Source organism: Hydractinia symbiolongicarpus, chromosome 13 (assembly GCF_029227915.1).
Source record: "Hydractinia symbiolongicarpus strain clone_291-10 chromosome 13, HSymV2.1, whole genome shotgun sequence".
Taxonomy (NCBI): domain Eukaryota; kingdom Metazoa; phylum Cnidaria; class Hydrozoa; order Anthoathecata; family Hydractiniidae; genus Hydractinia; species Hydractinia symbiolongicarpus.
In genome coordinates, this window is record NC_079887.1 from 23,553,650 (window position 1) to 23,695,656 (window position 142,007).

The following is a 142,007-nucleotide window of genomic DNA, read 5'->3' on the forward strand; positions in this document are numbered from 1 at the left end:
TAATAAATATTTTCGTAAAAAAAAACTTGTACTATAAGCACATGATAATTCTACAGCACGCGTCATTTTTTTATGACCATAACGCAGTGTAATTTTGTCAAAAGCCAGCAAGAGACTTTTTCACATTCTTACACAGCTGACCTTTATGAACTTTTTACAACGTTAGTGATTTTCTTTTGTAATTTCTTAGTTCATATGTGATGCAGTGTGTGGTATCTTAAGTATAGGTATACAGGTGGCATTTTTGTTCTTCACAGATGTGTTTGCGTTGGTTTAAGGAATGGACTTTTTTAACATATACGTTGCATGTTGCATGGTCACGTAACATAGAACTTCTTATGGAACGCGACAAGCCATTTAGTTTAGATTAAAGCTGTTTTGTGGAACACTCCTCGCCTCAATCCTCGACTTAGTCACGTTTTGAAACAAAAAAACAAGAATGATTGAAACGTTCGAAATAAACCACTTGTGTCCCACGTTGAAATAATTAGAAGGTCGCGTGCTCTTGTTCAGGTAATTTTTAAAATAGACTTCACATTATTTTAAACTTTGAAATGTTATCATATAACCTGCACAATAATAATACCATTGCTTTTTTGTCGGCCAAAAGTAGGTCGTTCTAAATACGCACGAAATATACGAACTACAAATCAAGTCAACTGTAAATTATCACTGTAAATTATTTTGCAAATTATAAAAATGCTGAACGTTAACAGGGTAACTAGAGGTTTATTCCAGCTTAACTTGTGAGAAAGCTGTTTTTGAAATATGCATTACACTCACAATGTTGTGAGCACTTCACTAGATTTAGGATGTACTACATACTCAGTTTGAGCGCTCAACCGGACGTTTAACCAAGGGAAGCTTTATCGTTGTGATCGTTCCAGTAATAATAGCGATAGCTTAACTGGATTTATGACACGCCTTGTACCTGTACTAAAAGCTCCCAAACCTGAATGTGGAACATATTCTACCTTCACCAAAACGTTCAAACTAGCCTACATCGCCGTGCAACCAATCTAGTCTTTATAATATTAGCCGTTGCCGTCTGTCGGCTAAACATAGTCATGGGCTTAAGTAATAAATGCGATATAGTGTTGCTAATTTTGCTATGACAGTGGAATTCTGATGAATTTCCACAGGGCTAATGACTAGTCTATATTGTAATTCTTGCTTTCTATCTGTGAGTCAATTCAAAAACCGAGAGTTTTGAAACCGAAAACGCCATTATAATCGATCCCATAAACATAGTAATAACCCCTTTCAAGTAAACTTCATTACTTCCTGCTAACAGGCCAGAAGAATGCACGAAATAGCAATGCGGAAAGTGTATTTACTTCATCCTGTTTGTTATATCTTAATATTCCATTTCTTTCTTATTAAGTAATTAAAAAGAATATTTATAGTTAACTTTATTTAAACATAACGTCATCAAAAACGAAAGACAAAATTTAAAACTCGTAAAATTTGACTACGCCGTTTTAATTATGAACTTCCGTGCGCTTTGTGACACGTTCCGTTGTTGAGTGCAACAAAGTTCTAGCGATGACAGCGTGCTTGGTGGAAAATCTAATGTAATGGTAACCATTTTGAAGATTTTTAGGTCGTTTGCATGAAGTTATAAATAAAATTATTGTCACGTTTTCTAGCCTTGTCTAAAATCGTATACAAACAATTTTCAAGATTTTGGCTACATCTGAATAAAAAGTGAAATAGTCCTGTGCAATTTGCGTACACCTAACTTTTATCCTAAATGCTATAAGGTAGCTACACCTTTTATTACTTTTTATTTAATTTTATTTTATTACTAAAAAATAAAATTGCTAACCAATTGTGTACCTAGACGGAGTGACGACAGGCTGTTTTCTGTGTTTTTTATTAACCACTCCACCGGGTGTTGAACGCCGGCGAACATGGTAAATTGCGACTTCCTTATGATCCTCCGGCTAGTTATAACTAATATAATTACGTAATGCTTTTTTGCTTGTTTCTTTTTTGTTTTAGCAAAATTCATAATTAGGGCTCAGCTCATTTGTTATAATTTCATTAAAAATAAGAAATAATGATTTTTTTGGACCTCCGAGTTCTTTGTGTGTTCACACAATTTCTACCATAGTTTTTTTGCAGCATTATAACCTCGATCCCAATGACGAATCCCCAATTATAAAAACACAGATGCAGTGCTGGAATTGAAGGTTGATTAGGGACTAAAGTCCTTTCGGATTAAAATAGAGTAAAAACCTCCAAGAAAGTAACTAAACTCAAATAAATAAAAAAAACTGCTAACGAAAGCATGTTTTTATTCAAATTTCTAAAAAGATATTATTCAGTTTACAGATATCATTTTTATCAACAAATTATAAAATATTTATTAAATATCCTATTCTTTTAAATTCCACTTCCGTACCAAATAATGAAAGCTTACAAAAACCTTCATTGTCTTTTCTCTCTTACATGAGTTGTTTACATGACGCGATGACCATGCATTCGCTTACTACAAAATTCATGCCATCAACCGGGGTGCTGCATTCATACGGGTGAATTCGCATCCTTCCTAGAGTTGATTGCAGCTAAATTAAACAAGATGTCTCGACAAAAAAGTTATGTCAACGTCTTAAAAGTACCTCTCCTTCGATATTCTTGTGCTATCTGAGATAATTACACAATAGTGTTGTGACAACAAAAGGAAACGTTTGTGGATGCTTAAGATGATAAAATAATCAAATCAAATCAGATATACATATTACATCATATAATTACTGAGACATCACAAAAGAATGTCATTAACGTTGTGAAAAGTTCATGAAGGTCAACTATAAGGAACCGTTGTGGAAAAATCTCCCGCTGATTTTTGACAAGATTACACTGCGTTATCGTTATAACAATACCGACGCGTGCTGCAGAATTATCTTGTGTTTATAGTACATGTTCTTTTTTGCAAAAATAGAAAAACAACAAGCCTTTATCTATGAAGCAGCATCGAATACCTCTTTATTTGTCAATCCATGTGCAAAATGCCGTATTGTTGTAGCAGATATATAAGGACGATACGTGGAGTAAATTCAGTCACTCTGAGAATGACACAAAGACATCATGACTAATTTGAAACACTTTTTACTCGTGGCCATTGGTTTTTTTGTGCTTATCGACATGGCAACATGCAGACCATCAAAACATCGCATATCAACGTCTAGGAATTTGCGTTTAATTGCTGGAAAGTTAATGAAGTCAATCATACGTGCAGAAGAATCTCTGAGAAATGCAGAACAAAAAAACACGAAGGAGCCAACACCGGATTTAAAAGTTTGTGATGAGAAATGTCAACTTTGTATAGAATTGATGAAGCAACAGGCCGAAACAACAGAGACACCTGCTTGACATGATATAAAGTGACCTCGAAAACCATTAACGAAGTATAAATAACAAGTTATACCCAAAATAATAAAGCCAGATCAACAAAAAAGAGAAGATATTTTTAAATATTTTTGTAGTTACTAAAATAACTTTTTAACATGCATCGCATTAAAACACTACAACTACACTACAACATTTCGTTTATTTTCATCATTAAATTATATCCGCGAATCGGTATTTTAATATACTAGTCGTTAGCCCGTGGAAAATCCACGTGTTCACCCGTCCTTTTTATACCGCATTGCGTGCTTCTCGCTATTGCGCAGCTAAGCTAACATTTTGCGTGACAGACAGACAGACAGACAGACAGACAGACAGACAGACAGACAGACAGACAGACAGACAGACAGACAGACAGACAGACAGACAGACAGACAGACAGACAGACAGACAGACAGACAGACAGACAGACAGACAGACAGACAGACAGACAGACAGACAGACAGACAGACAGACAGACAGACAGACAGACAGACAGACAGACAGACAGACAGACAGACAGACAGACAGACAGACAGACAGACAGACAGACAGACAGACAGACAGACAGACAGACAGACAGACAGACAGACAGACAGACAGACAGACAGACAGACAGACAGACAGACAGACAGACAGACAGACAGACAGACAGACAGACAGACAGACAGACAGACAGACAGACAGACAGACAGACAGACAGACAGACAGACAGACAGACAGACAGACAGACAGACAGACAGACAGACAGACAGACAGACAGACAGACAGACAGACAGACAGACAGACAGACAGACAGACAGACAGACAGACAGACAGACAGACAGACAGACAGACAGACAGACAGACAGACAGACAGACAGACAGACAGACAGACAGACAGACAGACAGACAGACAGAAAGATTTTGTCTAACATTTCCAATATTTAATTAGCTCGTTTTTTTTTCAATTTTCTTGGAACTTTCCATGATTCCCTCTTTTGATATACTGTTTTCCATCTCATATCATATCCATCATCAAAAAGTCGACTATCATCATCTAGAAACTGGAAAAGTCAATTCTAAGTTCTGCAGCATGTAGGGAAGTTTCAAAAATTGTTACGAGAAATGTTACTTGCGCTCAGAATTGAGGAAACATTTGGGTGATTCAACAGATCGGCCTCTTTGGCATTGAAAAAACACGCATGAACATTTAATATTAACTGCATTAGCAAATAATGCAGATAACTCAAGACGTTCTTAACATGAGATTTGCTTATAAAAATATGGCTGAAGTGGAACGTGAAGAAAGAGCCAGAGCAGCAGCGGAAAACAGACAGCCTTCTGTCGGAAGGAATTCTTTGCATCAGGAATTTGCTGTCAACTTTGCTGGCATAATGATGGGCACCTTCTACTGCATGAGATAATGTTCTGCGGTAAATTTCTTATACATCATGCAATATCGATCCTATGATGTATCCCATTATATTTCTATCTGGTGAGCCTGGTTGAAATTATGTTTTAATTCTATGTCAGGGGGCATGCAACTGCAACTGAGCCGCTCTTACGGAGTGGCTGATATTTTCGGCGATATCAAACTGCATAAAACGGCTATAGAAAGAGGCTAGATAACCTTCAGATAGAAGCCAAAGGTTTTCATAGAAATACATAAAATTTCTTTTGGAACGGTTTTTTCTCCTCTCTGGCTTTTCGTTACTAGCCAATTATTTTATCTTTTTTCTACGGCGAAAAATAGGTCCCGAATAGTAAGAAATATTGCATATCTTTTACTTCTTTTTTTCTTTTCTATTCAGCTATTTAACATTGATATTTTTTAGCCAATGGATGAAGGTTTTGTTTTATAAGAAACCGCAAACATAACGAATTTTCATTAAACACGTTTATTGGAAATTAGTCGAGGAAAATCGTCAGCAGTAAAAAAATTCACTTAGTCAAAGTTTTCGTCGTCGGAGAGATTTGATAAAAATTCCCTAACGCATTTTCCCCCGATAAGATCTGTGAAATCGTCTTTTAATAGATTTTTCAAATAATTAGCTACTCCGTAACTACAGTGACGTCATTTAACAACGTAGCTGTAATTATGGGATCCCAAAACAATATAATAATCAAAATGCAACTTTTTATTGGCAACGTACGAATCGAGAAAAAGGATATGGACAATCCCCAAGATGTCCTTGGCTCTGAACCGGTATTACGGTATGTCAATAACAGCTCTGGAAGAGGCTGGTCACGTGTTACAAAACTGCCGAGAGTTATACTGGGACCCTTTAAAATTTCAACGTTAATAACACAAAACTTTGACATTTGATTTACGAAAAGCAAACAAACACTAAAACGAATGAATTAGATAGCCGGTTTCTTACAGAAGAAACCGGCTATCTAATCCATCAAAATGCAGAATATCTTACAAAACTTTTGACAGGTCTTATTCAAGTTGACCGGTTAATCGGGAAGAGAAAAGGGGGGCTGCTTAATCGACGATTTACGGTATGTGAGAACAGAGAATAATCATCAAACACTCTTAAGTGTCTGCTACTAGCCGGATCCGTGGGACTTGGTTACATCCCTGTATATAAAGACTTAAAAAAACCTCAGTGAATATAAGATTGCTTTATCACAATAATTTTATTTTATTTCATTAATTGTAATCACAATCATGTAACTTGACATGTGTAATCATATGTTTAATAATAAATAATTTTTAAGAAGATCTAATCCTCGCATCTTTTTAATTGTCACCATGCTACAGACAATAGTTTCCATCGTAAAGATATCCACGCACGTGTTAAATGGTTGCGTTAAAGAAAACACCCAACCTCGTTTCCAGGTCTATTCTATGAGAAGAAACCACTTCAACCTCCCCGTTCCGATGCAAAAAAGACAGAGAAGCATGATCAAGGTGGCAAAAACATTTAGAACTGGCAAAAAAGTTTCGCTAGGAAAAAAGCGCAAAATTTGCAGCATAAGCTTTCATAGGAGCCTTTTTTTCTTTTTTGCATGAACAAACGCCACGATCGAAGGTAAATGTGGAAAAAGAAACTCAAATTTTGGTACATTTTCAGATTTTCAAAAACAGATTAATAAAAAGGACAATCGTCTGTTTCAGTCATTTCTTTTTACTCAACGTTTGCTTATAAGATAAGAGGGGATTTATGTGATTTTGTTGATTCCGTTCTTTTTACATTGGAAATTTTCTAAAATATAAACTTTCAGGAAAAGATTATAAATTTGCGAATTTTTTTGTCATTAAAGTACTTCGAGCGTGCATGTAAAAAGATACTTCATTTTAAACTCTTTGCAGCATAAAGTACTGATTTGTACTTCTTTCAAACAACAGTAGTTTATTACGCACCCCTTTGATTAAGCGCTCACCTTCGAAATGCTTATAGTAGGAAACCGAATGTCTCCTCAAGCCTTCATGATTGCTTCACAGTTATTAGCGAGAAAATTAACATGTCGATTTACTTTGTCGTCGGCACAAGAGTTTAATCGCGTTATGTTTATAAAATCATTGTTACGTAAAGATTTTTGATATTGAAAAACGGAAACGAGTATTTGTTTTAAAATAAACATAAAATTGAGACATTCTGCAGCTTTTATGCAAAACATGGTCAGAGAGGATAGCTTAGCCGGGACGAGTGTTTTTTAAACCTGGCTTTGTTGCCGGACTTATTTACAAGTTAATAGCCGCTACAGAGATGGTGTAATAGTTATGTATTCATAAATTCGAAAAACCTTTTGATCAGCTGGATGGAAAGATAAACTTGCTGTCAATTGCAGGAGACGTGGCAAAATGTCGGCCAAACAGAGCGGCAATGAAGTTGTCATCGTTGGTTTGTATACAACTCGTTGAATAGATGAAAAAAAATTAACGATATGGTATCAAAGTAATATTTGTTAGCAATTCATTTCTGATATGTACACGTACGCAAAAATACCTAGGGTGAGATTCTGTAAATAAATTAAGTAAAAGATTTTTGTACGAATGAAAAGGTTAAATGGCTTATGGTAAAAGCACGTTCACAGCGCTGTAAATTGTTGATGCAAATTGAGTATTTTTTCAGATTTTTAAAATTATTGGCAAAATATGTCAGGAAAAGTGGCTAAAAGACATGTATGTCCTCAGCGAGATAAATTTCTGAGCTGCAGGAACAAGAATGGCTAAGAGAATCATGAATGACTAAACATTTTCCTGAGCACACTTTTCGCGATTTTTTTATTTTTATACTATACCGGATTTGTTATAATCTATATCAATGCGTGTTGTTTACAAGTTGTTTTAAAATGGACAATTAATTTCTTTCTTCTTAATTTCTTTCTTATAGTTTCCAATTTCTTTCTTGCAGTACGTTAAACAACCTCCAAAATCATCCACTCGCCTTAGTAGAGCATTTTAAAACTTAACTTTTTGGAGGAACTTTTGCCGGTACTGTGTAGATAAAGAAAACTTTGAAAAGAATGAAGAATGTAAAAGTTAAACAATTAGGCAAAAGAGATATATATATACAATTGTTACCAATAGGCAATTATCATTTGTATATTTATTACATGAAGTAATTTCTGCAATTCTGGTGCTTTTTCAAATTTATGTATTTTTTAAAGCAAGGATATTTTACTTAGTAGCACCCGCGCTCAAGCTCGGACAATTGGGTCGAAGGTTCAATAACATCTGGTAGCAACGTAGTTACTTCAGTAAACATTAAAACATATAAATACACATTACACAGCGAATCATTAAAGTAAGGAGATAAAAGATAACACTTAACCTCAACTGATTGTAAATATTGTCATGTTTTGTAAGCTAACAGAAACAGATTTAACATACAAATCTTTTTTAATCTTTTTTAGCAAACCTTAAAAGCTTGAGTGAAGTTGATGCGAAAAAAAAGTTGAGTTATGTTGGTTGCAGTTTTCATTATCGCTGTAAGCTTGTCACTTATTGTATCCGTTCAAAGTCAAGTGCTTCTTCCTTCCAAAGAGACAGATTCCATCTGTTATCAACATCGCTGCTCTGTTGGAAAAATCTGTCAAGTTATTAATCATAAGCCCATTTGTAAGTGCAACCACAACTGCAAAGATTCAGAGAAGACTGGTCCTTTGTGTGCAAAGAATGGGCGCACGTACAAACATTTATGTCAGTTAAAGAGACATGAATGTCAACTTGGGCAGTACATCAAAGTAGAGCACTATGGGAATTGCTCAAAAGCTGGTAAGTCTATTTCATTTTGGCGATAATATTTTCGAACTAAATGATTGTAATACACTAGTCTTAAAACCAATGAAAAATCGACAGAAAATAACCTGTCTCTACTTGCAGCTATTATTTTCGACTCACAGACAGATAGACCCACGACAAGTATGATATTATGGCCTAGTCGGTCACCGGTGGAAAAATGCACGGGGTCGCCTGTCCTTTATATATCACATTTCATGTTTAGACATTTAAAGTACGGCTATTATTATAGAGACTAGCCTGTATCCTGTAGCCTGTACATAAATCCACAGATTTGTCCGTTCATTTAATACGGCATTTCCTATATCCGTAGCACGACTACGTATCGCGCAAAAGCAGACAACCAACACAAATGCTTCTTGAATAAAACCTTTATACGAAATGACTGCACAGATTAAATGTTGAAAACCTTTCTTAAATAACTTTTAAAAATCAACTTTAATTCTGTGTTTTACGATTCGGACGACGGGAATGTCATCAGCTATGTTAGAAAGTAGTAGCACTACTACGGGGCAAACTACAACAATTTTGCAATCCGTCTTTAATACGGTTAAGCCTATCCAAACGTTATATGAACAGAACTGTTTTTTCACAGCATGAAAGATCTTATTTTCACAGACCATGTGCATGCTCTTCGCTAATAGACTTTGCTATGCAGGCAGTAAGATAAAAACAAAACAAACAAAGAAGTGTTAACAGTGAAGTGAAACTTTTTATTTCCGGGAAGTCTAAAAAAAGGACAGTGCCTCGTGTACCTGCTTTGATGGCAGGAAAGGTAAAATATGGGCTTTTAATTCTTATTACCGCTGTCACTCAACACTCCAGGCTAAAGAAGTGTTACGAAGAAATTATATAAATTTTTAAACGGAATGTCGCCTAGTTTGATGTCTGAAATTTTTTGCATTAGAGAAAATAATTATAACTATGAAGTAACTGTACTGCTCGTTACTTCCGTCATCTGATTTTAAGTCTTTCCTGTTTTTGTAAATTAAAATGCTATCCTTCCTGTTTCCCGCATGAAAATTGATACTTTATAAAAACGTTGTTCAACTTCCGAACATTTCCTGAAACTTCGTGGGTATTGTTTTCTCTCTGACCTGACACGTTCGTGTTATTAAATGACGTATTTATTATTTAGTTCCATGTTTTGATAAAGAACGTGAAAGAAAGCTTGGCTTATGTACTGAATGGGCAGCGTTTGGTTCTTGTGAGCATCACAAAGAATTGATGGAAAAATATTGCAGGAAAACATGTGGAATGTGTGGTAAGCCTTAGCTCTACATTGCTATGCTTAAAGCCCTTGCTACACAGTCAAACTAGTTTGACAAATTTATTTAGGCAATGTTTAAGAAATCATTTATAAAACTATTTGTTAGCCCGTGAAATATTCCACGTTATTTCGCCGTCGTACGTATTTCTCGCATTGATTTTTCGTGCATCGCTTGCCAGGTAGCTTGAAGTAATTGCATTACTCTGCAGGAGTATTGAATACTGAATATTGTATTGAATTATTATAGAGCTCTTGACTGTTATCACTCGATGGCAGACTTTGTTTACAAAAGTAAAAATACCCACTAAATATCAATCTCGTCCCCAGGGTCTTGTGGCACCTAAGCCGTTATCACGGAGCGGCTAATTTTTCATTGTTATTAAATTCATCAAAAAGGCAAAATGCCCTGGGAACGAGGTTTACTGAGTACCTCAAGATCTGTGATTACCTCATGCAACATTTTGTTGGATTTGAACCAACCTCGTTTAGAGAGCGTTTTGCATTTTTAATTGATTGGTCCGTAATAACGTCTAAGTGGGCACAAGAGCCTGGGCACAAGGTTGCATTTAAACCAACCTAAAGACATATTTCAATGCAAACAAAAGTGATTTAATTTTCCAAATAAGACAAGGGAACCTTGAACTGTGATTACTTAAATATAACATCCTTACTGAAGATTTCTTTACTAATAAAAAAGAAAACAATACTGGATACCATCATGAGTTGGTAGAAAAGAGGTATGTTTTAAGCCATCATTTAATAGAGGCTGGATTCTAACCCCGAAAGAGCTTATATAAAAGTCGCGCCAAAGCTCTTATCGACATCGTCAAACCGCATTCCTTTCCTTAAGGTGTAAGTAGGCTTAGTAACATGTAAATAAATTTGTCCTTCGATGCGTAACAAGAATTTGTGCCAAGTTTTGTGGCCAAACGATGCTTTTTGGCCCCCAACCCCTGTTTTTTTAGAAAAATGAATCCTGTAGAAACGGATATTTTTTTTTATTAATAAAATAAGAATCTTTCGTGTATATATAATGTCATTTTTAATCCCAATGACGTCATTAAAATTATTTTTTATTTGTGATGAAACTCACTTTTTCTTGAACAGAAAATAGTTTGGAAATACAAGGTTGTCATCTACCTAATATTAAAAGAAATTAAAATATACGAAGAAAAAAGTTCGCTTTTTGATATCTGTGGCGTCATTTCCAAACTTTATGACGTGATAAAAATATTTTTATCATATGTAATCAATTTGTTTGAACCCCCTTCCCTCTGGTGGTGTACATTAAAGAAATCAAAGAGTTTAATAAGAAAATTTATTTCAATCCAGTTATTGCAATTCGCAGATTTTTGTCAAGGAACGCCGAAATTCAATTTTCCGCGAAAATTTGTTTCGTAAGGTAGATAATTTTGTAAAAAGCGCCGAAATTTTATTCCCTGCGAAATTTGCTGCGTAAGGTATATAATTTACGGTATACTCACTTTGAACTTCTTATTTTCCGCGAATATTTGACTCGTAAGGTATATAATTTACGGTACACCCACTTTGAACTTCTTATTTTCCGCGAATATTTGTTTCGTAAGGTATATAATTTACGGTACACCCACTTTGAACTTCTTATTTTCTGCGAAATTTGTTTCGTGAGGTATATAATTTACGGTACACCCACTTTGAACTTCTTATTTTCTGCGAAATTTGTTTCGTAAGGTATATAATTTACGGTATACTCACTTTGAACTTCTTATTTTCCGCGAATATTTGTTTCGTAAGGTATATAATTTATGGTACACCCACTTTGAACTTCTTATTTTCTGCGAAATTTGTTTCGTAAGGTATATAATTTACGGTATACTCACTTTGAACTTCTTATTTTCCGCGAATATTTGTTTCGTAAGGTATATAATTTACGGTACACCCACTTTGAACTTCTTATTTTCCGCGAATATTTGTTTCGTAAGGTATATAATTTACGGTACACCCACTTTGAACTTCTTATTTTCTGCGAAATTTGTTTCGTAAGGTATATAATTTACGGTACACCTACTTTGAACTTCTTATTTTCTGCGAAATTTGTTTCGTAAGGTATATAATTTACGGTATACTCACTTTGAACTTCTTATTTTCCGCGAATATTTGTTTCGTAAGGTATATAATTTACGGTACACCCACTTTGAACTTCTTATTTTCTGCGAATATTTGCTTCGTAAGGTATATAATTTACGGTATACCCTCTTTGAACTTCTTGTTTTCTGCGAAATTTGTTTCGTAAGGTATATAATTTACGGTATACCCACTTTGAACTTCTTATTCATTGCTTTAAACTTCACTGATTCGAAGTTTTATGTTGTTTTTTTTCAAAACACTTGCACGAGTATATTTTCATGCCCAGAAATTTTTGAGATAAACATTCAGGAGCTCTGGGCACGAAATTGGAGCGTGATTGTAACCAAACAAAGAGACTGAACAGTCGGAAAGCTTTTGCGAGGAAAAATTTTATTGTTTTTTTTTGATAACGTGTTACTCTACAGTATTCTCTTCAATTAACGGACCCTCTAAAAGGCAGACTCCTCTGATTAGCGGACACTTTGTCCATACACCTGCCGTTTTCTAGTCAAAGTCTTATAAAAAACTTTCTAATTTAGCGGACACTTAATTAGCCGATACTCTGATTAGCGGACAAATTTTTTTGCACGAAATGACATCTATAGGCTTTTTTTCTCTCGAATTAGCGGACAGTTTAAAAAATTAGGGAACATCATACGAAATAATGAAAAATTGAATAATTTTAAAATATTTATTTTAAACACTTTGAAACTTTACAAGAAATGTCGGCTTTTACAGCCTCAATTTTCTTCACAAACCCATTAATCAACTTTTGTAAAGAATCTACAGTTGATGTAGAAGAGATTTCATCTAGGAGTGATAACGATTTTGAAAATAATGACGTTGGAGAGAAGATCACATGAAGCGCTTAAACTTGAAAGATTTCAATATAGAAGAAAGAACTTCTTTATCCTAACTTAAAGACAGACTTGAAATTATTCGAGTCAGGAACTTAAAAGAACAATCTATTAAAAAATTTTTCTTTAAATAAAGTTTTTTTAAAAATCTTTTCGTTAATTTAGTTGATATTATGATATTGATATTTGTTGTTTTTTTTTTAAAAAAAAAGTTATATTACGTTCAATTTAGTTCTTCTTTTTTCGTGTCTAATTCCAGCGCAATACCCGCTAATTTTTTAAGTTATACATTTCGTATAAAAATCGAATTTTCTTCAAATTTTGAGCTTACATTGCTAAATTTTCCAAAAGGCGGACACCTCTAATTAGCGAACACTTTGTTCGTGCACCAACGGTTTCCGCTAATTAGAGGGAATACTGTATAACGAATTACTTCATTTAGATGAGAAACAACTACCTAACGTTTGCGACACAACGAAGTACGGCTGTTGCCATGGTAGCAAATTACCTGCATTAGGACCTCAACAAAAGGGATGTTACAGTAAGGGAGGTAGAAAAGAAAATGTCTGATTTGCTTATATACCAAATGTCTTATTTGCTTGCCCTTTTTTCGGGGAGTGACGAAAATTTGACAAACTATTTCGTCCGACAAATTATGTATTAAAAAATATAGTCTAGAGTTGTTATAGAGTTTTCACTGTCTATATGGAAAAGTGACTAATAATGAGTAAAGGAAAATTTCAGAAATGGTCAAATATGACGAAATTCTCCTTGCGTGACGGATATTTTGTCAACATTTTTTTTGTCTTCTTGATAAAACGTGTGTGTAACGTACACGTTATTTTCATTTTTCGACTTTTCTTTTTATTGTCCATATAGTAGATTTAGAATGTCTTGTTATCAACCAACAATAACAAAAGTGGTAAGTAGTAAGCAAACATCGCATTCGTATTTAAATTTCTTCCATATATTTCAGCACGCTGTAAAGATGGTTCTCAGTGTCGTTTCTTTCCACATTTTTGTGGAAATGATATTAATATGAACACGATGAGGAAATATTGTCCTTACACATGCCGTTTTTGTGGTAAGTTGAATTTTATAAAAAACGACAATCTTGATATTAAAATATTCCCCGCCTATTATAACCTATAATACTTGGAGATATAGCCCAACAGCATCCCTTAGTCAGTACACTGCAGCCAGTATGCTGGAAGAGACGGAAAATCACATAATCTTATACATTTTCTTGATCAGCACAATAGATGCAAGAATTGATTCAAATTCTATTTTACATAATAGATGCAAATATATGCACTAACGTCACCATAATCTCCTTCAATTTCTTTTGCTTTTCTGCTTGAGTGGGTTTTTCAACGAGCATTAACAACCGAGTGAGATATCTCCAACAAAGTTGTTGACTGTGCATAGTGAGAAAAAAAATCTTAACTTGGCGCGTTACCTTGACAAAAAAGAACAGAAGACAATGGGTGGTCATGCAACTGGACAGAACTCTAAAATTTATGCCAAATATATATTTCCGTGAGCGATTACCCCATTTCTCAACCTTGTCAAGAGGGACTGTTAATTTGTTTCACTTGAACCAGGCCTTGGAAACGAAACCTGTAAACCAATGTTTTAATTTTTCGAAAATTATAAAAACAAGCGCCTGGTAAAAATCGGAGTAGACAAAAGGCAGAGGACTGGTAACAAGAGTGACAGCAAAGCAAAACAAATAATCTTTTTATCTTATAGTTCCATCATCAACACAAGAGGAGTTTGGGAATGACAAATTATAAAAGCAACTGCGAAGAAGAATCCATTGACGTGACCTTAACCATGCAGAATATGCGTCTCCTCAATAAAAGAAAATTATCACTAATCTAAAAATAGAACCACTACGTAATGTCTACATCTAACTAATGAAAGAATATTTATCTCCCTAGTGGGGAACTTACATCGTCAATCTGAAACTATTTAAATTATTTTTTATGTAAATATATTGTTTAAACTGACGTTGCCAATTAATCCTTTTTTATGTAAAAAGGATTTCAGTTTTATTTATATTTCTCATTATACCACAAACGCACACACTTCTAGTAAATGAAGAAAAAAGAACAAATTTTCTTTCCACCCAATTCTTAAACACTAACACGATGATCAAGCAACTTCAGTTCGTCAAACAACACTCCATGCAACGTGGTTCGGAAAGTATTTTCGTTACTGGCGCCCCTTACCAGGCAATTATTAAATTCCTGAAATTTGAGAAGTTGCGCTAGTTGAAGGACGTCCCTTCTTAATTTTGTATTACATATTATTATTATTATTAAAATACTACATGCAGTGGAATCTCTCTATCCCGAACTTGCAAGGGATCAAAAAACTTGTTCGAGATAGAGAATGTTCGAGATAAAGAAAGCAAAATACCTTAGGCGGACCACAAAGTGACGGAGACTTTAGTTCGAGATAGAGAGAAGTTCGAGGATAGAGAGTAGTCGAGATAAAGAGCATTCGATTTTTCTTGAATTCTTAAACGATTGTATTACATAATATCAAAATAATAGACATTTAAAAGAATGCGCGGTTATAGCACTTCAACAAACTTTGTAGTTAGCTAGCAGAAACAATTAAGCTTTGATTTCTCTGTTTGTTGCTTGGGCACCAAGTTTAATTGCCGTCCAAATCATAGGAATGAAGGAATATAAAATATGATTTCTAACTCACATCTCTTAAGCAGAATCTCCTAAAGCAGACACATCTATAGACAGAGTTTGGTTTGCACAGGGACAGACAGACGACAGGAGAGATTAAGCGGCTTCACTAGTCCTTTAAATTTTAAAAGGGTTCGCTCGTCCTTTACGTTTACCAGGAACTTGCCTGTTGCAACAAAGTCAATAAAACTTTAATGCATTTATTATTTTGTTTGTCCACAGTGCGACTGATTAAGTTCTTTCCCATAATTTTTTATTTTTTCCACTGAATGACTTTTTCTACCAAGATAAAACAGATTTATATTAAATAAGGGAAAATTTTATATGCGGAACTTATCCTCTTTTATGGAGGCAAACTGGAGACATTTTTTAAGGCATTTGATGATAGTTTTCAACCTTTGTCTTGAGACTTGGGTTTCTAGAGAATAATTTAAGATTTTCATACATTTTTAAAGAAGCTATAGTTAAGAATTTCGAGGTGATACGAAGCGTGAATTACTTAATCTTGGTAACGTAAGTGAAGGAAAGAAACAACACCAAATCTGTAAAAACCCTTTCCAACTACAGCCTAAACTACCACCCAATCCCCCCACTACCGCCCCCACTATTGCACCAACTACCGCCCTAGTACAATTAGCTTATCTAGTGTGCTGTGCATCTGTAGCATTTGTATACAACTAGTCGTTAGCTCGTGGAAAAATCCACGGGTTCCCCCCCTCCTTTTTATACCGCACCACGTGCGTCTAGCTACTTGCGCAGCTAAGCTACCATTTTGCGTGACAGACAGACAGACAAAATACGGCTATTATAATAGAGATTTAAAAATAAAAATATGCAACAGGTTGAAAAATTAAAATTACGGAGATTAGACAAGAAAATTGTTGAAAATCTACTTACAGAATAGATGTGAAGAGAATCTGGAAAACTGAGGAGATTGGTAAGTTTTGAGAAGACTTTTTGGAAACTATGAAGAATTGAGAGGTTTCGAGAAGGCATAACAACACAGAGATGAGACCTCTTTAAAGCGGTTTTAAGTAGTTAGAAAAAGTCTTCTCCTTGGAAAGAGTAATTCGTCAAGAGTATATTTAAAATTTGCGTTTAACCTCATCCTTGGCGTTTCCTGGCCGGTTTCAATGGCCGAACGACAAGTAAGTAGAAATCTATCTCCGTTTTGCAATCAATCCATGTCTACCAATTTTGTTTGAGTGAAAACCAGTTTTTCTATTTCCAAGTATTTTTAATCGTTTAGAATCTCCACCACAATACCTCATCAACAAAAAAGTTAAAAATGACCAAATTTTTGCTGTAGTGTACTTTTTTCTTTACTTTCTGTACTTTTAACCGACTTTATTTCACCTTTTTTTTCTAACCAAAGGTACAAATCTATTCTGGTGTATTTTTATTAACTAGAAATTTAAAAAGTTCTTTCAGAATCTTCAACTGCTTTAAGAGCAGCGATATCGGTAAAAATGAGGTTTCTCTGCACTCAATACCAAACAAACAAGCAAAAAATTTCGTAAGGCATTTAGGTTAAGTAAAACAGCATTGCTCTTGGATCTGAAGCAACAATAAGTTGTTAAAATTTGTTATTAAAAATAAGATTCTGACAGTTACTAGTAAGCCCTTTAGTAGAAATATAGTCAATGTAATAATTATTTCTATTTTAAAAATTCCTTATCTTTAAAGCATTTGCATATTTACAATTTTGCTGCGTCTTTACTTGTGGTTAAGCAAGAGATCGCGATGATACGAATTTTTTATTGTTGCGTAGGTTATTTTGATTGTGGAGAACACTACGTTGGAGTTATTGTGGCTCTATCTCTCCTCGAGTTTGCCCGAGATTCGCTCCATGATGGTAAAAATATTATCAACATGAAATGGACAATTTCATTACCTAGGGACTCTTGTCGTGGCGATAAATTTAAGTAATTCATGACGCACCATCCACAAACCAAAATTAAGATAAACACACAAAAAAAAAAACGGCTAAAAAGTTCATTCGCCTATTTCTTTCGAACGACGCATAAATAAGCAAATGCTAAAAATGAGCCGATCTTTCTAACTTTGTTGACCTTCACAACGTTTCCTCAATTCAAGCCACCTCAACAAAAAACAATCATGATTCAAACAGCCTTTATCATCCAGGATGCCATATCTCATTATTTATACTTTTTATGTGAGCACAAACACGTCCATTAAATCGTAGTTCTTATGAATTGACCTAAATGTTCACGCAACCAAAGAATCCCAGCAAACGAACAAGATATTGATTGATTGATTGATTGATTGATTGTGCATTAATGCCTTCACCTATGTTTTAGAGATGACATCAGCAAGGTTAAGCACGTTGATAGCTTGTTTCACGGATGGCATATCAATCATCGTTCCACGAAACGAAAATGCACCCTGAAAGACAATTAATTTTATTATTTGTTATTTTTATATGCATAACGCTTATAGGCAAATAGTGGGAATTTTTAAGCATACGATAAGCATATCTCTCTGCTTTGAGAAATCCTTTTGATATCTGTTCTTCTGTCATATTTACAGTTTTTTTCTTTTTTTTTCTTATACACATTAAAAATAAAGTAACACGATTATATGTTCTCGACATGCTCCTGCTTAATTTTACCTTATGTTTTATCACTGTTTTTTTAAAACTAAAAACAGGATTATTTTATCATATCAATATTTAATTTTTAAATTAATTCTCCAAAAACATAAATTGCATAACCACATCCGAGCATGATTCGGATTTTCACTTGCTTATGAAAAGCATGCCTATCAAAGTTTTTACCACTAACAAAAACCCTGAAAAATTCCCTCGTGTTTTTCTCAAGTCATAGGCACCCTAAAGAAGGTGCAGATTGCTAACTTAAAAAGCTAAAAAAAATACACAAGCAAATAGACCAACCTTTCCCGTTTTTTGGTGTTGCTCAAACTCCTCCACAAGTTCTCTTGAATAGTCAATTTTTTCCTGGCTTGGTGAAAAATTGTCATTCACAATATCTATTTGAGCAGGATGAATGACTTGCTTGCCTATAAATAGAAGTTACACAAAGTAATTATGTTAATGCTAAAAACTTGCCTTCGTAATAAAAAATAAAGGCATGTTTTTTAACCTAGTCTATCATACCAATTCTGTGATCCAGTTTTGCTCGTGTAAACAATGCTTTAGCATGAAACACCAATTACGTTTAAAGCGTTCTCACTAGACTTGGACATAAACGAGATTAGCCGTTTTTTAATTCGAAAATCGCAACTACAACCAATCGAGAATCTATAAGTAACACGCATTTCTATTTTTTTTTCACTTTTATGACTTAATGGGTTTCTTGGTTAATTTTGGTGGGGAATAATAGGTAGGTATTATTACAAATATTTATACAGGATATGTTCTGCCCAGATTGCTAAAACGGCCTGTTTATAAACAGGTCGGCCGGATTATGTACGTATGGTCCGATTATGTTTTCTTCGCCCTGATTATGTCGTGATGACCGGATTATGAATGCTGATATAATGTCTGGCCAGGTAGGCTGTGATTGGGATTTTCTTCGAACTTTTGTTAATGAAACATTCTCTGCGAGATAGAACACCATTGAAAATTAAGCATAGCGAAAAAATAGTCTCGCCGTAATTCTTAGTATAAACTCCTCTTGTGAGTATATTTCAAAATAACATACTTTGAAGTAACTAAATTTCATGGAACCTAAATTATTCGTTTTACAGGAATTAAGTTTGGTGAAAAGTTAATAAACTTGCGAATTCCAAAAAACGAAATTTCGTTTCATTTGAGAACAACAACTACTTTGCCACCAGGGCTATTTGCTTGTCAGAAGTGATGACAAATGATATAAAAGCCAATCAGCCCCGGTTTATGTTCGTTCTATAAGTGAGAAATAATATAAAACATAAGCCGGCCTGCCCCAATTTCTCTTATATGGCATGGGTTGACCCGTAGCTGTGCTGGAAGACACTTACTAAATATGGCCGCGCTGTGCTCCGAACCACGGATTTTTTTATTGCGAAGCGAACTCCATAATCAAAGGTCACGCGCCACGGTATGTGTCTTATTTGGCATAAATACCACAACTTTCGTGCTAAAAGTAACCGAATCTTGAAATATCGCTTTCTGTTTTTCAAAATTATGTCTGCTACTATAAAAATAATCACCAATTACTTATTTCTTTTTGCAAATTTTCTCATAACGAAATGATTTTTTTTTAGTTCCAAAAATTTCTCACATTGTAGTGCTAAATTTATTCTAAAATCTCAATGGTTTAGTTTGACTGCACCAACTCAGATAAACAACAGACACCGAAGGATTAATAAAAACATGGCTAACCTGTAAATCCCATTTTTGCACCTTCTTCTGACTGCTGCTGCAAACCACGCAAATCTATAATAAAAATCTTTTCGAATCATGCGCAATATAACTTTATTGGTCCGAACGGAGAGGTACGCAATGAGAGATGAGAGGAATTTACTTTTGAAATCGCAGATTAACTAGCTAAACATTTTTTTTCTGCATTTCTTATCATAGGTAAACATAAGTTATCCAAGGAAAACATGAGGCTCCTTTAGCGTTTTGCATTTCTTCTTGTTTTCCCTGTCATGCCGTTTGTAGTGAAAACAGTTATTACCACTTACGGGTTCACTCGGCGAGTAATTGATTTATTGCAAACGCTGAATGCTTACCTTTAACATTAAGCAGAAGTAGAAGAACTTAAAAGGCTTACCTTTGAAATCAATATCAACCATATCAATCGCTTGCAGACCAAATCCCTTGACAAGCATCACAAAATATTGTCTTGCAAACAGGAGTTCTTTCGCGTCCTTTGTTCTTGTTCCACCTGAAGATAGATAATACAAACAAATTGTTGACTCCAAAGGGAACGAAAATGAACTATTTCAAAACAGTTGTGAAACCATTATTTCAGTAACGTTAACTGTCTGTTGTGTACCCTTTTTTCTGCTGAGTTTCTACCCTCAGTGGTTAAATTAACTTTTAGCATAGAAACAATATATCAATATGGAGAGAAGTAAAGATGCAACGTTTGTGAAGTTTGAAAATAACAATTTCATTAACATGCACAGATATAAAACAAAAACAAGAAGTTTGATTGCATAAATATTTTATGTATATTAAAAAATAAAGTGATGGATTGAAAATATGTCATATAAAAAATACAAAAATTTTTGCAATTCTATGTAAAAATTGCACAAATTTATACCCTGCATCACTTTAATAAATACCACGCATTCTTACAACAAAATAAATGCTAAAACGTTCAAAGGTCCTAAAGTAACCCTAAAAAGTATCTGTTTGGGGTAAAATAAAACATCCATGATTAAGAAATATTCAAATTAAAAGTTTCGTTACAGCCGTAAAATACCTTTAGCATTTACTTTCAAAACTTGCAAAGTACAATTACTTCCAATATTTTTTTATGTATTTTTATTCTAGCAATTTTTATTCTTTTGAGGTACTTGTAATATTTTTTACTAATTTATAGAAATAATGGTAGTAATAGTTTCGTGAGAGTAAGGAGATTTTTAGGAACATATGCTGGAGTTTACTTCATTTTTGTGTGAGATATTGGTAGACACAAAGACATAAAATCAACACATATATTTTCCATAAAAGTAAAAGTAAAAAATAAATCCTTACCAATATGCTTGCTAAATAGTCATCGGAGCCAAATACAAAACATTCGAATTTTAAATTAGCATCCTCTTTGCAGGCTTCCTCAAGAATGACACGCAGATCTAGAAGCCCTTTCGGTGTCTCTGATTGACCAATCACCTTTATAATAGGTCCTCCGTTTGAACCTTCACCAAGGTGTTTCTTTGATTCATGCTTTAGCTAAAAAAGAAGACAAAACTGTAGTGACTTGTTTTATTGGTCTAACTCTGTGTTGTGAAAATTAGCAGATAAGTGCATATATGATTATTTCAGTTGCCAAGTTTTTTTTACACCTGAACCTCTTCCTTTCAAAATAAAAAGTTGCCATCGTGTTTCTATTAAACTTTGCACTTCGGAATATTAAATTTTACGTTTTAAAAATACATACCCATTTAATCTGTTCAACAGATTCTATTTTAGGAACCATTAAAGCCTGTGGTAATGTAGCTCCACATAAAACTGATTCTAAATCATCCAAAGCAAATGAACTGTCTATTGAATTAATTCGTACAGTGGATTCACTTCTTCCAAAACTTAAGCTTGGTAAAACTTCCTGGATTGTTTGTCGACATACATCCTACAACAAAAACCTACATAAATAACAGCTTTGTGATACATACTGTGTGCAAGCATGAAGGTAGGTATAAAGAAAGATATGGAACTATTTTTTTACTATAGGAATTATCGGTGACCAGATCAGTTGAAAACCTATTCATGATGTCTGTGAGCCATTGGATGTTACATGGAGTAGCCTGATAGAGTGTGGACCCTAATTGGGTCTGCGTAGCTCAAAATAAACACCACATATCTAAGGCATGACCCCTCCTGGAAATAATAGACGGGGTACATCCCTCAATATTTTTTAGGCTAACCATGTAAAATATGACCCCTTTTCTCTCTTCCATTGTGCTGCAGCTTTTACATGCATATGGATTTCAGTCCATGGATTGGATTAAACTGCTTCACGATTACATCACTGTTGCTAACCTCTTGTGAGATCACTGTGTCATTCAACTGTTTCATGAAACATGTGGTTCAAGCTGTTGGGAAAAGAGCGTGTAAACAGTTAAAAACTAGTTTAAATTTAAAAATTTAATACACTTGGGAATACTTGGTATTTTCAAAACAAGGAGATCAAAATTTACTAGATATTTTACAAAGTTGATTATTCTCACAGATCTTTTGGGAAGTCGAAATAGGTCTGATTTTTTTAGTTGGGCCTGCCTCCAGATTTGACAGCCATTATGTTATAGATGAAAATTGAAGAAGGCTGCCTGGATAGACTTTAGAAATGATCCTTGCATATATATAGTGCCTTAATTTTGATAGAATTTTGCTTATTTGAGATAATTTTGGTTTTAATTGCACAATAAGTTGGTTACCATGAATGGTGTTCATCTAAAAAGAAACAACAAGATATTTCACTTGGCTTACTGGGTTTATTTTCTGCCCACTTACTCTGAAGCTAAATGTGTAATGTTTTTAATAGTTATTGATTTAATTATTCTATAACTTCTTGTTTTCTAGGGTGCATGCATATATCCATAAGTCTCTCAAATATTTCTCAAATATATAGGTCAAGAGCACAGTAAGAGCTCTTAATCTGTTTCAAGAAAATTTATTTTAAACACTAGGTTTTTGAGTATGTTAATTGAAAGAAATGGGAATGCTGATAATTTGTGCAAGGTGATCCTAAATAGAATTTATTACGTTTCCACCTGCTATGTATTTACTGATATTATTCTATAAAATATATTACCAATTTAAAATTGAGTGTGTCCACATCATATCAAGATAAGAATACATACCCATTTGTCAATGTTGCTGTAGTTTTCAAGATGCTGATGTGTCATTTTGCATGGATACATCAGACATTTAAGTTTACACCAAAACATTTTATTTTTCGACAAGTATGTCTTTTGTCACGCTTTACAATTTTTCCTAGAAAGGTGGGGAAGGGCGGTGGGGGTCCTGCCTTCAGGAAATATTCTGCAACAGGGTGAACACTAATAAAATGAGAACAAAAGTAATTACGATCAGAAAAATTATGAAATGAGGAGAAATTAAGGAATAGCTAAAATTTCAATTTTTTCAAGTACATTTAAGTACTTTCAAGTAGATTTTTTTTCTAAGAAGGAGTGTTCAACCTGTGTAAAACATGATCTCTCTTTTTAGGTGTAGCTAGCATATTCAGACTATGTGCACTAACTTTTGCTCTAAAACGAAACGACTGAAACTAAAGTAGTGAGGCCATGTGTTGAAAAAAAAACATCATCACTATTACCTTCATATTTAATGCAACGCCATCTTCGCAATCTAAAACGACAACATCAGCTGGGCAATCCAGAAGCTTTTTCAATCTTTTTCGTGTCATTCCCTGGCACATACAAAACTGATCTTCTTGGACGGAAACCAGAAGATTTTGACAACTTACGAAATGCAAGTTTATCTGCTATTTTTCCACCAGCGATAATTGTCCTAAATTTTGTTATCATTATCAAAAGCGTTGTTAAAAGTAAAACAACAAAAACCTAAAAATCAACGTGCAATTTGTTATTATTATTGTTTCGTGTAGCTGTACACAAAATGTGACACCCTCCGTTTTTAGCGAAAAAGCACTGGGAAGGAGGATTGCAAACCTTAATAATTGGTTTGCTGTCACATGCATCCATAAGGGTGTTTTAAAAGTTTGATGTTTATTTTCGTGTTGTGTTGTGTTGTTGGAAAGAAAGGATGATTTCTTACTTTTATCTTAATCTATTATTTGTACTTTATACCTACTCTTTTCTATGAGAATATCTGTAGCCCGTACGCTTTCTTTAAGCCTAGTTCCCACCAAATGCGTTTATTATTACAGTCTAGATCAGATTGGAAGAGGGTCATTAATATACCCCGTCCAACCCATGCTAGCATGGAAAACGGACGTTAAGCCGAGAATGATGATGATGATGATGAAATGTGTTTTTTCACGGAGTTGGCGGATTATACGCTAAATAGCTTTAAATCAATCCAAGTATCTGAGCACAAGTCAAAGATGTTGCCATTATGATGGTTTTCCAAGTCGTAAAGCTTCTTTAAAAAGGAGTTTAGTCCCAAGATACTTAATCTAAACAATAATTAGAAATTTCAAGAAATATTTCATGCAACCTTAATGAAACATCGATGCTGGATGAAAATTTTGTGTCCAATCAGGCTAATCTTGTGCCTATTTTTTTGTCAATTTAAAACAGGTTCACTCAGTGTTTAAAAAATTATTGGCAGGACCCTGAACGTTAAGTGATTATGGATACGAAAATAGACTTTCCTTTCCTTGTAATTCTATTTGTATTAGCAAGAAGGTTTTCTTTAAAATTAAGGAAATTAATTAACTTTATTATGCTTTACGAATATTTTTGTGATCAGGTCTTTCTTTTGCTAGACTTTATAGCGTTTACTCAATTGTGAGAATAATAAATACAAATTTTGTTTTGCAATCATCACACAATTTTGTTATAATCATATAAATTAGATTAACTGAGTGTTTGGAAATCAGGAAATAATTTTTAGACATGATTCTAGATGCAGAATAAGTGGGGGTATAAATATGGTCAGACTTTCCATTTTCGGGAATTTTATTATCCATAGGGGTTCTCTAAAAGAAAGGGAATGTATATTAAACATTTTATCATGTTGACATTCCACCTTTGATGCTTTTTTGGCCAAAATTGTTACATTAGACCATTCTTATGCCATGACTTGTGACCTTCATTGTATTATAAAATTAGTAACTACAAATTTAATAAAATCTCACATTTATTTTAATTGATATATACATATTTTATATAAAGCTTGTAGTATAACAATTTTACGTAGTAAGTATTGATAAAACTCATGTGACAAACAGATAAACTCTTGCTTATAATTATTTTTGTTTATAATCTCACACCACTTTATCCAGCAATGTCAGAACTCTTACTGGCCAATTGAAATTTAACTCAGCCTTTTTAGCAAACACCAGAATAACTAATAACTCTGGTTTCTGTGCATACAAAAGAGTCTGCTATAATTGTCAACACCTTTATTTCCACTTCTGGAATTAACTTTCAACTCTTGCTACCTGCCTTGCTTTAATGACGAAATATAAAACCATTAAAGTTTATCTTGTAACACTCTCATATTGGACTCCAGTGTTATTAGGGGCCTAACAAATATGAATAGACTATGCGTGCTACGCTAGGAAGTTTGATAAGGCTATATGTGGCATTACTTGGATTAATGGCATTTTGGCCTTTTGCGAGTATCAGAGTACATCTTTCCTACCAAACACAAAATGATATATATTTTAGTTTAAAGGACAATAACATTCCTTACATTAATATCAAAAGTACAACAATCGATCCACTTTGAGCCGGCTTTAAGATCAATTTAGCCAGGATTTGTGGACGCCTTTGTCCCATGAATGTATTTGCTCATTACTTGTCATTTTGAGGTTGCACCCTGGCCCCTGGTTTATTTTGCAAAGCAGTGATTTTGTGGCCTGGAAATATGTCAGTGCCACGCTTAATGTATATATTCCTAAAAGGTTGGTCTAGCGACTGTTATTGCAGATATATTCACTTAAGTACAAGGTTTTAGAAAACTGGTGTGTAATGTTAATAAGATCACTGGGCTATGAAATGTGAATGTGCCCAGTGGCAGCGTTCTCCAAGTATCTTGTGTACAGAGGTACCCATTGTGGTCCCTGGTTTGTCCTATTCACGGTAGAATTTGTCACAAGAAGATTGGTTTTTGCTTTTTTAAAAAATTAGTGTTATAGACAGCCTTGACCTCAAAAAACATTGGCAAGAGCGTCCTGTGCTATACCAGATTCCACAATTAAGATTATAGAAGGACGGTCCAGTAATTTTTACCATCGATGTATGCATCTCCCAGACAGAGTTCTTAAGAATTGGTGTTCAAACAAGGCTAACCTAAAAGACGTGCTTAAGTTGTGGGATATATACGTTTTGTATAACATTTATAACAACATTGTGTAGTTGTGTTGCTCTTTATGTGTATATCAGAGAGTAATGAGATGCTGTGGTAGACATCCAAGCTTGTCGTTCCATTGAAGTGCATTATGATAAAATGATGATGAAATGTTGTGGTAGACATTCAACCTTGTGGTACTATTGAAGTGCATTATGACAAAGAGAATGAGATATGCCATTGAAGGCATTCAAGCTTGTTGTACCATTGAAGTGCATTATGATGAAATGCCGTGGGAGACACGCACAATGGAGTGCGGCCTAGATTACATGTCTTTGTGAGTGTGTCATACCATTGAAGTGCATTATGATGAAGAGAATGACGAGATATGTCATGGGAGACACTCACAACGGAGTGCAGCCAAGATGTTCATGTCACTGTGAGTGTCTCATACCATTTAAGTGCATATGATGGGGTTAGTACTGTTTTTGTATCTGCACATGTATCTGTCCTGCATGTTATTGTTTAATCTTATTGGCTGGCATCCCAATCCATGCCCCAAATATACAATTGTGTTCCAATGCGAAGGATGTTGTATGAATTTATTTCACAATACAATGTTCTCTACTATTATGATGTGTTTTTACTGAGGAACCTCAACAATTAATCAACAATTAGTCACAGGTGGTAAGCTTTAAGAGTAGACTTTAGTGTCAGTTGTTTTTTTTACTTTTAATTTTTGATCATTACAATCTGCATGTGCAAATTCATTGTTTTTCATGAAAATCAAAACATGTTGCAACTTTTCCTTCTCCACTGTAGTGCCTGTCATATACTCGTGTTACTATACAAAAACTGGCTGGAGTTTTTTTGGGGGGTAAGATTCATACTCAAGTGGCGAGAACTGAATTTTTGTTGTAATTTAAAGGCCACTTTAGTCACAGTACCATGAATTAGTTTAAGCAACACTGATACTGCTTCCTGCGTCAGAAAATCCTCTATCTGCATCCAACCAGCACTTGTGACCAATGTTGCCAACTTAACAGATATATATTAAATATTTTATTTTCCAATGTCATTGTTTATGGTTGTGTAATGTTGCCAATGCTATTTTTTCCTGTTTGCACTTGTTCGTGTAAACATAAGCAACATACTGTACACACTAAAAGGCATGTTACCATAGAACAGGCTAGAATAATTAGAACAAGCTGGGATATGAAATAACTTTGAACAGGCAAGAACAACTTAGGAACAAGCTAAAACAAGCTAGCACAGCCTGGGAGCATGCTGAAATGTGTCAGAACATTGGCTAAAAAAACCAGGTCTTTTTGTATTCTCTTGTCCATGGAGGTCATACGACCTCTCATGGTGGCCACACACCACCTGAAATCTATATTTATAACCTAAGAAAACGAAGAGTTCTAAAGTCTTATAACCTTAAATTTTTATGTATATACTCATTATTGTTTTTACTTTTATTATTAAAGATATACATAGGTAAATATTTATCATAGCACATCCGTATTTGCCGCACATAGTGTAGTGGGATCGTCTGAGGCTCCCAATTCTGGGACTGTGGATTGAATCCTGCTCACTGTCAGGCAGTATGTTAGTGATGAACAAAGTAGTTCTTCTTCAATATTATTAAAGATGTTTACCTAAGCCTCTTCAGTTTTTTATTGTTACTGCTATCAACAAGGGTCCTGCGAAGTCCTAGTGCATATGAAGCTACCAAAGTTGTGCAAACATATCAATCACTCAACTAGATAACCGCCAAAGATATCAATCCTGTTCTCATAATGAACGCTAAGCAGAAAGGATAGATTCACACTTTTATAGTCTGTTGGACATAAATTTTGTTTTAGTGTCATGGGAAGCAGGAGTGGGAAGAGAGAGTTAACTCCCTAACAATTTTTTTAAAATAATATTTTTTAAGAGAAAGAACATAAGAAATAACAATGTATAATGTAATTTCCCCTCTAAAACCAATTGCTATTTTCTTGGTGTCTGTGTGGAAAGCAGGATTGTTTTCTAAATATTTTCCTGTGTGAAAACCAGGCTTTTTAAAAAATAAAAATGTTCAATGTAAGACGATGTTTATTCTTTAGTATGTATAAACAACAAGCCACAGATATCATGTGACCTCATGGTAGACAAAGTTGTTAAAATTTTTTTTTTTGAAAAAATAAAGTAGTTTTAATGCTTTTTAGATCTAGTGCTTTAAATAGAAGCAAAGTGTAAAGAAACAATGGCAATCATTGATATTGTTGTTGAATAATGGCTAACATAATATTGCAACCAAAAGGATGCAGAGTTTTCCACAGGAACATTATTGACCCTTTAAGTTATTTGCAAATGTTTAAAAAATTCTGTTTTTGCACATTTTTTATACTGACAGGCAAGGAAAGGCAAATTGGTTAGTCACCTTAATTTTTCGATTTTAAGGAATAAAAGAACTATAGCATTGGTTTTCCTTAACTATTTTCTTCTTTTTTAAGTTTTAAATATTTCAGTGCTAGTTGTTCCATCATCGTTTATGTATTGTATTTTTTTGTATTATATGCACGTGTCCATATTCTAGTTAATGGAAATCAAAGCATTGTGTCATACCAAAACTTATCTATGTATTCAATGTATCATAATTTGAAGAAATGGACTAAACACATTTCACCTATAGCATTTGTAGGCATCACTCAATGTGGTGTATGTGAGGGGGGCTGCAGATAATTTTGCTGAATTTCTTTTTCGACATTTGTGAAATCCTTAAAATGTTTTTAAAGTTTTGTAATGCATATGCATGCATGGACACAAAAAGCTTTGCTTAACCTTTATTTAGGGATTTTCAGAACTACAAAGTACAAAATTGATTTTTTTACACCTATTCTCTTCTGTTTTTAAAAATAAGTTGCTAGAATTTCAGTATAATTTTCCTAGTTTTACTAGATTTTGGTCTAGATGTGTACTTATACACAAGGATGTCGATATCCTGTGCTGCATACAGAAATAGAATTAGTGCATATTTTAAAAAATATCAGGATTAGGAAACCATGTTTAATTTCTTATTACCGTGAGGCAAGTTTGACTGTGAACCCCATTCTGACACTGTATTTTTCTACAGATATGCCTGTCTGAAGCACCTTACATTAGTTCGAACTAATTTCATCAGGCAAAATTTTTGGTTTTCACTGTTGTTTCTAGCGAGGCAGCACTTTTATCTCCATTTGAAAATTATATTTATTTCTCTACATCACTAAAAATGTGCACCTTCTTATATTGTAGAACATCAAAAACAATGTCTGCAGAAACAACCTGTCTGGAGGATGTTCTAGAAAAGAATCTGTCTGGTGGTGAACTTCAGGAGGTGCAAAGGATGCTGTATGGTGCACCAGTGCAAAAGCTTGACCTACCTGTCAGCGTCACTGAGAAAGCAAATGCAGAAAAATTCCAAGTTGCTGGATACAGTATTGCTGCACTATCTGAAGAAGAACGAAGACCGCGTATTGTCCGAATTGGTGCCATTCAAAACCAAATTGTTTTGCCAACAGATCGCCCTATTCTTGAGCAGGTCAATGCACTGCATATGCGATTGAAAGTTCTTATTGAGGAAGCAGGGAGTGCAGGAGTTAATGTTCTTTGTTTGCAGGAAGCTTGGACAATGCCATTTGCATTTTGCACACGAGAAAAGCATCCTTGGGCGCAGTTTTCAGAATCAGCTGAAGACGGGCCGACCACATTGTTTTTGCAGGACCTTGCAAAGACTTACAACATGGTGATTATTTCTCCAATACTAGAACGTGACGAAAGCCACCAGGATGTGTTATGGAATACAGCAGTTGTCATCTCCAACACTGGCAATGTGATTGGCAAGTCAAGAAAGAACCATATCCCACGTGTTGGGGACTTTAACGAATCTACTTACTACATGGAGAGTGAGATGGGCCATCCAGTTTTTGAAACAGCCTTTGGGAAAATTGGCATCAATATTTGTTATGGACGTCACCATCCTTTAAATTGGCTAGCGTTTGCTTTGAATGGTGCTGAGATTGTTTTTAATCCGTCTGCTACAGTTGGTGCTTTAAGTGAACCACTGTGGCCGATCGAGGCTCGTTGTGCAGCTATTGCAAATGGATACTTTACTGTAGCTATAAACCGTGTTGGAACAGAACAATTCCCTAATGAGTTCACATCTGGTGATGGTAAGCCCTCACATAAAGAGTTTGGTCATTTTTATGGATCAAGCTATGTAGCAGCTCCTAATGGTAGTCGTACACCTGGTCTGTCAAGAGTGCAAGATGGCTTGCTTGTCACCGAGGTAGACTTGAACCTCTGCCGACAAGTGAAGGATAAATGGGGCTTTCAAATGACGCAGAGATTGCCTATGTATGGGAAAACGATAACAAATGCTACGAAAGATGATTTTAAAAGACAAATCGTGAAAGAGTGAGATCTGTTTATGTTTTTTTTCTTTATGTATCAACAGTATTGGTGTATATTGGAAATGTTGTGATTGATTGATTTTTTTCTAGTAGTTTTTAGCGTGCAGCTATATTTATATTCGCATTTATATTTCAGTTAAGTTTACAAATATACAGTTATTTTTATACAAATGGTAAGATTATATTGTCTTAGTGTTGCTGATAGCCACTTGGTGTTTTTGCTTTATTATTATTATTATTATTATTATTAGCAGTCTCGTATTGTTTGAATTTTGATTTTTGTTCCCTTTATCGACCATACCCAGATTTGAATCTAGTCTATTAATTTTGTTTATTTTGGTATTTCTTTCACGATTGCTATATTTGAATATATCTTATAATAATTAGCAATAAATACGAAATTTCATAAATAATCTTTTTCAATGATTATATATTATCTTAGTCATCAATCCTTCACATTTTGTTCGCCAATAAAGAACTATGGTTAGCCATTATTACTATCGGTCTCAGTAATCTGTTTTCACATGAGAAAACAAATGTATAAAGGAGAATATTGTCTTCCATAGAAATAAATTTATTGCGGTACACCAAGGAGATTTAAACCTCATTTGTTACACATCTGTTTTTATAAGAAACATACTTTTGGGGTTCATGAATGTTTCTTAACTTTTAAAGATATTTTTTTTAAATTTATGGAATTAGTATTTACAATTTTCTCAGCCAGATTCCTGTCGATCTATTAATTTCATTTATTATCTTTTCAACATTATGCAAGTTAGCAGTTGGAAGTATTAATAACCTCAGTCTCAAGTTAGGAAACATTGTTTTCAATGCATTATTAAATTTGGATTTTTCAGTTCCCAGTTTTAGTTGATTTTTTTTTGTAATATCTCCTAAACTCAACAAGTTTTATTTTGGACAAGTGACGAAATCCGAAATTTTTGAACCGATATTATATTTTGAAGCTGGTACTATATTATCAGTGTTTACAAGTAAAGTAGACAAACACATGATATACCTATGTTGATATTTTTTTTTAAATACAGTCAAAAAAAATGATAGCACTACATTTCCTGTTTGTCCTTCTTCATTATGCTGCATGTCAAATTGATGTCAATGACAATATGAAGAGTTTCAGTCATGCGCACAAAGTTGGTTCCTGTGTAGCTGGGAAGGAACAAATACTGTTCGAGAAACACAACGGACCTGGTGTGATTACAGAGCAATGGTTTGCCAGTACGACATGCTTCACCCCACAGACAATCGTAAGGTATTATATCGACGATGATGAAACGCCTGCCATTGAGGTCAACTTGTATGTTATGCATGGAATGGGCGTGCAAGGTACGTCACAAACGGCGTGGGGTACCAAATGGATCGGGTACACAGCACTCGGTGGCGGACTGTATAATACAATACGAATTCCATTTCAAAAATCAATCACCGTCTCGTTTATTCCTGCTCAGAGTGGACCGTGGTGGTATATTTTGCGCGGAGTTGAAAATTACCCGGTGGTCATTGGGGACTTAAAATTACCATCTACGGCGAAACTTGTCGTTCGAAAACTAGAAAATGTCACTCATCAGCTTTTCGATTATGTAAACTTAGCGCACAGCAGTAAAAACGGAATGTTGTTTTTTGTTACGTTGGACGCTCAGAGCGAGAGCTTTTTTTACCTGGAAGGTTGCTATCGTATACTCGTGGGAAATGACACTGCTGTACAGTACTTATCCTCTGGAACAGAAGACTTCTTCTTATCAGCGTTTTATTTCAATAACGGTTTATATCATACTGAACATTCTGGTTTGACCGATAGAGCTACACCTGGAAAGATGAGCGCGTATAAATTTTTCGTGGCAGATCCGATGTTGTTTAAGAATGGTTTTAATTTGATTTGGAGAATTGGAGAGGTAGTGTTTTCTTGTTTTAAAAAAGGTATTGTATACATGATATTTCCACAACTGCATGCGTCTTGAATTTGCTCGTTTTTTATTTTCTAGAAAAGAGATAATAATTGTTACCATGGCAGTCCAGAAAGATGTTACGTTCAAGATGGTGTCGCCCATTGCGACGATAGATCTAGTGAAACAGCATACGAGGAAGCGCCAGGTTATCCGACCACGTTTACAAGTTACGTATGGTTTTATGAATGGTAGACATTTATATGGCTAATAATATATCCACTTTGCTTCTGCCCTGTTGGTTATTCGTTTTTACTGGCTAATGGTATTTACTGGAGGTATTTCATACTAAATTTAGGAAAATAAATTCGCAGTTTTCTGCTTTTGTTTTTTTAACATCTGTAGCCTCCATTAAAAAAAAACGTTTGTGCGGATTTTTTTTAAATTTGTAAAAAATTTTTAACAGGCTCAGAGTGAATATTTTACATAAAAAAATAAAAAAATTTAGTAATATTCAATCGAGTATAAACAATTGCAAATAAACAACTTTTGCAAAAATACTCGAAATTCGAAACTCGCAAAAATGAATACACATCGATTGAAACATTTGAAATTACGATACAAAAGAAAATGAGTTTTTTGTATTTTTTATTACTTTGATTGTTGTACCCTTTTCTATAAACATACCAACCCCCGGCTAGTTATTTCTCTATTATTTTATACAATAGGCCTATTGGCTTTAGCCTGAAATCCCAGCTCAATGTTTTTATAAACCATATTATAAAAAGTGTGTATTATTGTGAAATCTTCCTTACGTCCACGAACCTAACAAAATGGGTAATCAAGGAGTGTTAATAAAAGTGGCACTTTTTAAAATTTGAGTAAAAAAGAAACTGGCCGTTTAATAAAGCATTTATAGCACCGCCCACTGGCTATCTATTGTCGATTTGGTTTTCTCATGTTTGGTATGAAACATTTTAATGTAGAACGGTATTATGTTTATTCAAAATAATTTATGTTTTTTAAGTTTTGTAGAGTTTCGTGTAAAGAAATTGTTACACCTTAAAATATAGAGGTAATTTAAAATTTCATTGTTGACATGCACTAGGAGAAGGATTAATTTTTGTAAATATGAATTTTTAAGAGACTGTTTTTAAAAAAAAAAAAAAATTGCGTTGACCTATGACTTGTTTAAAAGTTTTCTTACCGGCAAAAGAAATTCAATGCTGGACAGCTTCACAATTAAATACATAGAAAACCTCTTTAAAATCGGAAAACCCGAGAGATGGACTGTTCGGAACCTGGATAATGTAACACACAAATCTTTGTGCCTAAAAGCTGACGCTAACATGAACATTGAGTTGCTTATGAAAACGTCTTTGGTTACACCGTATTTCTAACTGCATTGTTGTTCGAACCTACAGAATACTCATTGCAAGAAAAAAAGTATCACAGGACCAAAATAATGTATACCATTCTGTTTCTAGGTAAAAAAATTAAAAAATGGCAGAAAAGTATGGCATTCAGACTGTGTGCGCGAAATTTTGTGAAATTGTTAAATCTTTTTACGAAAAAAAAAATGTCGCGAAAGATGATAAGTTATTTGTGCAGTTGATGCATGAAATGGCAGATGGTAACGCTAATGATGATGATGATGAGGAGGAGGAGGAGTATAAGCTGTTTAAAGATGACGTTATAACGAATTCTTTATATCCTGTCAAACCATTTTATCGTTGCTTAGCAACAAAGCTATTTCACTGGATATACAATGACATACATCCTTCTTGTTCTCATAGCCTGTTAGAGAATTTAAATGAAATTGAAAGTGATTTTAACACCAGTATCAAATATCGGGTAGAGAAACTTCAAGAATTTATTAAAGTATGTGAAGCCACGTTTACGGCGGACAATGTGTGCGATGGGGTTGAGAAATGCTTCTGCGATAATACCATGGATTCATACACTAGGATAACATGTCTTAAGAATATAAATACCACGCAGCTAGCCGTACACATGGATTTGACTAATGATCTACTTGCTCACCTAACCAAAGGTGATATTTTAAAGCTACTAGGATTTCGTAAAACAGTGGGTAGTCTTGAACAATTACCTCCAGACCTAGTAAATATCTGGACCTCGTATCAAGCGTTACATAATGTTAACGCTAGAATAACCGTGGGTGCACGTGCATTAGCAAAACATTGCCATCGGAGTAAAGATAAGTGGTGGGGTGAAAGCACGGGAAATGAACATGCTAAAAATAGACATGCATTGATAATTTTACAGCGCATATTTAGAAATATAGTTTGGTTAAACATTCATGTATTACCTCATGAGATGCATGTGTTAGAAATACGGTGTAAAGAAGGTTACGGTTTGAGGTGGAGTCACGATGGAAAGTTTTTTCGAGGATTTTTAGAGCCTCAAATGCTGGATGGTCATAAAAATGGATGGGTTCATTGATACACTTTTTTTAAATTCAATAATACAATGTTGTTTTTCTTTCTCATAGATTTAAATCCTGTAAATTCTCGATTTAACGCCCACTTACAAATTAACTTATTACACGAAAACAACTAGTCAACTAATTAACGCAATCAAATACATAGGTTTCTCAAATAATAGTTCGCTTTAAAAAACATCTGTATATTTCAATGCATTTATTTTTCATATGTTTCTTTTGCAAAATGCTTTTTAAAAATATAATTATATGATTTCGAGATCTTCTTTTTAATCTAGAAAGCGGTCAACAAAACATAAAACGGAGAGATGGTGTGTTCTTTTTTTATTTCTAACTAATCAACGAAAGTCCTTGCAAGCGATATTTGAAATATATCAAGATTCGCGTTAAATAATGCAGTTTAAATATTTGTTTTTTAAATTCGCGTTTATTACCACCCACAAATATCGAAATTTATAAATTCGCGTAAATTTTTTGGTATCATAATTAATCCTGATTTATTAAGTTGACTACTTATTTTCATGTAATAAGGTAGTCCTCTTATCAGCGCAACATTTAAATAAACACATCCTGCGGATAATCGCCTCTGGTTGTCACTTAAATTATTATTTTAAGCCAAAAGAGGCGCTTTTTTGATTTAACGAAGGCCAGCATTTTTATTTAAAAACCGATTCTTATATAAATTCATCATCACTCTTCTTTCTCCGGGGTCCCGGGCGCACAATTACAAAAAGACAAAAAAAAAGACGATTTTGTAAAAGCGCCCCTTTTGAATTGTTGGCTGTTCCATCCTATCTAAAAAGAAAGGAGGATGTTAGACGCCGAACCGAGCATTTACAGTATATAAATAAATATTACAATATTCAAATTAAAAGTTTTAAGATGGATGTGTAGATACGATAAACAAAATCCGAAAACTGCGAACATGGATGTAAAAAAATTTTCACCCTTTACGTTGTATATACTGGGTACGCTTGACATGTTTGTTGATTAGAGGTTCGCATGTAGAATTTAGCAAAACCTTTACAGCGCTTCTTTTTGTCCCTTCCCAGCTTGCGTAGTTCATTTTGCAAAACCCCTTGATAACAGCTCCAATAGCAACTGAAAAAGCTATCCTGGGAAAATAATCATTATAAATAAAAATTTACATGTGCTCAGAACAACAGCATTAATAATTTCCTTTTTTCTACATTTCACATCCTCTCAAAATGAATGATCCTGCCGTAACCAAAACATTAAGTTGTGACGAAGACTTTATACGTTAAAATATGACGAAACACAAAAAATTGGTGTAAAATTTAAATTGATTTCTTCCAGTATTGATACATTATACTCACGTTCAGTGCAAGTCTTAAAAAAGGAACCAATTTGGTCTCCCTTACAAGGTAATGAACGCTGACAAGAAAAATTTACCTCTACAGCAAACACTATGAACAAGGTTGCAGAACCTTGGATTTTTGAAAGAAATATAATTGACTGATAATTTTTACATTCTGATGTCACAACCAGTATATGTAAGCCCTCTGCTACGACTCCTACTTATAGTATTTATAGAAAACAACAGTATTTGACAAGCCTCAAAGTAGTAATAAATTTTAAAAATAGAAACAAAACACGGAAAAAATTAACCGATACTAAAACCGATTACGTGTTTATTGATTACAGTCGTGGTAAAATTTGCGTGAGCAAGCAATAAATGTCAAAAATTGGAAAAGCAATTAGAATATGACTTTGTTTCTTTTGTTCTCGATTGTCTGAAAGCAAACAAACTGGAATTTTAAGAAACTTCAGATCAAATTGAGGGAAGAAGAAAAGGGGAGTATAGTGAAATAGGATAAACATCGGTGAAAACTTTTTTCTTTTTCTTTCTTTTCTTATAAATTTTCAAACAGTTCTTTATCCAAGAAACAAAAAGAGAGCTTTAAGTTATTCTAATAGGAGCAGAGACGATATATAGCAACTGAGAGCGCAGCAAAGACGATGAGATCGTAATCCCATGTGTTACCCGTTGTAAATTTTGGGAACAGGGTCGCATTGCTTCCTCCACCCTCAAAATTTGAAAAATGGAAAAATGATACTGAATAAACATTAATCTCCAATTATCACAACCAAGAATGAAATTTTATGTTACATAAATTGTATTGTTTTTGAAGCATCTAATTGCTGAATTCTGACCATGCCTGGGTTTTCTTTTTGATTTTTTAAATTATGCCGAACTGGCTACACTCAAAAATTTTCCTTTGTACAGCCATGTTTAGGGCGTTTCCATTTCAAAAAAGTAATTAATTTTTCATTTTATATTATAAGAATAAGATCACAAAGAAATGTCTTTATCTGGTTGCTCTAATAAAACTAAAAGAAGCCTAAAATAACAACATAAACATTTGGACTAAATTTGTTTCTACTAGCCTCGCATACTCGAGATTTCATACCAACAGGAAAATCCAACACGCGGAACATAAAATGCAAACGGAAACTAGATTGTAATAGATATTTAATTTTGTTTAATTTAAACTTTCCTTTTACTGCCAAGGTTTTTCCTGTCACATATTGTAACAGTTGCAAACCTATTTTTCCCACAAAAAGACTTCATTTTTGGTTAGGACACAATTCATTCGTTGGGACACACATGAGTATGAAAAAAGTATGTATTACACTTTTTGTTTAATAAACAACTAACTAATAAGCCACTAATACTGGGATGTTAAAATTTTGTTAAGGCAAAGTTGTAGTAGTTGCAACCTTTAATTTATTTAACTTGACTATTTGAATTCCTATCTCATTTAATTCTTTCTTGATAAGGAATACATTCTGAAATAAATTGCATTAAATTTAATGATAGTTAGACGTCTATAAGTGTGTCTTTAATGGAAACTGAGAGCAATCAACGGGAGAGAAAAGCTATACAGATGTACAGTTAATACTTGTTCAAAGATTTCCGATTACAAGCTTTTCTTGTTTCATCAGCTAGAATTCAGCAACGACTTACCTTGTGGTATTAGTTATGTGAACTGCGTCCTCGCTATAAATCTTACAACTCTGCAGTATATGTCAAAACAAAGTGTATTTATAACTTCGTTACTAATTATAACATTAAAAATTGAACTATCAAAGGTTTTACAACTAGTGTGGAAAAATATGCAGTTTTTGTGACTTAAGTATTCCCAACCTTAGCAGTGTTCCATACTACAGATAAGATTACCGTTAAACCTCTTTTGTTATCAGTGGTATTTTTAAATAAAAGTAACCCCCGTCTTTTACAATAATAGGATGCTACCACTGGCTTACAAAGATACAAACACAGAGTATTAGACTATAGACAGGAATTTTTCTTGACTATCAAGAACATCTTTTAAGGAAAAAAATGTATTAAAACGGGTGATTGATGAGAAAAATTTTAAATGCTAATTTGAAGACGAAAATCTATTTGGGATTCAGCCTTATTATTTATTACCATCATTCATTAAGCCTCCTAAAATTTATCATTCAGTATTTCTTTCACTCCAGAGTGTCCCTCGTTTACAGGATCTCTCATTTAGAGCTATTATTACAGGGGATTCTCGTTGATAATTAAGTTTATCGAGAAAAAAAATTCCCGGAAGAAAAGTTGGATAAATGACACAAATAACAAGTGAATGTTTCGCGGAGTGCAATGATTGCCGGCATAAAACATTTTTGAAACCAAAACAGAAAAGTTGTTTTCATATAAAATTCGTTGGTTTCATCACAATTTATTAGTAAAATATAGTGTACAATGAAGTAATATTCAAAATTAGATTTAGACATTTTGTGAAAAATGTAATCGCTCTGTGAGAACTGTTCTAAACAAAAGACCCTGGAATCGAGAATGTATCTCTGGAACATGCTCAGCCTCCGATAATATTTATAAAAAGGTGAGAGGTCTCGGTAGGGCTTAGCGTGAACTTGTCGTAACTTTCACTTGTACAAGAATTAGATAGATGATTTTCCAACCTCGCTCCCAGCGCCTGTTGCCTCTTTTCTATAACCAAGACGGCGAGACGAACATGTTCGTATTTTCATATAATCTGGTCTGGGAAATATTCCAAGAACCACCTAATCAGGCCATAAATCATTTTTATTCCTAATGTAAAAATGCACAAAGATGTGTTTCCCTTTAAGTTGGTACTTCCGCCCCGCAGTTTTTTGAATAAGGGCGTAAGGAAGAGATAGATATCATACCAGTGTATTCAGTTTTAACTTCCCAGGGATAATCTTTTATAAACAAACAAAATCCACTTTGTCAAACGCACCAGGGAAAATTCCGACATTTTTTATACCATTATGCCTACATTACACGCCCTTAGTGTGGCCATGGCTACGTGATGTGCGTTTGTTACTTAGCGCACAGCAGTAAAAACGGAATGTTGTTTTTTGTTACGTTGGACGCTCAGAGCGAGAGCTTTTTTTACCTGGAAGGTTGCTATCGTATACTCGTGGGAAATGACACTGCTGTACAGTACTTATCCTCTGGAACAGAAGACTTCTTCTTATCAGCGTTTTATTTCAATAACGGTTTATATCATACTGAACATTCTGGTTTGACCGATAGAGCTACACCTGGAAAGATGAGCGCGTATAAATTTTTCGTGGCAGATCCGATGTTGTTTAAGAATGGTTTTAATTTGATTTGGAGAATCGGAGAGGTAGTGTTTTCTTGTTTTAAAAAAGGTATTGTATACATGATATTTCCACAACTGCATGCTTCTTTAATTTTCTTGTTTTTTATTTTCTAGAAAAGAGATAATAATTGTTACCATGGCAGTCCAGAAAGATGTTACGTTCAAGATGGTGTCGCCCATTGCGATGATAGATCTAGTGAAACAGCATACGAGGAAGCGCCAGGCTATCCGACCACGTTTACAAGTTACGTATGGTTTTATGAATGGTAGACATTTATATGGCTAATAATATATCCACTTTGCTTATGGCCTGTTGGTTATTCGTATTTACTGGCTAATGGTATTTACTGGAGGTATTTCATACTAAATTTAGGAAAATAAATTCGCAGTTTTCTGCTTTTGTTTTTTTTAACATCTGTAACCTCCATTAAAAAAAACGTTTGTGCGGATTTTTTTTAAATTTGTAAAAAATTTTTAACAGGCTCATAGTGGATATTTTACATAAAAAAATAAAAAAAATTAGTAATATTCAATCGAGTATAAACAATTGCAAATAAACAACTTTTGCAAAAATATAATAAATACACATCGATTGAAACATTTGAAATTACGATACAAAAGAAAATGAGTTTTTTGTATTTTTATTACTTTGATTGTTGTACCCTTTTCTATAAACATACCAACCCCCGGCTAGTTATTTCTCTATTATTTTATACAATAGGCCTATTGGCTTTAGCCTGAAATCCCAGCTCAATGATTTTATAAACCATATTATAAAAAGTGTGTATTCTCGTGAAATCTTCTTTGCGACCACGAACCTAACAAAATGGGTAATCTAGGGGTGTTAATTAAAGTGGTACTTTTAAAAATTTGAGTAAAAAAGAAACTGGCCGTTAAATAAAGCATTTATAGCACCGCCCACTGGCTATCTATTGTCGATTTGGTTTTCTCATGTTTGGTATGAAACATTTTAATGTAGAACGGTATTATGTTTATTCAAAATAATTTATGTTTTTTAAGTTTTGTAGAGTTTCGTGTAAAGAAATTGTTACACCTTAAAATATAGAAGTAATTTGCACTAGGAGAAGGATTAATTTTTGTAAATATGAATTTTTGAGAGACTGTTTTTAAAAAAAAAAGAAATTGCGTTGACCTATGACTTGTTTAAAAGTTTTCTTACCGGCAAAAGAAATTCAATGCACTTGTTTAAAAGTTTTCTTACCGGCAAAAGAAATTCAATGCTGGACAGCTTTACAATTAAATACATAGAAAACCTCTTTAAAATCGGAAAACCCGAGAGATGGACTGTTCGGAACCTGGATAATGTAACACACAAATATTCGTACCTAAGAGCTGACGCCAACATGAGCATTAAGTTGCTTATGAAAACGTCTTTGGTTACACCGTGTTTCTAACTGCATTGTTGTTCGAACCTACAGAATACTCATTGCAAGAAAAAAAGGTATCACAGGACCAAAATAATGTAGCTATACCATTTTGTTTTTAGGTAAAAAAATTAAAAAATGGCAGAAAAGTATGGCATTCAGAGTGTGTGTGCGAAATTTTGTGAAACTGTTAAATCTTTTTACGACAAAAAAAATGTCGCGAAAGGTGATAAGTTTTTTATGCAGTTGATGCATGAAATGGCTGATGATAACGTTAATGATGATGATGATGATGATGAGGAGGAGGAGGAGTATAAGTTGTTTAAAGATGAAGTTACAACGAATTCTTTATATCCTGTCAAACCGTTTTATCGTTGGTTAGCAACAAAGCTATTTCACTGGATATACAATGACATACATCCTTCTTGTTCTCATAGCCGGTTAGAAAATTTAAATGAAATTGAAAGTGATTTTAACACCAGTATCAAATATCGTGTAGAGAAACTTCAAGAATTTATTAAAGTATGTGAAGCCACGTTTACGGCGGACAATGTGTGCGATGGGGTTGAGAAATGCTTCTGCGATAATACCATGGATTCATACACTAGGATAACATGTCTTAAGAATTTAAATACCACGCGGCTAGCCGTACACATGGATTTGACTAATGATCTACTTGCTCACTTAACCAAAGGTGATATTTTAAAGCTGCTAGGATTTCGTAAAACAGTGGGTAGTCTTGAACAATTACCTCCAGACCTAGTAAATCTCTGGACCTCGTATCAAGCGTTACATAATATTAACGCTAGAATAACCGTGGGCGCACGTGCATTAGCAAAACATTGCCATCGGAGTAAAGATAAGTGGTGGGGTGAAAGCACGGGAAATGAACATGCTAAAAATAGACATGCATTGATAATTTTACAGCGCATATTTAGAAATATAGTTTGGTTAAACATTCATGTATTACCTCATGAGATGCATGTGTTAGAAATACGGTGTAAAGAAGGTTACGGTTTGAGGTGGAGTCACGATGGAAAGTTTTTTCGAGGATTTTTAGAGCCTCAAATGCTGGATGGTCATAAAAATGGATGGGTTCATTGATACACTTTTTTTAAATTCAATAATACAATGTTGTTTTTCTTTCTCATAGATTTAAATCCTGTAAATTCTCGATTTAACGCCCACTTACAAATTAACTTATTACACGAAAACAACTAGTCAACTAATTAACGCAATCAAATACATAGGTTTCTTAAATGATAGTTCGCTTTAAAAAACATCTGTATATTTTAATGCATTTATTTTTCATATGTTTCTTTTGCAAAATGCTTTTTAAAAATATAATTATATGATTTCGAGATCTTCTTTTTAATCTAGAAAGCGGTAAACAAAACATAAAACGGAGAGATGGTGTGTTCTTTTTTTATTTCTAACTAATCAACGAAAGTCCTTGCAAGCGATATTTGAAATATATCAAGATTCGCGTTAAATAATGCAGTTTAAATATTTGTTTTTTAAATTCGCGTTTATTACCACCCACAAATATCGAAATTTATAAATTCTCGTAAGTTTTTTGGCATCACAATCCTGCTTTATTAAGTTGACTACTTATTTTCGTGTAATAAGGTAGTCCTCTTATCAGCGCAACATTTAAATAAACACATCCTCTTCGGATAATCGCCTCCGGTTGTCACTTAAATTATTATTTTAGTTAAAAGAGGCGCTTTTTTGATTTAACGAAGGCCAGTATGTTCCCCTTTTGAACTGTTGGCTATTCCATCCTATCTAAAAAAGAAAGGAGGATGTTAGACGCCGAACCGAGCATTTACAGTATATAAATAAATATTACAATATTCAAATTAAAAGTTTTAAGATTGATGTGTAGATACGATAAACAAAATCCGAAAACTGCGAACATGGATGTAAAAAAATTTTCACCCTTCACGTTGTATATACTGGGAACGCGTGGTATGTTTGTTGATTAGAGGTTCGCCTGTAGAATTTAGCAAAGCCTTCACGGCGCTTCTTTTTGTCCCTTCCCAGCTTGCGTAGTTCATTTTGCAAAACCCCTTGATAGCAACTCCAATAGCAACTGAAAAAGGTATCCTGGTAAAATAATCATTATAAATAGAAATTTACATGTGCTTAGAACAACAGCATTAATAATTTCCTTTTTTCTACATTTCACATCCTCTCAAAATGAATGATCCTGCCGTAACCAAAACATTAAGTTGTGACGAAGACATTATACGTTAAAATATGACGAAACACAAAAAATTGGTGTAAAATTTAAATTGATTTCTTCCAGTATTGATACATTATACTCGTGGAAATTTTAAAAAAGGAACCAATTTGGTCTCCCTTACAAGGTAATGAACGCTGACAAGAAAAATTTACCTCTACAGCAAACACTATGAACAAGGTTGCAGAAACTTGGGTTTTTGTAAGAAATATAATTGACTGATAATTTTTACATTCTGATGTCAAAACCAGTATATGTAAGCCTTCTGCTACGACTCCCATTTATAGTATTTATAGAAAACAACAGTATTTGACAAGCCTCAAAGTAGTGATAAATTTTAAAAATAGAAACAAAACACGGAAAAAATTAACCGATATTAAACCGATTACGTGTTTATTGATTACAGTCGTGGTAAAATTTGCCTGAGCAAGCAAAATTATGCCGAACTGGCTACACTCAAAAATTTTCCTTTGTACAGCCATGTTTAGGGCGTTTCCATTTCAAAAAAGTAATTAATTTTTCATTTTATATTATAAGAATAAGATCACAAAGAAATGTCTTTATCTGGTTGCTCTAATAAAACTAAAAGAAGCCTAAAATAACAACATAAACATTTGGACTAAATTTGTTTCTACTAGCCTCGCATACTCGAGATTTCATACCAACAGGAAAATCCAACACGCGGAACATAAAATGCAAACGGAAACTAGATTGTAATAGATATTTAATTTTGTTTAATTTAAACTTTCCTTTTACTGCCAAGGTTTTTCCTGTCACATATTGTAACAGTTGCAAACCTATTTTTCCCACAAAAAGACTTCATTTTTGGTTAGGACACAATTCATTCGTTGGGACACACATGAGTATGAAAAAAGTATGTATTACACTTTTTGTTTAATAAACAACTAACTAATAAGCCACTAATACTGGGATGTTAAAATTTTGTTAAGGCAAAGTTGTAGTAGTTGCAACCTTTAATTTATTTAACTTGACTATTTGAATTCCTATCTCATTTAATTCTTTCTTGATAAGGAATACATTCTGAAATAAATTGCATTAAATTTAATGATAGTTAGACGTCTATAAGTGTGTCTTTAATGGAAACTGAGAGCAATCAACGGGAGAGAAAAGCTATACAGATGTACAGTTAATACTTGTTCAAAGATTTCCGATTACAAGCTTTTCTTGTTTCATCAGCTAGAATTCAGCAACGACTTACCTTGTGGTATTAGTTATGTGAACTGCGTCCTCGCTATAAATCTTACAACTCTGCAGTATATGTCAAAACAAAGTGTATTTATAACTTCGTTACTAATTATAACATTAAAAATTGAACTATCAAAGGTTTTACAACTAGTGTGGAAAAATATGCAGTTTTTGTGACTTAAGTATTCCCAACCTTAGCAGTGTTCCATACTACAGATAAGATTACCGTTAAACCTCTTTTGTTATCAGTGGTATTTTTAAATAAAAGTAACCCCCGTCTTTTACAATAATAGGATGCTACCACTGGCTTACAAAGATACAAACACAGAGTATTAGACTATAGACAGGAATTTTTCTTGACTATCAAGAACATCTTTTAAGGAAAAAAATGTATTAAAACGGGTGATTGATGAGAAAAATTTTAAATGCTAATTTGAAGACGAAAATCTATTTGGGATTCAGCCTTATTATTTATTACCATCATTCATTAAGCCTCCTAAAATTTATCATTCAGTATTTCTTTCACTCCAGAGTGTCCCTCGTTTACAGGATCTCTCATTTAGAGCTATTATTACAGGGGATTCTCGTTGATAATTAAGTTTATCGAGAAAAAAAATTCCCGGAAGAAAAGTTGGATAAATGACACAAATAACAAGTGAATGTTTCGCGGAGTGCAATGATTGCCGGCATAAAACATTTTTGAAACCAAAACAGAAAAGTTGTTTTCATATAAAATTCGTTGGTTTCATCACAATTTATTAGTAAAATATAGTGTACAATGAAGTAATATTCAAAATTAGATTTAGACATTTTGTGAAAAATGTAATCGCTCTGTGAGAACTGTTCTAAACAAAAGACCCTGGAATCGAGAATGTATCTCTGGAACATGCTCAGCCTCCGATAATATTTATAAAAAGGTGAGAGGTCTCGGTAGGGCTTAGCGTGAACTTGTCGTAACTTTCACTTGTACAAGAATTAGATAGATGATTTTCCAACCTCGCTCCCAGCGCCTGTTGCCTCTTTTCTATAACCAAGACGGCGAGACGAACATGTTCGTATTTTCATATAATCTGGTCTGGGAAATATTCCAAGAACCACCTAATCAGGCCATAAATCATTTTTATTCCTAATGTAAAAATGCACAAAGATGTGTTTCCCTTTAAGTTGGTACTTCCGCCCCGCAGTTTTTTGAATAAGGGCGTAAGGAAGAGATAGATATCATACCAGTGTATTCAGTTTTAACTTCCCAGGGATAATCTTTTATAAACAAACAAAATCCATTTTGTCAAACGCACCAGGGAAAATTCCGACATTTTTTATACCATTATGCCTACATTACACGCCCTTAGTGTGGCCATGGCTACGTGATGTGCGTTTGTTGATTCCTATGATATCTCTTCTTAGCTACTATTGTTGGTGATAAAATTCTAATATTTTTTAAATAAAAACATGACAAATTACATACGTCGAGCATTTCTTTTATCTGATAGAATTAATTTTGATGCAGAAATTGATTATAAATTCTTTTTTCGACAACTTATATTTTCCACAATGTAATTTTAATCCGCCCACAACAACGCTATTTCATTCATTCTTTCACAACAAAAAACCTTGAATAATACTGATATTTAAAGTTTTCTGCTAATTCACTGTCGTTGCCATCGGATACCTTACTGAGTAAAAAAGCTATTAAGATATATTTCGGTATAAATTTAATTGAAAAGAAATGTAAATTTGATGAGAAAGCGCCCTGCCGAGGTTATTGTTGTCAACAATATTTCTAGATTGTCCTAATGAACTGTTAACGTAGCATATATAACTTCCACTGAAACATTTTCTGATATTGTTTTAGCAGCTAGCCACCACACATGTCTGTAATAAATCAATTTTACTAGTGTGTTGGAATTAAGTATCTAAGCTGCATTAAAACGCTGCTTGGAGTAATATAAGGGATTTAACCTTCGTGGCATTAAAATTTAAATGATTTAACAGCTTACGTAAATAATATAATTATTAGGTTTTGTGATATAAAAGGATATGAATTTGTTGGACGCATTGTGTTATGTGCATTTTACTGTCGTTTAGAATTTGCTGAAGAGAGATTTGATCATATCAAGAAAATATTGATTTTAGTTAGATTTGGTAACTGTTATGGCATTTAGTATGTGTGGTAATGATAACGATGATGATTTTCCGGCAAGAGAGATGAAGGAAGTGATCATGAACCAGTTGACTAAAAATATAGCAATGGAGGTTGGGGATAAGTATACTAACTATGTTTGCAAACGGAGACCTGAGAAACATAAGACAGATAATCACAGAACTGGACCAGCACCTATTGAAGAATCTGACGCCATCCGAAAATCAATTGCCAAAGCCACGTATGGAACTTTAGATTCTGATCTAGAGGATTTAGACTTCGAAGATGTTCGAACCAAGAACTCAAAACATTCTAGTTACACAAAGTTTCGAGTGACAACGAATGATCGAGGCGATAGTCTGGCTAGTTGTAGAGCGCTGGTTGTTTATTTTTCAAAGCTGGCTAAAACAAAAGACGACGAGGAAATGATCGATTTGAATTTTGTTGATTCGTTGCTGGAGAATGGTGCTGACATTAACTTCTCAGATAAGCATGGTCAAACTGTCCTACATGAAATATCGCGTGGCTGGCATCCAGACATCGCTAAATTCGCATTACAACATGGAGCGAATATCAATAAAGCAGATGGTTATGGGAGAACACCACTACATCTGGCTGCTGCTGTAGACTATGATGATATGGTTAAATTTCTGGTTGAAAACGGAGGTAAGTTTTGATTTCTATAATTTATCGTATAAGCAAATGTAACTGGGCGATACTATGTAAGCCGCCAGGTAAAGTTAAAGAACAAGACCAGGGACTTTCCGATTTTAGACTTCTATGTTTATGACCTTAATCAGGAACGGAAAAATCATATAGACGCTGTGATAGATTCTTTTGTCTTTGCAATGTTTTTTTACGGAGCATTTAATCGATGAATCTCGCACTTTATTTTTTAATTTGGTACGCGCATGGAAGTAAGTAAGGGGGTACGATAAAAGTTTTTTCTAGGTCAGCAGAAAGTAACAAACAACGCAAAAACACTAAAAACAACAACAAAACCACAGTAAACCATAAAAGTTCTCTCATTTACCTTTGAGGATGCAACGCAGTGAGACTCTTCTAAAAGAATTTCATATACCCAATCAATTACGTCATTAATATGCTAATAAAAAAGAGAGAACAAACACAATGGCAACCATTTTGGAGTGGTCAAACACACCCTGACAACCTTTAAGAAAAACCTACGCGAATTTCATCCGGTGCGCACAATATTTCCAGCATGTACTTATATTTTAATTATAAATATAAACAGAGCATAATTAACGACAGCGGATACGCATTTCAAAACTTTCAAAACAGGCCTTGTAACGAATTGGTATTTAATAAGTGCATCATCCAGCAAATTCTGCTTCAAATCAGAACATCACTCTAAAGATGATGTACTTTTAAAAGGAGAGATATGAATTGAGCAGACTGGGTGTTAAATCATTCGACTTTTTTCCTTTTTTAAAAAAGATGATATCAATTGCTTTTTCTTGATGACGAAGGATGATTTCTTCTTCAAGTTTAGTAAAAAATAATCCATTGCCACATGTAAACTAACTTTTCTTTATACTTTAATCTGACGTTGTTAAAGAAATTTATTTTGGGTATTAATACCTAAATTAAATTTTTAGCTCGGCTTAAATGATTTGTACAATATTACCACAATGATCTGCTCATTATTCCATTTTTTCAGTAATGCTGTAAAATCATTGTAAAATTATTTTATTACCTTTTGTCAATATAAAAAAATAAGCAAGATGTGATAGTACTTAAGCAAAATTTTAGGCTTACTAAAATAAATCCTATATAAATGCTATATGCAAGCCCCCTGTAACGGTGGTGTTCTTTTCTTTACTAACTTAAATTATGGCGAAGCTGCCACCTAGAGGGTGAACGTTGAAATATAAGAGTTAGACGGTAAACAGTCATAGTGGGCGTCAATTTTGACCTGAGGCGTACAAATTTAAATGGTCATATGTAGTAGTTGGGCGTCAGCGGGTGTCAACACTGGATGACACATCTGGCTTTGTGTAATGAAGAAATAAAAAGATGAAATTTTAAACCTATTTAAAGCTTTAAATCCATATATCTATATATAAACAAAATAATATCAATTTGCATGTTGTCATGGTTACAATGCACCTCCCAAGAATCCGTGTTGGTGACGTCATAGTTTTTTGTTTTGAATTTTTTTTAACAACCTTCGAGAATCACAGTTATAGCAACGAAGCTTTTATTTGAAAATAAATTAGAAGGAAAATAATCTCTGTTATAATAGGTTTTCGTTGATGTTGCGGTTGTTGTTGTTATTGTTATTGTTGTTGTTGGTATTGTTATTGTTGTTGTTATCTCGCAACTTTAGCGCATCGTTATACATCATTAACTGTGCTTTCGACATTTTTCGTGATTTGAAAACACGTAACATTAAAGAGCCTTGGTATCAAGCGGAACAATATATAGTTCAAGTTGCTTGCCTAAGAACATTTTTGTGGCACAGTATGTGGTGTTATCTAATTACAAAGAGTACGTCATTCATTGAGCAAGTGGCTGATGAATGACGGATTAACAAAGTGGATATAACTGCGCTTAGCATGTCTACTACAGTTCCTAAAAGGTAGGGGGTAAACTACGCAATTAGACGGCCGGATCGTTCATTCCTTTATAGGTGCAGGAATGTTCTTTTTTATTTTTCAATAACATTTGAAGGTGATGAACAGTGAAACATTAGTATGTTCAGGAGAAAGGATGGAAATGGCAAATTTTGAGTTAATACTCGTTGGGAGTGCTCAAAAGAAAATCTAACAGAAACACGAAAATTGGTCGATTGTCATTATCAGACAATACGACTGTATTCTCTTTATGACAGATCTGTGATATAAACCCAGAAAGTTAACTAATTTTTTTTATTTATCCCAAAAATCTTTTGAGAGGAAGGTGATGTTAGTGAATATAAATGGACGCGTATTTGGAAGACCTCAACTGGGACAGCATCGGAAACGCAAATTATAAACGCCAAATATTATGATCTCGCAAATTACTACCGCTTTATATTATAACCTCGCAAAATTATTAACGCCAAATTTTTATCACCTTGAAAATTTTTAACACCAAACATTACCTTGAAAATTATTACCGTCGAATAATAACACTTTGCAAATTATTGTTTTTTTTTGCATTCTTTTTTTTGCATTTTTTATGTAACATTACATTTATTTGCCACAAATAAATAAATAAACTTACAACAACATCAAAATAAAAAATTAGTAACAATTTAACAGTTCAACATGGTTTCACTTAAGAATTAATATTGAGAATCGAATGAGTGAGACAATATTTTTTAAGTTCCATATCTGTCAGCTGTTGGCGAAGAATTACGTTCTTCAAAGAAGCAATTGTGCTTTCTGAGTTTCGTAGCTCTGTGGGCGCTCGTTCAATGGGATTTATACTTCCCAAACCACCAAGTCGAGGAGGCAAAGACAGGAGTGTGAGTTTGCACACTATTAGCGCCAAATTTTATCATCTTGCAAATTATTAGCGCCAAATTTTATCATCTCGTAGATCATTAACGCCAAATATTTTTGCCTCGAAAGTGGTAAACGTCAAATATTAATATTTTGCAAACTATTAGCGTCAAATGTTAACACTCCACAAATTATTAGCGCCAGATTGTATCATCTCGCAAGTTATTTTGAAACAAGCTTGGTCTTTTTCAGTTTTCTTTTAGTACTGGTGACGAGGTTGGAAATCATCACTTTGCAATGTGATCACGAATTCTTGCAAAAAACAAATATTGTCAGCAATTAGTCTTGTGACAACATTCTTTTTTATATTTTAATACTTATTCGACTTATTCTATTAAATCTTTGCATTAGTAATACCTTAGAATCACGTAAAAAATATTAAGTCCAATTTAATTGTTGTCAATTTGTGCTAATCAATGGACATTATTAAACATCGTTAACTGTTAATTGAGATAGATCGTAAACATGACCTGATAAACATACTGTGGTACGTGACCTGACCACATTAGATTTCAATGTCAAATCATACTATGGGTGTTTCATTAATACAAACACACATAACACAGGTCTAACTCTCCTAAAATTTTTATGGTTTAGTTAGTGAAGGGAAGTTAAAAAAAAAACCTACACGGCAAAACAATATATTTGGTGCGTTCTTAGGTAATGAGTCATAAGCGTGAATACGGTGGGTCATTTCTGACAGATTAAGGTAAAATAAATAATTCCGGTAAACTAAAAAGCAAAACCAAAAGGAAAGGAAAAAACCGCGCCTCGTTGCGTTAACAAGATTGTTTTGCAAGAATGTGCACATGTGTAATGACGTAGTTCGCAAATTGATGATGCAAAAAAGTTATCTCTGTATTAAGAGCCGTATTCTATACGCAAAATGGTAGCCGCATTACCGAGACAATGAAATGTGGTAAGTAAAGGTCGGGTGAACCCTTGAATTTATCTACGGACCATTGACTAGTTTCTATAAACTATGGGGTGAGAATAGCCTGTCCTCGTATCAAAAATTGTTAGCCTTACTTCTTCAAGTAAGTAACCTTGCCAGAAAAGCATAACCTGATTGTTTCCGGTTGGGAGTTTTAAATTTGTCCGTTTTCAGCTAAAAATGACTGTAAATAAAAAGACTTTAAAAAAAGAAAACATTAACATCTAAATAGCAGAAACCATAGGATGCATGCAACTAAATGGTTTCTAGCACTTTTCCCACGATAAGAGCAGATGAGCACACTGGCACTTCAGGTAGTATAGGGGCGACGGATATTTAACATTTTTCACCGACAATTCTGATAATCTACTAGAAGGCAACCCCGGTTTCAGCCCGGTTCTACTAGAAGGCAACCCTAGTTCCAGCAACAAGCTGCAGCTTGTTGCTGGAACCAGCTATAAATCCAGCGGTAAAACGAAGAAAATTTCAGCTGGCGCGAAATTTTAACGTAAAATACTTCTACTTTCAGCTAATTTAAGCGCTACAACTGTGGGTGAACTGCAAACACCAATGCATTACGCTGCGAAGAACAATGCAACATCATCTTTGAAAGTAATGTTAAGGCTTGGTGCACGCATTAACGAAAGAGATTACAAAGGGCGATCACCTTTGTTTGTGGCTGCAGAAACAGGTAACTTCATTATTTGTTGAATTCAAAAGAAGATGGGGTATTGTTAGCAACTACAATATATAATTTTTATGTAATCGTTTTCACATTTAATTTTCTCTTTCGTCATTTTTAGCTCGGCCGGAAGCAGCCAGGTTCCTAATAGAGCAAGGTGCACCAGCGGGGGTCTATGACAGCAGCGGCACACCCTGTCTTTCGCTGATGATTGAGAAGATACCGCAAATTGCCATCGAAGCTGTTGAACAATTTCATCTGTTAGATAGAGCATTCCGAAAGCATTATTACTATCTCAGTTACCTGGAACCTGATCCCAACTACTTGATTGATTACATTCCTGAGAATAAAAGAGAATTGAGGGAAGTGAAAGAAAGGAAAAAACTTGAGAAGAAATTATTAACAGCTCGAGGTGAGCGAATCATGAAGAAGGAGAAGACGTATGCAAAGACACCATTAGAGGTAATATTTGTGAACAATTTTCCTAATAAAAAATAAAATGTATGTATTGCGTTTGTATACTGGACTTGTTATTTCAAAATTTCTCTTTATATATCATTTTTCGTGCATTCTTAAAGTTGCAACTCTTATTATCTGTCAGAATCTGTCAGGTTGGTTGATGCAATGTTGTACGAGTCTCTGATCATCCATTAGGATTGAATACTCCTAATGCACCTTTTAAAAGATTTTCCCATTTATACTTTAGGTGATAGTGCAGTACAATCAATTGGACATTATCATGCATCCAGTTTTCCAAAGGCTGCTGCATGTCAAATGGAACTTATTTGGAAAGTTCGGCTCAGCAAAACTTCTTGCAATTAACTTGTTTTACACACTGCTTTGGACAATGCTTGGTATTATGTTGCCACGTGATCGCAGATATTACACACCCTTGGCTGCCAATTGGTGGAGAGTTGTTCTGGAACTGATTGGTGTATTAATGACATTGTACTTTATATTTATGGTATGCTTGACTACTAGCCTGGTCTATCTTATTAAATGTGTCTTCATTTTAGTGCGTCTAAATATCTCCTTTTTAGCCCCTATAAAATTAATTTATAAACAAGAACGAATTCAATATCGCATAAATAAATTTCTTTTTGTTCCTCTTCATTAAGCATAACTAAACATAGTTAGATAAGCTCATAATAATACTCGTGTATTATGTGTTTGAAAAAGCTGCTCGCCATTCCGGGTCCCTCGCAAAATAAATATGTCATAACAGGTCAACCCATAGATTTTTCGATGGGTTAAAAACTAGTTTCTATAACAATAGCCGTATGTTGTGTGATTAGAGTAGCTGCACGCAGCTGAATTTTCGATTCCCTGAAGAGAAATTCCTTACTTCTGCGATAAGCTCTTAGATTTGCCTAGAGGAGAACGACTAGTGTTGATAACAACATCGATAGTTTTTGCTGCTATCCCTTTTTTAAACCAACTAAAAATTTGAAGGATGGTGAGATAAGATATTTATTAGTAGATGCATTTTTGGAGTTAGAGTGTTTTTGGGGACACCAATGCATATATATTTTTAATATTTTAAAAACTCATTACCTTTATTAGGAGGTGCACCAATTACGTCTGACAGAGAAATCGCACAACCGCTGGCGTCAATGGCGCACAAGACACATGGAAAAAGATTTAAACTATTGCCATCCGCGGTGGTCGGAGGAAAAACAGTTTCTGACATCTGAATTGGAACAAATAAGGACTTATCAACGTACTTATTTTCGAGAACCTTGGAATATATTTGAATGGGTTGCTTATGTAGTAGTTCTGACGCTTGTGTTGACGAGGATGATGTCTAGCATGTCGGGGAATGAAACTGCTGCTGAAATTCATCCCAGAGTCTATGCGTTGGGTTTAATTGTGATATGGTTACGCTTTATGCGGAGTTGTCGAATGTTCAGAACGCTGGGTCCATTTATTGCTATTTTAGGTAATTTATACCTTTGTTAATATATACGGGTAATGAAGCAGAATTTTGACTCGTCACATATATAATGATATTATTTTTTTTTCTTTAAAGATTCCTTTTAAGATTAAGGAAACTAAGTTTAACTGTTTGTTATCCCTTAGGCTCAGTCATCGCCGATACAATGAAGTTTGCATTCCTGTTCTTTGAATTCTTTGTGCCATACACTGTTGCTTTCTGGATACTGTTTGGTGGTCACAAAAATGGCCACGTAATGGGAGAAGAGAGTGCTGCAAATTGGGAAAGTCTGAATGATTTAACATTTTCTGTTTGGACGGTAAGTTGCCATTGAATGGTGCTTAATTTTGATCAACCTTAATATCTTGAAAAAAAAAACAATTGTGAAGAAATTTCATTTATGACGCTAAAGTTTTGTCCGCCTAAATTTCGATGGGCCTTAATTTCTCGATAGCCCAAATTTTTATCGGCAATTTAGGGCTGATTTTGTTTAAGCCAACGAGGTAAATAAATTGCAAACCCTCTCACTATATCCAACATAGAATAGCGATTTAAAATGAAGTTTTCCTTCTAATGTTTCTTTTGATACTTCTATCTATTTAGATGACAGTTCTGGGACCATTTGATTGGAATGGGTTAGTAAAGGCTGATCGATTTATGGCTCAGTTATTATGTGGGACGTATTTTTCATTAGTATGTGTTGTCTGCATGAACCTTTACATTGCTTTGTTGTCAGACACCTTCGCAAGAGTGTATGCTCAAGCTAAGGCCAATGCAGTAATGCAGCAAGCCAAATCTGTCATCACTTTAGAAGCACAACTGGGAAGATTTAAACGATCGAAATATGGTCATTACATGCAAAGAGAATGTTCACCTCAGGTAAGGCGAAATTATAAGGTCAATAGGATGGTAATATGCTATATTTAATGTACTCGTGTTGCTCACTGGTTCTTGGTTTATCAAATTTACTTGTTAACTTACATTGCCTTTCTAGAAAGTTTTGTCCTGAACACGCTAAACAATCTAAATGCATTAAAAAAAAATTAACTTAACAAGAAAAATAACTTAATCACCTTATGCTACATCAAGAGCATTATCTGCTGCTTCTCGTTAGTTATACTTACGTTTATGTATTAGGAAGTATACACAATGAACGAAAAAGATGGCGATGATGGTGCGCAGGACATGTTTAATCGAGTTTCCAGACAAATTGTTAACCGGGTCATTGAAATGGAGGAAAAGCTGCTGTATTATCTCAAGTTATCAGATAGCGATCGCATTCCACAAACAGGTTGTGTGTCACCAAATCTTGTTAGTTCTAATTATAAAGATGGCCGTGGAAATGGAGGTAATGGTGGTAATGGTGGTAGACATTCAGGAGGGAATGCAGGATACCCTGCTTGCATTAAAAATAATGCCTTATTTGAAAATTATATTCAGAAACAAAATCTCCAAAATTCTGTTATGCAGGAGGAGTTACGAGGTCTAAAACATATGATGAATGACATAAAAACAATGTTGTCTATGCAACAAGATGTACCAGATTCAATTCAATTTCAAAACAGCACATTACCACATGGTTCATCAGCTTCTAAAAAACTTTATATTCCTCGACATAATAGTCTTCGCAGTATGGTTTCCAGTCACAGCTTCTCTGGTAGCGAAGGAAATAGATTTTCAAACACAATAAAAGGAAGAGCAGGTTCAATGCCTGAAGCAATAGCACATCAAGTATATACAGAAACTGATTCACTGCAGCAAAAACGTTTTGATCAAGAACAGGATAACTTACAGATCCATCTAAGCCAAAACTACCAGCAACAACAATACTTAAGGCCGCACCAAGACGAGCAGGAACAATACAATCAACTAATTCAGCTGCAGTTACTTCAACAACGTCTAAAAGAGGCAGAAGAACAAAAGCAACAGTTACGACAGCAGAATTACTTACAACAACAACAGGACCAGCAGCAGCAACAACAGGACCAGCAACAACAGCAGCAGCAACAACCACAACCGCAGCAACAGCAACAGCAACAACCACTATCACAGATGCATCCTATTATACAAGAACAAAACAGCCACCAGTATATGACGCCACCCAACATGGCAAATGTAAGAAAATTACATCATTCAAATTCTGATTCCAATGTTACTAACATATACCCTAGTTTGTATCAATACACTCCTGGTACTAATTCTGAGGGTGACTTTGAGACAAGCACGCTTGGCAGAGAGGTTTCAAAATCAAAACGAAGACGACGAAAGAAAAAAAGCCTAGCTAAAGATTTATATCTTAATTCAATTGGAAACAATTTGGTAAAGGAATCAATACTTCTATCTGATAACTCAGCAGATGTAGGATTAACCTTACCGCTATTACAAGCGCAAATAGACCAAATGAATGAAGCAAATGTGTAAACATAATTGACAAGTTAGTTTTTATATTTCCAGCTCTGTGAAACTGCAGAATCGAAAGTGTAGATAGAATAAATGCAAAACAAACAATCAAGATACATCAACCGATGTACGTATCGGAACATACGTAAGGCGATCCATTTTTATACATAATTCGTTAAAAAACAACAAAAAATTGTATTTTTATTTAAAATTATTATATTTTTACTAGTTCATATATTCAATTTTCAATTTTTTTGTGAGTGTTAACACATTACTAGAAGAGAAGAATAAAATGATTTCCATGTTTGAAACTTATAGCGTCTGCGCAAATTTTTAAACGAGTGGCTTTACTACCGAATGTTAGTACCAAATTCCTGCCCAAAAGAAAAATAGACGATTTTATATTTAGTCGCGAAATTTTTTTCAAGTTTACACTTTTTTCCGAGCAGTAAATATTATATGACTAACTTTTGTACTTTTTAATAATTACTTTAAATTAAATGTATATTCCATATCCTTCATAGGTGCCTTTTTATGCTTTCCAAGCGTCTCTAGTTTAAATGTCATGGACATAAGATATGGATATAGACATAATAGTAAACGTTGTACCTTTACAGGTTGTGGGTCGATAGAAAATCTGATCTGATATGTAAGGTTGTGCCTTATTTTATTTTAAGGAATGTACTTTTGGAAATGAAAATATAGTCTAAATAAGTTTATGTGTATCTGTGAAAGAATCCACTTTATTTCTCATTTAATCCATGTAACAGGTCTACATGCATCTTAAAACAACACAACTGTGTGAGTTTTTAGACTGCATTATTTAATTGTTACAACAAAAACAGTAAAAAATTAAAAGATTACGTGTCCAACAAAATCTCAAATCTCAAGCTAAATCTGCTAAAATTACTTGCTTTGTCCAATCTGTCCAAGCGAAAAGTAAATCACATTACAATTCATCAATATTTAAAATTACATCCCACCCATAAAATTTAAACCACTAACATATTTTAATTCTCGTACAAAAAAAGTTGATTACTAAATTCTCAAACCCACAGTTTGCAAGATGTCAAAAACAATTATTATTTAAATTGAAATCGGTTAATATTTTACATAGTCCACCATGACATAGGTTAAAACAAAATGTGAAAAATTAACAGATGACAACACTTAAAATATTATACAGTTCCTTCAGCAAAGAAATTTATCAGAAATGTAAAACAAAGTGGTTTGCAAGGAGTATGCAAATAACATATTTTAATTAAAAAAAAGGTTTTTCGGTATATTGCATACGGTCCTTGCTCACTAAACTTTTCATATAATCAAGAAAAGAACATTCTGTGAGAAGTTTCTCTAAATTGACACAAATAATTTCTTTCAGCAATTTGCATTTTGGCTTAATAACCAGTTCTTTTACTATTTTACATGCCTCACACAAGTTTAACACGAAATGTGAAAAGCAGAATGTTTGAGTGAGAACATCTAGGACAACAAAATCATCACACTCTCAACCTTATCACCTGTTAAATAAGAATTCTTTTGTCATCAGCATGCAGTATTTTTTCATGCAAGCCCATCTACGCTGCCGTTATGGACAGGTATTCTCCAGTCGGTCGCGATTTTTATCATACGCATCAAATAGAAATGCGTTATTATTTTTCAGTAGTTGTTTGTATTTGATAGGTATGCACATGTACCTAATTTTGTGCGTTTCGTAACACAAATCGGTTTTAACGCACGGAAAAACAAAATGCATTTATCCTGTGTCTACGGACGTGACGCTATTAGACATATTTCCTTAATATTTATTTCGTGCATTTCGTTTACCTGTTAGCGGGGAATAATGAATTTATGGTCTGGCTGCTCTTCCGATTTACGTCAGTTATACACGTTTACCGCCAGCCTTGATCCCAGGACTTGTTATCTCTTTTTGCATATCAGACGGCGAGACGAACATGATCATGAACATAAGAAAACAAAGTCCCGGGGACGAAGTAGGTTTACCACCACTTTGCTATTTCGTGCATCCTTGCCCACCTATTAGCATGAAGTAATTCAATTTATTTTGACGAGGGTTATTATTATGAATATAGGTACGATTATACTGCAACTTTCGATTTAATAACCCCCTGGTTTCTAAAAAATTGTTGAAAGATCACAGAAATATGAGCTACTATTGTGAACAGTCAGACAAAATACTGGTATTAATAAAAACTAGTCGGTCACCCTTTGAAAAATCCGTCGCCGTTTTTCATATATCGCATTTCGTGCTTTCGTAACACGACTTTTTTCTCGCGCACAAACAGATAGACTAGGAACGCTATTATCAAAGAGAAGATAGCTGTTAGTCCGTGGAAGAAACCGCGGAGATTCGTCTGTCGAACATTTTCCCACATTGGTATATCGTTTATCTGTTATGAAATTACCCTACGGTCATATTGCCCCTGAAAAAATCCACTTATAGGCACTGAAGTTTAAAAAAAATTATAAAACCTAGTTTATCAGAAAATTTAAGCTGAAATTTGGCCAAAATTTAAGAACACATAAAGACCACACTAAGCCCTAATCGATCTTTTAAACTTAGAAAAAAAATTAAAAAGAAAAAACAAATTAGTGTTATGCTGCTCCACGCCATGTATATATACAATAATAATTAGTGCAGTTTGTACCGTCCGATTTGAGTTAAGAAAGAGACTCCTCTCGCAAGTAACTTTAGAAAGCTATATTTAACATTATATGAAAAAATATTAAGATCAAACAAAATTCACGAAATAAATTCAAAATTTATACTAAGTGAACATAAAAACAATTCTTTTTTCATTATGCGTAAATTTTACTTAAAAGGCGGGAATAAAATAACCAACAAAAAAATCTACTTACAAAAACTTCTTAAAATTTATTAGTCTTCTTATACTTTTTGTTAATTTCTTAAAAAAGGCGCGAATAATTAAAACCGTTTAAACGAAATAGACAACGCAATGTTAATTGTCCGTAACTTTGTCCGTGCAGAGATAGGAAAAGGCGGATCATAGGACAGCGATTGATATGTTGTGCCACTCCACGTCAAATTATAGACCATCCACGTTAAATCAACGATAGAGGAGTCAATAAATCCATGAGCACTTTGCTACTTTACGTTAAATTATAGAGCATGCTCTATAATATCTGTCCAAAACCCCCTCCCTCCCCCACCCCCTCCCCGTCCCATGGGTCCCTCCCCACCCTCCCCTGTTGTGTCCTATAAATTATAATGGCCTCTAGCCAGTGTGGTAATACCATCTTCCAAAATTATGCGTTTATCATCATCGGCATTGAGCGCCAGTTTATTTGTTTTTATTGTGTGAACATCATGCTTAATAGATCGAAATGTCATTTGGGTTCTGTAAATGTTCTCACCCTCAAACAGGCATCTCTTATAATCAGCGAAACCTATGGTCTCCCTTACCACACATTTCTTCACCCCCTTACACCTCTTATCCTCCTTACCACATAGTTGTTTGTATGCATAGGTCTTAGCTCTTAGGGCTACAAACTCAGTCATCACCTTACCACCTAACTCGTCCTTCATCAGCCCAATGATCTTTTTATTCAAACCTAATGGTAGAGGTCTACCATCTTCCTTATCATACCCCGATGTGTCAAATCTCTCAGACACATCATCAGCGATATCCTTGTAGAAATCGCCCGTTTTTATGTGGTATACGAATGAATCAGTATCCATATAGCAAAGTTTCACATCATCACCATATTTCGGTCTCATATAGTCATAGTGAAACTCGTACATAATCATCTTAGACATGTCCAGAATTGCCGGTCCTAGGTAGATTGGTTTATTCATTTTGATCTTGATCTTGGACATCTCTACACCCATCAGTGTTTCCGAGAACCATGTGCTACCCTTGAAGTTTGGCTTCATCACCAGCTTCTCATACTGTTCCTTCTTCGTAGCCAAGCGTATGTCTTTGTGTTTACGCTGATTCTCCATTGTCTTACCAAAGAACGAATTGTTCATCAGCTTGAAAAAATCCTTCTCAAAGTCATTCTTCGACTCCGTGCGCAGCTGTGTATTGAAGTCTATATACGACTTCAGCCACGCACTCTGATTAAATCTCAAGACTCTATGAACCTTATCAAGAACAATACCGTGATTCAAAGCCTGAGCAAGCGCACGGATATGGATGATGTAGTATGTCTTGCTCGAAAGACATGGTGTCAGCTTCTCGACCCCATTGATAACCTTCCTCTCGGGCATGAAAGGAAGATCGTTATGTGCGTCATGAAGATCAGGTGGATATCTAACATCAACCTCAAGCATGTACCCCTTTTCACCGTTTTCCACAGCCAACTCTGAAATGAGTTCGGGTGTAAATTTACCGGAATCATCCCACTCAAACCCTCCGGTGGGTATCTTCTGTATCATGGCCCATCCATACAGATTGTTAGCATCAAGATACTGCAGATAGGTTGTATCTTCCGAAGTATTATACATATCGCCCATATATGGATTGTTGGCCTTGGCGTGGCGGTGGACAGCTTGACACAATCCACCCTTAATACCGCTTTCAATGAACGTGACCATCTCAATATCAGATAATAGATCTAGACTAACCCCGGTCTTTTTCAGACATGCTTGCCAAGTTAATCCAGGAGTTGTGTAAAAATGCGCGGGATCTAGTTTGTAGTATCTCAAACACGTCTCTCTGAATGTCTCAAACACACCGGCGAGCAATAGAACATCTGTATTGAGATAGATGTCATGATATTCACCTAGATCCTTAATATCAAAGGCTTTCCAAACCTTCTGAGCATGCTCATAGTCAGCATCACTGATGTGACTCATGTTAAGCTCGCTATAAAAGTCATCCTTTGACGGGAGCTCAGTTTCATTAAACCTATCGAATGAGTTAACATACTCATATGGGTATACACCTTTTCTCAACAGCAACCTGAACTGCTCATCGTTTCCCGTGTGCATATTACGGAACTTTTCAAGTAAACTCTGCTTATCAAGATTTCTATTGCAACCGACATCGCATTCACCACATTTCCCGTGAGCAATATAGTTTTCATCAATATATTCAAACGAGCAGCCTGAGCTACACTCATCACATCTCATGTTGTTAACACCCGCGAGATTTGCACTAAGATTGTTCAAGCCGCTAGACATAAATCTAAACGAATCTATGAATCTTAGCTTTATCTTTTTGTCCTTAGTCTCACCATTTTTGTTAATATATTCGCCAACCTTAACATCGGTCGAGAAAGAGATATATTTCTCCTTATTCTCTGCGATTACACCCATACCATCCTCTCCGTACTTCCTTGCAAGCTCCTTAATGAATAAATGCGCATCATATCCGCTCAGATTGTGGAATACAACCGGAATATAATTAGGAACCTTGTAACGCAGATTACATTCCTGATGGGCGGATCCGCGAAACTTACCAGTGAAATGAAAGTGATCCCTAACCTTGATGTCATCATCACCATCAAATTCCTTCATACAAATGTGGCAAACCTCGGATCTATTGAAACCGTCACGCTCCTCATCCGTCAGTGGATCAATTTCTTTCTGAGGAAACATGTTATATAACCTTTCAGCCTCAGAAACCACATGATCCACAAAGCGCGGAACACAGTCCTCACCACGGTAAAGATTAAGAGGGTTGGGAACTTCACCATGAGCATATTTACTATAACAACAGAATCCGGTTGGGACATGTTTACCAACTTTCTCGGTTGATGATCCGCCTTTTCTCTCATCCTCGGGCAATTCTTGTGTAAAAGCTTCGAAATCGGCATATATGATGAATGGAACCTTGAGCTGAAACTTACCATCGGTGAAGGTTAGAGCGGTACCCTCTTTAGGGAGTTGAACCTTAGCAGCATCATTATCCTTACAATACTCAAAGTGCTCATCCCTTTTCAGCTCGCTCGGGAAACCAGAAAGACAATTCAGGCAATAATGCTCTTTATTTTTATGCTTTGAGTTGACCTTGCTCAGGACACCGCTCAGGTTCTTAACAGCGATATGATGCCTCTTATCCCCTTCACACAGTAAAAACAAAACAACCGTCTCATCCCGGTCAAGATGCTTCGACTTTCGACACATATAGACACCCTCTATGTCATCATCCGTCAAAACATGCACGGCGACATCGGGGTTCCTCCTCTCGAAGAGATCTATCTTGTTTAGAGCCATTGGGAAAGTTATACCATCCCAATTATACTTATCATGCTTCTTAAGGATTGAGATTCGTTCAGGGTGATTATCGATCTTACCATGATTGAGAGCAGCGATAACAGCCCATCTGAAACATTCATCATCCTCGTTATGAGGGTTAATCACAGATCGCTTTCCACTGAAATTCTTGGGTAGCGGCAAGTAAGAACTACCTCTGGTTAATTTCAGTTTATGAAAGTCCACATGCATATGTAGGATCCTTTCGATTGTGAACCCGCTGGCGGGTAGAGCAGGGTTTTCAATCTGCTCGATTATCTTATTACACATCCGATCGAAAACATCAGAAATGTCATCGTGGGCGTGCAGTATCTCCATATAGCTATTGAACGCTTTATCGACATGTACACACGGGGCATCAGCCGAGCTGGTGTCCTCCCTTACCCACTTCACCCACAAGGTTGCCTGAGTCTTCAATGACTTCTTTTGCCCGAGCACGTCACTCATCAACCTCTTGACGACATGCTCGACCTTTTCGAGAAAGACCTTGACATTCTTCTCACCGTCAGGGTTTATCTTGAACCTTTTGTAGGAACCTACAAACGCTTCTTCAATAGGAGTATAAGGATTTTCCTCTTCCTCCTCTTTCACCTCTTCCTCTCCACTGTCCTTTTTATACAAACCCATGATCTTATCCTTCATGGTTTTGAAAGCTTTTGTTGTTTTATCCTTAATAGCCTTAGGTACATGATTTATCAACCAGTCTCTCCATTCAATCAACTTGCTTTTCACAATAGGTCTGGTTTTAATCATTTCTTGCAGCTCAAACAAATCCATGTCTTGTTGGCTAGTACCGGATCTCGAGGGTCTCGGTGCTGGTACGGGTCTAGGCATCGGTATTGGTCTATTTGGTCTCGGCGCTGGTACTGGTCTGGTGGGTCTTGGCACGGGTACCGGTCTAACCGGTGCTGACACGGTAGTGGGTGTCAATAATTCGATCAGATCGGCCTTTCTGAGCCTTGAGTATCCATGTAGACCGCGTTCCTTAGCGAGTTTTCTTAATTCAGCAACCGTATTTCTCGAAGTCATGCTTGTGTATGATATACGATTTTGAACCTTTAAGATGGTTTTATATAATCATGAAACTATAAAAAGATTAATATAATTTGTTACTCGATCGAGTAACAAAAACAATCTAGGTGATTATGACATATATTGTCTAATGACAAGATCTATTCTCGACATATGGGACATTTATCTTTCCTCTTCTCCAATTTATATGCGCACGATAAACAGCAGCAAGAATGCCCAGTTCTACCGTGAACAATGGTTGCGGTCCTTCGTTTAGAAAGACAAATTATGCATTTTTCAGATTCATCCAGGTCATCATCAACATCAACATCAACATCAACCGGAGCAGGTACATGTCTAATCGTCGTAGACATTAATCCTAAGTCATAGTTATAAACCGGTGTCGGCAAAATATGGTTGTGTAATAACAATTCAATCAGCTGATCCTTTCTTAGCCCTGAGTATCCTTGTAGACCGCGATCATAAGCGATATTCCTTAATACGGTAACAGTTCTCTCACGGTAATATAGAAGTTTACATTCTTCCTGGACCCATGATGGCATCTCGCGACCTAAGATGGTGTAGAGTCCAAAGTAGTATTCAATTGTATTTCTCGAAGTCATGCTTGGCTATGATATACGATTTTGTAATCTTTAAGCCATTTTTATAAATCGTAAACCGTGTTGGAGGGTCGTGAGTGTCCTAGTTTGTGGGGCAACCACCATGCTAAATTGTAGTAAAACACGCTTTGTAATACATACATCGATACACCATGGGTACCCACCCATTGGCACCTCGAAGGTCGTGAATCACATTTGTTACCCGTCCGAGTAACAAAAAATGCCCAATCACTTAGATCTCTTGTCGTTATAACGTTTTTGAGATTTTAGATATGCCTCCCTGTTGTTCGACCTCCACCTTGAACAGTATCCATACCATTCCCGTTTGGTATCCAGATCAATGGTGTAGGATGGATCCTGATCATTCTTCTCAATCACCTCAATCAATTTAGCTTTTTTCATTCCAGCAATATACTCAACCCCACGGGATTTAGCAACTTCTCTCAACTCTCTTAGTTTCATCAATTTGTATTCCATGTCTGACATCTTCATATATAATCAGTAAAAATACTTTTAAGTACTTTTATCGTACCACATCATAACAAAAAGGAGATAAATAAAGGTGTGCATAAATAAAACATGTCAAACTCTAAACTTCAAGAGACTTACTATCAACCTCAAAATTTATGGAAGGGACAAAAGGCTGTTCAGAATTTAATAGTATTCGGTTTCAAGCCAAAGGAGATTAAGAAGTGGCTATCAAAACAAGCATTTTGGCAAGTACATTTACCCGCTCCAAAACATGTTGAAAGACCACATTATGAAGTTACCACCCCTAATGATTTACATCAATTCGATTTATTGTACATGCCCGGTGACATACTGTATGGTAATAAATATAAGTACATTTTGTCGGGAATAGATGCTGCTTCCAGATACAAAGTAGCCCGACCTTTGAGGACTAAGAAAGCCAAAGAGGTTGCCGCTATGATTGAGGACATCTACAAGGCAGGACCATTAACTTATCCGAAAACTTTCCAATGTGATAACGGTTCAGAATTCAAGGCAGATGTATCAAAATTGTTGGAGAAGCATAAGGTTGAAATTAAAAGGGCGACTACAAAATATAAGCATACGCACACAGCTTTTGTTGAGGCGTTGAACAAGATACTTGCGGAAAATTTATTCAAAATACAAGATGCTCAAGAACTGAATGATTCGGAAAAGGTATCATCTACATGGGTTAAGCATCTGTATAAACTGATTGATAGGCTAAACGATACAAAGACGCAGATGATTGGTATGAAACCAAAAGATGCTATTATAATGAAAGAGGTGCCTCTTGCTAAACGAGAGAATTATCCACCTGAAGTAGAATTACCTAAAGATGGCCTGTATAGATATCTACTACAACCTGGTGAAGAGCATGATGATGGGCGGAGACGGGCAACCGATAGAATATGGTCGAAAAACACATATAGATTGCGTGAGGTAATAGCGCAACCCGGTAACCGTGTAATGTACTATGTTCAAGACGGACCCAGACGGGCTTTTGTAAAAGAGGAATTGATGTTAATACCTGAAGATACGGAATTACCTCCTGATTATGTGCAAGGTTGGTGAAAAAGGGGGCGATACATAAAAAGTATCTTTACCTGTTTCTGGTAAAGATGATTGTGCCGAGGATCGCGCGGGGCGGTCGGCAGATAGGGCCGCTATGGCTCAGTCTTGGGGGGACGATCGCGCCACATAATGTCACAAACCGCCTTACTTTCAAATATTAATTTTTCAAATAGCACACGAAATATGCTAATGGTATGCAGGCACACATTACTAACTTTGTTCCTGATTTAACGTCTTTTTTAGACTTTGAACCTCCGCCATTAAACTTTTTTCGAACTGATTGCGTGTTTCGCTCTCCATCTTTCTGTCGGTTTTTGTAATCTTGTCTAGAGCTTCGTAGTATATACCGCACAGGGTTTGAAATTCCATGTGACTAATATTATCATCATTCAATGCTCGTGAGAAAGAGTTTTCAAACACAGCAATGGCAGATGTTACAACATCATATAATTTCATGACTTTGTTTAGTTTATTTTGATATTTTTTAATCAAAGCCGTGATAATGCCGGTGGAAATAGAGCCAGATAGGGCCACACCACCCAATCCGACAGAAACGGGGATTCCAATAAGGGTAGCACCGGTTACCACCGAACCTATGCCAGAAGTGATGGTTAGGGCCGTGGCGCTGGCATTTAGAATCACAAGTCTGTGTAATTTCTTGTTGTATTTGTCCTCATTTGACTGGAATTTACCTTTTAATTTTATAAGCTCCTCAAGTTGAGAGTTCACGGTATTCGTGTTAAACTTGTCCCGCTCGCTCGAATACTCGGGAGCTGTGGGTAACTTTGGATAAATCTTAAGATCGGCCATTTTAGTTTATTACAAAGAAAAACTATCCTCTAAATAATAAAAACGCCTTTCATGATTCTTTTGAGAATGTTTCACTCTCCATCTATTTTACTTATCTTTTCAAGAGCTTCATAGTATATACCACACAAAGTTTGAAATTCCATGTTGCTAATATTATCATCATTCGGTGCACAGAAATAGGAAGAGTTTCTAATCTCATCAATATACGATACTACAGTATCGTATAATTTCTCAACTTTGTTGAGTTTCTTTCTATATTTATTAATATATTCCGAGATAATTTCACGGGAAACAGAGCTGGATGGCCCTATACCGGAAAATCCCATATAAATGGGAATTCTAACAATGGTAGCGCTCCAGACTATCGTACCAATACCGGTGGTAATGGTCATTTTTTCCGAGATGCCGAGTGCAATCGTTAATCGGTCTAGTGCTTTGTTGTATTTATACAACTTGCTGTCGAATTTATTTCGTAATTTTATCAAATCTTCAAGTTGAGAATTAACTAGCTTGTCTTGATCACACGAATAATCGGGAGTTGGATGAATATTAAGCTCGGCCATTTTAGTTATTATCTTATTAAAAAGAAAAACTATCCTCTAAATAATAAAAAATGGCAGACATTGACATTGACCCTTTTGGAGACCATGGGAGACCGGATGAAGGTACCGATGAAACTTTTCCACTCATACCCACCGGGGACCGTACGCGAGTACAAATAAACACACCGGGTGAAGAAGAAACATCATTCGGAGGAGGTTCCACTCAACGTACCAGAGTTTTGCGGGAAATGGTTGACGTGTTGTATGATAGATTATCTGAAGGATCCCTGTCAAAACCTGAGGTGCTACATACAGACCTTTTTGAAATTAAGGATGGTGAATTATACTACGGAGGTAAAAACGAACCTTTGACAAACAATGGAAGACTAAGGGCCACCGGTACTATATCAGATATATTAGGCAAGAGAAGGCTGCGTAATTTAGGCTTTGACATACCAAAAGGTAAGATTACGGCCCGACAAGCTGCTAAGCTAAACAAAATACAAGAAGAACTACCCTCGTCATCTAAAATAACAACAGCAAGTGATGTAGAATTAGAAGCTATATCCGGGGATGTGGTAAACAGTACGGAAGATTTAATTTCATTGGTCAAACAATCTGTAGACCATGAAGCAACCCAGACCGGTGATCTATTTGAATATCCTATGCGTGAATTGCTAGGATATTCAAATAGATCATTGAGAAACATAAGAGGAAGTCTTCAGGATGAAGTTGCAAAAAAGGTTCAGCTCGAACAGCATATTGACAGAGAAAAAAACAAGTTGGAAGAGATGGAAAACACACCAAATATGACCGAGGAACAACAAAATGAAGCGAAAGAAAGGTTGAAAGGTTTGCAAAGTGAGTTGAAAGGTCGGCAAGAAATTATCGATATTCTCAAAGGTAAACTTAACAGTCAAATAAAAACCATCAGGGAGACGATTGCTAAAGTACTTGACAAAGATACCACACTGTCTGAAAAGATACGAACCCTATTCCGTGAGCAGGGTATCACTGTTGTCAGCGTACTAACGGCATTTGGTATGGTTATCGGCCTTCTCGTAGAAGCTTTGACGCCTGGGGGTGGGGGGTCATCCACCGGTAACGCACAAAATCATGAAAATGGTGGTGCAAAGGACCTCCGGTCCTGGATAAAAAACAAGTTGAATGCGTTGGGATCTCTCTTGGGAAGGTTGGCAGGGACGGCCGCTGCAGCTCTACCGGGTATATTAGGATCCATAGTATCATGGATACTCAATCGGGCGAAAGAAGCGGTTGGTTGGTTGAGTCAAAACTTGTGGGCTTTGATAGTTGGAATAGGAGGTCTGATATACACCTATCTCGTGACAAAGCGTTAGCCATACTGAATATATGTTACATGTATCATGTAACATAGTACCTGGGGTATCGTACTATTTTTCGAAATACCACACGGCACCACTGACGCCGATCATGCTTAGCGCGATAAATGCCAATTCCCTTTCATGTTGGCCCTTGCTCGGTGTATAAAAGTCGCTCAATACAGGTTCGCGCGGCATATCCGTGAGGGTTGATCCTCCAAACACTTTTCTATATTCGCGCATGGCATCATCCAGCTCTGTGAATTTCCCCTCGGCCTTCTTCTCAAGTCTGAGCTGCTTATTGATAAAGTCCACCCTCTCTTGTCTTTTACGTTGCCATATAACCTGAGCCTTTTGCAGCTGTTCTATGGCCAGATCATGCCGCTTCCGTTCCTTATCTATCCTATCCTTGGATAAACTTGAAAATAGATAGCTTGATCCGGTGAAAGCCAAAGCGTTCGCGAATGCACCTCCCAACATCATTGCAATTGAAGCCATGTTTCATATAATCAGGTATAATTTAGTGTTGTTATTTTAATACGATAGCTTCAGAGTCTATGACATCGGTATCCTTGTATTCCACCTTGGGTAAAATACTCTCAACTTTCTTACGTTGACATAAAACCCAGACCAGCCATTCCAGTATTCGCAACATTATATATTTATAGTTTCAGGTATAATTTTTTGCTTAACTAGATATTCTCTTGACATTTCACTTGCGGCAACTATTGCTACAAGCTTTCCGGTATCTTCCAGGTCAAACTTCTGAATTGAGGGTGGTGTCATTTTTAATACCTTTTAATACCATAACTATCACACCACCACCCATTATTGTGTAGTTCACTCCACCGTTTTTAGGACCATCTGTCACGGAATCCTCAATTACAATATCCTTAGGATCCTCCAACTGTGTCTGAGATGCCGGCTGGGTTTGTGTCTGAGGTGCTGACTGCGCCTCCGTCTGAGCCATGAGCAATCTTTTATATTCTTCCCTATTTTTACGGTTGTATTCGGCCAACCTCTTACCAGCCTCAACCTTTTTAGGGTTCTTCGTTGTCACCTGAACTGGAGTATCCGACATCTTTAGTATCCGTATCGATATTGTTTAATTTTTTTCCTGCGATATAATGTCTACCTGTGATTAAACCTACACTGATTGGTGATAGTAGTGATCCGAACTTATAATATAGATCACATGTGAACCTTTGGAGTGCCGAGTTTAGGAATGGATCATTCTCCAGGTCATCACTAAGCGCTTTTTGATTTTTTATACCTAGAGCTGTACAGGCACCCATGGAGTACATGTGGATTATTGACTCCCCTGAAGACTTTACCATTTGACCGGACAGTTTAGCCTCGTATATAGTGAAAAGTTTATCCACCTCATCATTCTTGAGCTTTTGAATTTGCTCCTCCGTATACATCTTCCCAAGATATAACTTGCTATTTCCGGTCAGCACGCACTCGAGCAATTTCTGTCTCTTCCCATCATCCTGGTCCTCGATAAAAATTAGGTTGTCAATTGCGGTTTCAGCCATTTTTAATAGAGATAGGTATTTTTTAATACAAAAAAGACAAAAACTAACCAATACCAGCAATAGCACTACAGCTATCACCAGTAATATGAAATTTATATATTCTATCATTAGGATAGGACTGTAGTTTTTCTATAGATTTGTTACAAGACTCTTGTAACAAAAAACTTCAAATCTAACAAATCACGTGGGTTCTTGGATGTTCCATCCTCATGACTAAATGTGTATATTTTCCATCTTTTAGCCTTTCCTTAACCTTCTGGATCTCTGATGATTCAATGACATCATTCTCCTCGTGGATAGTTGCGAGATCATGTCTGTCCTTCGGATACCACACATATAACATTTTCGCCTGTCTTCGTAAGTTCTTCGGTATCGCGGTGTATGATTGTGTGAGTAACCACATTGTGTGGTTTCGATGACGACCGCTGATGGCCAGCTCCAGCAGCGGTTTCCTCTTTTTATCCAATTTTTCATCCGCGATGATGTCATCGATCAGGAATAATGTTTTGTATCCCGCGAATAAATCCGTCATCTTTTGGATCCATTCATACAACAAGCCCATGGGCTCAATTAGAATCACATATCTATCCCTCCAGAACCATTTTCGACACATATATGTCTTGTTCCATCTTAATGTTGGACATATAATCACAATGAAATCGAAGTGATCAAAGTATTCACTCTCTAGTAGCGTTACAACGCGTTTGGATTTCCCGCAGCCCGTGGGACCTACGAATAGTGCCGTGTGAGGATCTTTTATGTAGTCCATCTTAATATAGTACATCCATAATTTCACCGTTTTGAATATTTAATTGAGCATCCATGATTAGATATATGTAAGCGTTTAAGGATCCCGCTGTTTCGGCCGTCTTTTTAACTTGCAGTGTGATCCCCTCGCTCGCATTTTCAATCCGTCGACCAGTCCCGTGCAGTGAGTTTTCATCTATGGTTCTGAAATCCAGCCATAGAGCATATTTCGTGGTTAGATAGTCCGCGACCTTCACATCATGTAGTTGCAGATGTTTTTGTATTTCACCAGCGTTGCCATCCCTTTGCTTGCCCTCAGCGAAATACTTGCATATTTCACCATAATGCTCAAACGGTTGCATTCCCTGAGCGAAAAGTTGGTTAGGCTTACCCTCAACTATTGCTGATACCTTTTTGATCTTAGGATTGTAGAACTTACCAGTATCACGTTTGTAGGATTGTTCGTCCTCAAACAAAACCAATATACCCTTCAGAGACTTGCAAGGTGTATTGAACGACCAATTCCACGTTGTGTCCGACTTATCCACCCTAATTTGTCTATGTCTCAGAAATCTGTCATAAAGTACAGCCATGTTTTCGTATTCATTTGAGATGAATCTGGCAAGTGTGGGTTGTGTCACAATCTCATATTAGATTTTGTATTTGGCATCCGGTGCCGGTGCTGTGGCAGAACCGGAAGGTTTGGTTGGAGTTGATAGTACTACCCTGTCATAATTGTTGAATGTTATCTCATAACATAGCCTATTACCTAATCCAGCCTGATAATATGGGATCGTGCTATCCAACATTTCAAAATCCAGAGGTATGGTAAACTTGTTTTTATACGCATCATAGATTGCTTTGTCCGCTACCTCAGATGTATCTTTATCCGCGGCTCCAACTCTCAGTTTCATGCAATTTTCCGTGCAACCATCATCGGATATGATACCCTGTCTGATTGAGTTCCCCTTCTCATGCTTTGTCAGCCATAAATCTCTGTAGCACCCGAAAAGATCAAAGTCATCAATGCTCAGAATCTCGGTACCCTCGAACTTGATAGCTAGCTTTTTAACAATTGCCCTCCCTATGTTAGAGACCAATGTTCTCTTCGTGTCGGCTTTTGACTCGAGATCAATGTCGAAACTAAGTTTCGAAGTACCCGGAACAATGACATCATCGTTACCTAAATTAGGGAACCTAATCAGGAGTAACTGGTTCTGATCAATCTCACTTGGGTTGTGAGTTACAATTACTTTTTGATGCGTGCCTTTTACGCCATGTGCGATTCTAAGTGAACGTTCTGGGTTTAACTTTTTCCCGTATTCCATGCTATTCCATATTACTTTTATTTTATTTTTACTTTAATTCGGTTTAGCGTTACCTATTGCTCACTGTATATGTCTATCATCTCTCTTATGTGAAGGACAACCGTTGTTCCCAGACTATCTTTTACAAGATCTCCATTTTGATCGGTGATTTTCAAAGTAAGTGATTGAAGGAAACCATTCTTTAGTTTCTTATATTGTGGGTTTTTGGGCTCAATATGTGTAACATCACCATACTCGGATATATGATATGTGATCAGGTTGTTGCTATATCTACCATTTTTAAGATTTAATGTATTGTCCAATTCATTCAGATTGAAATGTAGTTCTGTTATGTTGGTTAGCTTATTTGTTTTGATTACTCTGGGGTCTTTGATTAATGGTGTGGATGTGACATCACCCGCTAAAGATGCATTCAACTCCCTTCCGGTGTATTTTCCTTTCGGTAGCAACTTTTCGTCTTTTCCAATGGTCACTTTTAGTGGGGCTGTGATTTCATATGTAACATTGTCCGAAAACGTCTCCATGATCGCAACTTCTTTTGTGCCATGTGGGTTGGTGATTGGGCGATACAAATAGATTGTCTTTTCACTATTTACGTCATTTATTGTGATATACATTCTTATATTAGAGAGTGGAATTATTTAAATCAAAAGAATGGATAGCATTTTCAAATACAACCCGAATGCGACCTATAAGCCAAATGGAGGACAGAATCTTCAGATATTGGATGGGAAGGATCTATACAAACAGACCATTATTGTGTCCGAAAATGGCTCTTTCCCCGCTGTCTTTCCTAATATTTTTACTAATTACGAACTTAATCAAAACGAACAACGTATGAAAATTTGGAATGAGCATCCGTTTAGATTATGGCAAACCCAGCTCAATTTTGCCACTTGGTGCGCTTCAAGTGCCTGTGGGGTAAGTTCCGAACACCTGAAGGAAGGTAGATCTATGGTCAGGTCAATATATCGTTTTCATGTGTATTATCACATTAGACGAATCATTAAGCACCTACAGACACCTCTACCCTTTGAGGATAGTTTTAATCAATATGATAATCCTTATTCAAATGAGGAATTTCTAAAAATCTGTGGTGAGTATGATGTTGATTCCAACCCCATAAAATACAGAGGTCAGTACTTTTTCAGTTCATATCAAAAAAGACGTAAAGACTATCCAACTCCCGGGTTGAGTTATTTCACTAACGACTCCATGACGCGGTGGATTGTGGAAAAATCCGATGGATTTACAAAAACGGGCCTTGTGAAGATCTCAAGCAGTGTTAGGGCCTATGCCTATCTTGTTCTTAGTTCTCAGGCCTCGGCACGCTCCTCCATCCTTGGTAATGATTCAAGTGCGCTGACCGCCCAAAGAGTTTTTATGAATAACCTTGAAGACATTGTTAACCGTAGGGTTGATATTCAGGAGGACATTAAACGTTATCAGGATACGTTAAACTACGCTTCAAGTAAGGTTGATTATTCGGTTGGACAAGGTATTTATATGATACCTAGTGACATGAATCTCAGAATTAAGACGGGTGTGGTGGGTTACAACAACAAGATTTTGATATCTGGTAAAGATCTTACCATTGGTATTAATCGAAAGGTCAATGTTACCGAAAAAACAACCGAATCACATAAAAAGATAACTAAAAAGAAGTCTGTAACCTCTGACCATACTGATATCCATCCTGATAAACACATTACGGTTCACCACGTGGATACTACCGTTAAACACATTACCAGTGCTACCGTTGGTAGCACCAGTACTACCGTTGGTAGCACCACACATGAAGATGAGAAGATCGCTCTTATTTTATCTTTGACCGCGGCATTTGGTATATGGTATGCTTTTCGATAGAATATTAAAAGTGGTATAAAGAGATATAATCGTGAATATAAACACAATGGCTTTTCCAACAGTTGAAGAATTTGAACAAAACATAGAACAAGTTGCTCCAATCATAAAGTGGAGAGAGCTACCTGAAAACGAGATTTACCTTGTTAAATCCGTGAAAGAGATAGAAATATCGGGACCTGGTGCCCTTTCTGAAAAATCTATGTATGCGGAGGTTCAAGATAGAATAGGAAATAAATATAGGACATGGTTGCCTTCAAGACTTTGTGTTGAATTGAAGGATTATGGTTGGAAGGGTGATGCCTTTGTCAGATCAAATGGTCTCAAACAATCTCAAAAGAATCATCAAAATCGATTCTTCAGTTATGACATTATGTGGCGCTAAACCATAGAAATCATCTTTACCTGTTTCTGGTAAAGATAGACACATATCACTATAATTTATAGGACACAACAGGGGAGGGTGGGGAGGGACCCATGGGACGGGGAGGGGGTTTTGGACAGATATTATAGAGCATGCTCTATAATTTAACGTAAAGTGGCAAAGTGCTCATGGATTTATTGACTCCCCTATCGTTGATTTAACGTGGATGGTCTATAATTTGACGTGGAGTGGCACAACATATCAATCGCTGTCCTATGATCCGCCTTTTCCTATCTCTCGTGCACGTATTTACAACAAATAAAATGCATCGAGGAACAATAAAAGTTAATTTTCCATAACATTTGTATAAAAAAAAAACACTTTTAAATTTAACTTTTTTAAAACCATGCAAAAGAGAAAATCTCTATAATAATAGCCGTCGTCTGTCTGTCTCTGCGCCCCCCCTCCCACCTGCTGAGTTAGAAAATGATGTTACGGAAACACGAATATCAAATGCGATATATTTTTATCCACTTTGTTGCGACGGGTAACTATAATGGACGGGCGAACCCGCGGATTTTTCCACGGGCTAACGACTAGTCTCTATAATAATAGCCGTCGTCTGCCTGTCTCTGCGCGGACCCCCCCGCTGAGTTAGAAAATCGTGCTACGGAAACACGAATATCAAAAGCGATATATTTTATCCACTTTGTTGCCACGGGTAAATATAAAGGGCGGGCGAACCCGTGGATTTTTCCACGGGCAACGACTAGTCTATCTTAAAATACCCGTATACGTCTGTCCGTCTGTCACGCAAAATGGTAGCTTAGCTGCGCAAGTATAAAAAGGACGAGCGAACCCGTGGATTGTTCCACAGGCTAACGACTAGTAAAATTAATACTGGTTATAAGATCAAAGAGTTTAAAAAAACATACAAAATGCGGGTACCAATATATAGAAAAGTAAAGGAATTTTAAAATCAAATATCCTTTTTGATAGATCACGCTGAGGTCATGGAAACATAAAAACATAGACTGCACTGGGTCTAGACTTTAGCTTTAGTTGACAGAAAGGTAATTTGAAAAATAAAGTTTATCACTTAGAAAATTTATACGCAACAAATCGCCTGAAATTTAAATGAAGCATTATTTTTAAGATTGTCATCAAACTTTAACGAGTGCAAGAGTTTCTTAACAATGCAATGTCAAGTTCTGTCGCAAGTTAATAAACCTTTTTGAAGATGTTAAAACTTTTAGTCTGGAAATAACTTAGTTAACTTCAATGTTACATTAGTGTGGTTGAAAAATATGTTAACCTTGGATCTGATGGCGTTGTATTAACCACGTGAAATGTAGCTTGAATTTTGACGTTGACTGCCACTGCCTATACACTATACACGTCATCGAGACGAAAAGCCTTTTAAAGTCATAAATTTGGTTATGTTTGAACTCGTTACTATTTAAAATACCAGTTTTCAATACCAATTTAAATTTCAATCGAATTTATTAAGTTATATCTAGTCAAACGTGTTTTTAATATCCTGCTAAAAAATTCCTCATAGGCTAAGTCTAAAAGTTTTGATGCGTGTGAATGTGCGGTAATTACAAAATTAAAGAGTCAAAGAGGAGAAAGAATACAGGATGGATGGTACCACGCACGAAATTGTACATCGTTAGGTCTCATAAAGAACATGCTTTGTAAGAATCATGAAGAATAAACGGAAGATTATTTCTTCACTCTTTGAACCTCCTTGGTTGTACCAGTGGTGGCGGCCATTGTAGTAGTGGTGGTGACGGATATGGTGGTATTGTAGCATACGCCAGTAGCAGGTGTGTTGGGCTTGACGGTGGTGACAGTTGTAACGGTGGTGCTGGCAACCGATAAAGGAGCGGCGGAGAAGATGCATACACATGAAGTATTTTAGCCTTATTTATGTTGTTACATAGATATAATAAAAGAGATAACAACTTATCTTTAGGCTGTGTGTGACGCGCAAGGTAGGAAAGAGAAGAAAAGCGATGCAAAGAAATAAAAAAGTTGCAGCGTCTGGTTGATAAACGTGGAAAGGATTACCCGTCGAACCTGTTGCAGCAGTATGTAGAAGTTTGCTTGTTTGTTTATTTGCTTCAAATTTTGAAGAGATTTACAAACAAATGCCTTAATTAGGGAAAGGAGAGAAACAGTAAAAAAAAAAAAATTGTTTCGAAAGATTAGCTACGAAAAGATCAACTGTCGTTGATCACTGTTATTGACAGTTTTCCTACAATTTCTACAAGTACAATACATTTTTTTTAAATTTTTGTCTTACCGAAATTGTCTTAACGGGATTTATTTGTACCTTTTTTGCGCAGTTTAACATTGACTCTGCTTTCGGGAATGGCTTTATGGTTGCAAGTTTTTCTCTAATATATATTGTTGCCCATATATTCTGCCTCGTAGCAACATTCTTAGCAACCACTGCTTAAATTTTAACCTAGTCCCTAGACACGGAAACAAGCGTTTTAAATAAAAAAAGTGGCGATTGAAGCAAACTTATTGGTCGAAATCATTAAATTACGTTATCAGCTTTCACAAAAACTTCAAATTGATTTTAATTTTTAAAACAAACAGCGCAGAAAAATCACTCTTAAATATTGCGCGCTTTAATGTGCGCGATTTGAACGGACGTGTTAAAATTGAAGTAGATTTCGGCTTTAGAGTTGCTGGGATGTGTTGCGAAATGTTCAAATACAAGGGTTTTGCTAAAATTGTGTAACTTTATTGAATAAAATATTTTATGCTGCATCAAAAATATTTACACATGTTAAAAATATATAATATTTACACCCTATGGTTCATCACAAATACAAAATAGAAAAATACGCAAGTATTGTGGGAAATGAACATATAAATGCAGCAAGCTACAACGACGAAGACGTGCTCTAAGACCAGATGCTTTACCGACCTCAATAATGTTATTGGATTTCATGATGGAATCACAATCGTTTTCGCGAATAGCAAATTAAAGTACTGGATCAGCTTGAGCTTATAACGGTGATACATTTGCAGGAGACGAGCCCGAAAACGTTCCCCCCCAGCTGTCGTGAGTCGGTGCAAAAATGTACTCAGAAGTTTCTGACCCATTGTAAAAGTCGTTTGTTTCTCAGTGCAGCTTAACCTCAACAAACTGTTTATACATTAAAGCCAACTTTATATAAGTGAGAATATATGCCCTGACGTTTATATGTGCTTATATGTTTCTTCTTCTCTTTTCTCTTCTTTCTTAAAGTTTCATTTGTCCCACTTACATATTAATTTTAAATCCTATGACGGGCTACGCAAACACCTCACTATCTGATCTGCGTTTTACGGCGTCTTTTGTCGAACTTTTATTATTGCCTAGTGAGTCGACACTTTGTAAGTTTCCATCAATAGATTTTCTTCGTTCATAATTTTGAAAGATGGCGGAATTAGGTATGCATATAGAACTACTGGTCGTGGTCAAACGTCGGGCTAAATGATCCCTTGTTAGCAGCAGCATGATCTATAAAGAATTAATGTATCGAATTAATGTATAAATTCTGTTTAAATCTTCAGTTAAGTAACGTTGCTGCCCATACACTGCTTTTTTATTGTATTTTTTAAAAGAAAAAACGCATCCTTCGAGAGAGATTACGCTCGGTAAAGGAATAAAACAGCTATCACAAGACCTTATAGCAATAATTACCTTTGGCAATAACACAACACTCATTGTGACGGTGGTAATAATGATTACAGTAGCTGCAATGACAATGTAACCTCCATCAAAATGATTGATACTGTGTAGAGCTATTGAAGCAATGCTTCCCAGTAAAGCTGTCAAAGTGACTACATATATGGCAATACCTAGAAATTTAAACAGCGCTGTGAGACATCTCTTCCTATACTTTTAGGCAAATGAAACAAATCAAACAGCTAATGCCTAAAATGATTCAGCGACCCCAAAGGCAAGGTAAACAGTCGCATCTAAGTCTGACCTTTCCTCCAAAACTTGCCACGTTGCACTTTCACCATAAGAGACATATTTATTTTATTTCCTTTGTTTGCTGCTCAAAGGGTATCCAAAATTTAGAAATATTAATACCTATATATCGAGAATCATTCAGTACTGGAATTGTAACATTTCTTGTCATCCATGCAATAAAAATACCAAATAAAAGCAGCAGAATCTTTAAACCAAAAAGTGAAATAAAGAAAACATTTCTGTGCTCGCATGTGCATTGGAATTGAACTGTTTTTTTCAGAATGTCATCTTTTACCAGTAACTAAGAGATAACAGAAATGTTATTAAGAAAACTGACAGTAGCATACAACGGAAAAAAGGCGAATGTTAAATTCCTGATCTGACTGTTTAAATAATCAGGTAAGTGCCAAAAAAATAAAAATCCCCGTATATTCTTCTCAGTTAGGTTACTAATCTTTATTCCACATCAACAGATGCAAATGGTTTGTCTGATTTAAAGAGAAAGCAGTATACTTATTGTAACAAACACCGGTGGACATAAATCCTTAGTATAAATATAAAACTGGCTGTTTTCCACTTCAAGAAAAGTTTCCGTGAAACGAAACACAAAGGTAGAAAAAATTGTCTAAGCATTCGTAGCTAAAATGTTTTCACGACGTAAGTGGAAATCTTTCTTTCTGTTCCGTTCTGAGAAAACTAGAATCAATTAATTTTAACTTTTTCGGTACATTCAGAAACCACACTTAGAAAATTAATTAGCCAATCAGATTATTTTATATAGTAAGAATTGAAAGTATACATATTTTCTGTATTAAAACTTGCGTAATAGTATGAAGTGGAAACTACCAGCAGAAAATTGTTTGTGTTGTGTTTTTGGACGCATCATTCTGCGAAAAACCTTTTAGAAGTAGAAAACAACCTTTGTAAGAAAAATTTTGGTGATAATGCTTTTAAAGAAAGCAATCATTAGACTAACCTCTCGAGATACTTCGACTTTGCTGGTTTCAAATGGTGAGACATACATCCAAAGAAGAAAAAAAACAGCATCGATCATCAGGAGCACTAACACAATTGCGATTATATAGATGTCTTTCAGCTTCTATAAGATTAACAATTTTACATCTATCATATGTTATTTATATATTTATATTTCATATAACACTGCATGAAAAGTTTTGCTAACGGAAGAGTGCTGTACCTACAGTTTCAGCGAACAAAAAAAATATCTATAGAATTACAGTAAAAGTACAAGGTTAGGTTTGTTTGTTGCTATTAAAATATTTTTTCTTTTTTATTTATAAGGAACATGGATTTAGAAGGAATGTTTCTAAATAATGATGATTTTTTTTAAAGGGCCCTCTTTTTATTTTATTAGCTAGTAGGTAAAGTGACTATAATATCAACTTCACGTTTCTTAAAATTGCATTTCTGATAAAAATACATAAAAACTTAAAAAAATAGAGATCCATAAAAAGTAATAATTAAAAAAGATGAGATTAAAAAATCTAAAGATTAAAAATATGCACACTTAGGTAACAACAAATCTGGAATTTCACTTTTTTGAAACGCTGTCAGTTTGATTTAGTAAAAATAAACAAATCGCTGCTTAAGTTTATAAATTTTTGCCAATTTCGCGAATTTTAACAATATTCGCAGAAATTTGTCTGCGCAAAAATTTCTGGAAAGGTAAATTCGCGAAAATAAATCTTCGCAAATTTTTAAAAACAGATTATCAGTAATTGCTCTACTTTCCTCGCCTTTGCTTTAGGGTGAAAATTGTTAGGGGTGTAAATATTCGGGTTTTTCAGAGAAAAAAACTCTTGATAATTTTTTATTTAGGATGACAGAACATTTCTTCAACCATGTTTTTGTACCTTTATATCAAGAAATTGTCCATTCGCGAAAAAAAATCTTGGCGAAATGCAATTTTTGACATCAAAGTTAATCAACTTACGGTACACTACGCAACAAAATCCTTAAAAGACCACCCTCAATTAACTTAAAGATAGGCAAATAAAATGTTAATAAATATCCGAAGTGATTGCTCATTTTTGTGGTTCTCTTTAACGACTTGTTTTTCATCTTTGACGCCTTTTATCAAAACATCCACCCCCGTTGTTTATATACTTGATAATCAGCACATTAAAAATAGATTTATCTCAATCTTGCATCCTACTTTAACCAACGTAATAGGGTTTTAGCACATCCTTAACTTCACACACAACAAGCAGTTAATGAAAGATGTTGGCACAATACACTAATAACAAATCCCGCGTCAAGATTTCTCAAAGATGATAAACTTTTCTTTCATGAAATACTTTTTTTCAAACAGACCTTATCCTAATTCTGTATCTTTGGTGTACCACAATTTTTTCTTATGTCTTATAATTTTTTTAATTCATTTTACACTATTTGACTTCTTCTCGAAAACGAGACTTATTAGCGGATTGAAATTTCATACACAAACCAAGTTAATGATGTTAAAGTCAAAACGTCAACAATAAAAATGGTATTCGGGAAACGTATTCAATTTAACGATAAATTGATAAATCAAGACTTTCGAAATAACAAAGCTACAATCTCGGACAGGAATTATTGCAAAGAACAATGGAATTTTAAATTTTGTAACCACAAAGAATTGAGAAATTCGTTTCTATGTAACTAACACGCACTCTGAACTTGTTAATGTTCACAGCAGACTTTTATTATTCGATTAGATCTAAATCCATAAAGGTTGCTAATATTTTCAAATTTCAACACGCCCCATTTCCACGATTTTCTTTCACCTTTCCTGGTAGAGGACTGTCCCATAATGACGACACTGTGCTGCTAGCACATTTTCGACGTAGGGTACTCTGCTTATACCCTGCGAAAGCCATCCGGCTGCAGAATACTGGCCAAGTAATGCGTTTGGATATTTTGTGAAATAGCAAAAAACGGCATTTCGGAAAAATATAATGTTGAGTGTTGTAGAACTAAAAAAATCATCCAAATAAACCTGCCATGTTTTTGTTATGTCTCGTTGAACTAAATATCATGAATATCCGCCATGTTTTTGCAAATAAAGCGCCAAAAGCACAGGTGAACCCAACACTGAGCATAACAACAACAATCTACAAAAAAACAAAAACAAAACAAAGATAATTCCAGCGTACTAAGAGAATAAAAATAAAACCGGAGGCAATGTAAAAGAAGAGTGAACGAATAAACTTTTTGAAAAGCAGTCTCGCCTGTATTCATACTCACATTACACATGGCTCCAATCTTTTGCACAGCAATATGTCTCGAATCCATGCCATAAAGGATTGTAGCAATGTAACATAATATACAACCAAATATAATAATGTTATTTATAACTGGTGATGTCATCTTGATGCACCTATCAATGAAGATGATATAAGTATTTTTTTAATTTTTTTGCTAAAATTTAATTCTACACTAGTTAGAAGTACGCATTTACATTCTAAACAGGTCAAAATCACATCAAAAACGATTTCTTTTGCTTACAGTCACGCATATATAAAAAAAAAACAAAATTAAGGCCATTTTGCTCACCCCAATCAGATTGCAAATCACATTGCAAATAATCTCGACTTTTCGCGTTCACATTAAAATAATGATTACTAACCTGACGTTTTTGTATAGATTGTTTATGAAGAACAAACCAAGAGCATAAACCATTCCCAATGCTGATAAAGTCCAAATAGTGTAGCTGACAGAGAGATTATGTTTTTCATTATATTCCCTCACAAGTGTCCTGTCTCTCACATATTCTTTACCTACGAAACGCAATTTTGCTTTCCAGTCATACGATGGTGACTATGTACAGAAAAGTTTTATAAGAACATAAAGACCGCTAAATTGCATTTCACTATACGAAAAGGTTGGGTAAAAGTGTCGTTCGTCAATGAAAAGCAAAGCAAATATTTTTTCCTATTACAAATAGATTCGTACGGTAACATATAGAAACAACGTTCAAATTCATAGTCCTGCAAATATTTTCTTAAAACAGAGGTTTGTGACTCGATCGTAAGCAGGAAATCTGGATGACAGTAAACCCCTAAAGGACGCCTTGTTTTTGAAAAAACATTTTTAATCAACTAATAAAGCTTCTCATAATGGAGCTGTAATTGGTGACTGAAGACAAGATCTAAATGGTTCATGTTCGACCCCATCCTTTTTCAAAAGCATGCAGAGGACTTTGCATGACAACCTAATCCTCAAGGGTTATGACGTTCTAACTGTTGCGTTTTTTGGCCCATATATTTGCGGGCCGTCCCTCTAAGGGAAAATTCTTTGTTAATCTTATTTTGACAACGGTACATATTAAAAACTTTGATATTGATTGTATATATGGTGTTGAAGTAGAAACACAGAAATAAATAAAAAAATAATAATTTCAAAGCCGCCCATATTACCTAACACATCAACATTTGCGCGCTCTATCGTCAGTTTATGTGTCGTAGGGTTATACATCCCAACTCTTTCAAATTTTCGCGATGCTAAAGGGAATAAATAAAAACACATAAAGGTTTGTTAGTATAGAAATGCTTATTTTAATGTGACAAAGCTCGTTATTCCCATACTATTTCACGAAATTAAAAATCAATTGTTCAGCCCTATAGACATTTTCCAGAGTTTCCATACTTTAATCCAATTCCAAACATTTTTGGCAGACGTGACAGCCCTGATTCTTGTTAAGAGAAGTATACAGCGAAGATATATGCACAGACGTAATTTTACCCACTAAGTATCTTAAAGTAAAGAATTCGCTAAATCGAATTAAACTCTACATGTGAGGAGTGTGTTTCTGGTCAAGTAGAAGCAATTCCTGTCATAACTCATAGTCTGTTATTAGTTTTGAGAAAGTTGTTATTTGGTAGATTAAAATTACTAAAGTAAGATGGTCTTACTGAGATTGACTTGACGGACATAACCGAATTGTGTCCGTTTGACTGTTCCAAATGGACCCTGAAAGTAAAGAAAACAATTTGCAAGTAAAGTAATGTCAAAAACTTTCGTAATGAAGTTACTTTAACTTAGTCAATAGTGTATTCCACGGTAATTGTTGTTTTGGTTTCGACACTGGCTTAGCGTATGTATTGCGAGCTTAGCGTATGAGTAGCACGGATTGGGAAAGCTGACTAATACGATAAATATCTCCGATTTGGTTGAGCAGTAGGACCAGGAATCTATCACTCTGAAGAAGTGCATTTCAAAATGGAACAGATTTTCGGGATGATAGGTACATTTTGACAACTGAACATTCCGAATCTCACATTACTAATTTAACGATATAATTCTTTTTTCTGAATGAGAAATAACATTTAGGATACGGGTTTTCCTTTTTCGTATTTTTGTTTACAAAGTTCAGATTAGCGAATTATTAATTTGCTTTCTTTTTTACTTATTAAATCTGTACTTGTCGCTATCGCGTTGAAAATTCCACAGTATCCGTCGTGCGAGTTTACTTCCATGTCGGATTCTTACTCGCTTGATTACAAAGTAATCAGTTTTTAAATTAAAAATTTTCTAATGCATACCGTAATTCCCTCAAACTCTGCATTATTAATTGCGTCTTGAATTCTTTTGGCACGGTCTTTTTCGTATTTACTGGATACCAAAATATCTTCAGTCTTGTATTTTTCTACAGTAACAAACAGAATATAAAGACAACAAACAGAACATAGCACACAATTGAAGTCATTTTTTTCTTTATATGGTTCGGTGATGTGATGTACCTTGAGAAAACAAATTATTTGCAAAAGTTTTCGCGGAAATTGTTTTTGCGGAACTTATATTTGCAGAATCTTAACTTATTTTTAAGGATTTGATGAATCAAATCCGCAAAATTAAGTCCCGCTAAATTTTTTAAAATCCATAATCCGCAAAACATTCTTCTTTAAAACCCTCGTCTTAAAAATACTGACTTTGTGTCTACTATTGCTGTTGTTGTTATTGTTGTTAACATTTTTTAAATTTTTAGCATCATTAAAATTATTTTTGCAAATTTAGGAAAAATGTCGCTATTCGCAAAATTGTATTGCCTCAAGAAAAAGTATTTTCAAATACTCATCCATAGAGGTAAGTTTCGCAAATATTTCTTCCTCAAATAATTTTGTTTTCTTAAGGTGAAAGAAACAAAACAAGAAAGGCTATATAATTCACAGCTTTTTTACATACTTCAATACCAGAGTTAAATTCAGTCTTGAAAGGCTATAAAATAATAGACAAATCTCAATTTACGAAAGTATTACAAACCGAAAAGATTGTGGAACCCAATGGCTACTTGGTAAACCTCATCAAACACTCGAGGAGAATCATCCGAAAATGGATGTTCCAAAAATTGCGCTAAAGTGGATCTTCTAGGTTCTTTGTAGTAGAATTCCTCGCGTTTCTGAAGTCCATATTGTACTATTTCCTCCCAGACTTCCTTTGTTGCCTAAAAGGCAATAATGTATTAGAGGAAAAAGAAGAAAAAGAACACTTTAAAAATACCCAGCTATTGTGAATAGCCAGAAGAGAAACATGAAAAAACAAACAAACACATAACTATCGACAAACACCAAACCAAAATTTTCCATCAAATCAAAAAAATTTCTCGTCTCCAGAGCTTTTTAAGATAACTTTACATTAAAGAGCTCTGGGAACGAGAATGATAATCATAATCACGTAACAGTAAAAGTGAAGATATGAACTTCACATGTACCTTGTTAGCCGTCGGTAGGATGTTGTCTATTCTTAACGTGGAGTAAGTAAATCTAAACAGATTACGAGACGCGTTCCAATAGCCAAAACGGTTAAACGGTGCGCAAACAGATTGAATGAAACGGGCCGTGCGTGTGTTGTTCGGTGAAAAATACTGTTCTTCACTGAATCGGATCCAAGTTTCTGTAACGAACTGGTACTTTGGCGAAAGCAATCCTTGCCTAAAAACCTAAAATATCGCAAATCAAAATGAAAGGTATTAAAAAAATGGCTATAGATAAAGGTGGAGATCTCGGAGAAACGTACCTCACAAAAGAAAACCTGGGAGAATGCATAAGTTAGTCTTGGTAACAAAACGATGCGAATATCTTTCTCCTAAAAATCAAATTGGTTGGCAATAATCTATATTATATTGGATCAATATGCCTGGAAGAACATTTGTAGTCGGTACTTTTGAATTGATTGACCCACCTGGATATCTTTTATCATTTCTTTGTGAACACTAGCGTCGAATAAGTTGGTGGGATCATAAAAATATGTAGCAATTTCAACACCGTTACTTTCAAGGGAAGCAATGTATTCCTGCAGAGATAGTTGAATACTTTAACAGCCAGCCAACGAACAAATAAACACACACGAAAGAAAAAAGAATAAACAAACAAACAAAAACAACAACAAGTAAATAAAAAACAGTAAACCTACCTGATATGAAGCAATGTTCAGTAGAGGATACACCAGAGCCACTCGTTTCCATTTGAAATGATTAAAAAATTGATTTCTCACGTCACTTATTGTGTTATCAATACTTTCGAACCCAACCTAAATCAAATTACCTCATATTTATTTCATGTCTGTAAAAATATAAGACATATACCGCATTATTTCTCTTAAATGCTGTTTTCCTACGAAAGTCTGTCCGGAAATGTATAATACTCTTTGATAATAGCCATTCTTTAATGAGAGCTGCATATGAAACAGATTAAATAAATACCAAGCAGGTTTTACGTTATTGCAGAAAATAAGCTCAACCTGCTATCCTATTTTTCAGCGACACTTACTAAAATGAATTACTCCTATCGATGATGTTTGTGTTTAAATTATCTCATTACAACACATTTAGCATTTTGTAATAAATAAGTGTGAAAATGCAAAATTTCTAACAAAGGAAGAGAAAAAATAAAATCCGCGTGCATTGAACACCCTTCACTTTTTTTGCAGAAAAACCCTACAGTACTTTCTAATGTTTTTCCTTTCAATCGCATGACTAAAGTTTCTTTCTGTTTTACAAAAGAAAAAGTAATGATCGTCAACTTGTGGTTGCGACACGGCTGTGTTTTAAATTGATTTCATAAAGTTCAATGCTTTTAATGGTTGCTGTACGAAAGACTAAAGAAGAAAGACAGACTCACGGAAGAGGGTATGTGAGTTTTCTTTTTCAGTGGATTCACAATCTCCCGTCCTCGTAATGTGTACGGTCCAAAATAGTATTGATACGTCATATTGCTTTTATTTATGAGATCGAGAAAGGTGACCATGCTGTCTCCCCAGTACTAAAAATAAAGTAAATGAATCAACAAGTATAAAAGCAACAACAACAACTACCAACGAACCAACGAATTAACAGACGAACCAACAAACCTACCAACCAATCAACCAACGAACTAACGAACTAACCAATCAACCAACAGTAATAAAAACGACAATAACAAGGAAAAACAAAAAAACAATCTAGCTACGACTTACATTAGAATTCTGATAATCCACAACAATTTCATGATTAGGCAGTATACGATCATCTTGGTTTATATATTCCACTGCAGCACGTATTGCACTAGAAAAGCCTGCTTTGTCATATTCCAAGTCCTCGATGTCAGCAGCAAAGTGAAGCTTTTGTTTACCTGCAGTGACATGCCCATACAGGAGAACTAGAAAACAGCCACACAGTAGTATGTACATTCTGAGTTGATTTCCTTGTTGGTGCGAAATCAAACTTGCTCAATAGAATCGCATGAGACAACTAGGCAATGTCAAACACTTTCGTGGTTATAATATACCGAAATTAACTTTTAATTTACGAGATGTCATCTGGTAATAATTACATATCCTGAGCAATTTCCCATTGTTTTCCACCCTCGCTAACAAGATAATACATGACCGCAGTTACATCAGCATATATCAGGTGCCAACAATAGACATGTAATCTTAATATTCAAATAATTATAAATAATATCATAAAATCTGGTTACATTGCTGGGAGCACGAATGCACTTCGAAATTTTTTAAACCATCACCTTCTATGAGAATTAGACAGCAATATATTTTCTTCTCTATCAAAATTTTACCACAACGATTAGCAAATCAGGAAAAAATTAGCAAGGTATGTTAAAGAGCCTATTAAAACAGTGTACAGCTACTAAAATAATCTTCTTTGATAAATGACACAATTCATGAATGCCAGAGTTCTTTTTTGCGACAGTGACGAAGTTTGATGCATTACTGTTTGCAGAATCGGGTTACGGTGTCGTATGAGACTAGTAGGTGATAAAAACTTGCGAAAAGCTTTAGATGTTAACCAAGCAGGTATTGCATATAATCAGCACGGAATATCCTGTTTACTGGAAAATGTGATTTTTAGAGGTAGTTTATACCATTCTCAGGTTTTTCAGGAAATGCTTAAAAAAATTTAAAAAATTAAACGATATATTTCGTGTTTTAAAACTCATAAAAAAAGAGATCTAGTGTTGTCCACTCGTTTTTAGTTAAAAATTTAGCAAGATAATGTGCATATTGAAATTATTAAAATTGATCAAATCAACAGGTATTTCCGACAGACTTTTAACCGTGCTTTTACAGTCACGTTATGCTTCCATACAGAAGAAATGCTTGGCTTTTTACAACTAGTCGGCAACAAATTAACGATGAATGGACAATTATGAAAATTAGTTTCAGATATTTTATGATGCGCAAGAGAGCACGTCAGTAGAACAATAGTTTTATTTCATTTTATTACTTTTAACTGATCCTTACTTTCTATATGTTGTCGGCTAGTATTTTTTAAGAAAAGAGCCAATTGCAAGTAATATTGATTTATTATTATTATTATTACTATTATTATTCCACATCCTTTATCAGGGATAGTACTAATAGTTTAAGCAGGATTTAAACCATATGCTTTGTTAGACAGACAAGTCTATTTTTTTTAGTGTTTTAGCCAACGACTTTTAACGTGAAAGAGTGCTTGAGAACATGCTTGAGTTGGCACTAAACCCATAATTTCGCAGTATTAACCAAAATCACTTTTCCTTGGCAATAAATATTAGTAATCCATTCGGTATCTTTCCTCTACGACACAAAGTTAAATAAGTCAAGACCGCTTTTTTCAGCTAATAAATACTAGAAATATCTACTTTCTAGCTTCCTCCTTAAGACACAAAAGTCAGGAAGAGTGCCTTGATCATCTTAAAAAATTTCCACACATTGATTCAGTTCACTTGTCTTGGAAAAATCAACGCAGAAAGAGATTATGAGATATGATATATTTATCAATTCACTCATGGTGAAACTACCTATGACGTAGTATTCCATTCAGTTAAACTCTGCATACAATGAAATAAACATATGTTGTCATCCTTAAAACCTTACAATACATACAGCTAAGAAATTTGAATAAATAGGGTTGGTGCTAAATGACATTTTTGTGCGTCCCCATCGTGAACCTACGTATTAAAGCGTGTTTAGACACAATAAAACACTTTTACAGCGACCTGATTTGTAATTTTCTATAGCTTCGTATATGATTAGGTGATTAGGTCGTAAAGGTCAGTGATTTTTATTACCCAAAGGTTATGTCAAAGGTTAATGTTATATTCGGATATATCAATCAGATATATTTCTAGAAATTAGAAAGAAAAAAGTTGCGGTGACATGCAATCTTAATCCGGTTAACCGGAAAAGGAAGATAATAGTTTTATAGTTCTGGCAGATATGCTACTGGATTTTCTGGATTATTCCTGAGTTGATGATTAACTCACTGCATAGCGTTCAGTGGTGAGAAATTATTAATTTATTGTAGCAATTCAAGGATTTTGTTGCCAGATAACACAAAAAGGCTTCGTCATGTAAATACGTGAATCACATTAGAGGTGTAATAAAATGATAATGTGACCACATTGTTATTTTAAAAGTCTCTGACTGTTGAGACATCTGAGATTTGTTTCATCAAGTGGCCAAACGGATAATGGAGCTTAATAGCTGGATCATTTGTTTGTGAGGCAATAAAATATCGTCTTGATGTGCATTAAAAATAGACAGTTGACTAAGAATAATTAAATTACTTTAAGTGAAAAAAACCCAACAACTTTACAACACCTTGTTTGATATTTTCAGCAACAACCTGTTTTAACTGTACGCTAGCATTAAAAACTCCCAAAAATTAAGGAACATATTTGTTAGGAGTATGTACAACCGAAAAGATGCAACATAAAAAGGGATTATGATGTTTCCCATTAGAAATCTCATTTTCTTTATTTGAAAGCCATCTTTTACGTTTTTACTTTGGAGTTTTTAAGGTTTTTTGTCGTGTGAATCAACCTTTAAGAAAACATGCAAAATGCAATCTTAATAGCTGTTGTGTTACGGAACGTCTTATTTTTAAATAGTTTAAAAAAATCCAGAACAAGATATTCAAGATGGTTCTACTTCTTAGCACCTTTTTGAAAAAGAAACATATTTGTTTATATTGTTATCTTCGTATTAAAATTGGCTAACTCAGCCATAAGAAGAAAGAAAATTCCTTTTCGCCGGAAGAAAGAACAAAGGAGCAATGATTGGCATTCTAATCAACTAGTACGCATAGCTAGATCACGGAAACATTCCATGCACTTGTTTTTTTCTTCTTCTTTAAATCTTCTTTAAATATGTGGGTTCAACAATATTGTTGGACCCAAATATTTAAAGAACCAAGCTGTGATAATCACTTCTTTTCACAAGGAACGTCTTTTGCTTCGTCATCCCAATGACAACAACTTGACAAGTATCACGCGACAAATTAGTTTGGTTGCAATTTCATAAGTAATGATTAATTAACAGCTAAATATCTTCCTGAAATCTGCTCCAAAGAAATCATAGAAAGCAAAAGACATGGAAGATTTTGCGATTTTGTTGCGGTTTGTTTTATTCATTTAAACAAACTGTGTTTATTTTATCCTGTTTTAATGCTATTTTAATTTCTGGTTTAGTTCAACTCTTCTGGTGTCTAATATGCTGGTGACCAACATTTTGATTAATTATCAATCAATTATCATGGGCACCTACGCACTTTAGAGTGAATCACAAGATGCATATCTCAAAAATTGTAAAAAGCAGAGTCATCCACCTCACCTAATGTTTAATTTTGCGCATTGTATTTTTTTAGGAATGTAAAAACCAGAGTAATTTAAGAATCACTTTCGGCCTTAATTGTCTAATTGTCGCAAAAAAGTAAAATGACAGATTGGTAAATAAATTAATTAATAGATAAAAATGGTTTACTCGGTGATTTTGTGAGAGAAAAAAATGATGAGTAAAGTTGTAAATGTGTATGTAATGTAAAAAAAATTAGCAAAGGCGCTATTCTCGTGGTAATCCCTTACCACTACTATCCCTTGTTTCCGTTTTTTGAACATGTGACTTTGTGGTTATCATATGTTCGGTTTTTTGTTAATAATCCAATAACATTGGTGATATTGGTGTTAAGTTGTAGATACTAGCTAAATTGCGAGATCGTCAGTTGATTACTACCGTCATCAGAATTTTCAGCCCCGTCCGGGTATGGACTAATCAATAATTCCTCGTGGTAGCGGGCCATGCTTTAGCAAGCATTCTCTATTAAAACAATACATTTTAAACACGAAGCGCCACCTAGATACGAATACGAACAAAGAAAACAAAAAGACCGACTATATTGATGAGACAAAAAAGCTCTTAGATTATAATCGGCAATTGCAGATTCTCGAAATGCATCTCGCTGCTGGGACGGTTCCCTTTGGGCTAAAAATCCAGGTTCGCTCCACTATGAGTTTACCTGCTGAATTAAAAAATAAATAAAATGCCACCGTGCATTTTAGTAGCAATACCTTGCTGCAAATTCTAATAAAGCACCATAGAAACAATGTAAAAAAGTGCAAAGAGGAGAGAGAGTCTTTGAAAAAGGAATTCTCCTCAGACGAACTCAACAATTTAAACAAACTATGCATACAACAACACAACGAATCGCTTACATTGAGAAACAATAAACTGAAAAGGAAAAAAAGTAACCAGACTGACTTCCACGACACACCGCGAACAAGACCCTTTGTACAACAAAGCAAAGGGCAACCTAATCAAACCAGCTCAAAGAACCCAAAAAACCAACCACCTCATCAGCGAAACCACAACCCATGACAAGATACCAATTGGAAAACATAAAAACATGCTCAACAAACTATAACATGAACATTAATTTTAACCAAAGGAAAAACGTTGTTAAAAAAAGTTTTTATATAAAAATAAAAACGAAAACTTTAAACTCACTAGTTGTAAATTTATCTCACCTCAATTTATCCAATGCGGATATATCTGTTCTCAATAAAGGACTTAAGTACGTCCCAACACCCTCAGCTGTCAACACCTGTCAGCCTGTGAAAAATGCTTTTGCGAACTTGCGCAATCGTATGGCAACAAGGTATTTTTTTATTAACAAACCACACCCCCGCAATGAGCTCCATAGAAAATCTAACTGGCTTGCACCTGAACCACAACATAAAAACCTACAAAACTTTTTTGCCCTGGTAAAAAGAGATTTATGCGATTTTACCACTAAATTTCCCCTGTTGAGATGCCAGAGTAATCTTACTCGTAGCGAAAGGAAAAGTCTATTCAAATTATCAAAAAACCGAAATATAGTGATTAAAAAAGCTGATAAGGGTGGTCGTGTAGTCATCATGAGTAAAGATGACTACATTAGAAAAGTTTATGACCACCTCTCCAACAACAAATATTACGCAAAAATGAAAACTGACCCTAGCAAAGACCATAAAACTAATATCAACAGTTTCATAGAAATTTCTCTATGTCGCCACAACATAAACAAAAACACGGCCAAATTTATAACACCACCTGAAAACACTAGAATGCCCCTATTTTACATACTGCTAAAAATTCATAAGGATGGCATTCCAGGACGACCAATAGTTTCAGCTGTTAACTCTATAACTGAAAATATCTCAGAATTTTTAAATCTTTGCCTGCAACCTCTCTTACCAAAATTAAAATCCTATGTAAAGGACACCAAACATCTAATACAACGGTTACAAACCATACCGGCACAAAATGAACACGTTTTACTTGTATCAGCAGACGTATCCTCACTTTACACCAATATCCCTCATCAAGAAGGAGTTCATGCGTGTATTCATTTCATTAGAAAATACAGAAACACACTGCCTTCATTCACACCCAATGAACATGTAATACGAACGTTGTTTTCGTTTATACTGGAAAATAACTATTTCATGTTCCTAAATGAATTATATCTGCAGTTACTTGGCACAGCCATGGGTACGAAGGTGGCACCACCATACGCATCATTATTCCTGGGTCTTTTTGAGCAGGTGTTTATTTTCGATAAGTTTCCAAATTTAATCACTATATTTCTTCGTTTCCTAGACGACATATTCTTCATATAGGAACACAGTGAAGAAGAACTACACAAATTTTTCATATATCTAAATTCAATACACCCTACAATAAAATTCACCTATGAATATTCAACAGAGGAAATTAGTTTTTTGGATACGACTATCTATTTAGATAAACGCTCGAGAAAACTCAAAACCAAATTATTTATAAAACCAACTGACAGCAGAGCACTATTACATTTTACGTCGTATTACCCTCACCATACCAAAAGGGGTATAATTTATTCGCAAGCACTCCGCTATCGCATGATAACAAGTCAAGATAGCATTTTAAAATGTGAGCTCGATGAACTTAAAAGTATTTTGCTGACCAGAGGATACAAAGGTCGGCTTGTTGATGAAATATTCGGGAAAATCGCCAAATTAAAGCAATCAGACGTACTTTCCAACTCCACGCACAAGTTTAATAAAAAACGAATACATTTCAGAACCGCTGACAATAGTGGTGATGCTGACAGAGACCAAAACAAAGACAAACACATTCTACCTTTTATTTTACCTTACCACGAAAAATTTACAACGCTTAAACGAATACTACACAAGTATTGGTTTATAATTGAGAGCGACCCAGCTCTGCGACTCGTTTTTCCAACCAAAGCATTCTTGACTTTCACCAAGCATAAAAATATACAGGAATATTTAATCAGAGCAAAGATGAGATCTGCTGACCACTGCCTTTCAATATAATTTTTATAATTTTTACGTTTATTCGATTTGTATAACATTCAGTTTATTTATATCATAATAAAATTGTTACACCCAAAACAGTTTTTTGATATTTTAGCAAAATACTGCATGCTATCATCTGGATTCAAGAAAGCATACACGAATGATAGACACCTGGGCACTATCTTGCCTTGAAACGCTTTGAAGATAAAATTGCGTTTATAAATCTGTGCGCACATTCAGTTTAAACATCGGTTTCTATGACAACTACAAGACTGAACAATAAAAAATAAAAAATAAATAAATAAAAACGACCCTTAAACGGCCCTAACGAAGCAATATATAAGACTGAGAATGGCCATAAAACGACCTCTTACAACAGAAACAAGAACGTAGCAACACTATTCAAAATAACGTTTTTTTATTGAATCAAATAAATATTTCATCATGCAGACTAACGATCTCTTCAGTTCAAGCGATTCCGACGCTAGCAACGGAAATGGTGAGTAAAATTTACCTACTTTACAACATTTGATACTCCTAGCTAATAGAGAATGCTTGCTAAAGCTTGGCCCGCTACCACGAGGAATTATTGATTAGTCCATACCCGGGGCTGAAAATTCTGATGACGGTAGTAATCAACTGACGATCACGCAATTTAGCTAGTATCTACAACTTAACACCAATATCACCAATGTTATTGGATTATTAACAAAAAACCGAACATATGACAACCACAAAGTCACATGTTCAAAAAACGGAAACATGTAAGGGATTACCACGAGAATAGCGCCTTTGCTAATTTTTTTTACATTACATACACATCAAGTGGCCAAACGGATAATGCAGCTTAATAGCTGGATCATTTGTTTGTGAGGCAATAAAATGTCGTCTTGATGTGCGTTAAAAATAGATAGTTAACTAAGAATAATTGTTAATTATTTATGTATCTTAACACGTGACTCTTAAAGCCACGTGTGACGAATGTGATGTAGATGTATACTTTTTAGATGCTTCGGCAGTACAGAAAATATTTTGTTGATATAAGACACGTTTTCATGAATTCCTTTTAACGAGATATTCCATGGTCCACCGAGCCGGATAGTTTTGATATCATTTATACGTTATTTATTAAATTATTTATTGAACGTATTATAAACAAACATGTTGCCTTTGGAAAAGAAGTTAAGAATAAGAAACACGTTAGTAAAAGTTATCGAAAATTACTTACGAGAAGAAATAAAACCTTGTTATGAACATTATCAAGAAGAAAAACTTACGTTATTGCAAACGTTGAACACTACTATAGAGAGCAAACTTGGAAAATTTTTAAGTATTACGGAAGAGATTTCCGAAATTATTGAAGAGGAAGATCAATTAATAAAAGATGCTCAAGAAAGTAGTGACTTTGAAGTACGGGTAAGAAGTGAACTGCTAATACTTAATCGTTTCCTAAAATCAAAACAAGATAGAAGTGACACAGTCAGTACGAGGTCAGTTAGTGCTTCAAGCTCTATTAAACTGCCAAAAATTGAAATAAAAAAATTTGATGGCGATCCAACTAATTGGTTTTCATTTATTGATTCTTTTGAAGCAGCAGTTGACAAAAACGATCACTTGTCTAATGTTGAAAAAATGAATTATTTGTTAGGATTTGTTGTTAAAGATGCTGCATCTACGATAAGCGGTTTAAAACTGAGTAATGATAATTATGAGATTGCTTTAAATTTGTTAAAAGATCGCTTCGGAGATCCGCAAATGATAATTTCAGGACATATGAATAAACTATTAAACTTGGAGCCTGTCATGGCTATTTCTGACGTTCGTAATTTACGCAAATTGTTCGATATAACTGAGGCGCAAGTGCGTAGTTTACAATTACCTGTGTTATTGCAAAAACTGCCAGGAGAATTGCGTCTGATTATTAGTCGCCAACTTGGAAAAAACGCATGGAAAGTAAGCGAGGTTATGCCACGCTCATTCAACATAGCCCGCGGCGGCGAACTTCAGAAACGCACATGCGCGAAAATTGGAAAACATAAATCGTAAAAATCCTAGGCAGCGATGACGTCATCACATTCAAAGTAATGCACTAACAGCCCAAATAAAGTCTATCACCTACATATTAGACCCAAAATGTGTTTTATTATGGTATGTGAGGCCACCGTCTTGTAGAAACAACAAAAATTGCAGCCATAGCCATTGTTGTGGTTACGGAAATAACGAAACTATAACCGACGAGAAATCAGTGAATTTACCCATTTTCCACGTTAAAATTACAAAAAATAAAAGTTTTTCTAGCAATATGGTATATATTCCTATAAAGGCACATCATTTAAGTTTTTAATTGTGAAAATTTCATTCTACTTACATATTTTTTCAGCTAAATATTAGGAGAAACGTAGAGCTCATATTTTGTCTAAACGCAGTTACAGCCGCTAGCCAAACGTTCCATTAAAACATGGCTGCTAAACACATGTGTGAATTGGACAACTATGTCGAATATGTGGATTTCTTCTCCCGATAAATAAGAACAATACGTTCAAGGTTTCAAACCCTAAGGTCAGTAGAAGAATGCAGGAACATTTGTTCATAAACATCGAAAATGACACTGAGGCGCTCCACCCAACCAAAATCTGCATGAAGTGCTACTCTAGACTTGGACAATTGGACCATAGAAAAAGCACAAGTAACTTTGAGTTGTTTAAATGGACAGAGCATAGTGAGCAAAATTGCAATGTATGTGAAAACGAAATAAAACGAAAAAAAGGGGGAAGGCCTGGAAAAAGGATGTCCACAGGACGTTATAGTATCTCAAATTCACACTGGACCAGAAATGAGATATCAAAAATTAATGAAAAGTCGTGTTGATGAAGCAAAATTTTAAAGAAAAATTCAATGATAACCTTCATTTATGCATATGCCAGTTATGTGAAAATTTAATGCAGAAGCCTGTGCTTTTGACTAAATGTCAACACAGCTTTTGCTTCAAATGCTTCATACCAACAGTGGAGGGTCGCCCTCTCGAGAGTACCATATGTCCCGTTTGCTTCACTTTGGTGACTTCAGAATTCGTTACACACTCTCAAACCATATCCCATTTATTAAGTAATTTGAAAATTGATTGCGAAAAATGTGGTGAAGTTTTCAAACATGGGGAATATTGCAAAGAAAATCATCTCAGCATGTGTATCGGGCAAAAGTCGCCACTATTGAGTGATGTTTTTAAATTAAACAAGGAAAATGATATCCCGAGAGAATTTGAAAAAGCTGCTCTCCATGTGATCAAAACAAAAATGGCACAGTCAACATTACCAAATAATGGGATTGAGTTTATGACTGGTGGATCAAGAGTAAGAATAACATTATTTCAATCCAACATCACATATTAGTTTGTCCCAAAAACGATTAAAATTATATGTACTTTTTTTATAGTCCTTGGTCTTCACATCAACACCAAAAGCAAAAAAAACAACAGAATTAAGTAAAAGGACTGTTCAAAAACGCAACAAATTCATCTTAGGCCAACTTCAGCTTACTACAGGTTAACACAATTTTACTCAGTTAGTTAACATATATATATACCCATACACAAACATAGAGTTGATAAATTAAGGCTAAGACTAATTTTTGCAAATTAACGGTACTGTAAATAAGGTTAACTTAAAACAAAACATAATTTCAAAAAATGAATTCATATAACATATATACAGCAAAAGTGTACTCATAAAAGTTTGAACTAGAAACTTTCAAGTCATACAAACATAATACAATATAAGCACATAATTTTGCTATTGCTTGATAATTCAGGTGGTGGTGCTGAGACATTGGTAACACAAACCTCGAAGTTAGTAAAATCCTTCACTGAAGAAGATAAAGAGAAAATTTTGAGTCAGGCAGATGTTTTTCCTTCTGTTATAAGTGCAGAAACAATGATAGCAATGAAAGTTGATCTTGGAATTCCCTGGGAGAAATTGAAAAAGATGGGAAGGTGAGCAAATTAAAATTATCAAATTATGTCATGTGCTATAAACAGCCAAAAATGCATAATATTATATAAATTTATCAATAAATTTCGTATTCCTTTTCTGTGTTAAATTACAGGTGGCTAAAATCATTGAAAATAAACGTTGACTCTCAATCAAAACAACGACAAATAGCTAAAAAATGGACTGGTGAAGATATAGCTGTTGAAATGATAAACTTCCAGTTCCCAAAGGACAAAAAAGGGGAAATTCTTGTTTGAGGATGCACCATGGGGTTATCTTATTGATGTTGTTACACTGTATTATCTTGATGCACTCACAGAGTAAGTTAAAACTTTCAATATGTAGGAAGTTGCTTTTTTGGCTATTAAACTTTAAAATGGTAAACTTATCAAATTATCAGACTGACATTCAATTCAAACTTACAACATTAAAAATTGTATTAATGTATCATTGCAAGTAACACACATGGACTGAATTTCATTTAGACATTCTCAGTTTGTTGAAAGAAGCACCTATCAAAATGAAATTCATGTGAAAATCGGGGGAGACCATGGAGGAAAATCATTTAAAATGTCCTACCAATGTTGTAACACAGTTTATCCAAATAGCAGAGGAAACACAGTTGTGTTTAGCTATTTTGAGGCAAAAGACTTTAGGATAAACTTGAAACTAGGTTTGTCGCGATTCAGTGATCAAATAGATTTACTACAAACATTAGACTGGAGGTGAGTTACAGAATTGACGTATCAATGAAAAAAATATTTTCATACAGTAATCAAAAATTGCAAAAACCATAAAAACTATAAAAATACTAACATATACTACAATATATATTTCCTAGAATGTTAAAAACAAATGCTAAAAAGGCAGCAAATTCATGAATTTGAAAAAGGGAATTATGCATATACTAAATAATTTTTAGACAAAAAAATATCAGGGTATTCATGTTCGGTGACTATGAATTTTTGTGTGTGATATATGGAATAACCGGTGCAAGCGGTATGTAACTTTCAAAAAAAAAAAGAAAAATTATTCTAAATGATGTTGCAATCACTCAATATTTCAATGAAATTTTCTACAGGTCGTCATTGCTGCCTTTTTTGTGAAATAACATCAAAAAAAATGAAAACACCTCCATTAAAAAGAGGAACAATAAAAAAACGAACCTTGGAATCACTGAAAAGTGACCTAACAAGATTTCGAAATGCTGGCGGCAACATAAGTAACGCAAAAAACTTCAATAATGTTATTGACGATGCTATGTTCAACATACCTCTTGATCAAGTTAGTAATTTCAATTTGACTAAAGGAAGTTAAAATGCAAAAATAACTTTCACATATTATTTCTCTCCAGGTAGCACTACCATCACTACACATTTCTTTGGGAACATATTTGAAATTTTTCAATATGCCAGAAGATCAATGTCATCTCTTGGATGTCAAGATAGCAGGCAGTGCCGCAATCAAAAACAAAACAATGTCAGATGAAAGCTTTGAGTCATATGTGGCGGCACAAATTAAAATACGCCACTTGGAATATCTTGTTCAAGATTACCACAACAAAATTAATCTTGTTCATGAAGCCATTACCACGAACATATTAACAAGACCTGAAAAAGAAGAGGAGATACTGAGCATCTATCATCCAAGACTGAAACACTTGAATGATAAAATGAGAGAAAAGGTAATTCTCTCATATCATAGGGCAGGGTTTTAATCTTACACTTGAATTATGTAACTATACAAATTTTTCCCACTATAAAACATGCATTATCATTAATTATTAAAATATATTTGAAACAAAATCGCACTGAGGAAAATTCAAACAAAGTATGATGATTATTTTTTTCTTTATTTTTTAAGTTGGCACAAATTGATGAATTGGAGGAAAACAACATTTTGGAGAAAAACACAGGGCCTTGTGTGAAGTCATTAGACACAAAATACCATGGAAAATCCTTTATTGGTAATGACGTACATAAAATGTTAAAGGTAAATTGGTGTTTCGATTGGTTATATATACAAATTTTTTACAAAAATCAATTTTCAAAAGTATTTTTATATGAATTTCAATCTCCTTGTTCATACATCATAAAATTTTTTTCAATAGGTGAAAAATATACTGGAATTATGCAACAGCATCCCTATCTTGGTAGTGAATTTGGGATTTTGTGATACTGATATACACCGAGAATCCATTCAGATATGTACAAACTTCAAGCTCCTTTTTAATTACTATTCAAAGTGCCACAACTTGATGAATTCTGTAAAAAACTTTGAAAATGCAAAGATACAGGAATTAGGTAGCTATGCTTTACTTTTTTCTCACCACATAAGTCTTGGTGCCTAATATCAGTCTTGTGACAATCAGGTGTGTGTTATGCTATCCAATTTAAAAATGAAAATTTATCGCTATGAACAATTTTTGAACAGCGAACAATTTTTGTTAATGCTTTGGGATTTAAATCTTTTTTTAAATATTCGTGTCAGTTTTTCAAGATTTTGTTTCAGATACAGCTATCAAAACTTTAATGAGTTTCTTGAGGAAAACTTTCCCAGGTGAATCTGTTACACCAAAACTACACATGGTGGAAAATCATGTTGTAGATTTCATTTCAAAATGGAAAATCGGTTTGGGATTGTATATATGGTGAACAAGGCGGGGAGAGTGTTGATATATTCGGTCACGGCATTTTAGATGTTGTGATGACTAAGCATTTTTAGTTTGTTCTAGAGGGTTCTACGCAATATGGTAGACCTTGCTTTTGCATAAGACTTACATTCGTACTTATAATTCTTGGTGTCACTTCTTGTGTTCAATCCTCCATGATGTTAACAGGTTATGGGCCCAGTGCCACCAGCCAGTGGAAGAATATTAGTTTCGATGGAGATGAAAGAAAGTTTGAATTGTGGGAAGTTAAATTTCTTGGATACATGAAGATACGCAAACTGAAACATGTTTTTGTTGGCAATGAGGACATATCTGCTGATGAAAATGAAACTGCTTTTTCTGAATTGATCCAATTCCTCGATGAACGTTCGATATCACTTATAATGAGAGACGCACGTGACGACGGTAGAAAAGCATTCAAAATTCCCCAGGATCATTATGCTGGAAGTGGGAAACCAAGAATCATAGCCCTGTATACCCAACTAACTTCATTAAAGAAAAGTGAGACTGAACCGATAACAGATTACATCTTGAGAGCTGAATCTGCTGCAAATGCACTTAGAAATGCTGACGAAATTGTTAGTGACGGACTACTTGTTGCGATGGTAGTTAAGGGGTTGCCAGATAGATATAAAGCATTTATTGCTGTAACCTCTCAATCAGAACATTTGATTCAGAACTTTCAGAAGTTCAAGCAATCACTCAAGAATTTTGAGGATACTGAACGTACTCGTACCGAGAAACCGGCTGGCGACAATGTTATGAATACTGTTGACCAGAGGCAGACACCGGGTAAATTGATTTGTTATAACTGTGGTAAAGCAGGAGATAAATCATTTGCATGCAGAAATACCAAAATTAGAAAGTGGTGTTCGGTATGTAAGACCTCTTCGCATACTGACAAAGTTTGCAGAAAGCAAAAACATGCGACTAAAACTGTCAATGACAACACTGAAGTAAAAAAAAAGATCATTCTTATGCTTTCAAAATTAGTGATAGCATCCATTTAACCAGTGACATTGGTGAGAAAATTTTAGTAGATTGTGGAGCTACAACTCACATCGTTAACACAGATGCAAACTTCATCCATACCGATGAATCTTTAAAGCCGGAAGAACACTACATTGAGCTAGCAGATGGCTCAAAGTCTAACAACCTTGCCAAGAAGAAGGGGACAGTTTTAATTTCGTTGCAAGACAACAATGGGAATATTGCTGATGTCAAAATGGAGAATGTGTTATTTGTACCTTCATTTCCCCAAAATATATTTTCAGTCCAGTCGGCAACAAAAAAGGGTGCGAAAGTAGTTTTTGATGGTAACCGTGGGACATTAACTACTCATGATAATGTAAAATTTCCTATCAATCAACATGGTAGGCTATACTATCTGTGTAAAACATCTGTTGGGAGAAATCGATTAGAAAGTCTTGAAATGTGGCATAAATTACTCGGCCACTGCAACATTGCTGATGTTCGAAAACTTGAAAATGTCGTTCAAGGTATGACCATTTCTGATTCAAGTCAATTCAATTGTGAAACATGCATCCTCGCGAAGAAAACTGATACCCGTAACCGAGATGCTGATACCCGTGCCTCCAAACCGTTTGAATTAATTCACACAGACCTTGCAGGTCCTGTTGATCCTGTTGCAAAGGACGGTTTCAGATACGCTATTATTTTTACCGATGACTACTCTGGGTGCTCGTTTACCTATTATTTGAAAGAAAAATCAGATGCACTGAAAGCGACCGAAAAATTTCTTGCTGATGTTAACCCATATGGCAAAGTCAAATCATTCAATTTCCATGCTGATATATTTCCAACCGGTGATGTGAGTCGCATGAGGAGTGATAATGGTGGTGAATATATATCTAACGAGTTTAAGTCGCTGCTCAGGAAAAACAACATAAAACATGAGCTATCTTCTCCACATTCACCACACCAGAATGGAACTGCTGAGCGTAATTGGAGAACATTATTTGATATGGCCCGTGCATTGCTGATTGAATCGGGGTTGCCGAAATACCTCTGGACCTATGCATTGATGACCGCTACGCACATCAGAAACCGTTGTTATGTTCAACGCATCAAAAGTACACCATACAGTTTGATTACCGGTCGCAAACCTGATGTTTCCAAACTCCATGTCTTCGGAACTGTATGTTATGCTTACACTCCTAACACGAAAAAGCTGGACCCACGATGCAAGAAGGGGTATTTTGTCGGTTATGATCGAGAAAGTCCAGCTTATCTTGTCTATTACCCTGATAACCACACCGTGATGAAGCATAGAGTTGTAACCTTCACTGAAAAGTTTCAAAACGAAGAAACAAACGATGATCAAATCATGCCTCAAACAGCTGAAGTACCAGAACCAGCTGAAGTGTCAGTGGAGCAGTCAGAACCGAAAGAGCAATCTGAATCGCGATACCCGACAAGACAGCGACAGCCACCATCGTACCTAGCAGATTATGACCAGAGCGAAAACTCTGATGACAACGACCATGTGAGCTATATAGATTATTGTTATTTAATGGACACACCGCAAACATATCAGACCGCTATTAACCGAAATGACTCATGCAAGTGGAAAGCGGCAATGGATGAACAAATCGAGTCACTTCAAACCAATGACACCTATACGTTGACAGACCCACCAAAAGATCGCAAAGTTATCGGTGGAAAATGGGTATTTAACCTCAAAGGAGACCCAGAACAACCTATTTACAAGGCTAGATATGTTGCAAAAGGATTTAGCCAGATCGAGGGAGTTGATTATGTCGAAACGTTTTCACCAACCGCACGCATGGAGACAGTTAGGTCACTCATGCAGGTCGCAGTGCAAGAAAACCTTACCCTACACCAGATGGATGTGAAGAGTGCTTTCCTTCATGCTGCCCTTAACGAAGAAGTATATGTTACACAGCCGGCCGGGTATGAAATCGAAGGGAAAGTATGGAAACTAAACAAATCGCTCTATGGACTGAAGCAAAGTGGTCGAAACTGGCACAACTTACTTCATGACTACCTAATAGAACTTGGTTTTAAACAATCAGCAGCAGATCCATGTCTCTTCTTCAAACGCAATGAGAGTGAGATTATTTTTCTGTTGATATGGGTAGATGATATTATTATTGCAGGTAGTTCAACCGATGTCATAAACGAGATTAAAAGTCAATTGTCATCGAAGTTTCATATGAAGGACCTTGGAACTCTATCAACTTTCCTTGGAATCAAATTTAGTCAACAAAATGGAAGTATTACAATGTCTCAAGCACATTATCTTGAAAACATCTTGAAAGCTTTTGATATGCATAACTGCAAACCACGATCAACCCCGTGTGAGCAAAACGTTAATGCCTACATGGAAGCCAACCTTCAAATCGATAACCAGCGAAAATACCGTCAAATGGTTGGAAGTCTGATATACGCAATGTCATGCACACGACCAGACCTTGCCTTTGTTGTAACGAAATTATCAGAAAAATTGTCTTGTCCTGAACCTGCTAACTGGGCAATGTTGAAGCATGTATTCCAGTACGTCAAGAAAACAACAGCGTATGAATTAACATTCACCGCATCGTCTGCACAACCGAGAATCTACGCCTTTTGTGATGCTGATTGGGCATCATCAACGAATGACCGCCGCAGTGTAACTGGATACCACATTAGCCTAAACGAGCTTGGACCGCCTATCAGCTGGAAATCCAAGAAGCAGACATCTGTCGCGTTATCAACTTGTGAGGCAGAGTACATGGCACTGTCCGCAGCGTGCCAAGAAATTATTTATCTTAGTCGATTGGTTAGCGAGTTATTACCGTTTACCATGTTAACACCGATGCTTATGAATGACAACCAAGGTGCATTGTCTTTGGTTAAGAATCCTGTTAAGCATTCGAAATCGAAGCATATCGATATACGCTTTCATTTTATTCGCGATTGTTACCGCGATTCCCGCATTTATTTGGATCACGTGCCGTCAGATGAAAACATCGCTGACATCTATACTAAACCTCCGAAGAGACACTATTTACAGAAATTCGAACGATATCTTTTTGGACAGAAACTTGACCTCTAGAGGGGGTGTTGATATATTCGGTCACGGCATTTTAGATGTTGTGATGACTAAGCATTTTTAGTTTGTTCTAGAGGGTTCTACGCAATATGGTAGACCTTGCTTTTGCATAAGACTTACATTCGTACTTATAATTCTTGGTGTCACTTCTTGTGTTCAATCCTCCATCATGTTAACAGAGAGCATTCACCCTGAGTTTAATATGTTGAGAAGCACATATAGTAGTGTGAGACCACCAACATCAAGAGTGCGTGTCATTATGGAACAACACCATTTGAAAGTAACACCAGTATGCAAAATCTATATTCCTAAGATTAAGAAACGGAAATCGAAGAATGATTTAGACTATTAGCTGAGATAGCCAGTGGGGAAAGTATATAATGTATAGTAATTTTAACATTCAGATCATTAGCTGAGATAGCCAGCGAGAATGTATATAGTACATTTTTTAGTACAATTTAACATGAGTATAATACTTACAAATTAGCTTTAGTTGTTGCTAAAAAAATATCAGGTGATTAATCCATTGCCAATGACACCATGTTGATTTTTCGACTTTTCGATTGACTTCAACGACCACGAAAATTCCCAAACTTTAGACTCACATATCTCGTAAAAAAAATATGTAAGTAAGATAAGGTTTTTTTTAGAAGGTTAACCAAGTATTCCCCCATACGAGTATGCAATTAGTTTGTTCAGAAAAACTTCTGAACGCGATTATTTGAGCATTATCCTGGGATGAGCAAAACGAAACTTTTAAAATGATTCCATATTTCCCTGAAGAGCCACCGACATACTTGCGAAGTTCGTTCTTCCTTGTTTCTGCTTGATTGAAATTCCCAAGCACGTGGTCAAACTTTCCGAAGCCAAAAATAATACTTTAATCACAATTCAATAGATCTTTTATTCAAAATCAATCAAGCATAACAATTCTTTGATGCCGCAGCCGCGACTACCATCTTGAAATTTCGCTGACGTAATCACAAATTTCTTGCGCGAGCAAAATCTCTGAAGTTCACGGCTTAAATGAGCGTGATGCAAGCTTTTAAAACTGAATTAAAAGCGCGAGAAAAAGTTTCAACCGGTCAGGAGGAAAGCCCTTGTTATTCTGGTGCTTCCCTTTATGTTGGAAATCGACGGAATTTCGATGCGAAAGAAAGAAAATGTGCTTTTTGTGAAAACCCAGGGCACAAACCGCAATTTTGCTCTATTGTTTCCAAACCGACTGCGCGCTCTTCCATTTTAAAAAGGAAAGGATTATGCTTTTTATGTCTACAGTCAGGTCATGTAGCAAGACACTGCACAGTTAGATGGAAATGTTTTAAATGTAAGGGACGTCATCATGTGTCTATTTGCAATAAGGGTAATCGAGACCAGGATAGCATTGATCAGAATGAAGGTGAGGGAACTTCAAATAACGTGGCGAATACTGAATGTGATTTTAACGCAGTTTTGTTACAAACTTCGTCTGCGGAAATTTTTTCTGATGATAAAAACTGTCACAGGTTTAGAATTTTGTTTGATAGTGGCAGTCAAATGTCATACATTTCTCCGCAAGCGGCGGAAAAATTGAAATTGGAAACAATCGACAAAAAACAAATGTGTCTTAAAACGTTTGGAGGAGCTAAACAAAACAAAACTTTGGACATGGTTAGATTTACCGTTAAAACGAAAAATGACGAAGAAAATATTACGGTAAACGCGTTCGTATCCGAAATATGCTATCCTTTGACAAACCAAAACATCGAGGGTGCAAAATCTAACTACCCTTTTCTGTGTCGTCTCGATTTAGCAGACAGTAATCCAAAAAATCAACCATTAAGTGTGGATATTTTGATTGGCGGGGATTATTATTGGTCCTTTATGAAAAACGACATGAAACGTAGCACCAAAGGTGGGCCACAGCAATTTCATCAAAACTGGGATATATTTTAAGTGGCGGAGTCATGGGTACTAAATTGGATACTTCAGTGAACATTGTTAATACTCATGTTTTAAAAGTGCAAAATAAGTTGAGTGAAAATAAAACACTTGAAGACTTGGTTCAGGGATTTTGGAACATCGAGACTATGGGAATTAAAAAATCAGAAGAAAACGAGATTTCGGATCATGGTATTGAAGCAGGTGTGACATTTAAAAAAGATCGTTATGAGGTCAAGCTACCCATAAAAGATCACGATCTGCTTGAAGATAACTATGATCTTTCAAAACAAAGATTAAAAAACATGATTAAAATTTTCAAAAACAAAAGCGAATTGTTGAAACAATATGATAACATTATTCGAGAACAAGAAAGTTGTCAAATAATTGAAAAGGCACCAGATGAACACGTTGTAGGACACACCCATTTTTTGCCGCATAAGCCAGTGATACGGGAAGAAAAAACAACTACGAAGGTGCGCATGGTTTTTGATGGGAGTGCAAAAAAAGTGGTCCTTCTTTAAACGATTGTATGGAACCTGGCTCCTCCATAGCCACGCCTTTGTTCGATGTTTTAGCCAGATTTCGAGCCAACAACATAGCTTTTATTGCTGATATAGAAAAAGCTTTTCTACAAATATCCTTGTTTCCAGGCCATCGAGACTATGTAAGATTTTTGTGGTTTAAGAACATTGATACTATAGACTTTGACAATTTTGATAATAACGATTTAGAGGAATGGCGAATTTGTAGAGTTTTATTTGGTTTAACAGCCTCGCCATTTTTGCTGAACGCAACGCTTTCGAAACATACTAAAAACAAGACGTATGATATACGTAAACAACCTCGCGAATAAAGTTTACAAAAAGCTGTCTATTAAATTGTGATTTCTGTTACGAAGCTAGACACGACATATTTTGCTATTCAGATGGGCAATAACATTTCTTGTGGACTACGCAGTTATTTTTCGAAATTGATTTGTAAGATCTTCTTGAACGGAAAATTCCTCGAAATTTCAATTTTCGTTGGGTCAGTCTGGGGTAAACTGACTGACAGAAAGAAGAAAGCGAAAACGAGAAATTCTTTTCGCTACAAAAAGAATTTCGTTCTCGTAATTATTTATATATGGTGGAGCGTCTTCGTTTTTCTCTTACGTATTGTTGTGGAAATTTTATTTTTCGCAGACTACTTTCCAGGCATTTGGAGAGACCTTAATTCTGCCTATATTCACTTTTGAAAACTTTGGTGGAAACACCTTTACTTTACCAATTAGTTAAATAAAGCTTGTGAACACTAATCTTATCTTTTTAAAAAATAAACAATATGCAGGCGCTGCATAAACTATCTCGCTATTGAAAATGCACAACTATGAAACATCCACAATGCAATTTCTGCTAACAAAAAATACAGCCTATCATTCATGGTTGAAAGTCGCGCGATTGAAATGTTTATGAGCTTAAACTCCATTTAGGTGACAAAAATCAAAATTTTGATGTCACTATCATATTCAGCATACTTTTTTTGTTAACTGTGCCAAATTTTGTCGAAAATAAAGTATTTTAATTTTCGAACCAATTTTGGCCTAAAATGACATTTAGGTGACAAAAAATCAAAATTTTAATGTCACCATGTTCGGCATACTTTTTTTGTTAACTTTGCCAAGTTTTGTCTAAAATAGTTTTTGGACCAATTTGGCCTAAAATGACGTTAAGTGACAAAAATCAAAATTATGGTGTCACTATTATGTTCAGCATACTTTTTTTGTTAACTGTGCCAAGGTTTGTCGAAAACAAATACCAAATTTGGCCTGAAACGTCATTTAGATGACTTCCTCCAAGTACTTAGAGAGTTTAGGTACGAAATTTAAATCTGTGACGTTGCAATTGATTATTTTGGACATAGTTAGTTACGAGTTAGTAAAAAGAAAAAAAAAGTAAAAATAGTTACCAAGATGAGATTCGAACACACGACTACTCCCGTGTCGGTGCTCAGAGAGGCAAAAATTTCCATTCTTGTAGGACACATTTGCGTTTTAATACAAGCTCACGAACTTGTAATAATTATGATGACATTGATCCTAAATTTACCGAACGATTTTTAAATTCTTTACATGTCGATGATTTAAATGGCGGCTCTAAAAATGTTGACGAAGGGTTTACGTTTTATTGTAAAGTTAAAGATCGTTTAGCAGAAGCAAGTTTTAATATGCGTAAATTTCAGTCCAATGCTCCAAAACTTGAAGCTCTCGTTAACGAACGTTACAAAGGGCCTCTTGAGGTAAACCATGAAGGCAACACAACAAAAGTTTTGGGATTACAGTGGCTTAAAGATAGTGATAAAATTGGGTTTAATTTTGAGGAGATAAAGCAGAAATTTCATGCGAAGCCCGATACAACGAAACGCAACGTATTACAAGCAATAGCGTCAATTTTTGATCCACTTGGCTTGATAAATCCTATTATTGTTAAAATGAAAACCTTTTTTCAAGATTTATGTATTAAGAATGTAAAGTGGGATTCTCCTTTATCGGAAAAACACTTAGAGATATGGTCAGGTATTGTGCAAGAGTTACACGAAGTCCCCTCTATTCATAATTGATAGAAATTATTGTTATAATGATGAGAACAATCCGTATAAGTCTGTCCAATTACATGGTTTTAGTGACGCGTCTAAATCAGCATACGGATGTTGTGTTTATATTCGATTTGAAACAGAATCCGGTAAGATTAAAACTGCTTTGGTATCGAGTAAATCGCGTGTTGCTCCAATTAAGTCACAAACCATACCTCGCTTAGAATTATTGGGAGTTTTAATGTTAGCAAGACTGTTGGATACAGTCTCCCGTGCTTTAAACAATGTTCATCCAATCGAACGTATATTTGCGTGGATTGATTCTAGTGTTGTGTATTCTTGGATTAAAAACAGTGATAAATTTATAAACCTTTTGTACAAAATAGATTGACTGAGATAAGAAGATTATTTGATGTAAAATGCTTGAAATTAGTTGGCACTAATGATAATCCTGCCGATATTAGTTCCAGAGGTTCTTCGCCATTAAAGCTCTCCACTAGGAGTCTCTGGTTTGAGGGTCCAGGTTTTCTAACTTTACCAGAAAACGAGTGGCCGCGTCTGCAAGTTGGAGACAAGTTCTTGCCGGAGTCTTCCTGTGAAGAGAAACTTTCATTGAATGTTAATACAGAGTTTACGTGTTTAAAAAGTGACTCTGATGTAGTTAATGATCCTTGTTTATCTGAGATCATTAAAGTTGATAATTATAATAGTTTTAAAAAATTGGTGCGCGTTACGGCGTATGTATTACGATTTATAAGAAGATGTAAAGAAGAAAAGAAGAGAAATGAAAAGAAGACTACTAACACATTATTACTAACAAAAAGGGAGTGGCCCGAAGATTTGTCGGTGGAAGAGATTAAGTTTGCGAATTCAAGTGGTTAAAACTGTTTCAGTGGAAGGTCCAGAATAACAAGAATTTTGAAGTAGAAAAAGTGAAACTTGGTCTTTTTAAGGATGACGATGGAGTTCTGCGATGTAAAGGTCGTGTACAAAATTCACCTTTACCATACGACACTCGGCATCCAGTGTTTTTACCTACACAATGTGAGCTTTGAGCTAACCATAGTGCGCATGTTGTGTTAGCCGATTTCAATTTTTGAGCTACAAGTACCTGATATGTTCATCTCACGTTCACACAACAGCGCATCGTTAGCTCTTTTGTAGCCGAAACTAAAACGAGAAGGAGCTATGAAAAAGAAAGAACGAAAAAAAGTCTTGTTGTTATTGTTACTTCGAAGAAGACGACGTAGCCTAGAAAGAAGAGCATTAACAAAATTGCAAAGAAGGAAAAGATTTTGGGTCAGAGAAATCTTTCTTAGAAGAAAAGAGCTTGGAGAATACCATCGTTTATTTCAAGAACTTAAAGTTTCCGACAGAGAGTATTTCTTTAGGTAAAATTATGTTCGCTGATCCTACAGTCAGTTGTATTTGCATATCACGATTAGGGTATCGGTGTTAATTTTATTAAGGTACTTGCGCATGTCACTGGACTGATTCGAACATCTGTTGTCGTTGGTTGGTTCAGTAATTCAAAGACAAGACACTCATATGAGAGAATCGATATCAGCGGAACAGCGGCTGGTCATTACCATAAGGTATCTATCAAGTGGTGATGCTCAGCAATCTTTATGCTATTCCTTCCGTATTGGCAAATCAACAATATCATCAATTATTTTGGAAACGTGTATTGCAATCTACGAGCAGCTCAAAATCAAGTATTTGAACGCTCCAAATTCGCAGGAAGATTGGCTAAGAATTGCAGATACCTTTGAAGCGAATTGGAACATGCCACATGTAATAGGAGCAAAAGATGGGAAGCATATCAGGATCCAATGTCCAAAATTCACAGGCACACAATATTATAACTATAAAGGTTTTTTTAGTTTAGTTTTAATGGCAGTTTGTGATTCAAATTATTGTTTCACAATGTATGATGTGGGACAATTTGGAAGCAACAATGAGAGTGGGGTACTGGCCAATTCAGCAATGGGAAAGGCATTGGAAGAAGATGCATTGAATGTTCCCAAGGGCACGATTATTAATCAAAACACCGGAGCAGTTCCTTTTTATCTTGTTGGAGATGAAATTTTTCCTCTTAAAACTTGGTTAATGAGACCCTACCCTGAATCTGTTCTTACCAGTGAAGAAAAGAGAATTTTTAATTATCGGCTTTCCAGAGCAAGAAGGGTAATTGAGAACGCATTTGGCATCCTTAGCACCAGATGGAGAATCTTTCACAAGCCCATCAAAGCTACCGTTAAAAATGTGGAAGATTACACTCTCGCTTGCCTCAGTCTTCATAACTATTTGAGACAAACCGAAAACGCTATGTATACTCCGCAGGGTTTCCTTGACTCTGAAAGCAAAGATGGTCAGATTAAGGAGGGATAGTGGAGGTTGATGAGAAAAAATCTTACAACGATGTTTCAAAACCTAAATCCGATTCGCGGGTCTAGATATAGTAAAGATGCCCTTCAAATGAGGAATACTATTACAGATTATGTTAATACTGCTGTTGGTGTCACCACTCTTTCGGTTTTTAGTTTTTATATATTATGAAAAACGGTTATATATTACATGTACACTGTTTCATTTGATGCCTAGTGTAATATTTACAAGAAAAAATATCTTAATTATGCACCATTCGCGTGTAAAATCCATTCCCCGGTGTACTCATTGCATCATTTTGGTTTGATGCAGTTGGTGTAACAATACTATTGTGAACTGGACTAAAATGTGCAATTTGGTATTTAAATAAAACTCCTTGAGTTTCGTGTTCACCAAAATATATTCCCGCTCCGAAAGCTTTCGCAAATCAGCCGCCAGTGACTTCACATACAAATCGATTGCATCCATCTCTTTTTCGGTGGAATCAGCCTTAATTGATTTACCCAAATCACGAATTAAATTGAGTTCCATGTCATCGAGGTATTCGTTTTTGTTTGTTCTTCTTCGTTTTGCAGCGTCCTTGTCATCTTTCGCTTGTCCGTTTGCAGGTCGACCTCTTTTTTTTAGAGTGCGCTGTTGTTGCTGTGGCACAGGTGAGGTTAAGGAACTTGTCCTACTGAAGGTTTTAGATGCCCCATCGTCGTTATCGTCCTCATTTTCGGTGAGATCAACGGGCAACTCCGTGTCTTCATCTCCCTCTTCATCAGAACTATAATCCGTATGAATGTTGCTTCTACCCTCACGGACGTATATGAAGTTATCTAGCCAGGAAAGATATTTGTACAACTCCAAAGCCTTTTCAGCTTTTTCACTCTCTTTGGTGGATGTGCCAGATTTTTTTGACTTCTTAAAATCATTCTTCTTTTTATTATACCTTTTTCGAAGCTTCTTAAAGGAGGTCTTGGCAGCATTCCCTAGGAGTAAAAATAATAATCTTTCGTAAATTTCCAGTATGCGTTTTTAACAAGAATACTTTAAAGCTGGTATGACTTGAAAAAACAGAAAATACACATTTCCAATTTGCACTTACCATTTTCAAGGAATTCGAGAGAATTAGCCACTTCTTCCCACGCATTTTTTACACAGTCTTTTTCTTTGTACCCCCTATCCGTTTTGTCAAAAAGACAGGGATAATCTTTCACCCTGAATGCTAACTTTTCTTCTTCTTCAAACGAAAGTTTTTTTATTTTGTCAGCCATTTTAGTTTTGAAATGACCTTTTACAACGAAGCATACTACTATTTGTAAAAAAATAAATCGCTTTGAGCACGATTTATGTCGGCTTCCTTTGAAGATCGCTGAAAGTAAGCTTATCTCACTGTTAGCCGAAAAAAAAATATCAAAAAATTTTGATTTCAAAAAATCGGCTAACGATGAGCTAACGAAGAGTTTAGCGAAGAGCTAAGCAGGTACTTTTACGTTCACACTATGGGCTAAGGTCTTAGCGCATCATGCGCACTATGGTTAGCTCATCGTTAGCCCATAGTGAGAACTAAGCTTTATTGTTTCGGATTAACATCGTGCTGTTGGTCATAATGGACCACGTGACACTCTTTGTCACGTGCGTAAACAATTTTGGATACCGCGTCTCAGACAAGTTGTTAGAAATTTATTACGTAACTGTACATTGTGTAAAAGATTTGAAAGTAAAGCGTTTACTTACCCAAGTACTTCTGCGTTACCTGATTTTCGTTTGTCGTTGAACTTTGCCTTCACAAATATTGGAATCGATTATGCAGGTCCGTTGTATATACGAGATATTTATTCACGTTCTGATGTACATAAAGCGTGGATTTGTTTGATTACTTGTGCTAGCAGTAGAGCTGTTTATTTGGATATTAGTACTGATTTGTCTGCTTCAGCTTGTGCTAATGTTTTAAAACGTTTTGTAAATAAAAATGGAGCTCCGAAAGTTATCAACTCAGACAATGGTTCTAACTTTATTAGTAAAGAAGTTCAACATTTTGCATCATCACATGGCATTAGGTGGTGTTTTAATATTGAAGCTGCCCCCTGGCAGGGTGGATATTTCGAAAGGCTAATTCAGTCTCTTAAACGTTGTTTGAAAAAAGTATTTTTTAAAACTTTAGTTGATTATGAAGAGATGTTGACTATTTTGTCAGCAATTGAACGCATACTTAATAACCGTCCTTTGACTTTTTTTTAAGACGATGTTAACGAAAGTCCATTAACTCCGAATCAATTAATATACGGAAAAAACGTTAGTATCGATTATGAAGAATACGATGGCGAAAAAAGTGACGAGTTGACAGTTCGCGCGAAGTACATAAAAACTGTGCTCGATCATTTTTGGAAACGTTGGTTAAATGAATACGTTGTCGATTTACGCAAATTTCACAAACAGAAGAAGAAAAAGCTACAGTCCTCTTACGAAATTGAAGTAAACGATGTTGTTCTTATACACGATGATGTTAAAACTAGAGCAAAATGGAAGATAGGTCGAGTAACGGAATTGTTGAAAAGCAAGGACGCTCGTATACGTGCAGCAAAGGTATTAGTCGCAACTAACAACAATCGTAAAACGATAATTACACGCACTTTGAACAAACTTTATCCTGTTGAACAGTCTGATCGCGACTACGAGAATGACAAGGAAGATAACGACGAAATTAAAATTGACTTTATAAACGAAGATGACATCATCGTTTTTGGTGGGGAGTGTTAATTATTTATGTATTTTTAACACGTGACTCTTAAAGCCACGTGTGACGAATGTGATGTAGATGTATACTTTTTAGATGCTTCGGCAGTACAGAAAATATTTTGTTGATATAAGACACGTTTTCATGAGTTCCTTTTTACGAGATATTACAATAATTAAATCACTTTGAGTGAAAAAAACCCCAACAACTTTACAACACCTTATTTGATATTTTCAGCAACAACTATCTTCAAAAAATCAAGGAAAAAAAAATATTTGATAGAAGTATGTAAAACCGAAAAGAAAGGGATTATGATGTTTTCCATTAGAAATTTCATTTTCTTTATTTGAAAGCCATCTTTTATGTCCTTACTTTGGAGTTTTAAAGGCTGTGTGTCGTGTGAATCAAACTTTGAGAAAACATCATGCAAAATGCAATCTTAATAGCTGTTGTGTTACAGAACGTCTTATTTTTAAATAGTTTACAAAATCCAGAACAAGATGTTCAAGATGGTTCTACTACATAGCACCTTTTTGGAAAAGAAACATATTTGTTTACATTGTTACTTTCGTATTAAAAATGGAAATATTTGATATTTGTCTTTTTCTTCTTCTTTAAATCTTCTTTACATATGTGGGTTCAACAATATTGTTGGATCCACAAATTTAAAGAACCAAGCTTTCATTATCAGTTCTTTTCACAAGGAACGTCTTTTGTTTCGTCACCATAACGACAACAACTTGACAAGTATCACGCGACAAATTAGTTTGGTTGCAATTTCATAAGTAATGATTAATTAACAGCTAAATATCTTCCTGAAATCTGCTCCAAAGAAATCATAAAAAGCAAAAGACATGGAAGATTTTGCGATTTTGTTGCGGTTTGTTTCATTCATTTAAACAAACTGTGTTTATTCTATCCTGTTTTAATGCCATTTTAATTCCTGGTTTAGTTCAACTCTTCTGGTGTCTAATATGCTGGTGACCAACATTTTGATTAATTATCAATCAATTATAATGGGCACCTACGCACTTTAGAGTGAATCACAAGATGCATATCTCAAAAATTGTAAGAAGCAGAGTCATCCACCTCACCTAATGTTTAATTTTGCGCATTGTATTTTTTTAGGAAAGTAAAAACCAGAGTAATTTAAGAATCACTTGCGGCTTTAATTGTCTAATTGTCGCAAAAAAGTAAAATGACAGATTGGTAAATAAATTAATTAATAAATAAAAATGGTTTACTCGGTGATTTAGTGAGAGAAAAAATGATCAGTAAAGTTGTAACGCACCAACAGTTAACAGCAAAGTGATTATTGTCAACTTAATTCCTTTTGGTGTGTTGTTTGAAGAAATCCAGTAGTGACAGAATGAGAATGAAGCGCTGTCGATAAAAGGACGCAAAAGATAACATTGTTTGATGACCGTTCGTCCGTCAGCAATTGTTTTTCTGGTTTGTCATAAGGCAAGGTTGTAGGGCATACATATTTATCAAAGGTGTGTTAAATTTTCTGAAGCTTTCAGATTTTTTAAGCGGCAACATATAAAGTGATCGTAAGCTTTGCATGAACTAAAATTCTAAGCATACTGAAGACCATTGAATAGATCCTTAAACGCAATAAAGACGGTGAATACAAGAAAGATAAGCCTGTATTTTCCGTAGCTGGTAAACATGAAAAAATATATTACCGTTTTAGAATACCGTTTTGTCAGTATTCTCCTAATTTCCCATAATTGTATTATTATTATTATTATTATTAAACAATATTTATACAGGATTTTTTACACTTCAGTAAAATGAACTACTGCTATCATCGTGTGTCCTGTCAGTAAAAAATATATAAAAGAAAGAAAAATATAAGCAAAAACTATTATCTACTAAATATTTTTTTGTAAATATACGGTATGTTCTACCCTTTAAAAGTCAACCGATGTGCAAACCAATTGGTCCTTGCAGAGGGTGGTTCAAAACTCACATTACTAAAACTAAATTATTTCGGTACAAAGATTTAAACACTTTGGAATGTTTTATTTTTCCTCACAAAATTCAATACGTAATAATTTATTTAAGTTTGCACCAACTTTGCTAAACGAAGAAACAAAACATTTTCAGGCCGTTCTTCTGTTTGTTATATGGTAAACGGTTTGAGTTTTCAGCATATAACGCTTTTTAATATCTTATAAGCAACATGACGCTAAGGATAGATTACCGGGATGTAAAAAGAAATTGTTTTAAGTGGCACGACAAACTTATTGAGCAAGGAAACTCTTAATTTAGGATTCCAAATTATATAGCAAGAAAGCAACAGGTAAGCAACAGTCGAGCCTGTAAAATAATGAAATTGAAGCAACACTGAGCCTTAGCCAACATTTTGTATTGTATGAAAAAAGTGTACTTGCTAAAAAGAACTCCTCTTTCAGTAATATGTGTCGTGAAATAAAGCAAAAATGATTTTTCATGCTAAAAAGTAAGAGAATTGTCGGATCATAGTCGATATGGAAAACACGCCTTTACTGTCCCAGAAAAAAATAATTAAATTACTTGATAGCAAACATTTTAAAGCAATATTATTATTGGTTGGTGTAATAATGGCGGCGACGGACGTGAAAACGGACAAGGAAAATATTTTTAACAAAATGCTTGAGGATATTAATAAAGAGATGAATATTGAACATAATAATGTAACTGTTAAAAAAGGTGTATATAAAGAGCTCAATACAACTTTAAATGCAGAAGATTTTATCGATAAGCACTATGAAAAAACTAGATACAGCGCACTGAGAGATTCTATCCTTGAAGACGTAAAAGGTGAGATAAACACTCTTATCTCAAATCAAATTTCAAAACTTGTCAATAATTGTTCAGTTGCTCATAAGGATGACCAAACGGATAAACTGGAATCAAATTTATTAAAAGAAATTCAGTTTTTGCGACAAGAAATACAAAGTAAAAACGAAATCATAAAAATTTTAGTTGAAAACTCAGTCGAGCATAACTATTCTACAAAATCGCTACAGCAAGAAAATTTTAATTCATTTCAAACAGTTAATAAAAAAAATAAAAATAGAAGCATAATCATTAGCAACAACAATGAAGCTGTTAGTCGCCATAACAACCAAAGCCTTGTTCATCGAAATCGATTTGAACATCTGTATAATGAGAATAATGATCACTCTGAAATAACAGAAAGTTTTAGAGGTGATACTTATAATAATAATAACTTTATCTCCATAGTAATACGCTAGGTGTGTCTGTCTGTGTGTCTGTGACAGGCAGAGTGGATGTCTTCATTTTCCTTTGATGTTGCCGGAAAAAAATCTTTGATGTTGCCGAAAAAAAATATGTCTTCTTTGTCGTGAAAAGCCGCGAGTTTTGTGTGGTTTGTTAAATGAAGTTCTAGCACAAAGTAACGGAAATTGTGTTTGCAAAAAAGATGGCTGTCCTTTTTAAGCATTTGTCTTCCCTTGCCTTCAAAATAAATCTTTACAAAAGCATTTAAAAAGGGGCATAGTATATAAATGAAGTATAGAAAGGTTTCTGTAAGGTTTGTTTATGTTTTTTAAAGTTTTGAGGATCTTATTGATGCGAGACATGTTTGATAGCTAGCATCAACCACACCAACAACAACTAGCTAGGTAGCTAGGAATTTATAAATATGTAGCCATGTTCTTTATACCTAGCTAAGTCTCCAGTTTATATTTAAGTGACCAGCTATTAGCTGCTGTAGCTACCTTATGTTAGCTTCAGTTTTATGTTGCTTTTTACATGTAAGCTAATCTTAGTGGTCTTTGCTAAGAATGTGACTGTAACTTATTTTAATTGACATTTTAAGCTTAAATTAACAAGCCACAACAACTTTTAAAAAGTCGATTAACCGTTTAATTTTTACATTTTGTGCATATTTTTGCGGGAGAGGATGGTATGCAACCGAATAAATGATTTTTTAAAGTTTAACTTTTTGTTTTTAGGTGTTTGTTTAAGTTTGGCTTTTTGATATTTTTCAGGCTGTATTGTTGTATAAGCATTTAGGGAAAAGACAATGTTTAAAATGCGTAAAGAACTTATTTCATAGATCTGTGCTTACTGTTGCAAGCCTTTCTTTTCGACACTTCAGATTAAAATATTGTAGGTTTTCAACATAATCACATAATAAGATGTATACATATTTGAGATATGTGTTATTTCTGACATAATTTCAGTATATTGAATAAAAGGCATATTCATTATACTGAAATATTTGCTGATGTCATCAAAATTCAAATGACAGAACCTTTCAATTGTTTTTCTGCCTAAGTGGATTTTTCCACGGCCTAATCGACTAGTACATAATAATGAAGACATAATTGTACATAATAATAAAGAAAACATTCCAACAAAAAGGCAATCACTTAATAACGCTAATAACACTAAAAAAATTACATGTATACTAGGAGACAGTATAATAAAAGGCATCAACGGTTACAAGATGACCAAATCCCTTGACTACAACCAAAACAAGAGAGTCATACTAAAATCCTTTCCTGGAGCTACGACAGAAGACATGTATGAATACGTCAAACCAACCATGAAGAAAAAGCCAGATAACATCATCCTTCATGTTGGCACAAATGATCTTTCTAGAAACGTAGCACCAGAGGTTATAGCTAACGATATAATTAATTTAGCAACATCATTGATTCACTCGAATATGAACGTATCCGTATCTGGTCTGACTCCAAGAAATGACGATCAAGGTATTAGATGTGACGAACTCAATGACCACCTATATAAAGGATGTGCTGAACGAAATATCGCATTCATAAATCACTATCAGCAGATGGATAGGAATCGTCACCTTAACAGAAGTAAACTACATTTGAACCAATATGGATCGGTAACACTGGCTAATTCTTTTTTAAATTTTATTTCTAAGGATTGACTTGGTGTTTGTATGAGCAATAGTATCCCCGCAAAAATATCTAACAAAAAAGAAGCAACTCTTCCTAATGCAATTGCACCATTTAATATAAATAAAACTCTAGAAACGATAGAAAATGATATATCGTTCTTTTCCTGCTTAAAAAACTTACGTCTACAAAACTTAAATGGGATTATTCTTGGACAAATTAACATTAATTCCGTACGAAATAAATTCGACTGTCTAGTTGATTCCTACCGCTCAATTTAAAATTGACGGTTACACAAAGCCTTTTCGTCTGGATCGTAATAGTAAAGGTGGAGGTATTCTCTTATATGTACGTCAAGATATTCCATCAAAACAGTTGCATCCAACTAGTACTAGTATGGACAATTTTGAAGGATTTTTTGTCGAACTAAACCTGCGAAAAAAAAATGGCTGCTCTGTTGGTCATACAACCACCACAAAAATGCTATATCTGAACATCTAAAAAATATTGGTAACGGTCTTGATGTTTTGTCCGCAAAATATGACAACATATTACTATTAGGAGATTTTAATGCGGAAATTAACGAAAATAGCATGACAGAATTTGCTGAACTCTACAACCTTAAGTGCCTCGTGTAGGGCCCCACATGCTTTAAAAACCCTGATAACCCATCGTGTATTGATCTTTTTCTCACAAATCGATATAACTATTTCCAAAACACCAGCACATTGGAAACAGGTCTCTCCGATTTCCATAAAATGGCCATCACTGTAATGAAAATATATTTTCAGAAACAAAAATCTCATATCATCAAATATAGGAATTACAAAAACTTTTCAAATGAACGTTTTTGTTATGAGCTAACATGTCGACTTCAAAATATAGAAAAATCGAAAAAAAAGATAGATGATGAGTTAGAAAACTTTCATGAATGTGAAAAAATACAAAAAAAAATACGTAAGAGCAAACCAATCACCGTTCATGAATAGGACCCTGCATAAGGCTGTTATGAAAAGAAGTAGGCTTAGAAATAAATACTTAAAAAATAGAACAGAAGAAAATAGATTAGCTTTTAATCAACAAAGAAATATTTGTGTCACACTATTTCGAAAAGAAAAATATGATTATTACAACAATCTAAATGTTAAAAAATTACCGATAATAAGACATTTTGGAAAACTATAAAACCTTTCTTGTCTGATAAAGGACCATCGACCCAAATTATAACACTAATAGAAAAAGAAGAAATCATATCGGATGATGAAGAGGTTGCAAACATTTTCAACACTTTCTTCACGAATATTGTAAAAAATCTGGATCTTACAATATCTGACACAATCCTTGTAATTTGCTCAAACGTAGATGACCCTGTTTTGAAGGCTATTAAACGATATGAAAACCATCCAAGTATACTGAATATAAAAAAAAACATTGGTGATTACAATCCTGGTTTTTCCTTCAATCATGTAGAAAAAGCTGAAATCAGGAGAGAGATACGAAATTTGAATATTCATAAGGCATGCCAAGAAACCGATATACCAACAAAAATAATTAAGGAAAACGAAGATCAGTATTTAGAAATTTTACATTTCTCTGTTAACTCTGCAATTGATCTGTGTAAATACCCAGAATTTTTGAAAAGGGCAGATGTGACACCACTTTTTAAAGAAAAAGACAGATCTGACAAATCAAACTACAGACCTATAAGCATTCTTAGTAACCTTTCAAAAATCTTTGAGAGATGTCTGTATCGTCAGATTGAAGATTATTTTAACCGATACTTAAGTAAGTTTCAGTGTGGATTTAGGAAAGGCTACAGTGCTCAGCACTGTCTCACTGTTATGCTTGAAAAATGGAAAAAGGCTGTTGATGAAGGTAAAGCATGTGGAGCCCTTCTGACTGATTTATCTAAAGCATTTGACTGTCTCCTACATGATTTACTGATCGCAAAACTTCATGCATATGGATTTGACATGTATTCCATACGCCTAATTATGAGTTATGTGAGTGGAAGATTTCAAAGAGTAAAGATAAAAAATTCGTATAGCTCATGGCTTGAAATATTGCTTGGCGTTCCGCAAGGATCTATTCTAGGCCCGTTACTTTTTAACATATTTATCTGCGATCTTTTCTCGGTTGAATTTGATTTTAATGACATTGAATTTGCGAGCTATGCAGACGACACAACACCATATGTTATCGGTAATGACTCAAAGGAAGTCGTTACTAAACTTCAAAACATGTCTGAAAAAGTGTTTACATGGTTTGACAATAATGCAATGAAAGCAAATGATGACAAGTCTCATTTGCTTTTAAGCGATAATGAAATATTAAGTACACAGATAGGCAACTCAGTAATAAAAGGCAGCACTCATAGACGCCTACTTGGAGTCATTATCGATAACAAACTTAAATTTGATCTGCATGTGTCTAAACTCTGTGCAAAAGCGAGTCAGAAACTAAATGCGCTTACAAGGATGACATCTTTTATGAACTTTAATAAGAAGAAACTATTAATGAATTCCTTCGTAATTTCACAATTCAATTACCGCCCTCTAGTTTGGATGTTTCACAACAGAGCTCTAAACAATCGTATTAATCGAATACATGAAAAAGCACTGCGGATAGTCTATAGCGACAGTTCTTCTTCCTTCGCAGACCTCCTTCGCAAGGACAGCTCTGTTACGGTACACCAACGAAACCTACAATCTCTTGCAACTGAGATGTACAAAATAAAAAACGACATGGCTCCAGAAATAATGCAAGATATTTTTCCTGTTTATAATCCAAAATACAATCTAAGAAATAATCGAGAATTTACTGGCCGTAATGCTAAATCAGTTTACTATGGTACAGAAACTTTATCCTTCATCGGTTACAAAATCTGGCAACAAATTCCGGTAAGAATCAAAGAAATGTCATCCTTGCAATCCTTTAAATCCCAAATTAAAAAGTGGGTACCAAACTGCTCCTGCAGACTATGTAAAAAATACATCCCACAAATTGGTTTTATATGACTCGCGGATGTACTCTCGCTAATTTTATATTTGCTTATACACTCAGTTAATTTATACAACCACAAATGTTAAAAAATTGTATATATCTAAAAATATTTTATGCCTTATATTTATACTGTATATTTTAAAATCTTTCTTTTCAAGTTGACATTAACTAGCTTTTATTAGCTATATATGTATTTATACTTAGTCAACTATAAATAAATGAATAATAATAATAATATTCGGCGAATAAAATATTATTACTTTGTCTCACCTCATGATGTCATCAGAAAAACATTTAAACTCAAATTAACCCTTTTTGTTTTGTTTTGGCTACCTGACTTAGTCATTTGAGAGGGAGGGTCACTGCTAATGACTCGAAAGGGACCTTGGTTAAGGTGAACCCACTCAACTTCTTACTGCACCAGTTAGTTGCTAGTGTACTTTGTCGAATTTGATACGATGTAGTCAAAAAATAAAAGCGCACACCTGTCGCAGGAAGGTCCATAAAAAGTTATTTGTAGATTCAATTTTTTGTGCGTGGTGCAATTACAAACAGACAGACAAACTGCAGTTAGTATTAAAGAGATCACTAGATTTCTCTGGGAAAATAATTTCCCCGATTAACTTTTCCACAACAAATTATTTATTATGTCGCATCCGTTTCTGTTAAAAACATTTAGAAGAGATATATGTTTGGGACCATTTTAATTCCAGGGAAGGATAGGCAAAGTTCGGCAGACATTCCTGCATTTTGTATTCTGTATTTACAATACACCGACCACGAAATACTCGTAATTGTATATATCTCGTAATTGTTTTCCGGAAATCTAAACAAGCAAATACGTGCTAAAAATGGAAGGAATATTGACAATGGTAGAGAAAATAGGTAATCGTGTTTAAAAAATGTAAATTCCAATCTGCTAATGATATAGGATATTGTTGCACAAGGAAGGTTAATACCATTTCGTATTGTTTTTTAAATCCAGCCACCTCCTTCCTATGTCGTTCGGAAAAGTTAATTTACCACGTAGGTGGTATGTCTTGTCACGGTCGGCTGTAATAGACTGAAGGTCATAATAATGTTTATTTCAGCGGACAACAATTACTCACTTGTAATTAGCAATATTATACAATAGGTCATATTGTATTTAGCAAATAAAATGTAATCTTTGTGCACTATATAAATTCATAAAGGTAAAGAAAGAAAAAAATATACAAAGAGGTGGCAAGCCACCGCAATGATGAACTCAACCTGTTAGGTCTTGGGAAATAAGCTAGAGGTTGCACTCCTCTAGAGAAAATTCCTCTAAAAGCACAATTCTCCCCTTTTACAAGGAATTAATTAACAAAATATAAAAAAATAAAAAGGACACAACACATTTGAAAAGATGAACAGAACTTTAACCAAGGGCAGGTAGGTTTCGACCCATATTTCTGAACCTAAGTACCCTGGATGTCTAGCTGGGTCACGTCGACTTACATTAGAATTCTGATAATCCACAACAATTTTATGATTAGGCAGTATACGATCATCTTGGTTTATATATTCCACTGCAGCACGTATTGCACTAGAAAAGCCTGCTTTGTCATATTCCAAGTCCTCGATGTCAGCAGCAAAATGAAGCTTTTTTTAACTGCAGTGACATGCCCATACAGGAGAACTAGAAAACAGCTACACAGTAGTATGTACATTCTGAGTTGATTTCCTTGTTGGTGCGAAATCAAACTTGCTCAATAGAATCGCATGAGACAACAAGACTATGTCAAACACTTTCGTGGTTATAATATACCGAAATTAACTTTAAATTTACGAGATGTCATCTCAAAAATGTATAAATTTGCTATGGCTGTGGAGGAGAATTTCTGTCAAATATTCCATCGGACAATATACAAAATTTAACCGTGGTTTCAAAAATCAAAAAAAGTTATTTCGACCCTACGAACGAAAAAACAAGCATACTCCAACAAACTTTAAAAAGTGTACAATCACTTCAATCATTCATGTTTGAGCAGACAAAATAATTTTTTTGATGCTAGATTCATTGTAGTTGCTGGCGATATAAAACTATTACGCCAGCAGCATATTCGCATATCATGTACCGCAAATATTTGTGTGAAAAAGGTTTACAATACAGCAAGCTGCACTGAAGTATCTTGTCTACAGGGATGGTGGTTGTCAAAACTAGGATTAGGCTCACAGAAGAAGGTGCTGAATACACTTTCTTGCTTATTACAAGCATGAGTACTGTCCAACTTGGACACAAAACTATTTTTTAAGAAAATCGTCCAAAACTATTTTTTAAGAAAATCGTAAAGAGAAAAAACAATCCTTCTATCACAAACAATACGACACAAGACAGAACTAACAACATAAACGGACTGGTTACAGATCAAACACAAATAGAAAAATGTATATGTCAAAAATATATTAATATAAAAAAGAATTAAATAAGACCCCCCCTGTGCGCCAGAACTTGTGACTTTGGCTGTAGCTTTCCACATGTGTTACAGGGCCTCAACACTCAGCCTTACACAGGAGGTTGTCACGACAGGACCAGCCTGTCGATATTTGACTAAGGACAGCAGGGTTGTCAAGCCTGAAGACCAAGTTAGTAAACTTGGGCACTTTACCGAACTGGGGTAAAAAGTGGGGTCGTTACACCCAAAGACAAGCTAAAAGCAAACCCCTTTGCTAAGCTTCTTATAAGTTACCAGAGAAGAGTGAGCTGAACTCTTTACCCTCTGGGTATTAAAGGTAAACTGGCTTGTATGAACAAGCTGGGGTAATACAAAACCGCTCGGATTTACATTTCCCCCCCATGACCCTGGTAGTACAGGTTTAAAGCAACAGCGAAGGTACTTTATAAAGAGGAAAAAACAAACAAAAACAAACAAACAAACAAACAAACAAAAAGCTAGCAGCGGGTATAAAAGAAAACATATGACTGTAGTGCTGTTGAGCGTTCTTGGACCAACTTTGCTTATTGCCTTATCATTGCAAAGGTACGAAGAGTTTGTGGTCCGATCGTTGATATGGGTCCAATAGTGGCCTGCATTCAATGTTCCAGAGTGATTTATCACAGCTACCAAAGTCACTAGATATCGGGATATTGAGATAAGGATTAGAAGAGGAAAAACTTTCAACAAATTTATTGTCCTTAACCAGATGTTCTCCATCTCTTGCAAACCTTTCAGGTGTAAGGTTATTTCGCTATTCCTCGTAATCCTTGTTTCCCTAGTGCTCTCTTGGTGCAGGGAACATGTGGGCAAAACCATTTATTTTCAGCCTTTAGATTTTCAGAAGCTAAAAATATACTAACTGACAATTGTACGCTGGAAGACAGTGACAGTGTTAGGATGTCCTGATTTTCAACAGTAACTGAAGAACAGAGACAGGTGTTACAGCTAACTGACACCGATACTTCTGTTGAGATGTTCTGAGACGCAATTACCGAGAACCCCTTCAATTCATCAAAGACAAGAAGTAACATCTCTGCCACATCTTGCTGAGAATTGTATTGGAAAGTTGTATTTCCAGAAGAGTGTATCCTACGTTCTAGGGCCTTGAGAACGTTTGAAGGATCAACGGGGGTCAAAGAACGGTTTAACATGGTCATGTTAAGAGCAATCGCTTTCATAATTGGTGACAAACGGGATGACTCCGAAGCACTCTGGGACCATAGGGATGGAATAGTACTTAGTGCTTGCAAAATAACATTGGCATAGCACGTATTGCCTTTGTTGACAAAACCTGCATTTATAAAAATTGTCTTTGTTTTGGCACTAGTTTTGTTATGGTTGATTTTTAGAGAGACTGGAGTGCGTGGACCTGATAAACGACCCTTGGGCATTTCTTTTACTGGAGCTGGATTACTTTGACGAGATGGAACAGACTTGGGCGAAAGAGTCTTCCTCGTTCCGGGTGTCTTTATTAAGGAGTCTTGAGACCAGTCTCTTGACCCCGAGCAATCCATACACAAAAAGAAGCTGTCATACTGATTTTACCAAGGTATTTTGCGATGGAATATGCCATTTTGTTGGAAAAACCCAGCCTTTTCAGACACGCCGTGGTTGTTCTCGCGCAATAACCTTTTGCCCCTACTTCTACAGCAAAGAAATCAACTTGCCAACCACTGGACAGAATTACGTTAACCAAGCAGGAATATTTAGTGACTTTGGTGGAGTGCCAATAGTTTGCATTTTCCTCGCAAGGGCAAGTGAGTTCGATAATTACAACTCGGTTAAGTTTATTTGAAAATATAACTATATCAGGTCTTAGTTGTGTCACAGCAATGTGGCCTGGAAAAACAAAGTTTGGACTAGTGTCGGCAACAACTATCCAATCGTTGGTGAGATACAATATACCTGTAACCTTTGTCTTTGATTTGGGACTAACATAAGCACCTGCCTTAACAAAAGTCATAGAATTACATTTCCTGGAGATGGTAAGTGGAAGTGTTGAGAGGAATTGTTTTAAAGTGTCAACCAAGTGCACTAGCACCGAATCGTGCCTAAACGTATAACTTCCCTGAACTAGAGCTATTTTACATGCACCCAGAATGTGAGCAGAGGTGCAGATTTCTTTGTGGCACAAAAAACAAGATGATTCAGTAATTATTTTCCAACGTTTTAGATTGTTTGGGGATGGTAAGACATCATATGTAGCCTGGAGACAGAAAGATAAAAGGTTTGGCGGAGTGGCTAGTATGTCTTTCCAGGAAAGATCGAATTTAACATAGTTCTCCCACCTAGTCCACTGGCCTTGGACTTGAAGCTGCAATGCTCTGGAACTTTCTGGTAACTTTCTTCTTCAATTTCCTTTGATGTGTTGGAAACCAATTTCCTATACCCATAGGTGTCTTTAGGTGGTATAACGTCTCTCTTTGTAACTCCAATTCCGGGCTTTCCATATTGGATGGGACCTCTCATCGCTTTGTAATTTAATTCACTTACAACCGTGTCCACTGCCTCGTTCGCTCGCCAGGTACCAGCCTTTACAGTGGCATTAAGTGCAGACAGAATGGGATTTTTCGAATGGCGCAATAGTAGGTGAACGCTGATTTTTGCAGATTTTAATATGGAATAAGACTCTTTATGGGTAAAGGACATGGGGAGAATTCGGCATAAAAGCTTATGTTGGTAATGGAGTGGTGCAAATTTAACCATTTTCTAATAAAACATGAGACTATTTGTTCAAGGCGGGCAGCAGTTGAGATGAGATGGAAACTTCATATATTAAAAGTGGCCATTGAATTCTTGGAATTAAAAGGTGTTGCAGGATCCAAAGTTTTTGGGGACTTGTGTACAGGGACTTGTCAATAACAGACAGTCAATCAATGAGTTTTTCTTCCAGATCGTCGATTGACTTTCTGTCAGAAATGGAACCGTCGATAATCCTTCCTAAAAAACGTACAGGTTGATTATGAATTGACGGGATAAAGGGAGATAAGTCAGTTGCGTTGTCAGGTCTAATAACGCTGAAGGGTGCGCTGTTAATTGATCTACCCTTAATGATAACGAAGCTGCGGGATTTTTCTGCACGGAAGTCCATTTTTGCCCAGCTAAGATCTGTGACACACCTGTCAAGTAGTATCTTTCTGCCAGGAACTGAAGAAGACATAAGGTTAATGTCGTCCATGAAGGCTCTTATCAGAGGTAAGGAAACTTTGGCTGATGTAATGTAGCAAGAGACTAGTGTATATACTAAGACAACATTTATACCAGACAGGAACAGAATGATGGACAATGTACAACCTGCAAGGATGCCTTTAAGGTGTTGGTGCCATTTGCTTGGAGCAGATTTAGAAAATGATTTGCTGTATAGAGCAGAGTAGTATTTCTTCACAATGGCAATCTAACTTGGGGATATGCCATATCTTTCCAGAGCAAAAAAGATTAATCTGTGCGGAATTGATGGATACGCACTTGCTATATCTAACCAAATGGTGGCGAGGTCAGCTTTTTCCGAGCGTGCATTTTTCAAGGCTGTCCAAATCGATGACATGTGTTCCCAGCAGCCAGGAACTTTCTCAATGCACCCTTTTTGAATGGAAGTATTAACTTGTTGTTGTGGATGATATGCGTTTCCAGACGCTTTGACAGAATACTAGTCGACGTAGGAGTTTTTGACTTAGGTATGTAAATTTCTTGGGCATGACGCCATTGGATAGGGACAATACAATTTTTTAAACAACATTTAAATACATTAAACAAGAAGGATAAAATATTTGTACACTTTTTGTACACTTTGTACGATATGCCGTTCAGCCCGGGGGCTGAAGCGTTTCTACGTCTATGTAAAACACTTGCAAAGTCAGAAAATTTGAAGGTTGAAGATGAAAAAGGTTTTTTGATTTGCGGAGTTGGTGGAAGACCTGGCAGAACCGGCAGAGAAGAGTCGTGAAGATCGTCACTCAAGTTGCATAATTTGTGGTTGTCCAAAATAGACTGTTCGACACAAAGATGAACATAAGATTTAGGGTTGAGTAGATCTTTTCCTGCTTGGTAGGGATACTTCCTGAATAATTTTTGGGCATTTTTAAAACTACACTTTCTTCTCCTTCGTTTTTTCACCTCGACGCATTACTCTAATTTTTATTCTAACTTGATGTAAAAGTTGTCGCAAGGCAGATATTTCTTGCTCGATGGATGACGAAGAAATCTGCGCTAAAATAATATTCTTCTCCTTCACTAAATTTATAGAACAAATTGTACGCCTGTTAATATTAGAGAGGTTTTTGTTTTGTTTTGAAGATTGACAACCAAATATTTTCGAACCTTCTTCATAAATTAAGGTTTTAAGTGTTTTTACTTTCTCAGTAATAGATGGATGCTTACAAGTATTTAAGTTGCTATGCACAGGACTGTCCAATTTGCTCCAACGTGTGTTATTCATCTTACCCCAAAGGATGGGTTTTTTTTGTTCCAAGTTCTGAAGTTGCGCTTTCTCTGTGCGACACAATTTACCCTTGTGGATTTTAACCGAAGCAGGAACTGTGGTCTTAAGCTTTTCAGCAACACTAAGAGAACAAACATCCTCCAGAACAACTTTACAACTTTTCAATAAATGCTTTTGGTGTACCGTATCACTTTGTTTTTTGCAATGATTCTTTTCAAGGTTGGATACAAAAGAAGTCATAACTATAGGGGTTGATTATGCACAGGATATGAACAGTCAGCCCTGCGTTGCCTGGCGCATAGGGTAAGGCTATAATTTTCACAGCGTCGCCACTACTGTGAGATTTCACTAGCGACTAATTAACCCATTAGCCATTAATCCATTGGCGCGTACCGTGGATTAGGGTCCAGTTAAAATCAAAAACAAAATCAGTATATCAAAGCAAATCCTTAAAACGATCAATCAGTCCAAATACGAACAGTGGTCTGGTCTTTTTTAGTGTCACTAGTCTTTCCCAGTGTCTCCAGTCTTTCCCAGTGTCACTAGTCTTTCCCAGTGTCAGTTTAAACCATTGCGGTCAACAAAGAGATGAAAAAGGTTTACAATACAGCAAGCTGCACCGAAGTATCTTGTCTACAGGGACGGTGGTTGTCAAAACTGGGATTAGGCTCCCAGAAGAAGGTGCTGAATACACTTTCTTGCTTCTTACAAGCATGAGCCCAAAACTATTTTTTAAGAAAATCGTAAAGAGAAAAAACAATCCCTCTATCACAAACAATACGACACAAGACAGAGCTAACAACATAAACGGACTGGTTACAGTTCAAACACAAATAGAAAAATGTATATGTTAAAAATTTATTAATATAAAAAAGAAATAAATAAGACCCTTCTGTGCGCCAGAACTTGTGACTCTGGCTGTAGCTTTCCACATGTGTTACAGGGCCCCAACACTGAGCCTTACACAGGAGGTTGTCACGACAGGACCAGCCTGTCGATATTTTAACTAAGGAAGCAGGGTTATCAAGCCTGAAGACCAAGTTAGTAAACTTGGGCACCTTACCGAACTGGGGTAAAAAGTGGGGTCGTTACACCCAAAGATAGAGAAGAGTGAGCTGAACTCTTTACCCTCTGGGTATTAACGGTAAACTGGCTTGTATAAACAAGCTGGGGTAATACAAAACCGCTCGGATTTACATTTTCCTCCCCCATGACCCTGGTAGTACAGGTTTAAAGCAACAGCGAAGGTAATTTATAAAGAGGAAAAAAACAACAACAAAAAAACAAACAAACAAACAAACAAAAAGCTAGCAGCGGGTATAAAAGAAAACATATGATGTAGTACTGTTGGGCGTTCTTGGATCAACTTTGCTTATTGTCTTATCATTGCAGAGGTACCAAGAGTTTGTGGTCCGATCGTTGATATGGGTCCAATAGTGGCCTGCATTCAATGTTCCAGAGTGATTTATCACAGCTACCAAAGCATACTTTTGGATAAAAGATATGTGCGAGTCACTAGATATCGGGATATTGAGATAAGGATTAGAAGAGGAAAAACTTTCAACAAATTTATTGTCCTTAACCAGATGTTCTCCATCTCTTGCAAACCTTTCAGGTGTAAGGTTATTTCGCTATTCCTCGTAATCCTTGTTTCCCTAGTGCTCTCTTGGTGCAGGGAACATGTGGGCAAAACCATTTATTTTCATCCTTCAGATTTTCAGAAGCTAAAAATATACTAACTGACAATTGTACGCTGGAAGACAGTGACAGTGTTAGGATGTCCTGATTTTCAACAGTAACTGAAGAACAGAGACAGGTGTTACAGCTAACTGACACCGATACTTCTGTTGAGATGTTCTGAGACGCAATTACCGAGAACCCCTTCAATTCATCAAAGACAAGAAGTAACATCTCTGCCACATCTTGCTGAGAATTGTATTGGAAAGTTGTATTTCCAGAAGAGTGTATCCTACGTTCTAGGGCCTTGAGAACGTTTGAAGGATTAACATGGTCATGTTAAGAGCAATCGCTTTCATAATTGGTGACAAACGGGATGACTCCGAAGCACTCTGGGACCATAGGGATGGAATAGTACTTAGTGCTTGCAAAATAACATTGGCATAGCACGTATTGCCTTTGTTGACAAAACCTGCATTTATAAAAATTGTCTTTGTTTTGGCACTAGTTTTGTTATGGTTGATTTTTAGAGAGACTGGAGTGCGTGGACCTGATAAACGACCCTTGGGCATTTCTTTTACTGGAGCTGGATTACTTTGACGAGATGGAACAGACTTGGGCGAAAGAGTTTTCCTCGTTCCGGGTGTCTTTATTAAGGAGTCTTGAGACCAGTCTCTTGACCCCGAGCAATCCATACACAAAAAGAAGCTGTCATACTGATTTTACCAAGGTATTTTGCGGTGGAATATGCCATTTTGTTGGAAAAACCCAGCCTTTTCAGACACGCCGTGGTAGTTCTCGCGCAATAACCTTTTGCCCCTACTTCTACAGCAAAGAAATCAACTTGCCAACAACTGGACAGAATTACGTTAACCAAGCAGGAATATTTAGTGACTTTGGTGGAGTGCCAATAGTTTGTATTTTCCTCGCAAGGGCAAGTGAGTTCGATAATTATAACTCGTTTAAGCTTATTTGAAAATATAACTATATCAGTTCTTAGTTGTGTCACAGCAATGTGGCCTGGAAAAACAAAGTTTGGACTAGTGTCGGTAACAACTATCCAATCGTTGGTGAGATACAATATACCTGTAACCTTTGTCTTTGATTTAGGACTAACATAAGCACCTGCCTTAACAAAAGTCATAGAATTACATTTCCTGGAGATGGTAAGTGGAAGTGTTGAGAGGAATTGTTTTAAAGTGTCAACCAAGTGCACTAGCACCGAATCGTGCCTAAACGTATAACTTCCCTGAACTAGAGCTATTTTACATGCACCCAGAATGTGAGCAGAGGTGCAGATTTCTTTGTGGCACAAAAAACAAGATGATTCAGTAATTATTTTCCAACGTTTTAGATTGTTTGGGGATGGTAAGACATCATATGTAGCCTGGAGACAGAAAGATAAAAGGTTTGGCGGAGTGGCTAGTATGTCTTTCCAGGAAAGATCGAATTTAACATAGTTCTCCCACCTAGTCCACTGGCCTTGGACTTGAAGCTGCAATGCTCTGGAACTTTCTGGTAACTTTCTTCTTCAATTTCCTTTGATGTGTTGGAAACCAATTTCCTATACCCATAGGTGTCTTTAGGTGGTATAACGTCTCTCTTTGTAACTCCAATTCCGGGCTTTCCATATTGGATGGGACCTCTCATCGCTTTGTAATTTAATTCACTTACAACCGTGTCCACTGCCTCGTTCGCTCGCCAGGTACCAGCCTTTACAGTGGCATTAAGTGCAGACAGAATGGGATTTTTCGAATGGCGCAATAGTAGGTGAACGCTGATTTTTGCAGATTTTAATATGGAATAAGACTCTTTATGGGTAAAGGACATGGGGAGAATTCGGCATAAAAGCTTATGTTGGTAATGGAGTGGTGCAAATTTAACCATTTTCTAATAAAACATGAGACTATTTGTTCAAGGCGGGCAGCAGTTGAGATGAGATGGAAACTTCATATATTAAAAGTGGCCATTGAATTCTTGGAATTAAAAGGTGTTGCAGGATCCAAAGTTTTTGGGGACTTGTGTACAGGGACTTGTCAATAACAGACAGTCCATCAATGAGTTTTTCTTCCAGATCGTCGATTGACTTTCTGTCAGAAATGGAACCGTCGATAATCCTTCCTAAAAAACGTACAGGTTGATTATGAATTGACGGGATAAAGGGAGATAAGTCAGTTGCGTTGTCAGGTCTAATAACGCTGAAGGGTGCGCTGTTAATTGATCTACCCTTAATGATAACGAAGCTGCGGGATTTTTCTGCACGGAAGTCCATTTTTGCCCAGCTAAGATCTGTGACACACCTGTCAAGTAGTATCTTTCTGCCAGGAACTGAAGAAGACATAAGGTTAATGTCGTCCATGAAGGCTCTTATCAGAGGTAAGGAAACTTTGGCTGATGTAATGTAGCAAGAGACTGATGTTGCCAGTGTATATACTAAGACAACATTTATACCAGACAGGAACAGAATGATGGACAATGTACAACCTGCAAGGATGCCTTTAAGGTGTTGGTGCCATTTGCTTGGAGCAGATTTAGAAAATGATTTGCTGTATAGAGCAGAGTAGTATTTCTTCACAATGGCAATCCAACTTGGGGATATGCCATATCTTTCCAGAGCAAAAAAGATTAATCTGTGCGGAATTGATGGATACGCACTTGCTATATCTAACCAAATGGTGGCGAGGTCAGCTTTTTCCGAGCGTGCATCTTTCAAGGCTGTCCAAATCGATAACATGTGTTCCCAGCAGCCAGGAACTTTCTCCATGCACCCTTTTTGAATGGAAGTATTAACTTGTTGTTGTGGATGATATGCGTTTCCAGACGCTTTGACAGAATACTAGTCGACGTAGGAGTTTTTAACTTAGGTATGTAAATTTCTTGGGCATGACGCCATTGCATAGGGACAATACAATTTTTTAAACAACATTTAAATACATTAAACAAGAAGGATAAAATATTTGTACACTTTTTGTACACTTTGTACGATATGCCGTTCAGCCCGGGGGCTGAAGCGTTTCTACGTCTATGTAAAACACTTGCAAAGTCAGAAAATTTGAAGGTTGAAGATGAAAAAGGTTTTTTGATTTGCGGAGTTGGTGGAAGACCTGGCAGAACCGGCAGAGAAGAGTCGTGAAGATCGTCACTCAAGTTGCATAATTTGTGGTTGTCCAAAATAGACTGTTCGACACAAAGATGAACATAAGATTTAGGGTTGAGTAGATCTTTTCCTGCTTGGTAGGGATACTTCCTGAATAATTTTTGGGCATTTTTAAAACTACACTTTCTTCTCCTTCGTTTTTTCACCTCGACGCATTACTCTAATTTTTATTCTAACTTGATGTAAAAGTTGTCGCAAGGCAGATATTTCTTGCTCGATGGATGACGAAGAAATCTGCGCTAAAATAATATTCTTCTCCTTCACTAAATTTATAGAACAAATTGTACGCCTGTTAATATTAGAGAGGTTTTTGTTTTGTTTTGAAGATTGACAACCAAATATTTTCGAACCTTCTTCATAAATTAAGGTTTTAAGTGTTTTTACTTTCTCAGTAATAGATGGATGCTTACAAGTATTTAAGTTGCTATGCACAGGACTGTCCAATTTGCTCCAACGTGTGTTATTCATCTTACCCCAAAGGATGGGTTTTTTTTGTTCCAAGTTCTGAAGTTGCGCTTTCTCTGTGCGACACAATTTACCCTTGTGGATTTTAACCGAAGCAGGAACTGTGGTCTTAAGCTTTTCAGCAACACTAAGAGAACAAACATCCTCCAGAACAACTTTACAACTTTTCAATAAATGCTTTTGGTGTACCGTATCACTTTGTTTTTTGCAATGATTCTTTTCAAGGTTGGATACAAAAGAAGTCATAACTATAGGGGTTGATTATGCACAGGATATGAACAGTCAGCCCTGCGTTGCCTGGCGCATAGGGTAAGGCTATAATTTTCACAGCGTCGCCACTACTGTGAGATTTCACTAGCGACTAATTAACCCATTAGCCATTAATCCATTGGCGCGTACCGTGGATTAGGGTCCAGTTAAAATCAAAAACAAAATCAGTATATCAAAGCAAATCCTTAAAACGATCAATCAGTCCAAATACGAACAGTGGTCTGGTCTTTTTTAGTGTCACTAGTCTTTCCCAGTGTCTCCAGTCTTTCCCAGTGTCACTAGTCTTTCCCAGTGTCAGTTTAAACCATTGCGGTCAACAAAGAGATGAAAAAGGTTTACAATACAGCAAGCTGCACTGAAGTATCTTGTCTACAGGGACGGTGGTTGTCAAAACTGGGATTAGGCTCCCAGAAGAAGGTGCTGAATACACTTTCTTGCTTCTTACAAGCATGAGCCCAAAACTATTTTTTAAGAAAATCGTAAAGAGAAAAAACAATCCCTCTATCACAAACAATACGACACAAGACAGAGCTAACAACATAAACGGACTGGTTACAGTTCAAACACAAATAGAAAAATGTATATGTCAAAAATTTATTAATATAAAAAAGAAATAAATAAGACCCTTCTGTGCGCCAGAACTTGTGACTCTGGCTGTAGCTTTCCACATGTGTTACAGGGCCCCAACACTGAGCCTTACACAGGAGGTTGTCACGACAGGACCAGCCTGTCGATATTTTAACTAAGGAAGCAGGGTTATCAAGCCTGAAGACCAAGTTAGTAAACTTGGGCACCTTACCGAACTGGGGTAAAAAGTGGGGTCGTTACACCCAAAGATAGAGAAGAGTGAGCTGAACTCTTTACCCTCTGGGTATTAACGGTAAACTGGCTTGTATAAACAAGCTGGGGTAATACAAAACCGCTCGGATTTACATTTTCCTCCCCCATGACCCTGGTAGTACAGGTTTAAAGCAACAGCGAAGGTAATTTATAAAGAGGAAAAAAACAACAACAAAAAAACAAACAAACAAACAAACAAAAAGCTAGCAGCGGGTATAAAAGAAAACATATGATGTAGTACTGTTGGGCGTTCTTGGATCAACTTTGCTTATTGTCTTATCATTGCAGAGGTACCGAGAGTTTGTGGTCCGATCGTTGATATGGGTCCAATAGTGGCCTGCATTCAATGTTCCAGAGTGATTTATCACAGCTACCAAAGCATACTTTTGGATAAAAGATATGTGCGAGTCACTAGATATCGGGATATTGAGATAAGGATTAGAAGAGGAAAAACTTTCAACAAATTTATTGTCCTTAACCAGATGTTCTCCATCTCTTGCAAACCTTTCAGGTGTAAGGTTATTTCGCTATTCCTCGTAATCCTTGTTTCCCTAGTGCTCTCTTGGTGCAGGGAACATGTGGGCAAAACCATTTATTTTCATCCTTCAGATTTTCAGAAGCTAAAAATATACTAACTGACAATTGTACGCTGGAAGACAGTGACAGTGTTAGGATGTCCTGATTTTCAACAGTAACTGAAGAACAGAGACAGGTGTTACAGCTAACTGACACCGATACTTCTGTTGAGATGTTCTGAGACGCAATTACCGAGAACCCCTTCAATTCATCAAAGACAAGAAGTAACATCTCTGCCACATCTTGCTGAGAATTGTATTGGAAAGTTGTATTTCCAGAAGAGTGTATCCTACGTTCTAGGGCCTTGAGAACGTTTGAAGGATTAACATGGTCATGTTAAGAGCAATCGCTTTCATAATTGGTGACAAACGGGATGACTCCGAAGCACTCTGGGACCATAGGGATGGAATAGTACTTAGTGCTTGCAAAATAACATTGGCATAGCACGTATTGCCTTTGTTGACAAAACCTGCATTTATAAAAATTGTCTTTGTTTTGGCACTAGTTTTGTTATGGTTGATTTTTAGAGAGACTGGAGTGCGTGGACCTGATAAACGACCCTTGGGCATTTCTTTTACTGGAGCTGGATTACTTTGACGAGATGGAACAGACTTGGGCGAAAGAGTCTTCCTCGTTCCGGGTGTCTTTATTAAGGAGTCTTGAGACCAGTCTCTTGACCCCGAGCAATCCATACACAAAAAGAAGCTGTCATACTGATTTTACCAAGGTATTTTGCGGTGGAATATGCCATTTTGTTGGAAAACCCCAGCCTTTTCAGACACGCCGTGGTTGTTCTCGCGCAATAACCTTTTGCCCCTACTTCTACAGCAAAGAAATCAACTTGCCAACAACTGGACAGAATTACGTTAACCAAGGAGGAATATTTAGTGACTTTGGTGGAGTGCCAATAGTTTGTATTTTCCTCGCAAGGGCAAGTGAGTTCGATAATTATAACTCGTTTAAGCTTATTTGAAAATATAACTATATCAGTTCTTAGTTGTGTCACAGCAATGTGGCCTGGAAAAACAAAGTTTGGACTAGTGTCGGCAACAACTATCCAATCGTTGGTGAGATACAATATACCTGTAACCTTTGTCTTTGATTTAGGACTAACATAAGCACCTGCCTTAACAAAAGTCATAGAATTACATTTCCTAGAGATGGTAAGTGGAAGTGTTGAGAGGAATTGTTTTAAAGTGTCAACCAAGTGCACTAGCACCGAATTGTGCCTAAACGTATAACTTCAATGAACTAGAGCTATTTTACATGCACCCAGAATGTGAGCAGAGGTGCAGATTTCTTTGTGGCACAAAAAACAAGATGATTCAGTAATTATTTTCCAACGTTTTAGATTGTTTGGGGATGGTAAGACATCATATGTAGCCTGGAGACAGAAAGATAAAAGGTTTGGCGGAGTGGCTAGTATGTCTTTCCAGGAAAGATCGAATTTAACATAGTTCTCCCACCTAGTCCACTGGCCTTGGACTTGAAGCTGCAATGCTCTGGAACTTTCTGGTAACTTTCTTCTTCAATTTCCTTTGATGTGTTGGAAACCAATTTCCTATACCCATAGGTGTCTTTAGGTGGTATAACGTCTCTCTTTGTAACTCCAATTCCGGGCTTTCCATATTGGATGGGACCTCTCATCGCTTTGTAATTTAATTCACTTACAACCGTGTCCACTGCCTCGTTCGCTCGCCAGGTACCAGCCTTTACAGTGGCATTAAGTGCAGACAGAATGGGATTTTTCGAATGGCGCAATAGTAGGTGAACGCTGATTTTTGCAGATTTTAATATGGAATAAGACTCTTTATGGGTAAAGGACATGGGGAGAATTCGGCATAAAAGCTTATGTTGGTAATGGAGTGGTGCAAATTTAACCATTTTCTAATAAAACATGAGACTATTTGTTCAAGGCGGGCAGCAGTTGAGATGAGATGGAAACTTCATATATTAAAAGTGGCCATTGAATTCTTGGAATTAAAAGGTGTTGCAGGATCCAAAGTTTTTGGGGACTTGTGTACAGGGACTTGTCAATAACAGACAGTCCATCAATGAGTTTTTCTTCCAGATCGTCGATTGACTTTCTGTCAGAAATGGAACCGTCGATAATCCTTCCTAAAAAACGTACAGGTTGATTATGAATTGACGGGATAAAGGGAGATAAGTCAGTTGCGTTGTCAGGTCTAATAACGCTGAAGGGTGCGCTGTTAATTGATCTACCCTTAATGATAACGAAGCTGCGGGATTTTTCTGCACGGAAGTCCATTTTTGCCCAGCTAAGATCTGTGACACACCTGTCAAGTAGTATCTTTCTGCCAGGAACTGAAGAAGACATAAGGTTAATGTCGTCCATGAAGGCTCTTATCAGAGGTAAGGAAACTTTGGCTGATGTAATGTAGCAAGAGACTAGTGTATATACTAAGACAACATTTATACCAGACAGGAACAGAATGATGGACAATGTACAACCTGCAAGGATGCCTTTAAGGTGTTGGTGCCATTTGCTTGGAGCAGATTTAGAAAATGATTTGCTGTATAGAGCAGAGTAGTATTTCTTCACAATGGCAATCTAACTTGGGGATATGCCATATCTTTCCAGAGCAAAAAAGATTAATCTGTGCGGAATTGATGGATACGCACTTGCTATATCTAACCAAATGGTGGCGAGGTCAGCTTTTTCCGAGCGTGCATTTTTCAAGGCTGTCCAAATCGATGACATGTGTTCCCAGCAGCCAGGAACTTTCTCAATGCACCCTTTTTGAATGGAAGTATTAACTTGTTGTTGTGGATGATATGCGTTTCCAGACGCTTTGACAGAATACTAGTCGACGTAGGAGTTTTTGACTTAGGTATGTAAATTTCTTGGGCATGACGCCATTGGATAGGGACAATACAATTTTTTAAACAACATTTAAATACATTAAACAAGAAGGATAAAATATTTGTACACTTTTTGTACACTTTGTACGATATGCCGTTCAGCCCGGGGGCTGAAGCGTTTCTACGTCTATGTAAAACACTTGCAAAGTCAGAAAATTTGAAGGTTGAAGATGAAAAAGGTTTTTTGATTTGCGGAGTTGGTGGAAGACCTGGCAGAACCGGCAGAGAAGAGTCGTGAAGATCGTCACTCAAGTTGCATAATTTGTGGTTGTCCAAAATAGACTGTTCGACACAAAGATGAACATAAGATTTAGGGTTGAGTAGATCTTTTCCTGCTTGGTAGGGATACTTCCTGAATAATTTTTGGGCATTTTTAAAACTACACTTTCTTCTCCTTCGTTTTTTCACCTCGACGCATTACTCTAATTTTTATTCTAACTTGATGTAAAAGTTGTCGCAAGGCAGATATTTCTTGCTCGATGGATGACGAAGAAATCTGCGCTAAAATAATATTCTTCTCCTTCACTAAATTTATAGAACAAATTGTACGCCTGTTAATATTAGAGAGGTTTTTGTTTTGTTTTGAAGATTGACAACCAAATATTTTCGAACCTTCTTCATAAATTAAGGTTTTAAGTGTTTTTACTTTCTCAGTAATAGATGGATGCTTACAAGTATTTAAGTTGCTATGCACAGGACTGTCCAATTTGCTCCAACGTGTGTTATTCATCTTACCCCAAAGGATGGGTTTTTTTTGTTCCAAGTTCTGAAGTTGCGCTTTCTCTGTGCGACACAATTTACCCTTGTGGATTTTAACCGAAGCAGGAACTGTGGTCTTAAGCTTTTCAGCAACACTAAGAGAACAAACATCCTCCAGAACAACTTTACAACTTTTCAATAAATGCTTTTGGTGTACCGTATCACTTTGTTTTTTGCAATGATTCTTTTCAAGGTTGGATACAAAAGAAGTCATAACTATAGGGGTTGATTATGCACAGGATATGAACAGTCAGCCCTGCGTTGCCTGGCGCATAGGGTAAGGCTATAATTTTCACAGCGTCGCCACTACTGTGAGATTTCACTAGCGACTAATTAACCCATTAGCCATTAATCCATTGGCGCGTACCGTGGATTAGGGTCCAGTTAAAATCAAAAACAAAATCAGTATATCAAAGCAAATCCTTAAAACGATCAATCAGTCCAAATACGAACAGTGGTCTGGTCTTTTTTAGTGTCACTAGTCTTTCCCAGTGTCTCCAGTCTTTCCCAGTGTCACTAGTCTTTCCCAGTGTCAGTTTAAACCATTGCGGTCAACAAAGAGATGAAAAAGGTTTACAATACAGCAAGCTGCACCGAAGTATCTTGTCTACAGGGACGGTGGTTGTCAAAACTGGGATTAGGCTCCCAGAAGAAGGTGCTGAATACACTTTCTTGCTTCTTACAAGCATGAGCCCAAAACTATTTTTTAAGAAAATCGTAAAGAGAAAAAACAATCCCTCTATCACAAACAATACGACACAAGACAGAGCTAACAACATAAACGGACTGGTTACAGTTCAAACACAAATAGAAAAATGTATATGTTAAAAATTTATTAATATAAAAAAGAAATAAATAAGACCCTTCTGTGCGCCAGAACTTGTGACTCTGGCTGTAGCTTTCCACATGTGTTACAGGGCCCCAACACTGAGCCTTACACAGGAGGTTGTCACGACAGGACCAGCCTGTCGATATTTTAACTAAGGAAGCAGGGTTATCAAGCCTGAAGACCAAGTTAGTAAACTTGGGCACCTTACCGAACTGGGGTAAAAAGTGGGGTCGTTACACCCAAAGATAGAGAAGAGTGAGCTGAACTCTTTACCCTCTGGGTATTAACGGTAAACTGGCTTGTATAAACAAGCTGGGGTAATACAAAACCGCTCGGATTTACATTTTCCTCCCCCATGACCCTGGTAGTACAGGTTTAAAGCAACAGCGAAGGTAATTTATAAAGAGGAAAAAAACAACAACAAAAAAACAAACAAACAAACAAACAAAAAGCTAGCAGCGGGTATAAAAGAAAACATATGATGTAGTACTGTTGGGCGTTCTTGGATCAACTTTGCTTATTGTCTTATCATTGCAGAGGTACCAAGAGTTTGTGGTCCGATCGTTGATATGGGTCCAATAGTGGCCTGCATTCAATGTTCCAGAGTGATTTATCACAGCTACCAAAGCATACTTTTGGATAAAAGATATGTCCGAGTCACTAGATATCGGGATATTGAGATAAGGATTAGAAGAGGAAAAACTTTCAACAAATTTATTGTCCTTAACCAGATGTTCTCCATCTCTTGCAAACCTTTCAGGTGTAAGGTTATTTCGCTATTCCTCGTAATCCTTGTTTCCCTAGTGCTCTCTTGGTGCAGGGAACATGTGGGCAAAACCATTTATTTTCATCCTTCAGATTTTCAGAAGCTAAAAATATACTAACTGACAATTGTACGCTGGAAGACAGTGACAGTGTTAGGATGTCCTGATTTTCAACAGTAACTGAAGAACAGAGACAGGTGTTACAGCTAACTGACACCGATACTTCTGTTGAGATGTTCTGAGACGCAATTACCGAGAACCCCTTCAATTCATCAAAGACAAGAAGTAACATCTCTGCCACATCTTGCTGAGAATTGTATTGGAAAGTTGTATTTCCAGAAGAGTGTATCCTACGTTCTAGGGCCTTGAGAACGTTTGAAGGATTAACATGGTCATGTTAAGAGCAATCGCTTTCATAATTGGTGACAAACGGGATGACTCCGAAGCACTCTGGGACCATAGGGATGGAATAGTACTTAGTGCTTGCAAAATAACATTGGCATAGCACGTATTGCCTTTGTTGACAAAACCTGCATTTATAAAAATTGTCTTTGTTTTGGCACTAGTTTTGTTATGGTTGATTTTTAGAGAGACTGGAGTGCGTGGACCTGATAAACGACCCTTGGGCATTTCTTTTACTGGAGCTGGATTACTTTGACGAGATGGAACAGACTTGGGCGAAAGAGTTTTCCTCGTTCCGGGTGTCTTTATTAAGGAGTCTTGAGACCAGTCTCTTGACCCCGAGCAATCCATACACAAAAAGAAGCTGTCATACTGATTTTACCAAGGTATTTTGCGGTGGAATATGCCATTTTGTTGGAAAAACCCAGCCTTTTCAGACACGCCGTGGTAGTTCTCGCGCAATAACCTTTTGCCCCTACTTCTACAGCAAAGAAATCAACTTGCCAACAACTGGACAGAATTACGTTAACCAAGCAGGAATATTTAGTGACTTTGGTGGAGTGCCAATAGTTTGTATTTTCCTCGCAAGGGCAAGTGAGTTCGATAATTATAACTCGTTTAAGCTTATTTGAAAATATAACTATATCAGTTCTTAGTTGTGTCACAGCAATGTGGCCTGGAAAAACAAAGTTTGGACTAGTGTCGGTAACAACTATCCAATCGTTGGTGAGATACAATATACCTGTAACCTTTGTCTTTGATTTAGGACTAACATAAGCACCTGCCTTAACAAAAGTCATAGAATTACATTTCCTGGAGATGGTAAGTGGAAGTGTTGAGAGGAATTGTTTTAAAGTGTCAACCAAGTGCACTAGCACCGAATCGTGCCTAAACGTATAACTTCCCTGAACTAGAGCTATTTTACATGCACCCAGAATGTGAGCAGAGGTGCAGATTTCTTTGTGGCACAAAAAACAAGATGATTCAGTAATTATTTTCCAACGTTTTAGATTGTTTGGGGATGGTAAGACATCATATGTAGCCTGGAGACAGAAAGATAAAAGGTTTGGCGGAGTGGCTAGTATGTCTTTCCAGGAAAGATCGAATTTAACATAGTTCTCCCACCTAGTCCACTGGCCTTGGACTTGAAGCT

At 35.6% G+C, this 142,007-nt stretch overlaps 21 protein-coding genes across 22 annotated transcripts in view; 10 read left to right on the forward strand and 11 right to left on the reverse strand.

Moving 5' to 3' along the window:
* The first annotated feature begins 7,263 nt into the window (after window positions 1–7,263).
* On the forward strand, window positions 7,264–14,989 carry LOC130623806 (follistatin-like). The gene is made up of 6 exons (XM_057439325.1): window positions 7,264–7,280; window positions 8,242–8,602; window positions 9,765–9,890; window positions 13,302–13,409; window positions 13,836–13,943; window positions 14,612–14,989. Exons 2-6 carry the CDS (start codon window positions 8,290–8,292, stop codon window positions 14,653–14,655), a joined length of 699 nt encoding a protein of 232 aa, XP_057295308.1. The 5' UTR covers window positions 7,264–7,280; window positions 8,242–8,289; the 3' UTR covers window positions 14,656–14,989.
* A 1,242-nt stretch (window positions 14,990–16,231) lies between these two features.
* Window positions 16,232–23,852, reverse strand: LOC130623387 (citramalyl-CoA lyase, mitochondrial-like). Its single transcript, XM_057438863.1, is given in 9 exon segments — window positions 16,232–17,973; window positions 18,482–18,606; window positions 19,913–19,966; window positions 20,307–20,420; window positions 21,239–21,254; window positions 21,257–21,433; window positions 21,642–21,830; window positions 23,538–23,591; window positions 23,593–23,852. Coding segments are annotated over 9 exon segments (981 nt in total). The 5' UTR covers window positions 23,749–23,852; the 3' UTR covers window positions 16,232–17,877.
* A 5,600-nt stretch (window positions 23,853–29,452) lies between these two features.
* LOC130623385 (beta-ureidopropionase-like) lies at window positions 29,453–31,703 on the forward strand. Its single transcript, XM_057438861.1, has one exon. The coding sequence runs from the start codon at window positions 29,457–29,459 to the stop codon at window positions 30,642–30,644; it is 1,188 nt and encodes a 395-aa protein (XP_057294844.1). The 5' UTR covers window positions 29,453–29,456; the 3' UTR covers window positions 30,645–31,703.
* LOC130623386 (uncharacterized) lies at window positions 31,692–33,716 on the forward strand. Its single transcript, XM_057438862.1, has 2 exons — window positions 31,692–32,546; window positions 32,637–33,716. The coding sequence occupies exons 1-2, from the start codon at window positions 31,692–31,694 to the stop codon at window positions 32,790–32,792; spliced, it is 1,011 nt and encodes a 336-aa protein (XP_057294845.1). The 3' UTR covers window positions 32,793–33,716.
* A 5,644-nt stretch (window positions 33,717–39,360) lies between these two features.
* Window positions 39,361–40,016, forward strand: LOC130624117 (uncharacterized). The gene is made up of 2 exons (XM_057439686.1): window positions 39,361–39,662; window positions 39,753–40,016. The coding sequence occupies exons 1-2, from the start codon at window positions 39,381–39,383 to the stop codon at window positions 39,906–39,908; spliced, it is 438 nt and encodes a 145-aa protein (XP_057295669.1). The 5' UTR covers window positions 39,361–39,380; the 3' UTR covers window positions 39,909–40,016.
* Window positions 40,017–41,161: 1,145 nt separating this feature from the next.
* Window positions 41,162–42,961, forward strand: LOC130623249 (uncharacterized). Its single transcript, XM_057438722.1, has one exon. It carries the CDS (start codon window positions 41,162–41,164, stop codon window positions 42,125–42,127), a length of 966 nt encoding a protein of 321 aa, XP_057294705.1. The 3' UTR covers window positions 42,128–42,961.
* A 3,388-nt stretch (window positions 42,962–46,349) lies between these two features.
* LOC130623250 (uncharacterized) lies at window positions 46,350–56,803 on the forward strand. The gene is made up of 9 exons (XM_057438723.1): window positions 46,350–47,280; window positions 51,587–51,748; window positions 51,861–52,201; window positions 52,446–52,850; window positions 53,114–53,215; window positions 53,303–53,678; window positions 53,819–53,991; window positions 54,276–54,551; window positions 54,810–56,803. Exons 1-9 carry the CDS (start codon window positions 46,626–46,628, stop codon window positions 56,091–56,093), a joined length of 3,774 nt encoding a protein of 1,257 aa, XP_057294706.1. The 5' UTR covers window positions 46,350–46,625; the 3' UTR covers window positions 56,094–56,803.
* Window positions 56,804–75,412: 18,609 nt separating this feature from the next.
* LOC130623812 (gamma-aminobutyric acid type B receptor subunit 2-like) lies at window positions 75,413–79,610 on the reverse strand. Its single transcript, XM_057439334.1, has 4 exons — window positions 78,998–79,610; window positions 78,142–78,322; window positions 77,746–77,903; window positions 75,413–77,562 (listed from the first exon to the last, which is right to left on the reverse strand). The coding sequence occupies exons 1-4, from the start codon at window positions 79,073–79,075 to the stop codon at window positions 77,353–77,355; spliced, it is 627 nt and encodes a 208-aa protein (XP_057295317.1). The 5' UTR covers window positions 79,076–79,610; the 3' UTR covers window positions 75,413–77,352.
* Window positions 79,611–80,894: 1,284 nt separating this feature from the next.
* Window positions 80,895–83,086, reverse strand: LOC130624218 (gamma-aminobutyric acid type B receptor subunit 2-like). Of its 2 annotated transcripts, XM_057439789.1 has the most exons (4): window positions 82,440–83,086; window positions 81,650–81,800; window positions 81,268–81,400; window positions 80,895–81,134 (listed from the first exon to the last, which is right to left on the reverse strand). In XM_057439789.1, exons 1-4 carry the CDS (start codon window positions 82,546–82,548, stop codon window positions 81,006–81,008), a joined length of 522 nt encoding a protein of 173 aa, XP_057295772.1. In that variant the 5' UTR covers window positions 82,549–83,086; the 3' UTR covers window positions 80,895–81,005. The 2 variants fall into 2 exon arrangements, with proteins under 2 accessions (XP_057295772.1, XP_057295771.1); XM_057439788.1 differs by having other exon boundaries at window positions 80,992–81,400.
* Window positions 82,670–85,982, reverse strand: LOC130623252 (uncharacterized). Its single transcript, XM_057438724.1, has 9 exons — window positions 85,432–85,982; window positions 85,201–85,311; window positions 85,036–85,104; window positions 84,731–84,958; window positions 84,283–84,463; window positions 83,565–83,668; window positions 83,082–83,280; window positions 82,935–82,992; window positions 82,670–82,775 (listed from the first exon to the last, which is right to left on the reverse strand). The coding sequence occupies exons 2-9, from the start codon at window positions 85,216–85,218 to the stop codon at window positions 82,670–82,672; spliced, it is 963 nt and encodes a 320-aa protein (XP_057294707.1). The 5' UTR covers window positions 85,219–85,311; window positions 85,432–85,982.
* Window positions 85,983–86,059: 77 nt separating this feature from the next.
* LOC130624201 (uncharacterized) lies at window positions 86,060–87,050 on the reverse strand. The gene is made up of 2 exons (XM_057439775.1): window positions 86,473–87,050; window positions 86,060–86,279 (listed from the first exon to the last, which is right to left on the reverse strand). The coding sequence occupies exons 1-2, from the start codon at window positions 86,683–86,685 to the stop codon at window positions 86,094–86,096; spliced, it is 399 nt and encodes a 132-aa protein (XP_057295758.1). The 5' UTR covers window positions 86,686–87,050; the 3' UTR covers window positions 86,060–86,093.
* A 4,095-nt stretch (window positions 87,051–91,145) lies between these two features.
* On the forward strand, window positions 91,146–93,131 carry LOC130623253 (uncharacterized). The gene is made up of 2 exons (XM_057438725.1): window positions 91,146–92,357; window positions 92,433–93,131. Exons 1-2 carry the CDS (start codon window positions 91,146–91,148, stop codon window positions 93,129–93,131), a joined length of 1,911 nt encoding a protein of 636 aa, XP_057294708.1.
* An 11,740-nt stretch (window positions 93,132–104,871) lies between these two features.
* LOC130623254 (uncharacterized) lies at window positions 104,872–105,780 on the forward strand. The gene has a single exon (XM_057438726.1). It carries the CDS (start codon window positions 104,872–104,874, stop codon window positions 105,778–105,780), a length of 909 nt encoding a protein of 302 aa, XP_057294709.1.
* Window positions 105,781–105,791: 11 nt separating this feature from the next.
* Window positions 105,792–106,289, forward strand: LOC130623255 (uncharacterized). Its single transcript, XM_057438728.1, has one exon. It carries the CDS (start codon window positions 105,792–105,794, stop codon window positions 106,287–106,289), a length of 498 nt encoding a protein of 165 aa, XP_057294711.1.
* A 3,235-nt stretch (window positions 106,290–109,524) lies between these two features.
* On the forward strand, window positions 109,525–110,727 carry LOC130623256 (uncharacterized). The gene is made up of 2 exons (XM_057438729.1): window positions 109,525–109,727; window positions 109,872–110,727. Exons 1-2 carry the CDS (start codon window positions 109,525–109,527, stop codon window positions 110,725–110,727), a joined length of 1,059 nt encoding a protein of 352 aa, XP_057294712.1.
* A 14,538-nt stretch (window positions 110,728–125,265) lies between these two features.
* Window positions 125,266–126,500, reverse strand: LOC130623257 (uncharacterized). The gene is made up of 2 exons (XM_057438730.1): window positions 126,288–126,500; window positions 125,266–126,000 (listed from the first exon to the last, which is right to left on the reverse strand). The coding sequence occupies exons 1-2, from the start codon at window positions 126,498–126,500 to the stop codon at window positions 125,266–125,268; spliced, it is 948 nt and encodes a 315-aa protein (XP_057294713.1).
* A 4,061-nt stretch (window positions 126,501–130,561) lies between these two features.
* LOC130623259 (uncharacterized) lies at window positions 130,562–131,796 on the reverse strand. Its single transcript, XM_057438731.1, has 2 exons — window positions 131,584–131,796; window positions 130,562–131,296 (listed from the first exon to the last, which is right to left on the reverse strand). Exons 1-2 carry the CDS (start codon window positions 131,794–131,796, stop codon window positions 130,562–130,564), a joined length of 948 nt encoding a protein of 315 aa, XP_057294714.1.
* A 19-nt stretch (window positions 131,797–131,815) lies between these two features.
* On the reverse strand, window positions 131,816–133,777 carry LOC130623260 (uncharacterized). Its single transcript, XM_057438732.1, has 3 exons — window positions 133,244–133,777; window positions 132,844–133,086; window positions 131,816–132,745 (listed from the first exon to the last, which is right to left on the reverse strand). The coding sequence occupies exons 1-3, from the start codon at window positions 133,775–133,777 to the stop codon at window positions 131,816–131,818; spliced, it is 1,707 nt and encodes a 568-aa protein (XP_057294715.1).
* Window positions 133,778–135,866: 2,089 nt separating this feature from the next.
* On the reverse strand, window positions 135,867–136,358 carry LOC130623261 (uncharacterized). The gene has a single exon (XM_057438733.1). It carries the CDS (start codon window positions 136,356–136,358, stop codon window positions 135,867–135,869), a length of 492 nt encoding a protein of 163 aa, XP_057294716.1.
* A 762-nt stretch (window positions 136,359–137,120) lies between these two features.
* LOC130623262 (uncharacterized) lies at window positions 137,121–139,073 on the reverse strand. The gene is made up of 5 exons (XM_057438734.1): window positions 138,540–139,073; window positions 138,140–138,382; window positions 137,795–138,041; window positions 137,441–137,638; window positions 137,121–137,335 (listed from the first exon to the last, which is right to left on the reverse strand). The coding sequence occupies exons 1-5, from the start codon at window positions 139,071–139,073 to the stop codon at window positions 137,121–137,123; spliced, it is 1,437 nt and encodes a 478-aa protein (XP_057294717.1).
* A 2,089-nt stretch (window positions 139,074–141,162) lies between these two features.
* The window catches only part of LOC130623263 (uncharacterized), a 1,235-nt gene continuing 390 nt past the window's right edge, over window positions 141,163–142,007 (reverse strand). The window contains exon 2 of the mRNA XM_057438735.1: window positions 141,163–141,897. Coding sequence (XP_057294718.1) covers window positions 141,163–141,897 — 735 coding nt within the window. The remainder of the gene's footprint in view (window positions 141,898–142,007) is intronic.

Coding starts and splice junctions, on each gene's coding strand:
- LOC130623260 (XM_057438732.1), bottom strand. CDS start 133,777: ATGACTTCTTTTGTATCCAACCTTGAAAAGAATCATTGCAAAAAACAA. Junction 133,087..133,243: donor TGCGACAACTTTTACATCAA/GTTAGAATAAAA, acceptor TGTGTCGAACAG/TCTATTTTGGACAACCACAA. Junction 132,746..132,843: donor TTTTATCCTTCTTGTTTAAT/GTATTTAAATGT, acceptor TACGTCGACTAG/TATTCTGTCAAAGCGTCTGG.
- LOC130623385 (XM_057438861.1), top strand. CDS start 29,457: ATGTGCACCTTCTTATATTGTAGAACATCAAAAACAATGTCTGCAGAA.
- LOC130623256 (XM_057438729.1), top strand. CDS start 109,525: ATGAAAAAGAAAGAACGAAAAAAAGTCTTGTTGTTATTGTTACTTCGA. Junction 109,728..109,871: donor GACAGAGAGTATTTCTTTAG/GTAAAATTATGT, acceptor AGTAATTCAAAG/ACAAGACACTCATATGAGAG.
- LOC130623806 (XM_057439325.1), top strand. CDS start 8,290: ATGTTGGTTGCAGTTTTCATTATCGCTGTAAGCTTGTCACTTATTGTA. Junction 8,603..9,764: donor TGGGAATTGCTCAAAAGCTG/GTAAGTCTATTT, acceptor TTTATTATTTAG/TTCCATGTTTTGATAAAGAA. Junction 13,944..14,611: donor TTACACATGCCGTTTTTGTG/GTAAGTTGAATT, acceptor TTTATCTTATAG/TTCCATCATCAACACAAGAG.
- LOC130624117 (XM_057439686.1), top strand. CDS start 39,381: ATGTTGTTTTTTGTTACGTTGGACGCTCAGAGCGAGAGCTTTTTTTAC. Junction 39,663..39,752: donor TGATTTGGAGAATCGGAGAG/GTAGTGTTTTCT, acceptor TTTATTTTCTAG/AAAAGAGATAATAATTGTTA.
- LOC130623254 (XM_057438726.1), top strand. CDS start 104,872: ATGAGCGTGATGCAAGCTTTTAAAACTGAATTAAAAGCGCGAGAAAAA.
- LOC130623262 (XM_057438734.1), bottom strand. CDS start 139,073: ATGACTTCTTTTGTATCCAACCTTGAAAAGAATCATTGCAAAAAACAA. Junction 138,383..138,539: donor TGCGACAACTTTTACATCAA/GTTAGAATAAAA, acceptor TGTGTCGAACAG/TCTATTTTGGACAACCACAA. Junction 137,639..137,794: donor AAGATATGGCATATCCCCAA/GTTAGATTGCCA, acceptor ATGTTGTCTTAG/TATATACACTAGTCTCTTGC.
- LOC130623252 (XM_057438724.1), bottom strand. Junction 84,959..85,035: donor CCCAGGTTTTCTTTTGTGAG/GTACGTTTCTCC, acceptor GCGATATTTTAG/GTTTTTAGGCAAGGATTGCT. Junction 83,669..84,282: donor TGGGTTCCACAATCTTTTCG/GTTTGTAATACT, acceptor TTGTTACTGTAG/AAAAATACAAGACTGAAGAT.
- LOC130623386 (XM_057438862.1), top strand. CDS start 31,692: ATGATAGCACTACATTTCCTGTTTGTCCTTCTTCATTATGCTGCATGT. Junction 32,547..32,636: donor TGATTTGGAGAATTGGAGAG/GTAGTGTTTTCT, acceptor TTTATTTTCTAG/AAAAGAGATAATAATTGTTA.
- LOC130623255 (XM_057438728.1), top strand. CDS start 105,792: ATGGGTACTAAATTGGATACTTCAGTGAACATTGTTAATACTCATGTT.
- LOC130623261 (XM_057438733.1), bottom strand. CDS start 136,358: ATGACTTTTGTTAAGGCAGGTGCTTATGTTAGTCCTAAATCAAAGACA.
- LOC130623249 (XM_057438722.1), top strand. CDS start 41,162: ATGGCAGAAAAGTATGGCATTCAGAGTGTGTGTGCGAAATTTTGTGAA.
- LOC130623257 (XM_057438730.1), bottom strand. CDS start 126,500: ATGGTTAAATTTGCACCACTCCATTACCAACATAAGCTTTTATGCCGA. Junction 126,001..126,287: donor ACGAGGCAGTGGACACGGTT/GTAAGTGAATTA, acceptor TTCTGTCTCCAG/GCTACATATGATGTCTTACC.
- LOC130623250 (XM_057438723.1), top strand. CDS start 46,626: ATGGCATTTAGTATGTGTGGTAATGATAACGATGATGATTTTCCGGCA. Junction 53,216..53,302: donor GTGAGATAAGATATTTATTA/GTAGATGCATTT, acceptor TACCTTTATTAG/GAGGTGCACCAATTACGTCT. Junction 53,992..54,275: donor TAACATTTTCTGTTTGGACG/GTAAGTTGCCAT, acceptor CTATCTATTTAG/ATGACAGTTCTGGGACCATT.
- LOC130623253 (XM_057438725.1), top strand. CDS start 91,146: ATGACAAGATACCAATTGGAAAACATAAAAACATGCTCAACAAACTAT. Junction 92,358..92,432: donor TCCTGGGTCTTTTTGAGCAG/GTGTTTATTTTC, acceptor TTCTTCATATAG/GAACACAGTGAAGAAGAACT.
- LOC130623259 (XM_057438731.1), bottom strand. CDS start 131,796: ATGGTTAAATTTGCACCACTCCATTACCAACATAAGCTTTTATGCCGA. Junction 131,297..131,583: donor ACGAGGCAGTGGACACGGTT/GTAAGTGAATTA, acceptor TTCTGTCTCCAG/GCTACATATGATGTCTTACC.
- LOC130623812 (XM_057439334.1), bottom strand. CDS start 79,075: ATGATCGATGCTGTTTTTTTTCTTCTTTGGATGTATGTCTCACCATTT. Junction 77,904..78,141: donor GAATGATTCTCGATATATAG/GTATTAATATTT, acceptor TTAAATTTCTAG/GTATTGCCATATATGTAGTC. Junction 77,563..77,745: donor GTGTTGTGTTATTGCCAAAG/GTAATTATTGCT, acceptor AATTCTTTATAG/ATCATGCTGCTGCTAACAAG.
- LOC130624201 (XM_057439775.1), bottom strand. CDS start 86,685: ATGTACATACTACTGTGTGGCTGTTTTCTAGTTCTCCTGTATGGGCAT. Junction 86,280..86,472: donor TGGATTATCAGAATTCTAAT/GTAAGTCGTAGC, acceptor CTTTATTTTTAG/TACTGGGGAGACAGCATGGT.
- LOC130624218 (XM_057439788.1), bottom strand. CDS start 82,548: ATGTGTTTTTATTTATTCCCTTTAGCATCGCGAAAATTTGAAAGAGTT. Junction 81,801..82,439: donor CGCAAATGTTGATGTGTTAG/GTAATATGGGCG, acceptor TGCGTTTCGTAG/GTAAAGAATATGTGAGAGAC. Junction 81,401..81,649: donor AATCTATACAAAAACGTCAG/GTTAGTAATCAT, acceptor CTTCATTGATAG/GTGCATCAAGATGACATCAC.